Source organism: Peromyscus maniculatus, chromosome 19 (assembly GCF_049852395.1).
Source record: "Peromyscus maniculatus bairdii isolate BWxNUB_F1_BW_parent chromosome 19, HU_Pman_BW_mat_3.1, whole genome shotgun sequence".
Lineage (NCBI taxonomy): Eukaryota > Metazoa > Chordata > Mammalia > Rodentia > Cricetidae > Peromyscus > Peromyscus maniculatus.
In genome coordinates, this window is record NC_134870.1 from 49,644,108 (window position 1) to 49,788,286 (window position 144,179).

Consider the following 144,179-nt stretch of genomic DNA (forward strand, 5'->3'; position numbering starts at 1 on the left):
TGTGCTTTTTCCAATAGCTCACTGAGCATGATCCAAAGACCCTACAAAAGTCTGCCCTTCTTCCCAACCCTCTACTGTCTCTCTTCCTGTTCAGAGGCAGCTGCCATTCTGCTCTTCTCTCCAATAAATATCTTGTGTGAAGTTTGTTTCATGGTATGACTTTGTGGTATTCCTTGGCTCCCAACTGCTAAGATATCCTTGCATCCTCCCAAAAAGCCAAAACAAAAAACAAAAACAAAAAAACTTACAAAAAGACTCAATGACAACTACAATACCAAGGCTCACTTTGGCATAGGTGACAGCTCAGAAGAGATAGAAAACCTGGAGCACACTGCACAGCCTGCATGCAGATCACCCAGTTGGAGAGTGTCGTTTCCAGATGCCTTAATTGGTCTAAACCTCTTCCAGGCAGCTCAGCTGATCTTAGTGACTTCCTTGCAGCTTGGCTTGTCTGTTAATCTTTTTTATAACTTTGCTTTGCTCCTCTGAGAGGGACTCTCAGCTTTTATTGCTTACTCTGATGGGGAGGGGCCTAGTGAATCTTACCAGTTTTAGGGAATTTCTATATCTATTTTGAATTGTTTACCTTTTGGGACTTTGCTGTAGGAAGTGTAGGGTAGAATATTTTTAATCCTGGAGTAAATTATCACACAATTACAGGCAGTTGATGAGTATCTATAGGACTTTTTTTCTGCTTTCTAACGTGCATATAACATGGGAGCAAGTCTTCCAATGCACTTGCCAGCTTTTTATTACCCCGACTTCTCACTAAAAAACATCCACCATGATCCCATTGATCTTTTCATGTATCACACAAAATCAGGGATATGGTGGAGATCATTACCTCTACAACATATACCCAAGACTTTATAGGTGGCATAAATTTGTGCCACGTCATTTGGGATGTGGCATTATTTTTAACATTGGTGTCCACCTAAGCATGAGCTAGCAGAATTCTAAGACTACTAATTGTGATTATTTCACTGCTATTGATCTTATTATATAGGTTAATAAAACAACAACAAAAACTAATATGTGTTCCACTTTCTCCATATGGCTTTCCCTATTGTGTAGTCTAGAACTGGGGAGATAAGGACAGGGTTAGTCTATAAGCCCAGATGAACTACAGTGGCATGGATTTGCTTTATTCCTGATTTTTATTCTAGTAAATCAATCACCTATTGTATTATGAATTCTTAACATACTAAAATGATTTTTCTGTTATGTATCTATAAGATTTGGGTATTTCATTTTCCTTAATGTGAAATTGAGTAAGTAGCCATAGGTCCCCTATGAGAGTGGGAGATCTTACTGTGTATAATTGTTCAAGTATTGCAGTATTTTTCCTCACTGGGAGTCATCCTCCTTTCCAGAGAAAAGGAGCTATCACAAATATTCTTCAGGAGAATGGAAGAACAAGAGGATGGAATGCTGACTGGTCTCCTTAAATTCTTTTTGTGCAGTGATGTGGAATAATCTTCTTATCCACTGTGAAGATTTGTCAGTTGAATTGGTTTAGTAAAACACTGAATGGCCAATAGCTAGGCAAGATTTCCAGGGAAGAAGAAGGGCAGAGACACAGAGAGTCACCAGCCAGACACAGAGGAAGGAGGAAAGCAGCATGGACAGAGTAAAGGTAATAAAGCCATGAGACAAAAATGTACATTGATAAAAATGAGTTAATTTAAGTTATGAGAGCTAGTTAAAAACAAGCCCAAGCTATAGGCCCATCTTTTACACTTAATAATATGTCTCTATATTGTGATTTGGGAGCTGGCAGAAAGGACAGGAAAATCTACCCACAGTGCAGGATGAATAGAGGGAGATGTCATAAAGGTTGGGAAGAGACTGTGAGAAAGCAAATTACTAACAAGATTCTAGGTAAGGTAAAGGGGTAAAGTGTTTCTCATCTAAGCATAAAGACATGTGTTTGATTTCAAAAGCCTAGAGTGGTGACACTTCCCAATGCTGGGAAGACATAACAAGTAGATCCATGAGGTTCAATGGACAGCCAGTCTGCCCTAACCAGTAAGCACCAGGACAATGAGAGACCCTGCCTGAAAACACAAAGTGGAGGGCTCCCAAGGAACCTGAATAATGACACCCAAGGTTGACCTCTGGCTTCTACACGAATGCATGCATTTGCAGCTGTGTCTACACACACACACACACACACACACACACACACACACACACACACACACTAAATAAATAAATAAATAAATAAATTCTTTCAAGATCCAGTTTACCAAGACAGAACACACAGAAAAGCCTTCCCCATCTTAATTAGAATAACAGCAAAAGGCAAACAAACAAAAGGTAAAACACACTTTTGATGCTTAAGAGATTGTAGACAGGAAAATTAAGAAGAATGGACTTCCATCATCAGTTCCTTTGGTGGTGGTGGGCATGTCATATGATATAATAGGACAGGCCCATAGGATCAAGGAAATTGGCTCAGACCAGTTGCCAAGGCATGCATATAACAAATGTACTTCTTATGAGCTGTCCTAGAGTCTGCCTGAAGGCCTACCAGCAGGTGCTGTCAGAGTTCCTAGTCACTGCCAGAGTTCCTGATCATGCCTAGCCAATGAGGGACGACCACACAGACTAGGTGCTGAGAGGAGGGTATATAAGGCCTTCCCTGTTATTGAATAAATGAGTTTGTTATTTGCCTTCAACGGACTCCTGGTGTCTGTGCCATTGATGTCACGCCTTCTCATCCCCTCTGCTGAGGGAGCTGTTAGAATCAAAGCAACAATACACAAATTGATAAGGTTATTTCAGAAACAGAGCACCTCCATGACTCTAGTTGGGGCTGAAATGATAGTGAGAAAGCCATTGAGTTTTAGAGGCTTAGTGACTGCAAATGAGGGACATTTCTGGGGCTGAAACTATGAACCTCTGAGAACAGAACACAATAATGACTATTTTGGAGAAAGTTGCACAGAATTAAATCTGACCACTTCCTTCTCTTCAAAAGTGTGTTTTAAAGCACTTAGAGTTGATGTCCAGGAGAAGAAAAAACCATAATTGTCTGAAACCAAGCCCTGTTATGAACTTTTGAAATGGAAATTAAACTAATTGTGATCCAAACTCAACCTTAAATTCTCTTCAAGGGAACTTTTCATTCTATTGTGCAAAAATGTTGCTGAAATGGTTCCAGTAGATAGATGCTCAGGGGGTTGTTTATTGGCTCTACTTCTGAGGGTCTTCTTATATGATGCACAAGGCAGATCTCTCAAACTGGCAGATGGATATTCCTCTTTCAGTGCATTTGTGAATTGTGACTTGAATCAGCAAATCAGCCACGAGATTGCAATGAACTCAATGACCTTGAGGAGAGATCAGAAAGCTCAGACCAATGGAGGGGTCAGATCGTCATGTTTGCTTGTGCCACTAAATTTGGAATGGAAGTCATCATTTTTCACCAGACTCTTTTGTTTTCTTAAATGTGTTTATAAGTAGATATCTGATGTACCAGTTTCTACAGATATTAGCTCTTTAAATTGTCAATGACATAATGGAAAAGTAAAGCAAAAGTTACAAATAATAATAGCTGTAGCATTCAGACCAGTATTATATTCTCATGCATATAAGCTAAAATATTGAAGACAGCACATAGAAGCTCTGCCAAAAAAGTAACAATGTAATGAACAAATTTCCTAAGATCAAAATTAGCCAAAATAAAAACATTCCTTTCCCATACTAACAGAGAAATTCCTGCAAGAGAAATACATACTCATTAGTTCACAGCACAATGATAATAACTAATTCTCTGAGATGGATATCAAATATTTTGGTGATTAATGGGCAAGTCAAATCATTAAGCTTAAAAGGAAAGTCTGTAATGGTCAGTTGTTTTTAATCACCATAAGTGCAGCTGAGTTTGTTATTTTCTTTCTTTTACACAGTCTATTAAAATTCAAAGAGAAAATACTGGAAACACTTGTAGCAATTATTTTATATTATGACTGAGTTATAACATATGACTAATGACTGAAAACCTGGGGACATCTGGAGCAAATGGAGTTGTCAGCAAAATGAGTGAACATTTACTATTCCTGGAGAGCAGGGAAGCAACAAGAGCAGACAGGCTTCAATGTGGCCTGTTCTGCTGAACCTGGACTACAGTAACACAGAGCTAACCCAGGCCTTGTGAGGAAAACATCAGACAAATCCTAACCAAGATCATCCTACAAAAAAATGCACAGTACAAGACCATCAAGGTGATGAAACAAAACATATCCAAGTAATGTGGTATCCTGGATAGGATTCTGCAACAGAAAGAGAAATTAAGTAATTGTTAAGGAAATCTGCTAAGGAAGGATCTGTAAGGCATAATATCATCAGCATTGATTCCTTAATTATCACAAATACAGCACACTATTTCAAGATGTTATAACAGGGAAGCTGTCTGATTGAACAGATTTTTCAATAAATCTAAAGGCATTCTAAGGCAAGAATGTATTTTGAAAAAAATTGCTGGATCCAGTGATATGGCTCAGTGGCGTAACAGCATTTGTCATTTTGTTACCAAGCCTACCGACCTGAGATCATTCCCTGGAACCACATGGTTAAAGGAAGGAACCAGCTCAGGCAAATTGGCTTCTACCCTCCACATGCCCACTATGGCAAGTGCCATGCCTCCCACCAAACACACGCAATAGATAGATAGATAGATAGATAGATAGATAGATAGATAGATAGATAGATAGATAGATAGATAAGCAAAACAAGAAAACTCCCAGTCCCTATTATCTTTTTAATCTATGGCAATATGGACATATTTTGATAGTGTGCATTTAATAAATATTCATGTGACTCAGATCAAAGCTAATCTTTGGTGTTTCAATAACTTTTTATACCTCCACGAGACCATTAGGATTCATCATGCTTTGTACTTTACTCATTTTTTATAATAATCACACTGATCATCCATTCCTGTTTCCTCCTTTAGGACAAGAGAAAAATCAGAGGTCTGGGTTGCCAGTGACATGTTGGGTTTCTAGGTCTTGACAGCTGACAGAGCAAAGAAATACACATGCTTAGATTATCCTGCATATAAGCACATAGTTTTAAATATTTACATATATATATCCATCTATATATGATGATCAGTATAAAACAATGCCTTTAATCTCTACCTCTAAATCATGACCATTCAGAACATAGTAGATACCCTTTGCTTAAGTATATCCACTCTCTCTACAGCTAAGTAAAAGATTCCTTAGCTATCTTTCCCTCAGAATGACTATTTTAAAGTATAATAAACATTTAGTGGTTCTGTAAAGAAATTTAGAATAATGATACTTGAATATTTATTCAAAATATGTAGTTTTTATTTTGAAGTTATCAGCAACAAATGAAAGCTAGGATGCTTAATTAAACAGCAATTAAAATTGTTATAGTTACAGATGACTTTTAAAAATACACATTATGTATTAGCTTGTATCTACAATTGTAATTTTAATTTTATGCTGTTTCTATGTTAAATAATTCCAGAATTTTTATTTTATAGTAGAGACATTATTTTATGATTCTACACATTCTATAGAACAGACAGAGGAGATTATTATTGACTATCAGTCTGGAGATTATTTTAAAAGATCTACTTATTTTATGTGTATGAATGTTTTCTGTCGTGTATGTATGAGCACCATGGGCATGCCTGGTGCCTGAAGAGATCAGAAGAGGCATCAGATCCCCCAGAACTGGAATAATGGATGATTGCGAGCTACCATGTGGGTGCTGGGTTCTAAATTAGGATTCTGCAAGAGCAACAAGTGCTGCTAGCCACCTAGCCATCTCTCCAACCATGCAGTCATTTTTTTCTTCTTTAAAATTTCTCTGGTCAAACAGTACCATGTGTTCACTGATAAATACTACATTTTCCTTACTGCATGTACCTAAAATATAACAGAGAGTTTTATTTTAATGAATAGTTTCTGGAATTTTTATTTGATTTTATCTGGCATCTAATATTATGACTTACTGTTTCAACTCTTATTTCAATTTAAATTTTGTAAGTGAAGGACAACTGGAGTTAGAATTTCTGTGTTTTATTATAATTTTGCTATTTAATCAGTTGCTTAAGGACATGACTCTAAACCCTATGTTTTCGTTTGCAAAATAGAGGTTTATTATAAACTATTGACAGCCGCTGGTAGTGAAAGTCCATGAGAGTATACAGCAGTGACAACTAGTGTTCAGAAGGTCAACCTATCAGAACTAAGGGCTCTGTTAGAGGAAACCATCATACAAGGTGTTATGGGATTACTGTCTTTTGAAAGAACTGGCTGTCTCTTGTAAACTTCTTGTGCAATAACAGCTATGAGTCTCCCCATTTACCATGCATCTCCATGTTACGTGTATATGTAATTTCACGATTGCATCTCAATCTTGGGCACAACTTTCCCTATACATTTGGGGTAATTGGACAACTGTTCCCAGCTGTGTATATTTTTCATTAACATATATCTGGCCAGGGCCACTCTCCAGACAAAAGTATTCCATCAAAGATACCTTTTTCCAAGGACAAAACTGCACATAGATAAACATTAGCTCATCTCACTCACAGATAGAAAAAAAGAACCACTAACAATTAAATCCTCAACCCCTTACCTTCACCCCAAGTTATTTACACAGGACCCTAATTTAAGAGATTTACTGCTCACATTCCTGGGATGAAGTTTTAGCCATTTGCTAGATACTGAGTTAAGGTAGTTACTTCCCACTGACCCAAGGAGATTGCCTGCAAGGCCAGGCAGGTGATAGGTGCCAAGCTTCTTTCTTCTGCAAATTAAGTTTTTATTCCTCCTCAGCCAGGTGCTATTCCTAGATTTTCTCCTCAGCAATTACTCTGAGTGAAAGTGCTTTTACTAATCAAATACTACATGCTCTGATGTAGGTTGCTTAGCCATCTAACATATGTCCCCCTCCCTATCAGAAAGCAGCTGCAGCTGGGATGAGTGGGAAAAGTGGCACCAAAGAGAGTTTACTTTCTTGTGACTTACTGACCCCTAACATTTTACCTAGCCATTTCTAGATTATAGTTTGAGCACATAAATTCCCAGATTGGTTTTAGCCTTTAATTGACCCTACCAGAGAGCTCTCCTTTAGTCACTATCCTTTTGGGTTGTAATTGGAAGCTGAAAATTAATTGCTTTGTGTGTGGGTCCTTATCATCTCTCTCTGCGACCCTGAAAACTTCAAGCCTTGCATTGCTTTACCAAAGAATTACTATGTGGGTATATATGCTGCTTCTGGAGAGCACTGGTAAGAATAGGACTGATGAAAAAGAACAAAGATGAGGACGGAGATGGAAAGAACTAGGTAGAATGATGAGAGAACAGCAAAAGGAACTGAGAGCAGGAGGGACCGAGAGGAGCTAAGTAAGAGAGCAGAAAAGAAACTGTGTAGATGGAATCGCCATAGAAGAATAAAGCGAATGGACCAAAGAACTCAGTGTGCTTAGATTCATTGAATAGCCCTCAGATTAGAATGCTCAGCTGGTTGGTAGACTCTTCCGCGGACCCTGGGAGCAAGCAATATAGGCTGGTCCTAATATTGTTTGCGTTAATAAATTTACTTTGAAAACATATTTTAAAGGCTGAAACAACTGGCAAATATGAAAGTTTTGAATACTCAAAAGTTATTGTATCTGCCTATAAATGATATAAAAATGTATATAGCTCCTATTTTACAAAGAGCAGAAATTCTTGTGACAGTTAATTTTGATTGTCAACTTGGTTAAGTTTGAGAAATCTAGCAGATCATTAAAGCACACCTCTGGCTACGTCGATGAGAGCATTTCCAGACATGTTTAGATCCTGATGGCTCTGAGCTGATCAGTGGCTAATCCATCAACTGATTCAAAAATTGAGTGCTCTATTGACTAGTAGTAGAACTGAGGAAGGTGGGAACTGGTTGGAGGAAGAGAGTCATTCCTGTTCTGAGTGCATCCTGGGTATTGTATCTGGTTTGACCCCTTCCTGGTACCTTTTTCTGTATGCTGGCAGTCATGAAGTGAAAAGCTTCCCTTCAGCCTGTCTTTCTACCATGATGCTGTGCCTCACCGTAGGTCTAGAAACAATATAGCCAACCAACCACAGATTGTTGCTCCTAAAACTGTGAACCCAAATAAATGCTTCCTCTTTTAAGTTGACTCTTTCAGGCACTTTATCAGAGTGACAAACTTCTAACACAGTACCCCCTTCCCAAAACTCAGGAAAATGCCACGCAGTGTCATTTCTTGAATACATAAATGCTAATGTTGAAAAAAGGTATTTAGATTAGTAGCCACTCACTAATGAGTTTATGGCAGTGGGAATGGTGAGCATAACTGTGTTCCTTATAAAAATTATTTTAGTAGCATATCATTCTCACTTGGATTCCTGTCAAAGCTAAACCAAGAATGAGCTCTTTTCTTTTCTCCGCATCTCCTCATCACTCCACCAACCAAAGAGGAAAATCACATCAATCAGCTCCAAGAAGGCACAGCACAACCTGGAAAAAGAAAAAGGCTCACATTTGGTCTGTGAGCCTCAGGATCTTGTTCAGCAAATTCAATCAAAGCCACTGTCCCTTGTCTTTGGAGAATGTGTATGAGTTTGCCAGTCTGGAAGCAGAGACACAAGAGTTCTAGATGTTGCTGCATTGCCAGATGTGCTCTGTGCTCTAGCTGGTGTCTCCTGCTTAATACCTGAGAAGAGACAATTAATAGAAAATTTAATTACAGCAGAGAGGTGAGGGCAGGAACAACCCAGGGAAGCAAGAAAATCCCAAGAGCCCCTGCATTTTAAATGACACAATGTGGGCATGGAAGGAATTGCATTAGGAGGTTCTAGACAAAATGAGTCTGAGATAGCTTAGGAAATTCTTGTGCCGGCAGTGTTGGGGAGTACAGCTAAGTGTTTCCAATGCCCTCCAGAGGGACATTGCAGAAATGAAAGAACACAACCAAAAACTTTAGTATCAGCTGCAAAAGTAACACAAAATGGGGCTTGCAGACCAGATGGAGTAATGGTCTGTAACCCAACAGATGACCAGATCAAGACATCACAGTGACCAAGGGCTGAGTTCAGTTCCTATGCACCTGAGTGTGACTCGCCACAGTCACCACCTTTATTTACACTGGAAGAGAAAATTAGTTATTTCTTCATGAAATATGCCTAACATGAATACAATTTGTCTCATTATCAATTAGAAGGTTTAGAATATATATATATATATATATATATATATATATATATATATATATATATATATATATTTGATTTGAGCTAGATCCTAAAAAAGGTTAAACCAATTAAGAGTATTAGCTACATACATACATGTATAAAATATACATCTATATGATCAGACACAATAATTCAGAAAATTGTTAAGCAATAATCACAATGAAGAAAAGGTTAGTGTTTTTCTTGTAATTGCAATATGAACTTTTCAAGATTGCTTTGCTCTAGATAAAATACTTAATTTGTTCTCTGGAAACCAGTGAACCTTTTAAAGAGCTTTGGGAATTTTTTTTGGATGATAAGTTTTAAAATGAAATATGGTGGGATGGTTTCTCTGGTCCCGCCAGGCCCCTGTAGTCCTGTGGTGTACTTATAAAACAATCACTCAGAAGTTTATATTAATTATAACTGCTTGGCCATTAGCTCAGGCTTATTACTGACTAGCTCTTACACTTAAATTAACCAAAAATTTTGATATATGTTTAGCCACATGGCTTTGTACCTTTTCTCAGTTCTGTCTAGTCATCTTGCTTCCTCTGTGTCTGGCTGGCAAATTCTGTCCCAGAATTCTCCTTGTACGCTCACCCTGCCTATACTTTCTGTCTGGCTACTGGCCAATTAGCATTTTATTTATCAACCAATCAGAGCAACACATATTCACAGCATACAGAAAGACATTCCATACCACTTCCCCTTTTCTGTCTAATCAAAACATCCAGCTACAAATAGTGTTAAACCAGGTGACACAGCCAGAGCCAGAACAAATGGTTCTGAATTTGGAAAACATATACCTCAGGGTACACCCCTGTCTCCCCAAATTGTATTAATTTACCTCAACACTGTCCATGGCTTTCTCTAGTTTATCAGAATAAGTCCATCCCCTCACTAAAAGTTAAGAAGCTCAAAATTAGAATTAGAGTTTAATATTTTTACTAAGTGATCTATGAAATGGGAGAGTTTAGTCATCTTACAAATTAAAAATTTGTATTGAAATAACAAATATGAATAACTATGAATGAGCAGGCATGTGCAGATATGGAGAACACAGCACACTCGGGTTTCACACAGTGAGTGAGTTTCTGGACGACTCAGACATCCAAGCTATGAATTTTAACGACAGGAAAAGGCTTCAATAATCCCATTTGTCTGGTTCCTATGGGCATTGAGTTGACAACTAGTAAACTATTAGGTCTGTGACCAGGGCCTTCATACATATTATGGCTTAATGTTCGCAACATTCTCCCCAGTAGTCTTCAGAGGCTCATGAAAAGCTAGCTAGGAGTGACCCGGCTGTTCAGTGCTGGCCTGCATTTATACTGCACCAAGGAAGTAGGGTGATGAGGGACCAATGAATCCATGTTTAGTGCACACAAGGGCACTTTGGGCTGCTGCCTACAGTCAGGCAATGGTTCTCTGGTGTGGCTTTGGACCACTAAAATCAACATCACTGGGAAGTTGTTCTCCTTCAGTTCCAGGCTTCCTTCTGCACTTACAGAATCGGGAACTCCAGGGCTGCCTCAGCGGTGTGTTTCAACCAGCCCCTTTAGTGCTTCTTGCACAGTTGATCACAAGATCTACGCAGAAGACCTTGTGTTGATTCTTTTTCAGGAGAAGATGCTCTAATTGAAAGTTTTTGTGGGGGCAGTGATGAGGAGTTAGAGGAGAGAGGGAAGGCAAAGCAATCACAGGGAGAACAGTGCAAATTTGAGTTTTCTCTTTCTCCCTTAATACGTTACTACTATAACCCTTCCCTGTTCGTTTGTGTCTATAAATTAAAATGTCTTTCCTGTGGACAGGCTTTTAGCCTAGAGACCACTGGGAAGGTTTGGGAAACATGATAGTTTATGAATCTCTTAGACATTTGCACACTGGTTAGATTTTTTTAACCATCATGTTCAGTTCTGCTTCAGTTAACTTGCTATAGCCTCAAAAGCTGTTTTACAATACCAAGTAAGATCACCAAAGTCAAATGACAATAAAGAAGGATGTATTGTTTGGGAGTAACTTAGCACCAACATGAATGAAAACAGTATGCAAACCTAAATATTTCTTCACTCACTCAATGCCAGCATGGCCTTACTCGGTTTCACCCAACAGGGTATTCCTGAGTCTAAGACAGTCAGAGTGTAAGTGTTAAATAACATTGAGACTATTCAAAACTGTTATGAACAGAAAGAGAAGGCTATGCGATCTCTGTCTAAACTACAAAGAACAATACAGTTGGAACTCCCATTTGCACTTATCCTAGAGTCTATCTCAAAGGCTGATCCACCCGTGTCATTTTGTATCATACTTTTAGGAATGTTCCCCCGCCTTTGGCTTCTAATATCTAAGGTGTTAAGCCTACCCCAGTCACTGCCTTCACTTTAGTCAAACCCCCAAATATCCCTGAAGCCTGAATGACTACACAGATAACCCCAGCCTTGAGGAGCATTAACAACCATTTTCTAACCCATAGTCATCATTTAAACAATCTTGAATGCACCATTCTTTCTTTCTTGTTTTGCTGAATTTGTTCAAAACAAAAATAATTCATCTTAGCTGAATCTTCATTGTGGGTGACTATGGAAATTTATCAATTAAGTTTGTTTTAAAAATCAACTTGAGTTTTCAGAGTGCCGCTGAATCAAGATATCTTGTATGATTAAGAGTTTGATAGTGCCTTGTCCACACAGCCAACTGTCCACAAACATGATCACCTGTGAGCCCACATGTACACAGCCAACTGCCTGTAAACACACTCAAGTGTGATCCTTCAGAAGAGACATTTGCTGCTCTCTGTATTTGAAATGCCCCATAGTTTTATGGCCAGACATATTCTGTGATGATTTCTCTCTCATGCTTGTATTTCTAAAATAATTATGAACTTTTTCCCATAGCTGTCCTCATACTCACCTTGTCATTCATCAGTCTTTGACCATCTTCTGAAAAAAAAGAAGGAAGGAAGGAAGGAGGGAGGGAGGGAGGGAGGGAATGAGTGAATGAGTGAGTGATGGAGGGAGGGAGGGAGGGTGAGAGGGAGAAGAGGAGAAAAGAGGGATGGAGGAAAGAAGGAAGGAAAGAAGGGAGGAAGGAAGGAAGAAAAAAGAAAAGAGGAAGGACTTACTTTTTCTGGTTCTTTCATCTCAAAGTCCTTTCCTGATTTACTTCTTTTTCTTTTTTGTCTTTCTTTCCTTTTTTTTTTTTTGGTTTTTTTCAAGACAGACTTTCTATGTGCAGCTTTGCACCTCCCTGGAACTCACTCTGTAGCCCATTAAGGCTGGCCTTGAACTCACAGAGATCTGCCTTCCTCTGCCTCCTGAGTGCTGGGATTAAAGGCGTGCGCTGCCGCCGCCGCCGCCGCCGCCGCCGCCGCCGCCGCCGCCACCACCACCACCACCCGGCTCTCACTTTATTTCTTTTGTACCACAATCTCCCAAGTTCTCAGCTGACTGCATTTCTCATCACAATGATGCCATCATTGTTTTTCTACTTAAGCACTCAAATCAGCTCCCTAGTTTCTTATCTGATAGGGTCTTTAAAATACCCCTGTCAATTATCTCCCTGTATTATGATGCTTCCTTAACACGCCTCTGTGCCTTGAAATTTCCTGCTTCATGTCAACAGTCACAGAGACCTCCTTTATCTTTATCAGGAGACTGTCCCTATTCTGAGTAGCTTCTGCACAGAACTGCATCCCACAAAGCTTGAAGTGTGCTAAAGTAGCCGCATCCATATCTTGCTTTTGACTACACATTTTTCATTCAAAGCAAAGCGACCGAAATCCTTTGAGTCACTTAAGACTGAACCTATTTAGTGTTTGCTGGCTGTCTCAGTGTGCATTACCATCTGGCTCTGTTTTCATTATCAAGAATAACCAAGCACAACTGAGATGGGAAGAATAGTCACATTATCCTCCAACTTCAACAATATCTGCATACTAGGAGAGCTGCCAGCGATTTCATAACAGATCCAAGAAGCCAAAGTGGTTCCTAAGAAAGTTTGAGGGGAAAAAAAAAGAGGGATTTGTTTTCTGCGCATCCACCTTCATTTCACTACTCTCCTTTCAGCTTCTTGATGCTCTTGCACCCTCCTTCTGACCTCAAGTCTGTCTGGAATGCACAAGCAGGATAGTCCTCATGCTACCTCCATTACTACATTTCCTATAAACGTAACTAGATTAGGGTGGTTGGTGTTAAATTCTCTTGTACAATACACATGCTTCTGTTGGTGGAATTGGGTTTTGTTGCAATGCATGGAATTAATGTATTGAACCCATAAGAGCTGTATGGTATAACTGTGCTGTGGGACGTTCTCTGTATGCTGGGAATATGTTGTTCTGATTGGCCAGTAGCCAGGCAGAAAGTATAGGCAGGATATACAGACAAGGAGAATTCTGGGAAGTGGAAGGCTGAGTCAGGAGATGCCAGTCTGCCATCCAGGTTGCAGCAGAATGGTACACATGCAAAGCCACAGAATATGTGGCAACATATAGATTAATGGAAATGGGCTGAGTTTAAGTGTAAAAGCTAGTCAGTAGTAAGCCTGAGCTAATGGCCAAGCAGTTTTAATTAATATAAGCCTCTGTGTGTTTATTGGGTCTGAGTGTCTGTGGGCCAGGTGGGACACAGAAAAACTTCCAGCTATGCACTGATTGAATTAAGAGGTTTAATGGGTTTTAATGTTATTTTTACTGCTTATTAAAATTATTTTTAAAACTTTGATAATAGGAGAAACAGTTTTAGCTATATTTAAAAAACGCAAAACTATTGTCCTTACACCTCTTTTAAAAAGAAATTGCCTCCGCTGTGGCAGTAAACTAAATATTTGAACCAGTCTTCCCAGCAAGATTAGAGAGCCTGCATAAATCATGTTGTAAATTCCATCATTCCTGGGTACATAACTGAAAGAATCGAAATCAGAAAACAATAGAGGTGCCTCACACTTATTTTTTATTATGATAATATTTACTGGCACCAAGTTATGGAATCACTCTACGTGCCCATCAATAGAAGAATAGATAAAGACAATGTGTGTACCACACATGGAATTTGATCCAGGCATGCCATTTGGGGGAAAAAATGGATGGAACTAGATTCCAATGTTAAGCAAAACAAATTCGTTTCATAAATATACATATTGTTTGTTTGTCTCATATAAAATCCTATGAAAATACTTGGAATTAGAAGCAGAGCTATTTAGAAAGGGAAATGGCACCAGATGGAGAGGAGGTGGGGCCAAGAGCAGGAAATAGACAGTGTAAATATGATTGAAGTTGTTTGTAAATGTGTATGAAGATGTCATATAAAACATTACTTTATTATTGTATACAAACGAACTAAAATGCATTAAGCAAATTTGAAGAGGTCAGACTCTTAAGGTGGTAAATATTTATTGGATGAAGTGAGAGAAACACTAAGAATTGAATCAATTAGTTGAAACTCGTCAAACCTGGAGTCTTTGATAACCCAAACATAGTGGTAGGAATGCTGAACAGGATTGCTGAAAGAATCTTATTCATGGCGCAGGAGCTGAGCTGCAGAGCCAACCGTTATGAAGATCCATATGAATCCACAATACTTTAGGTCTCAAAAAAATTATAGGACCAAGAGTGAACTGAAAGTGCATCAGATTTGCAGAGACTATAGGGTAAGCTGAGAAGATTTGAGAACCCCAACTCTAGTACAAAGTGCATTCATTTATAATCAACATGGCCGGCATTGGCTTGTAATTACTACCAAATGGTATTTGATTCAGAATCTATAACATTGCCACTTGTTCTTTAATATGCTCTGTGGCCTTTCCATCCCTTTTCTACTTTCACAATTTATTTTTCCCTCTTCTACTTCTCTTTTGTTTGTTTTGCTTTTGTTTTTAACAGCTTGCTGATGAATAATAAAAGCCAAATACAGTTACACTTTTAAATGCATAATTTGATGTTTAAAAAGTTTGTGTTAGGGTTAGAGAGATGGCTCAGCAGTTAAGAGAAGCTGCTGGTCAACCACGAAAACAAGGGTTTGGAAATCATGAACTAGGGTTTGGACCTTAGCACCTATGGCAGGCAGTTCACAGACACCTGTAATTCTGGTGCCAAGGGATTCAACACCTTCTTCTGGCAGCTTATGCTTCTGTCTCTGTCTCTGTCTCTGTCTCTCTCTTCTTCCCTGTCACAATTTCTCCCCATTCCCTTCACCCTTTTGTAACCTCATTTGCACTTTCAAATCCTGTGATGTGGACTATTTTAATTTGACGTGAGATCATACAGCATTCTTGCTTTCATATCTGGCCAATTTCACTCAGCATCATGCCCCAGTTCTCCTCATGTCCACCATACTAATTTACTTTCCTACCAAGTGTGTAGAAGGATTCTCCTTTCTCCACATCCCATCGAATGCTTGTTATCTATCATTTTGATTACAGCTACTCTAACAGCCAGGAGATAGCTTCTCATTGTTTTAATTTGAATTGTTCAGGTGATGAATGACACTGTACTGTGTATTTTAGTTCTGTGTATATCTTCTTTTGAAAACTATTTGTATTGATTCTTGGGCTGTTGTCTTGCTATTGAGTTGTTTGAATTTATTATATATTTAACTTATTGGCTACTGTTGCTAAAATTTCTTCCCAGGGGGAGACATAAGCAATGGGACCTCTTCCAAATGTCGCAACCAAGGCATGCTTCCACCAAAGTTCACTCTTGGAAACCAATGAGTTGATTAGACTTCCCTAAAGAACAGAGGTGAAGGGTACATACAGGGATGTGGGTTCTCCTTCCCCAACAGGCCACACCTGGAAAGCCTTACCCAACAAGGATGAGGACTTCCCTGGAGCCACACAGATGGAGCCTCTCCCCACTAGTCTTCCCCAGCCCTACTCTAGCCTCTACCTCAGGTCACCTCCAATTAAGGCAGAGTCACATGCAACAGGTGGTAAGGAGAAGCTGGATATTCAAGTGAGGCTTTCATGACCCTCCCCACCCATTGATGAACGAATGCAAACACTGAACAGCCCGTTTGATCCTTTTGCAAGAGGACACAGATAATCTCCACACGATGGCAATTGCTTGAACTGAAGTACAATCATTCACAATAGCTACTTAGATACACAGTTTGCAAATATTTCTTTTTATTTCATGAGTTGGCTCACTACCAGCAGGTTTATTGCATGCATCTCATTTATCTGGGTTTGCTTTTGTTGCTTATGCCTTGATGTCTATGGCTTAGTGTTTCTCGGGTCATTATCATGAAATTTTTCCTCTCTGTTGTATTCCAAGTTCTTTAATATTACCCATGTTATATGTAAGATTTTGGGGAGTTGATTTTTATATGATTTGATAAAGTATACATTTAATTTGTCTGTGTATGCATATCTGGTTTTCCTGGTACCATTTATTTAATAAATGCCTTTCCCATAGTGCATATTTCTGTGGAAAAGCAGTTTGTCATGAACATCCAGAAATACCTCTGGATCAGCCTTTGATGTAGTGGTTGGTTGCAGATTTATCAACTGGGGTATTATAGTGGGAAAATTCTACTCATTAAAACATTACAGGAAAAAAAAAGATATGACTCCCATCAATCAAATGTAACTTGATGCTTACTTCAATTTTAAATGGAATATGCTATAATTAATGTTTAAAAAACTGAATTCTGAACACTATTAAGTATGATAGAGAGTTATGTTCGGGAGAGCTAAATTCTATTTCCTATTGTGGTGCTTAATGAGTTTTATAGACCTGGATAAATTTTCCCAGTAACCCTTATTATGTAAAAGTTTTCACATGACAAAATTTAAAAATTACATTTTGTATGTCTTTGCTTATAATTACACCTCTGTTCGTGTTAGAAGCGTATAAGTGGTGGCTATTCCTCTACTGAATTTTATCATAGTTTTGATTATCTTTTGTTATGTTATATAAACTTAATGTCAACAAAAACATTCTACATTATTTCACATGCATTTCTAGTAAAATATTGTTTAACTCTAAAAATTGGCTACTGTTATGCATTTAACTGTCAGACAGTGCATTAAGTGCCCACCCAAGCAAGCAAGACTATATGAACAAACACTGTGGTTTCTGTGTATACACATGTTTATTCATCTGTACATATGTGAGCAGGTAAGCACAAACATATGTGCATATGCATGAGTGCAACACCAGATGCCTTTCTCAACCATTCTCCACCTTGTTTTCAGAGACCGAGACCCTCACTGAAACTGGAGATGGACGCTTCTGTAAGGCTGTCTGGTTAGCAATCTGCAGGGATCGCCCTGGCTCTACCCTTCCCCACCTCTGCCCCAATCCCCTCCCTACTCCTCCACCCCTGCCGACCTCAGTACTGGAATTACAGGTGCACATCACACCAGATCTTCATACAAATACTAGGCATCTGAACTCAGGTGCTCATGCTTGTGTGGCAAGAACGTACTTTTCCCTTTAAAAAGAACTTTCAGTAAGTTATTATCTAGATGCTTTCAAACATAACACCCAGAGAGAAGGTACCAGAAGATGTCCTTGAAATGCAGACTTTGTACATTTCTGGGCCTAGGTTCTCAACACTTCCCAAATATCACACGGGCCACACGTGGATGCTCTTGTCTCATTTCTGTTTAAAAATTCATTTGGCATTTTTCTTTTCAATGGCTTATTCTCTTTGGTGTATACTATTTTATGTCCTAGCTTACTTCACTGTTTTCCAATATTATTGCATTTAAAGTATAATCTGCGCATTAAAAGATCTTCACCTAAGTGCTCTCAGTCAGACTCATTCTCAGCAGTTGTGTTATTAGTTATTGGGAAAAGGTTGTGGTTCTTGCATTCAATCTAAATTTTCCATCTTTGTGAAAATGTCCCCTTTCTCTTTGTAAAACTGTCTTTAGAGAGAATTCTCAGGGTAAAACAATAGATATTAGGTATCAAACTGCAGCCTAGATAGTTAGGAAGAAACTCTGGTGGGATCAGAAGAGAGACTCATTTGGTGAAGAAATCCTAGTGTTTAAAAAAATAAATCCATGATGGGGTTCAATTTTGCAAATCTAGACACCAATAAACAAGTATGAGATAAATGTAAATGCTGCCCTATTCTGCTGACTAAATGAATGTTACATGGCTTATTAACTTCATCATGGTAGCTTGGCACTTGAGAGTGCCATTGGGTCTGTGTTTTCTAGGTATTAACCAAAATGTAATTTAGGATGAATGAAATGCTGGGCAGTCTCCGGATCCTATTCATAAGTAAAGCTACAGAAAAACAGACGACAACAACAAAGCTTAAACAGTTTTTGGCAGTCGTAAATTCTTGAGATAGTCAGTTGTTGCTGTTAGACGTGCCATGGTTATTTGGGGTGTGTGTGTGTGTGTGTGTGTGTGTGTGTGTGTGTGTGTGTGTGTGTGTTAGAAGGTATTTTTCTTTTCTTGTTGTTGTTGCTAACTCTCCATGTCAGGAGCAGCATAAACAAACTGAGAAAGTCATGAATTTAATACAGTGGTTCCATGTATTAAGCTTACTGCCATGGCTTGGATTCTGGGGTAATCTTTCTTGGGATGAGGAAAGATACTTTTGTGCATGACACTGACAGTGTGGATCTATTGAACTGATGTGTTATAACAGTAATAATCATCACTGTTCTACTTTCTAAACATTTTCAATTCATCACTTTCCTTCAACATCATTAAAGATTTTTCAGTTTTAAAACCTCTTAAAACTATAGGTGGATGTGAGATTTGCTTTGGACAACCAAGTAATGAACATGCACTTAAAATTCATCTTACTTCCAAATAACTGTATTAGGCAAGAGTGTCTTAAGACCTGGGCTGAGTATATAATATAAGCAATCAAAAACGTTGAGTTACTATTTGGGATACTTAGAATGATTATTACGAATTTTATTTTAATGCAATGCAACCTCCTACCTTCAATGCAAAATTGGCTCAGTCTCTATACTTCAGTCTTGGTGACACTCTGTTACCTCTCCTTACATCCTTCAACAAACTCCTGCAGTGTGTGTTTCAGTCTCATGCCTCATGCTTGTGACGGGTGAATAGGCTTCAGGGTTCCTGAGTAATCAACACATAAATAGCCATTGCTATCTACTCTTAAGGTCAACTCTGGTAGATGTCATGCTACTCAAAGGGAATTCATACTGACAATATGAATCATCTCTGTGTCATTTGGGAATGACTCATATTAGTTAATGACTGGCCTTCCAAGTACTGGCCATATGTTTTTGTTGTAAATACTATTAACTGATGGACTGAAGCCATTATCTAAATTAGCAGATATGTAAGCCTAGATGAGCAGCATGAGAGCTGAACAGTTGGCAGTATGCTGTCTTTAGCTGCAGGGAAGGTGAACTGTCAGAGGCTTAGTAGATTGTCATACTTTGATCTGTGGAATAGACATTTTCTCTTGGAAGTCCCTTTGGAGAGTCCCATGCATTATTCACACAAAAAAATTATCTAGGAAAAGATTAGTATTTCCTATCAGAATTGCCAAATAGTAGCTTGGTTTTTTTTTTTTTACTTGTAATGCAATGTATTAAAATAGATAATGGCAGTTGAAATACTTATAATTTAAAATGAATTTAATTTTCACCATATGTTATGCTGTATATGATATTATTTTAGCAATTGTTTAACATAAAATAAAATTTGAACATTCAATAAATATGAACAACATTTAATCTCATAATTTGTTAGTGAGAAGAAAGTTGAAACTGCAGGAAGAAATTATTTAATGCCATAGAGTTGACCAAATACAAAGTATTTATTTATTTATTTGTTTGTTTGTTTGTTTGTTTATTGAGACAGAATTTCTCTGTGTAGCTTTGGCTGTCCTGGAACTAGCCATGCAGGGAGAAATCATTTAAAGCTATAGAGCTGACCAAATAGAAAGGTTTGTTTATTTATTTATTTGTTTATTTATTTATTGAGACAGAACTTCTCTGTGTAGCCTGGCTGTCTTGGAACTCATCATGTAGACCCGTCTGGTCTCAAACTCACAAATCTGCATGCTTCTCCCTCCTGAGTACTGAGATTAAAGGTGTGAGTCCCTGCCACTGTTTAAAAACCCTTTTTAAAACAAGTTTTTTTTAAAGTGGTAAAAAGTTTTATACATTTTAATCTCATATATTTTGAATGAAATAATCCCTGTAGGAGGCTTATTTGGCAATATTTTATCAACTTCTATAGTCTCCTATGACGTAGAAATTCTATTTCTGATACAAAATCTAGGGATGCTGTCACATAACTCACTAGAAGTCATAAAATGATAATGGCAGTATTCTCTGGACTGGGTGACAATTGGAAATCCATTAGTGTCCATATGCTGAATGAATGAACTGTATTACATTCATTCAATTAAATGACCAAGAACTGTTAGACTAAATAGACTTATAGAATCAATATGTATATGTATTGGGCATATAATATTGTGGTGATATATTGTGCACCCTAGTAAAATCTACCTGAAGATCAGAAAACAGAACAAGCCACTAGATTAAAAATAGAAGCCAGGCAGTGGTGGCACATACCTTTAATCCTAGCACTCTGGAGGCAGAGATCCGTCTGGATCTCTGTGAGTTCAAAGCTACCTTGGACTACATGAGATTGACTCAGTCAAGGAGAGAAAACAGAGCCAGGCAGTGGTAGCACACACCTTTAATTCCAGTACTTGGGAATCACACGCCTTTAATCCCAGCTCTTAAGATCTCATGCCTTTGCTTGGGAAGTCACATGCCTTTAATCCCAGCACTAAGAAGAAAGTAATATGGTGGGCAGAGAAAGGTATATAAGGCATGAGGAGACAGGAACTAAGGCTTTCTGGCAGAAGTGTCCTTTTCAGCTAGAGGTCTTTTCTAAGGAGTTGGTGAGGTAAGACATGGTGTCTGATCTTTCAGCTTTCACCCCAATATCTGGTTCAGGCTTTTTATTATAACACCTTTTAAAATTCGAGCGACATATTATTTCATAGGAAAAGTAAAAGAGGATTACTATAAAAATATCTTAAACATTCTAAATAATCATATTTTATGTAAATATAATTGCACATGTAGAGAATAATGCCTGAGAATATACATAAATGCGAAACTGGCTTTCTCTGGGACAGCATATGGAATCTTAAGAAAGGATTTCAAGTTTATCTATAATATTTTATTACTTCAAGAAAATTTAAGTAACAGAATAAAAATAAGGGGTAAATAGTAAAACAATCACTTGTTTCAAAAATAGAAACAAAAAAAAGTAAATAAAAGGAAAACCACAAATGGCTACTCAGACTTTTGTATAGAACAAGTTAAGTTTGTATTCTTTTGTATGTTGCCCATGTTTTAAACATATATTTAAGAACTGTTTCCTGTAGTGTTGTGTAAATTTAGCCCTTCCACGGCTGTTGTGTATTCTATTAAATGTGTGAATCTTCACCAGATTCCTTGATAGCCTTGAACTGTAAGATGAAGTGACTCCGAACATCTAAAGAGCCCCAGTCTACGAAGGCCAAGCAGTGTTCTAGCCCCAAACAACCTGTCTTCCTGAAGCCTACTGTTCTCTTGGTACTGGGTCTATACTTTTTCTGCATCATATTCTATGTATTATAAGCATATAGAATTTTCAGGCTCGTTTCTTTCCAAGATCCAACAGCACAGACAGTTAATAAATCAAAGATCAATTCTTATTTCCCAACATATAGTCAGACTGATCCCTAGGCCCTCTTCTTAGTCTGGTTAGGGGTGTGATGTAATGTGCTTTCTCCAGTGGACTCAGAGTGCTTCTTGTGGATAAGGTGTTGCGCACAGCTTCATCTGTGCTCTTTCTCCTTCACTTTACCATATGCAAATGAGGAGGACACAGGGGATGATTCAGCTCCAGAAGGGTAAATCCTGGTATTTGAATCAGTACATTAGAAAATCCACTTGATCAATCCTGTTTTATAGTGAGAAATAAACTTCTATAGCATTTAGATCAATTTATGCATTTTGGTCAGTGACCTAAAACTCTTTAGCCTAGCCTGACCTGCACCACAGAGTTCATAATTAAATATTATGGATACTTTAAAGATTCTTGATATATAATTCCAGGCTGCTTTCTGTAAAGACTACACACACACACACACACACACACACACACACACACACACACACACGCACGCACACGCACACATACACACATGTTTACATGCTTATTAGAAATAAATGAGAGAATGTCTCATTCATTCATTAACACATATGTTTTAAACTGGTTTAGTATTTGATATGGTGTTGTTATCTGAACACATATGTACAGCATTCTTAACACCAAATCTGAGCAAAGTAGAGAATGGATTTGGGGCAGTGAAAGGGAATGTGGTTCAGCACAAATAGCATCAACCCAGGGAAATCCATCATACAGAGCTGTCAGCAAGAAGCCCCCGCACATGGTGACAGACACAGGATGTCTAATGAAATAGTCTGGCCTTAGCAAGAATAAGATGCACCAGGCAAAGGTTGGAGGGAACGGATGATTTAGGGCTCCTTAGCTTAAAAGATGGGGACTTTCTGGTAAGAATTTTAGAAGTTTGGGGTCATAGGCCATGTAGTTTTAAAAATCTGTTTTAGAATCTAGGGTTGGCTAAAGAAGCTTTAAGAAGGCTGAATATTGGGGTACAAGAACCTACCAAACTCTTCTAGAAGGGTTTGTGTTTATAAACATGGCATGCTTTTGATGGATTGGCTAAAAGTCCATCAGTACTGCAAACACCTCAAGTGCACACAGTTTATACAACACACACTTGCCCTGCATTACTCTAAAAGCCCTGCACTTAAAGTGATTCTGTGTACAAGTCTGCAATAGGACAAGATGTCCTGTGAACGATGGGAAAGTCGTGGAATTCTGTGCCCTCAGAGGACGGTTTAAAGAAGAAATTCTTTTCAGTTGACTTCTATTTTGGTGCACTGGATGGGAATTCTTCTATCTAAACTAATGTGCTTTTTTTTTTTAAATGTACCCCCAGTGGCAGGTAGCTTTGAAGGTCACAGAGTTTCTGAGCTCAAATACGGACACCGCTGTGTACCAGTCATTTGCTCTTGAGTGAGTTTGATGATGATGCTCTGTGTCCCTTTCCTCTTCAGCAAATAGGAATAACCACAATACCAAAGCAGTGGCTCTTTGATTAACTGAGTAATAGCTTTGAAATACCAAAGCAGGCTGACTCCTAGCTCCCCAAGACTGTTGATTCTATGTGTTACTTCGGATGGCAAGGCATGTCTTTACAGAAGTGTTCAAGTTCTAGATCTTCTGGTAGAGAGAATACTGACAGAAGCATTTCCATTTGTGTTAAGTTATCCAGATAGTAATATTGTAATCCAACTATAGAAAACTAATACTAACATGTGGATTCATGAAACAAAATCTTAAGTGTTTGTTTTCTTATTTCTCTAAAGTAGCCAGAATTTCATTACCTTAAATATTGACATAGAAAAACTCATGGACTGTGTTTTCAGGGGACTTAACTGCTAAAACATAGGAAGGTGTCCCAGATAGTTTATTGTGATAAGGGACACGAAGGGAACACACATGCCACTGTGATATTCCACCTTCCATTGGTAGACATTTTCATCAGATCAAGCAAGATCAAAGGACCGTAACAGTGTTAGAGGAACACAACAGCCTCTAAGTCCTTCTCCTCCTGCTTAATTAAGGAGTATGATTTATATGACAAACAATATATCTCCTGGCAAGGTTATGCAAGACATTCACAAAAACCTTGAAAACAGCAGTACTAAATAGTATCTAGAGCTAGCATTTGCTGTGGGATGTTCTGTATGTCCTGTGGGAGCCCATTCTTGGGTTCCTCATGGCTTTACCCAGCAGGTCCACATAGAGGATGATTAGGACCACAGGCCTGAGTGCAGGTGTCTGAGATGGTCTGCACTTGGCTGTGCTGGGGGATGGTCTGTATGTCAAGTTGCTCTGATTGGTCAATAAATAAAATACTGATTGGCCCGTGGCTAGGCAGGAAGTATAGGTGGGACTAACAGAGAGGAGAGATAAAAGAACAGGAAGGCAGAAGGAGTCACTACCAGCTGCCACCCTGACAAGCAGCATGAAAAGATGTCGGTAAGCCACGAGCCACGTGGCAGGGTATAGTTTTATGGAAATGGATTAATTTAAGCTATGAGAACAGTTAGCAAGAAGCCCGCCACGGCCATACAGTTTGTAAGCAAAATAAGTCTCTGTGTTTACTTGGTTGGATCTGAGCGGCTTTGGGACTGGCGGGTTACAAAGATTTGTCCTGACTGTGGGCCAGGCAGGAAAACTCTAGCACAAGCATTGACTTTCCAAAGAATAGAACATGAATGGGAGGGAAGGGAATGTGCATGAAAAGTCACAACAGCCTTTGGAATCAGGTAGGATGACTCCCTACTGAGTGTCTATAAAGCACTTCATGTTATATAAATGTAACTCCTCATGGGCCATTTTTAGCTTCAATCCATCTCCCTCCTCTTCCTCTTCATCTCCCTTCCCCCCCCCCCCCCGTGTGTGTGTGTGTGTGTGTGTGTGTGTGTGTGTGTGTGTGTGTGTGTGTGTGTGTATGCATGCATGCAGATGTATTTAAGATGTCACCATTGCCTCAGATTATTGTATGAATCAAACTGAATAACCCAGGAAGTTACTTAGACTCTGGCCTCCTTACTAGTAGGTCAATAGAGAACTTTCCAAAAAGGATGAAACTAGTGGGCTAAGTTAGTTAGAGGCCTAGAATATTTAGTAGGCAATTGGTTTAAAGGCCAAGGAATGCACAGATTTGTGTACAATGTGTTCTGTTGGGTTTTCTGTCTGCCCTGGCTCCCCGAGACTGTTTGCTCTTTACAGCTTAAAACCCAGGGTGACAGAGTTGGGGTGATTTCCTGAAAAGAAAAATGATGGAGAATCAGGATGTTTCCATCAATTTTCAATAAGCTTCAGTTGGATGAAAAAACCTTGCCTGTGAAAGTAAACTTTGGCATCAAAGACATGTTAACAACAAGATCTTACTTTTCTAAGCTTAAACATAGAAAGGGAATGATCAGAAATCACTTACACTCTTCATGGCAAAATTTTAACATTTAATGAATGTGACAGAATTAACTATAAAGAGTACCCACAGGGACCATGTGATCACTGGTCCTCCACTACTTCCGAGAACCAGGATGAACAGGTGACCCGCTTCTGGCTGAATGACAGATGAGGAAAAGCTTGCAGAGACACTTACGGAAAAGATATTCTCAGTTCAGCAATGAAGAAGAAAGGGTCTCTCCTGTGTGTTTTCCTGCCTGCAGACACAGAGTGCAACTGTGTGGATTCTTGGAGCTTCGGTGGGTACCATGGGACTCAGAGAAAGACTGAGCGGCACTAGAGAGCTACTGACCTGGGAGCACAATGATGCTAAACTGCTACTCCTTCCCTCAGGACACCTCGTTCTTCTGGACTCTAATTAGAATCAAAGTAACAAAATTTCATTCGCCAGAAATTCTGTTTCTGACAAAGAAATGTACGTGTAATTGATTCAATAAATACAAATAAAATCAGATTGTCAATGATGTTTGTTTACATGGAGGACAGTAAGATATAACTATATCACAACATTTTATAGAAGTAGATATTATTTCAAATTACTCAACCCAGACACTTAAAATGTTTGGAGTTGAAAGAAAAAGAATGAACTGACTTTACATATGAATTCATTTGTTAAATGAGCATTTGTTACGTTCTTATTGGTTAACAGGCATGGTGCTGCTGGGAATATTTGGATGCAAGAGTTGGGCAAGTTTTTCTTCCTATCCCGTGTATACACAAATCACTCATGAAAAAAAAAGTTTAATAGTGAATGGCAAGGACTTAAAGAAAATAAACATGCTACTTTTCAATGAAAGAATCCCCTCTAGACAGACCTGAAGGCTGAGAAGGAGCCCAGCATAAGAAAATTTTGGGGAATGCCTTACTGGACTCAGCACAGGGCTTGGGAACGGGGTAGGTCTTCTGGAATCCACTGTGGCTCAGCAATATGAGAGAAGGAGAGGAAGCAGGAGAAGAGGGAACATGCAGCTGGACCCGGAATCACATTGCAGGTCCAAGATAAGGCAGCAGATTGCTTTCCATTTTAAACACAGTAGGAAGCAAAGGGGGGACCTGAAGGAGAGAAGTGAGATGCTCTCCCTTGTGTTATCAACAGCTCGCTCTGCTGTGCTGAGTGCGGATTAAGAGACAGAGGTTCAAAGAGAAAACCTCTTAGCAGTAATCCAGAGGGGGCAGCTAACTCTTGAGGACAGTGGCCACAATGGAGAAAAAGCAGTGCCCGAGGAAAACTGGAGAGAAAAACAATGGAGTTGGCCAATGGATGGGATTTGAAAGGCATGAATGAAGGCTGACTTGGCATCTTCTAGCTGTCTCACATGTCATGGACGGTACTAACTTCTAATGTGGAGGAAGACTTTTATGATAAATATTCACAGCTCTGCTTTGAACATGGTACACTTGAGACGTTCTAGAGAGATCCCAGAGGAAGTGAAGGGTGAAGTCAGACATATGAGGACCTGTGGTTGCTGTGGCAGGTGAGTTATGGGGCTCGGTCGCGTCATGGAAGGTTAGTGAGTGAAGAAAATGGAAAAGTTCATGGGTGCTGTCAATGTTGACATGGAAGGCAGATAATGGCAGAGCAGTGAGGTGAACAAGAAAAGAAAAGCAGTTGGAAATCCAGCCATGGAAACTCAGAAGGCTACAGTACCATGGTGGCTGTGGTGCAGCCCATTCACACAGTGTGAGTGCCCAGAGATGTGCTGGGTACATGTGAAAACCTTAAGAAGCTGGGTACACAGATGGTCATCAGCCATGGACACAGCCCTGAGGTCTTCAACTCAGTTACTCCCAGTGACACACATGAGTGATGCAAGAGACCCAAAGAAGGCAGAAGCGGGGCTTGAGTGAGTTAACAGAAATAGAAAATCAAGCTGAGTCGCTTTCTAAAAGTTTTCCTTTGAGGAGCTTAGAAATAGACCGAGACTTGTTGGAGAAGAGGACAAGATGCACAGTCACCACCTCTAATTGAATACGAAGATGTCACTTTACAAGAGGAGCTTGATGAGGAAAATCCAGTGGAGAATGAGATATTGGGTGCAAAGGTACACAGTGGGGTGAGTGTGGAACAAAGGCTGTTGGGAGGTGGGTGGTGGGTGTGTGGGGGGGTGATGGTAGTGGTGGTGGGATGATGCTGGTAATGTGGTGGTGGTGGTTGTGATGGTGGTGGTGGTGGAGGTGGTGGGTGATGGTGGTGGGGGAGAATGATGATGATGGTGGTGGTGGTAATGTGGTGGTGATGGTGGTGGTGATGGTGGTGGTGGTGATGGTGATGGTGGTGGTGGAGGTGGTGGGTGATGGTGATGGTGGGGGGGATAATGGTAATGGTGGTGGTGGTGGTGGTGGCAGTGGTGATGGTGGTGATGGTGATGGTGATGGTAATGGTAGTGCTTGTGGTGGTAAAAGGATCCATAGTGCAAATGGATTCTCCCTAGCATCCAGGTTGTTTCCTTTAACTTCTCAGGAGGGGGGATGTAGATATTGAGTGCTGTGCTGACTTCAAAGGCTCTGCCAATCTTGAATGACAAACACAAAATCCATTTGTCAAACGTGGCATGCCCACCTACATCTGAGCAGTAACACAGTGACTCAGAATTGCAAGTAACAGCTGAAGTAGCAAAAGAAAGTCAGACATAATGACTGAGGGGAGGTATAATTAAACTGCCTGAAGGTGGGCGATTTCAAGATCTTAAGATAAATTTCATAGACAATAACATGTTCCAGTGTAAGAGTTTATAAATTTGATTTTTTTTCTTCCCGTTCCAAGAGTCCATTTATTAAAAAGTGAAACAGACTCCATGCTGGACAGAAACATCCTGATGCAATACATGGAAATGCTGAAATTCAAAACACAATAAATTATAAACATCTTTCTGTCCTCAAAGGATGGTCCTGGAGAAGTGAATGTACTAAAATAGAAATGTGTCTCTGAAAGCAAATTCTTTGAAAAGAAAGTATGACAGCTAGGAATAGCAGAATGGGTCAGAATTACAGCCGCCTGAACACAGTGATGGATGACTGGGTCACACTGAGACAGGAGGACAGTGGACATTTCAAATTAGTATACAGTTAATGTGTCACAGAAAGATACTATCAAGTCATTAAACTCCTGTGTTTCCTGATTTTAAGATCAGTAACCTGCTGGTATCTTTATGCACAGTCTAGTAGTTCCTTTTCTGTTGTTGGGACAAACTAGCACTGAGGTTACTCACCTGCAGCCCTCCTATGGAGACTAGCTAACCCCTCCCCCATGCTGTACCCAACAAGCACAAGCACACTAAAGTTCTGGGTCACAGTGAAAGGGTACAGAACCCCATCTTACCCTAGCTTCACTGTACGTGTGTCTGTGTGTCTGTCCATTCTTCATTCCCTCTCTGCCCCTAGCCAGGGTTTCAGGATCCAAATGGAGCAGGACTCTGCATATATTGTTTGTCTTCTTACTATTTTAATGACTGTGAAGTAAAACATTTTGTACGCTTAATTTGTACCTTCCAGATGTCTAGTGGTGTTAAGCACTTTTTGTGTGTGCTTTTTGGAAAGTTATCATTCTTTCGTCAAGAGTCTGAATCTTTTATCTAGTTTCCATGGTATTGTTTGTTTCTACCATTGAATGACACGAGTTAGTCATATACTCTGATTTTCTGTGGAAATAGTGTGTTTTCTCTAGTAGTTCCTCTTTGGGGAGAATCACTATGAAATACAAAAAAATAAAAAAAAAAGTTGCTGTGTGTTGTGCTCATTCCCATGCCTCTATTGCAGGTCTCCTTGGTTCCTTATCTGCTCTTTTGTCTGACTAGTTGTTGGCCAAGACATTTATCAGTGGCTGTATGCATCTCATATTCTCAGCTCAGGAAACCTCTTTCCCTATGAATTGTGTGACCAGTTCACTACCCAAAGCCTTGTGTACTGGGAGGAATGCCTCTCATTCCCATTTTTCAAGACTTACATAAACAAATTGAGCCAATATATTTGTAAACCATGTCACATGTTTCCCATCAACTGGTGATAATACATCCCTTTGGGACCTCAGGGGGAGTGCTGGTAGGACAGTAGTGGCTGGTATGAATGTCTAGGTTACCTACTCATATGCTGCATATAGTCTATTTTTTCCTCTGCTTGATGTCAAGTATACTACTTCTATTTTTTATGGACTTCTACATGCCTGGTCAACCTCATATCTTCTTGGTGCATCTGATGAAACCATGTCAGGACAGATGGCACCATTTGTTAGGTCATTTGATGGCCTATCAACACATTATAAATACCCTCTGAAGATTGATGGCATGGTCTGGTTTCAAAACTAGTGGCACTGGATTGTGATTCATACATTAGGCTTGTCATAGATGTAATGATCTAGCAATACTACTCTTGGTTAAATATTGAAGAGATTAAAATCAGCATACCACAGAGATATTTGTACACCCATGCCTATTGCTAAAATATTCATAGCAGCCAAGCTACAGAACTAACCCAGATATTTTTATCAAAAGATGAGCTAATATCTTTTGAGCATACACACAAACAAACACACACACAGACACACAGACAGACACACACACAACACACACACATACACACATATATATCATGCCATGTGTGTGCATGCACATACACATATCACAACACACACAATGAGATTTTATTCCGCTACAAAAAAATGAAATTCTGACATCTGTAGGTAAACAAATGAAACTTTAGATCACTATGTTAAGAGAAATGACCGGACTCAGAAAGACAATTATTAAATATTTTCTCTTATGTGTGAAATCTAGAATTAAATTTATATATACATCTGTGTGAATATATATATATGTCTATGTGGCAATGAAAATAGAATTGGGACTTTTGGCGAGAGTCTAAACTTTAGACTAAACTAATCTAAAGGACACAAAGAACAAGAAAGAAGAAAAAATAGATGAATGTGAAAGAAGGCATGACTGTTTGGAAGAAAGGAGACCAGCAGGGGTGGAGGAAGAAGACACAGTGTGTGTGTGTGTGTGTGTGTGTGTGTGTGTGTAGGCATGGTGAATAAGAGCTAAGTGTAATTGTATATATGAAATGTCCCAGTGAAATCCATTAGCTTGCACGCTGATTTTATAGAACAATAAAATATTAAAACAAAGTAGAAGGGGCTGGGGCTGGGATGCAGCTCAGTTGCAGAATTCTTACCTAAAGTGTGAAACCTTAGGTTCAACCCCCAGTACGGCCAAAAATAAATCCGTTTACAGTAAGGATTTATTCTTTGAAACTCTGTTCCTAGCTGAGTTGCTGAGTACCGGTCTTCCTTCTCAGTTCCTTGTCTTTCCACAGCAGGACTGAGACTTCCAGTGCTGCCAAAAAGGCCTCTGGCCCTTGGACTCTGCTTCTCATCACCAGTTTTCTTTGTTCCTAGTACATCAGTCAAGCTTTGAAACTGTCACTCAGTTCTTTTAATTGAGTGCCCCGTATTTTTCCATGCTTGGTACAACTACCATGGCATTCACTCCTGTTAATATGATCCCTGGGCACTGTTGGTCAAAGTTTGAACACTGCCGGAGCTGCTGGTCATGCAGTGTTTATTTAGTGTTTGTTTATTGGTGGTGCTGTTCATTACCAGCCTGATGGTAATGCATCTTACTCCAAAACCCTACTGCATGAAAACTGGCAAGCAGAACACTTGCTAGGAAGCACTGTGTGTCATTCTGTCTGCTTCTCTCTTGTGATTTCTAATGACACGTGGCAAATTATTTTACATTGTCTCGTGAGTTACCTAAACTGCCTTTATACACTTTAACCTCTGTTCTTCACTTTAGATAATTTCTACTAGTCTTTCACTATTCCAGAGATCATTTTTCTGCAACCCATAACCTTACATTCAGACTACCCAGGGGCATTTCATTCTAGACACTGGCTTTTGTTATTTATTTATTTATTTATTTATTTATTTATTTATTTATTTATTTATTTATTTATTTATTTATTTTATGATCATTCTTGTTTCTCTCATGTTGCTATCACTTTCCTCACGATCATTCTTTGTTGTGGAATAATCCTTTTGTACACTGTGAAGATTTGTCTTAATAAAAAAAATGGTTGGCCAGTAGCCAGGCAGGACTTATAGGTGGGACAACCAATCTAGGAGAATGATGAGGAAGAAGAAAGGCAGAGTCAGAGGGGACACCGGCCAGCTGTTGAGGAAGCAGGACAGGTAGAAAATGAGGTAACAGGCCATGAGCCACATGGCAAAGCCATAGATAAGAAATATAGGTTAACTGATATGTAAGAGTTAGCTAGTAACAAGCCTGAGCTATTGGCCGATGATTTATAATTAATATTAAGCCTATGTGTCAACTGGCTGGTGGGACAGAAACTTCTGCCTACAATCCTTTCCTCCAATTTCCTAAATTTGCTTATAACTTTTTAAAGTTTTGCTCTCTTAATTTCGTCTGCATTTCTTGAGGTCTATTTCTGTGTACCAGAGGAGTCTGATCGGTGTTGCATGCAAACAAATGAAATGTGGTAACTGACATAAATAGGGCCACACAAGTCAAACAATGTCACCACTCGTGACGATGAGTTATAGTCAGAAAAGAATGATGATGGTGGTCTGGTCTCGGCCAGTAGCGTTAATATGAATACAAAGTCTTGGGATGTGGGGCATCAGGTTTCACTGACAGAGTAGAGAGGGGAGAGAAAGTGGGGAGAAATAGGACAGCATTAAATGATAACCTGTGATTGAACTCTGCGAATACAACGGAATCGCCGTTTGTTTAGCTATAACAGGGGAAGGCAAACATTTAAGAAGCGGTAAAATTAAGAGTTCTGCCTGTCATGTTCGATGTGAGATATCCACTCAGTTCCCATTCAAGATGGTCAATAGATACTTTTCCATGAGTTGGAATTCAGGCCTGGGGGAATGCATGATATCAGTTTAAAGTTGAAGGGGTATGGGTGGCATTTAAAGGCTGGGGTCTGAAGAAGACAGGTAAGCCTTTGTGTATTTACATAGTTAGAGCAGTGGTTCTCAACCTGTGGGTCTCAACCCCATGGGGCCGCATATCAAATATTTACTTTACGATTCATAACAGTGGCAAAATTACAGTTATGAAGTATCAATGAAAATAATTTAATGGCTAGGGGGGGTCATCACAACATGAGGAACTGTATTAAAGGGTCGCAGCATGAGGAAGGTTAAGGACCACTGGGTTAGTGCTTTCAAGCAGTAAGAGGAACAGAGGAAAAGAGCCTAAAACTAAGTCCGAGGGAGGAAATATGAAGAGTATGGTATCTAAGAGACGGAGTGGAGATTACGGCTCCAAAGAAAACAGCAATCAGTGCGTCAAGTGTTGTTGATTAATAGGAAAAGCAAGAATCAAGTAGTTAGTGCATTAATTCACAGAGGGAGTTATTTCAGAAGTATATTAATATATTAATCAATGCCGTATAATCTAATTCCTTGAGTGGCTCAGAATTTGAATTCTGATAAAGTGCTTAACTTTTAATCAGCTATGTCCCCCAAGTCTATCTGAGATCAGTGTGAGCATTTCCATACTAATGGTTTTGACAGTTAGGATGATCGTATGCCGTGTGTCACTTGAATGCCCATGTAGTGGTCCCTGTTCACTAGCCCCTTCCAATGACGTTTATTTAAGCTGACTTAGTTACTACTCTAACAATAGGTTACTGGGAATAATGTATCAGTGAAATGGGCATTCATTTTCTACCATAGTAAGGTACAGCTGATCACTGCCGCACCTCACTCAAGGTGACTGTGCCCAGCAGATATGGTGTTATTTATGTTATTTGGTACACTATTGTTACGGAGACTGGATCACTACCTTAGGCTGCCAAAAGCTAGCTTCGGCACAAATGGATATGAAAACTGATTTCCTTAGGAGGGGGAAAAGAAGAAGAAAAGCAAAAGAAAACAAACAAAAAACCCATCTTATATATTTTATAAATGCACTTTATGTACTTTTTAAAATATAAATGTCCTTAAGTTTCCCGAAGAAACCGAACCAACAGTTCCAAATCAACAGTTGTAGCCGAGAAATCTTGTCTTAAAAAACAAATTCAACATTATCTTATAAGGATTACGACCTCAAGTCTAATTTTATGCTTCTATTCACCAGCCCTTCATCCCTAGGATCTGAGGTCAAGGATCCTGCTCTCAGGCTTGTGATTGGCGGCGACTTGTGGAGCCCACGGGGTCACTATTGTGAAGGTGATGATTTCTACCTCCTGACACAGGGAAACAAACCTTTCCATTTCAGTGAGTTCCGATTTTACTCTTTGCCTTCCCAATTCCAAGCCTTCTCAGAAAACTAGCTGGAGAACCAGAAGGACCTGCTCCCGACCGCAGGTCGGAAGGCGGTCCTTTGCCGCCCGGTCTGGTCCTCGGCGGAGGCCTTGCGACCGCACTCCTGGCTGTACCGGGGCCACCCCTAGCTGCAGTCCCCTGCGCGCTGCACGCCACAGGTGACCACGGTGGCAGCAGCAGCAGCAGCGGCCGCGGCGGCGGCGGCTGCAAGAGCAACCCCCGGGGGCGGCGCGGGCGGGGTCTCCGGCGTCCAGGGCCCCGCCCCTCGGCCTGGCGCGCGCGGAGGCGGCGCGCACGCGCGGGGAACATGGCGGCGGCGGAGCCCTCGGTGGCCGCGCTGGCTGGCGGCGGGGTGGGCGCGGGGCCGCCGCCGCCGCCGTCGTCGGGCGGCGTGCCGGTGCTCTTCTGCTTCTCGGTGTTCGCGCGGCCCGCCTCGGTGCCCCACGGCGCCGGCTACGACGTGCTCATCCAGAAGTTCCTGAGCCTGTATGGCGACCAGCTCGACATGCACCGCAAATTCGTGGTGCAGCTCTTCGCCGAGGAGTGGGGCCAGTACGTGGACCTGCCCAAGGGCTTCGCGGTGAGCGAGCGCTGCAAGCTGCGCCTGGTGCCGCTGCAGATCCAGGTGGGTCCCGCCCCCGCCCGCCTGCCCGCCGGCCCGCCCGCCCGCAGAGCCGGTCCCCGCCGGGTCCCCGCCGAGCCGCTCACGCCCCCACGTGTGTGGTCCCCAGCTCCCCCGGGCTTCGTGCTGCAGCCTCCTGCGTTGCCGTGCGGCCGCCGCCGCTGCTCCTATTTTCACGGGTTGGTGCAGATCGTGGTGGTGGTGGTGGCGGTGGCGGTGCGTTAGCTTTAGGGCTTGTTCCGGGAGTTGTGGTAACCAGTTGCAGAAATGCAAACTTTGCCGGCGGCTCTCCTCCTCCTCCTTTCCTTGTCATTTTGGTGACAACCGGATCGCCTCCATAGGAGGAGAACTGCAGGAGCCTCTTCAATAGCCAGCGTAACGCTAGCTTGTGAATCCTAGGCTGAGGAAGTTATACCTAAGGATTAGAGTTTATTAATTTCTGTATCGCTAAAAGCCGTCTTGCAATACGGGACAACCTCTTGTCCTAAGATCAGAGGACTCTCTGACGAATGTCTGCTTTTGAGAGGAAAGGAGGTAACTAAGGTACCACACCATCCATAGTTTTTGTTTTTGTTTTGTTCTGTTTTTTTTTCTCTACGTGTAGAATTGCTAAGTCTTTTCGCTGGAAGATGAACTGAAATGTGGCATTGGAGGTTAGAAGGAATTTTCATATCCAAGTGCCATTTTGAGAGGCATATCCCTGGTTTTCGTTTCTTATCGTCTGTAGTCGGAGACAGGCTGGATGGTGCTGCCCCTCCCCCCACACCTATGGCTCCAAAGGGAGTGCTTTAACATGATGAAAGTTCATGTGTTCAGAGGACAGAGTTCATGGGCTAACTGCCAGAGCTGGAGTGGGTGGGGTGATCTGTCCTGCTGCCCAGATGGAGAGCTGCGTTCTTTAATGTCTAAGATTCTCCATTTTTATCTCTTTAAGAGTTCTAGATGACGGCTGTCTGCCATCCGTTTAGATTACCGCTGCCAAACATCCAATATGTTGGATGCACTTTTGACAACTCCATTATAAGGCCAGAATCAAAATACCGAGTGGGTCTGGAGCTATATTGAAGAAACAGACTTCTTTGTCAACCATTTCCTGCTATTGGGGGGGGGGGGGGTGCGCCTACCTGTGACTGCTGAACTAAACTAGGCTTCCGATTTTTACGTATGCTTTTGCTTTTCTGTGTGCTACAGTAGGAATTTTTATGTTTTGAAAATTTCAAGACGTGATTCAACTTTTAGATTAAAGGCTCTGAAAATCAATTGTGTGTGTGTGTGAGAGAGAGAGAAAGAGAGAGCGAGAAACGGAGAAAGAGACAGAGACAAGGACAGAGAGAGAGACAGACATTCATCCTGAAAAGGCAATACATAATTCAGGTCACTCAGGCTTTTGGAATAGCTTATGTATAACTGATTTTTTTGGAATGATGTTTAAAACAATCATTATAACAATACCAGTATTTTTTTCTAGCCACTAACAAATAGTATGTTTTTCTCACTAAATAAACTAAGAATTCTTAAGCTTATCATACATATGTGTCTATATTTTGAAGTACTTCAAATACTTTCATATTCTCACTTTAGTAATTGTGATACCTTCCTTCCATTGTGTGCCTCTCCCAGAAGTTATAGATAATCTGAAAGAATTGCTTACTTAGTATGTGACAGGATATCCATGTACACATGTGTATTTATGTGTGGGGATGTATTTTCAGAAAAGATACTTCTTTTCATTGCTGCTATATTTTCTGGAACATATCTGTATAACCCTAGTGACTATGGGTGTTTTATGTCCCGAAGAGTTCATTCCACACTGAAGTGGCATCTTTGAGTGCATGGCATGGTGGATACAAGCCTGGATTCAAGTTCTTGCTGGAGGTAGTAATGGCGTTCATTTCTCTGAGGAGCAGAGCATAGCAAGGTAGGAAGGTTAGCAAATTGTCCTGGATTATATGCTCATCATGGCCGAGCTAGCAAAGCACGAACAAATCCCCATCAAACGTCTGGATATCTGCCATAGCTTGGCTGTTTTCTTTTCGTGGTTGATGGGAACGTTGAGCAGTCTGGAGAGCAAGCCAGACTTGAGCTTCTGTCTGTCTGTCCATTTCTCTGGATGCTGCTCCCTGCTGTTTTACAGGGAACACCTGTCACTTGGGCAGACTCAAGGAGGCTTCTGGGGGAGGTAGGAGTGATGCAGGTCGTAAGGCCTCTTGGACTCAGGAGCAGGGACTGCAAGTTCTGTGTGCAGTCCTTTGTGTGGGCAATGACCTTGGGGAAGGGTAGGTGGTTGTGCCACATTGCCCCTGCGGTTGGCAGCAGTTCTTTGGGAACTGATGATCTTGAAGACCTCTATTGTCAGTACTGGTGTGGTCACTTTTTAGGGACGCCTTTTAAAAAAATACCCTGTCAGAGTGACTAAATGTCTGCTTGACAGCTCAGGTAGCTGAAGGCATGGCTCATGTTTCATTCATGGTTTGTGTGCCCAGAGTCTGACAAGTAGGAGACAGAATGTAAATGAAGGCATCCTGGGGTAGAAGTTTAGGTCTTTTGATGACGATTCTCGCTTGTACTTTTCCAAAAGGTGTCGTCCAAGTCTGCATGATAGAGACGTGGAATGCTGGAGACCCATGTAAAGCTGGGACAGCGTCTCACACTTTGTCCAGGGCAGGAAGAGCCCAAGCAGAGGACAGGAAGAAATGGATGCTGGCAGGGGGATGCTGGCCAGACAGGAGGGAAGGGCTTTGGCAGCTTTTGAGAACAGTAGATACGAGCTTCCCCTAGGCAGGTTATTGTGACGTGTGCCTGGGGTGGCTAATTAGGAGAGGATTTCGGTCCAGCTTTCATGTTCTGGTAAGATTGTTTTTTGTTATGTGGGTGGAGCACAGGCATTTTACTAGAAGAGACAGTCAAGTTTGTGATCAGAAAGAAGGAAAATGCAGATATAGAAAGAGGAGGAAAGAACTGTGGGTTGCTGGTGGCTTCTGGTTGGAAGGTAGAGATCAGGATTGTTGGACCTTTGCTTTATCCTATTGGGGCACAGCAGGAAAACAGCATGGATAACTTCACACTCAGACCGAGTGAGGAGACTGCAGGGTGTGTCTGAGGTGCAGTGTGCTTTAGGGGGACATTGAGAAGAGATGCCTAGATCCTGAATTCAGGGTGTTGCCTCCAGCCTGTTGGTTTGATAGACAGAGGGGGTTATGGGATATGTGGTCATGAGGATTATGGGCCACTTCCAGACTTGCAGTATTGCCAGGTAATACCCAAACATTGTATCTTTTTGTTCCTTGTGAGTAAATTAGCTGCAACCTATAAATAAACTGCATTTGAGAGTGGGAGCTGCATGTGACCTGCATTTGATTTCTTTTCTTTCTTTTTATTTTTTTTTTAACATTTGGTTAGCCAAGCAAGGGGAATCTTAATGTAGATTTAAATGTCAGTGTGCTCTTGGCTCAGCCCAGCTTCGCTTTCATCCCAGTCTGAGGCACAGTCTCAAGAGATCCCTCAGGTCCTGCCTCTCAGTGGGTAGGCACAGCTGGCCTTCCTTGGGGAGTCAGAGAGCCCAGACTTCATTATAAGTTGCGGGTGTAATAGTATACCAGGGACATCAATGCCGGGAGTAGGTACATATGTTCTAAAAGCAAAAGTGAAACATTCCCTTGCCAACTAAATGAACAGACTCAGAATCTGTTTTGCCAAAAATAAATCATGCGATGATGAGCCTTTTGGTGGTGTCTGGAAATGCGCTTTATGAATGAGTTTCTTAATTCTGCACACTGAATTAGTACAATGATGTTTCTAGAGAGAACTGAGTGGTAAATCGTCTTTAACCTCGTTAGAGAGCTGCCCGGCCTGTGCTGACTCAAATGTTTGTTTTGTAGGATATCACCACAGCCGAAGAAAAATGCTGTTTTTCTTAACGGTGTTAAAGATAAGGAAATTCTATTGGAAGATGTTAATGATTTACCTATATTTATGTAACTGAACATAGTGAAGCTGAGATTTGAACTCAGAGTTTAATCCACAAACCTAGACTGTGCCTGGAATCAATCCTTGAAGGCTGTGTGGGTGGGGTGGGGTGGGGTGGGGAAGCCTCTGTTTGAAATGGGTTGATACTGGCTTCTTTTTTTGTTTGTTTGTTTGTTTTTTTTTTTTTTTTTTTTTTTTTTTTTTCCGAGACAGGGTTTCTCTGTGTAGCTTTGCACCTTTTCCTGGAACTCACTTGGTAGCCCAGGCTGGCCTCGAACTCACAGAGATCCGCCTGCCTCTGCCTCCCGAGTGCTGGGATTAAAGGCGTCTGCCACCACCGCCCGGCGATACTGGCTTCTTTACCAAAGCTATGCAGTTGGATTGGAAACAGGACTTCAGTGCTGATAACCTAGATCCCCTTCAGACTCTTACTCAAGTAGATCATGTTTATCTCGTGACTATAATAGGTTATCGGGTTTAAAAGAAAAATCACCCCACTGAAAACGTTTCCCATTCCTACGCATGTACAGATTCCTCCCTGTAGCACAGGGGCTGCCATAAGCATTGCTAACCCAGGGGCTGAAACAACGCAGGCATTCTTGTATTTCTAGAGGCTATAGCCCAAGGGTGTGGGCAGGGATGGTTCCTTCTGAGGAAGAGTCTTTTCATGACTTTCTCTACCTCCGGTTTGTAGAAGACTGCATCTTATAGATACCATCAGTCCAGTCTCTGCTTTCATGGCCAAGGCCTTGTATGTGTGTCTGTCTGTCCATCTCTCTGTATAAGCATCTCCTTTGCATATAGACACCAGTCATCTGTAGTTACTTACCCACCTTACTTCAGTGGGTGACTTTATCTTAAGTTATCTGTAGTACTCCAGCTCCATGGAAGGTCATTCTCTAAGGTACTGGGGTTAGGAATTTCAAGTATGACTTTACAGAGGGTGGGGGACACTGTTCAACAGTGTGACACCATATCTTACTTCCATTCCAGGAACTGGTATGTATCATTAAGCTAGGCCACCCATTGTTTGTGTTCTTGAGTGGCTTGTGGCCATTTTGTAAAATGATCAGAGTACATGGCCAGGGTAGTAGCCAACTTTTCTGTGAAAAGTCTGTAGGTGAGAAATCTGCCACATTGTGGTAGGTCTAAAGGAAGTGGACAAAGATTTTCCACCTAAATTCTGTCTCTCAAACTCTTGTTTGAGGAAGTTGTTGATATGTGTACGTTCATGTGTAGTTATAGGTGATTTGGCTTTTGCATCTGCACTGATTGGCAAGTGCTACATTTTTGCTTCTGAAGATAATTGGTTAGCCCTGCTTGCACCATGGCAGCATTGGTCATCTTGCAGTTGTAAAATGTATATTTGGGGCCATTGGCTATAGTTTTTGGTACCTACAATTTAGTTTTAATTAAAATTTTTTTGACTTAGGGTAGGGAATTCCTGAATTAGAATTGAATTGAATTGTAACAGCATCTTGTTGGACTCTGTGCATTTCGGGATAGGGAGGAGACAGGATTAGGTGTATAACATGGTTAGAATTTCTTGAATTTTGTTTTTATTTTTGTTCTTTTTCTGGCTTCGTGGATCTGGAGGTTATTTCTACAGTCAGACCTTATCTCCAGCTACCATGTCCCAGGGAAGTCATTGTTTTTATTTTAAATAAGGCTTGCATTTTAGAAGAGTTAGATTTATGCTGCAGTTGCTTAGATAGTACAGACTTTGTGTATTCCTCTGCCCAACTCATTCCTCTGTTGTTCATATTGTACTTTCTTGTGGTTCATTTGTCACAACCAGTGGAATAGCATGGTGGATCCTTTTAAATTGCCTTTATTACTTTTAAATTTTTTAGTATACATGTGCATCTCTAGAGTCACAGAACTTATGGAATGAATCTCTCTCAATATATAAAGGGAATTTGTTGGAATAACTTACAAGCTGTGGTCCAATTAATCCAACAATGGCTAACCCTGAATGGAAAGTCCAAGAATCTAGTAGTGATCAGTCCCATGAGGCTGGGTGTCTCAGCTGGTCTTCTGTAGATGTTGGAATCCCGGAGAAGTAGGCTCCAGTGGCAGTGAAGGAATGGACGTGCCGGCAAGGCAAGGGCAAGCAGGCAAAGAAGAAAGAAACCCTTCTTTTTCCCTTGTCCTTATATAGGCTTCCAGCAGAAGGTGTGGCCTAGACTCAAGGTGCATCTTCTCGCCTCAAGATCTGGATCAAAAGCTTGTGTCTTCTAGCCTCAAGATCCGAATCAGAGGTGTGCCTTCCATTTCTGGATTGTAGTTTGCTCCAGATGTGGTCAAGTTGACAACCAAGATCAGCCATCACAGTGGGTATATGCATGTGAGTGCAGGTGCCTTTGGGGTTCAGAAGAGGTGTCAGATCACCTGGATCTTGAGTTACAGGTCTTTGTGAGCTGTCCAGTGCATGCTGGGAACTAAACCTGGGCTTTTAACCAGTAAGCCATCTCTCCAGCCCCTGCACACTGGTTTTTACTGGCCTTTCCTTCTTGTCTTTTTTCTGTTTTGAGTTTCAGGCTGACCTTATCCAAGATCTAGTCCAGGATGCAGTTAAATCCACTTGCCTTGCCTACTCCGTTTCCTCTGTGCTATGACACTTTCCTTGATTTAATTGTTATGAATGGCTTTGACAGTATTGAAAAGCCCTAGTCAGATGTTTGGGGGGGGGTGTCCTCAGTTTTCCCTAGGGGTAGACTGAGATTGTTGGACTGCGAGGACCCATGAAGGCCATTCTCGTGTCAAGTACTCAAACGCTTGGTGTGGCATCATTGAGTACACGAGTGAGGATCTTCTAGCTCGTTTGTGTGTCAGGGAGTTACTCTCCTGCCTCCACACTCTACCCCAGGAAGATGTTTGCCAGATGCAGCCACATGCAAGGGTACCGGGAAGACTCACACAATCAGAAACTCCATCTTTACAATAAAACGTGTCACTATTCGCTGTAGCAATGTCCTTTGCTTACTGAAAAGAGTTCTGTGGGGTGGAGATGGCTGTAGGGCCGTTTTTCTTCTGACCTCAGAACATATATTTAGATTTCTGGCTAGGTAAGTATTTATTCAAATATAGCTTAATAATTTGACAAATAATTTAACAAAATAACTTAATATATTTTGACCATTTTTACCTTGTGGTCCCTCTAAAATAGTGTATTATTTGACATATTTTTTTTTTACATATTCTTTTGTTTTTTTTTTTTTTTGTTTGTTTGTTTTTTTGGTTTTTCGAGACAGGGTTTCTCTGTGTAGCTTTGTGCCTTTCCTGGAACTCGCTTTGGAGACCAGGCTGGCCTCGAACTCACAGAGATCCGCCTGCCTCTGCCTCCCGAGTGCTGGCATTAAAGGCGTGCGCCACCACCGCCCGGCTTTACATATTCTTAATGAGTACTAGAATGACATTTGCCTAATGTAGAACAGTGTGTTAATACCTCACCAGATGCCAAGTGGACCTGAGCTTGGCCTGCTTTCCTTGTATTTTGGATCTCTTTTTCCATCTCCTCTGTCCGTTCCTGACACTGCTAATTTGTCTGCCTCCAGCACTCTATTTCTGATTGTTTGTATCTCTCTAATTTTCTGTGAATTTAGAATGTAGACTACCAGTCTTCTGCGGGACCCACAGTGTCAGACTATGTAGACTACGTTGGTATGGGAGAGCTGGAGCCCTGAGCATGTGTGTGAACTGTTGAGTATGTGTGAACTGTGAGTGTGTGTGAACAGTGAGTATGTGTTAACTATGAGTATGTGTGTGAACAGTGAGTGTGTGAACAGTGAGTGTGTGTGAACAGTGAGTGTGTGAACTCTGAGTATGTGTGTGAACAGTGAGTATGTGTGAACAGTGTGTGTGAACAGTGAGTGTGTGTGAACAGTGAGTGTGTGAACTTGTGTGAACTCTGAGTATGTGTGTGAACAGTGAGGATGTGTGAACTGTGAGTATGTGAACTGTGAGTATGTGTGAACTGTGAGTATGTGTGTGAACAGTGAGTATGTGTGAAATGGGAGCATATGTGAACTGGGAGTGTCTGTGAACAGTGAGTATATACGAACAGTGAGTATATGTGAATGGTGAGTGAGCATGTCAGGGCTTGACTGTTGGCATACTTACGTACGTGCCAGAGGTGTCCTGTGCAAACTTGCTGGCTAGTGGAACGGCAAGTTTGGCTGAGTTGTGTTGGTGTAATTTCAGAGAGGCCACTGGTAAATAAATTGTTTTATATCATACACCTTAATCACAGTGGCACTGTGATACTACTTCTTGCTTAAATTTATGAAAGAGAAACCATCATTTTGAGCATAGTGAACTAAGATTTAATGTTTACTGGGATTTTAAAATGCATGAGTCATTTGTAGTGATTGCTTTTTAAAAATAATATCCTGAATACACACACAAAAAAATGGTCTTCCTGGCTTCTGTGTAGAGGTCACATTCACTGCTTTGGAGATGACTGTAGTACAGGCATTTGGCAGGCACTTTGCTCAGCTGAAAACTGCACGTGTCACCAAGCCTGATGACCTGAGGTCTAACCCCAGAGGCCACCTAGGTCTAACCCCAGAGGCCAGGTGGTGATAGGAGAGAAGAGTCTCCGGGTTGTCACCTGATTTCCTAGTGTAAATCCTAGAGCTTGCACATACACGGACACACACACACACATTGAACAAATAAACGTTAAAGCAAACAAACGTATAGGTAAAAGGTATCATTGAAAAACAGAGTGAGGAAACAGCCAAAGCACTTGAGCACTTATTTTAATAATAATGCTTTATTGGTAAAGGTAGAGTCTCTCCATAGGGTTAACTGACAGGTGGCTCTCACCGCCTAGTGTAATCTGCTTCTGGATTGCCCATGCCCAGAGTGTGCACGCTGTAGCCTCAGCCTCAGTGGGAGACGCAAGTACTAGAGTCTCCCAGCCTGAACACGGGCAGAAGCCATCACAGAGCGGTTAGAGTAGCCACAGCTTTGGGCATAATAGATTGATTTCAGAGGCTCCTTTAATCCACGTAGGAATTGTTTCCTCTAGAGTCCACTGCGTGCAGGGATGGTTAGGCCGAGTCTAGAGCTGAGCTGCTGCCCCATGCAATCGGGACACAGACTTCTCCAGGGAATTCTTAATAATTGATATCTGTGGGTGGCTTTAGGGGATGCAAAACAGGATAAGTGGAGGGGTTTTAGTGGGTGACTAGGAAGTAATGACATCGGTTTCTTCAGGAGGAACACATCCTCTGCAGAGCTTTCTTTAATTTGCAAAGGTAGAAAGTAATTGGGCTTTTCAGTCTCCGTGAAGTTGAAGTCCTGTATTCAGTGTGGATTTTAGTTAGTGGCTCCATCACTGGGCCCTGCCTGTTGGAGTCGGATACCTGCAGCAGATGGGAAGGTTGGAAATTTGGTTCCCAGTTTTCCCCTTAACTCATTAATTTCCCCACTTGTGGTAATGTTTAGGAACTCACCCTCCGGTGTATTCCTTCTCCAGCCCAGGGCCGTTCCCTTGTGTCCTTTACTGCCCTCCAGAAGTCTCCCTTGCAAGTGGCAGCTTGGTCTTTTTATCTCGAGAGCAGTGATTGTGTGTTTGCTGTGAATTGGTGTGTTTTCTGCTTGTTGTTAGTTTTGTGTTTCATAGTCTCCAAATACAGACTGGTTTTTTTATTGTTACTTTCTTTACATGCAGTAGTTTAAAATTTAATTTCTGTGCCTGTCATACCACTACCAGATTTGTATTTTACTATTGTACATATTTATTTTCTGATTTGAACAATAACATTCAGTAAATGCTTTTAAATACACTCAAAAATAAAGAGTATAAGAAAGATAATATTCAAACTCTCTCTCTCTATATGTGTGTGTGTGTGTGTATATAAAACTACCTGCTAACTTTTTGATATTTTCTTTTTCTTTATTATTTTTATATTATTGAAATCCTATTCAAGTGTGCTGTTGTCAGAATTAACATTATATGGTAACTATTTCTCCTTAGATGGAAGAAATTCTTTGAAACATGTACATATTTTTAATTGACTAAAATGCTTTTTCTCTGAATATATTAAAAAGTCATTTAAACATTTAGATATTGTTAGTATTTGCTTTAATTTCCCCTTCCCTACCAAATGCAGTTTGGAGAATGTCTTTGTGGGTAATGCCTTTTTTTTTTTTTTCTTGGTAATTCCTGTAGTATCGGATCTGTTAAGTTTGCTTACTGAGACAGAAAATAGGAACATTTTTCTTCTTGCACTGACCTCCACTGAAGTTAAATGTCATTGTAATACAAATGCCAGATCATTCTTGTCTCCTTTTTCCCTCAGCTTACGACCCTGGGAAATCTCACACCTCCGAGCACTGTGTTTTTCTGCTGTGACATGCAGGAAAGGTTCCGACCAGCCATCAAGTACTTTGGAGACATTATTAGTGTGGGACAGAGACTGGTACGCTTGGGTGTTTTTGTCTGTTCCAATTTACTGAGACACAACATGCATTCATACTGTTACTCAACACATTTTTTGCACTTTTGTTTGGTACCCTTTTTTTTCAGTTGCAAGGAGCTCGGATATTAGGAATTCCGGTTATCATAACAGAACAGTACCCCAAAGGCCTTGGCAGCACGGTGCAAGAAATCGACCTAACGGGTGTGAAACTGGTTCTTCCAAAGACCAAGTTCTCTATGGTGTTACCTGAAGTTGAAGCAGCCTTAGCCGAGATTCCTGGTGTCCGGAGTGTTGTATTATTTGGAGTAGAAGTAAGTACCCTCTTGGGTTTGGGGCATGTGTGGTCTTGTTTATAGGATGCTAGTAGGTAAGTGGCACTGAGGGGAAATGGCCAGCACTTGTTACATGTCCTCCACCCTCATGGCACTGAGTTAAATAAATGCCTTATGGCTGTTGCTACTGTGAGTGCTCACCCCAGCCCTGTGAACTCTGTATCCTTTGTCTCCCAGGATCACAGATGAGAAAGTAAAGTATAACGATATTAGTGCCTTGTCCCTGGTCAGACACAAGGCAGCATTTGAATCTGGGCCAATGGTCTTCAGCTGTCTTGAAAACCACCTGCTTCCTGCTTTGGAAGACATTTTCCCCACAGGCATTATTTTTACTTGTGTATTACTGGACTTCACTGGGGGCACATTTTCTGCTGTACCCTACCTCACCCCACCCCCAAGGTTATAGTTCATCATCCTTTAAATAGGCTTGTGTACATGCTCTTATGAAAGAAAACATACTCATGGATTCCTAGTTCCAATTTCAGTTGATTTATTACATTTTATTTTATTTATTTTTTTGAGATAACACCTTGCTGTGTAGTACAGAATGCACAATATAACCTAAGCTGGCATCGAACTTGTAGCAATCCTCCTGCATCTACCTCCTAAGTGCAGAAATTACAGGGCTATGCCTCCATACTCAGCTCATTTCTAACTTTTAAACCACTATTATACTGAAATTTTAAAATTTACCAACAAAATTATTAATGCAACAAAATAGCAGTAATTTAACATGGTTATATTTTGATAATAAGGTTTTATCGTAATAGATTTTTCAAAGCAGAAAAATATAATCTTAAATGTAGATGCCCATTAAGTATTTATTATATGTTTAGTTCAGTCGTGACAGTGGAGAGGAAGCTTGTTTGTGCAAATATGTACTACAAATGCGGTGGCTTCTGCACATATTTTTATTCATCATTCTTAACTCTCATGCGCAATGGGGATCTTTTCTGAGCAGTAGAGTGCTCCAGTACTATCTAAAGGAAGTCGTGGCTGGTTGCTCATCAAAGCTGTCTTGTCATGGAAAAGACAGTCAGCATTGTGGCAACATTAAAAACATAACTCTCGTTGGTTATGTGATGTAGTTACTGTGAGAGGGAGTTTTTGCCTTGTGTCCTCTGCTGAGGCAGTGCTACAAGTCAATGCCCGTGAAGACGGGGTCTGTACAGGATAGTTGTTGGTAATGGACACTTGGGAAATCCTAGTTTTTTCAAATGAATAAACCGAAGCTAGATACTGCTGATTTATGCTCAAAACTACCTGGCTAGCTGGAGCCTAAAAGGGTCATTTGATTTTCAGTCCTTTCTGTTCTGCCCTAATGTATATTTGTAAAATGTTTTCATGGTTTGGGGCCTGCATTATAAATTAATTACCTTTGCCTGTCTTTACTTCTGTGTGACTCCATTTCCCCGGTGCTTTCTCGGTACTGTGGCCTCATTCTTTTGAGTTATGTACCCAATGCGAATGTAGACATAAGCCCAATTGCCAGCGGCCCCACAGCTGAGTGATAATAGTGAGCTTTCTCAAGGCCGCTCCTGGGGCTTAGATGAAAGTCATTAGAAATTGCACAGAATCCTGAGAGTATGTTCAATGTGACCCTGAGAAACATTGCTGAAAGCCAGTTCATGGTCTGTAGAAATGCTGATGTGTGTTGGAGCTCACCTAGCTCAGGAGAGCCAGAACAGTGCTATTAAATGTTACAATGGCCTCTTTCATCCTTTTTGAACACATATAAAGCACCAACAGTGTCCTGCATTCTTACATGTGATGCTTTGCTTTCCTGCAAGACACACGTATGTATCCAGCAAACTGCCCTGGAGCTGGTTGGCCGAGGCATTGAAGTTCACATCGTTGCGGATGCCACCTCCTCAAGAAGCATGATGGACAGGATGTTTGCTCTTGAGGTACTCGTTTTACTTAAAAATAAGTTGTTCATTGAGTTTTCTGAAAAATTAGGAGTCTTGAGTATTTAACAGTCCCTAAAACTTTGCCTCTTAAACGTAAGCTTGCTCTCAGCATATCAGGACCATTTCTTTTCCGAGAAACAATTGTACCTACTTTTCTATTTCACATTTTTTTTCTTGGGATTAGATTTCTAGAGATGCCAAGAATCCCTTGATAGCTTTGTGGTCACTTCACAAAGTGTAGTGTCCAACATGGACTAGACATTCCTCAAGTAGCCGGGACTGAATTTTACAGAACTGCACAGTAAAAACAGTTCACAGAGATTCAACGCATGCAATATGTAGCGCCGAACTCTGGCAGAATGGATGTAAGCCTGAGTCAGCCTAGTGTAGGTGACTGTAGACAGGACCCACGGGCTGCGTCCCGGCTGACACCGGAGCTTTGAGCTGTCAGGCTGAGTCACGGACTCAGCCATTCTTTGTCAGTGTTGCCTCATAACCATCTGAACTAAGTCCCTTCTATTCCAGGACTGGTGAGACTAGCAGGTAATCCTGGGGAAGTTGTACTACAGAAGATGTGTGTGTGTGTGTGTGTGTGTGTGTGTGTGTGTGTAGGGGAGGTCCTCCCTCTCATACTTAATTCTAATTCACCAATAATTTGGAATGTACATGTGGATTCAATTTCTGAATCGTTAAGCTACTTATTTCTGTTAGGAATGACAAATACCGGGGCTTGCAGGGTGACTCAGAGGGTGAAGGACCTGCTGAAGAAGGTTGGTGACCTGAGTTCAGTTCCCGAATCCCACAGTGAACGGGGAGAAGTGGCTGCTGAATGGTATCCTCTGACCTCCACATGCACACCTAATAACACAGGAGAGGGCATATGTGTGTGCACACACACGCACGCACGCACACACATGAATAATAAATAAAAACTCAAAGCAATTTTAACGAAATGCCGGAGGGTTTGTAGTTGCGAGATCATCCAGTACTCTGGGTACAGACAGGCTTGTGCATTGTTCCTTGTTGGGACTGTGCCAGCTCTGTAGCCTAGAGTGCCCTCAAGTGTGCAGAAGGAATGGATGGAAGAGGAAAGGCCATGGGAAGCAGGCCATAGGTAGTAACAGCCGTTCAGCCTCCTTCCTTGGCTTTCCCGTAATGAGTACCTGTTGTGATTACAGGTAGAAGTTTGCTGTTTATTTATTGCAGTATTTATACTTATTCTTCTTTTAAGTCCTTTCCCGTCTCAAGTCCAGTTTGTGTCGCTCAAGTGGTCTTGGGTTTGAGTCCAGCCCTGCCGTGTGGTTGGTTAGCCTATCAGGCCTCATATTCTTAAGAAACCACCTCACCTTTCTCCTAGTAACTGTCAATGCCAGTGGCTGCTCAGCTAGTTGTGGAGTGATGTGTCTACCTTCCCCTCTTGGGGCTGGGATTTTTGTCTGTTTTGGGCATACACAGGTCTTGTGTATGCTATTAAAATCGCTGAGTTCAAATGTGCATTTGCCCTGCTGTGCCTCGAAAATGCTGCTTCCTGCTGCTATTCACTACTTCCCACTCTTACAGTCTTTCCATCCCTTTTTCCTCAAAGACCCCAGAGCCTTGGGGTGAGGAGCGTGAAACCGTTGTCCGATAGGTAGAAGTTTCTTTGGTTAAACCGCCCCGTGCTCATTGAAAATGTTGGTTTTTCTAACTTGTAATAAATGATGCTGCTTTTCACGGCACCAGCAACGATCTGTAAGCTCTTCTAAAGCCTTGAGCTCATTCTGATCCACTCTTCAAGCTTCCTCCTAAACCTGAGGCTTTACAGCTCCAGTCAGGTCAGTCTCCTCTCAGCCAGCAACTGTCTTCATGTACCTTTACGTGGAAACTTCATTGCCATGGTAATGCTCAGACTTTGAAGTATTTCAAAGGAACCAAATGGCCAAAAGCCGTGCAAACAAAATAAAACCTTGTTTGCTGGGAAGATAGGTCAGGACCTTCCTTCTACATTCATACAAATTTTATTTTATTTTTTCTTCTCTCATACGTTATATCCCGACCAGAGTTTCCCCTCCCTCCATTCTTCCCAGTCTCCCCCTCCAGCCCCCCACTCTCCCAGACCTACTGCTCTTCCCATTTTCTTTCAGAAAAAGTAAGGCCTTCCAGGGCTATCAGCTGAATGCAGCATAACAAGTTACAGTAAGACTACGCGCAAGCACTCATGTCAAGACTGGATGAGGCAACCCATTAGGAAGAAAAGGGTCCCCAAGAGAAAAAGGCAAAAGAATCAGAGACACCCCCATTCCCACTGTTAGGACCAATGAAAGCCCCACGCTAAACAACCACAGCATGTATGCAGAGGGCCTAGTGAGGACCCCAGCAGGCTCTGTGGTTGCATTTCAGTCTCTGTGAGCCACCATGAGTCCTGCTTAGTTGATTCTGTGAGCCCTGAGATGTTCTAAAAAGGGACAGAAAGAGCCTGATCTTTAGCATGAACACAGAAGAGTCTGCTTGGGTTAAAACATTAAGGTCGAAAGTGGGAAAGTGACTACAGCAGGTGAGGTGATGGTGTGCAGTGTCTGCAGGTGAGGTCAGATGATGTGCAGTGTCTGCAGGTGAGGTGATGATGTGTAGTGCCTGCAGGTGAGGTCAGGTGATGATGTGTAGTGTCTGCAGGTGAGATCAGATGATGATGTGCAGTGTCTGCAGGTGAGGTCAGGTGATGATGTGCAGTGTCTGCAGGTGAGGTCAGGTGATGGTGTGCAGTGTCTGCATGTGAGGTGAGGTGATGATGTGCAGTGTCTGCAGGTGAGATCAGTGATGATGTGCAATGTCTGCAGGTGAGGTCAGGTGATGGTGTGCAGTGTCTGCAGGTGAGGTGAGGTGATGATGTGTAGTGCCTGGAGGTGAGGTGAGGTGATGATGTGTAGTGCCTGCAGGTGAGGTCAGGTGATGATGTGTAGTGTCTGCAGGTGAGATCAGATGATGATGTGCAGTGTTTGCAGGTGAGGTCAGGTGATGATGTGCAGTGCCTGCAGGTGAGGTCAGGTGATGATGTGCAGTGTCTGCAGGTGAGATCAGATGATGATGTGCAGTGTCTGCAGGTGAGGTCAGGTGATGGTGTGCAGTGTCTGCAGGTGAGGTGAGGTGATGGTGTGCAGTGTCTGCAGGTGAGGTCAGGTGATGGTGTGCAGTGTCTGCAGGTGAGGTCAGGTGATGATGTGCAGTGTCTGCAGGTGAGATCAGGTGATGATGTGCAGTGCCTGCAGGTGAGGTAATGATGTGCAGTGTCTGCAGGTGAGATCAGGTGATGATGTGCAGTGTCTGCAGGTGAGGTCAGGTGATGGTGTGCAGTGCCTGCAGGTGAGATCAGTGATGATATGCAGTGTCTGCAGGTGAGGTTAGGTGATGATGTGCAATGTCTACAGGTGAGGTGAGGTCAGGTGATGGTGTGCAATGCCTTCCAGTTTGTAGGCTGCTCCTCTCTGTTCTGTCTTGCTATAGGGATCATGCAATTTGTCTCTAAAGTTTTTGGAGAAATGCTTCCGTGTTATGTTAACTAGAAGTTAGCAGCAGCATGGCCAGCTCCTTTTCTTCTGTACTCCCTCAGAGCAGAACTACTTCAGATCATCCTTATTCATATTGCCTGTTAAATTTATTTCACCTGCAAGATGCATGGTTAGTACACAAAAGGCCCGTGGCCTGGACTTTATTCACTGGATGTTTCCTTGTATGTACTGGCCATCTTTTGAGCAGTGTCACCTTGAAGTAAATAACTGTTCATAAGCACATAATAAATGGCTGTACCACCGTACACCTGCCTGATTTTGTCAGACCTCAGAAGAATTGCAAAATGGATGGAGTAAATCTTCTCTTGAACTTGATGCCCCTCTGGCTTTTGGTGTTGCTTGGATATGAAGTGGGTTGCTTGGATATGATGTGTGCACCAAGGAATCTTCCTTTATCGTTGACCCAGTTGGACTGACTGCAGGTGTAAGGAGGAGTCTTCCATAGCCTAATGCCCCATTTGACCTCTGGAGAGAAAGTGGGCTGAGACTAAGCATGATCAGGATGTGGGCAGGAGCACCTGAAGCTGTTGCTATTGTCTGCTCAGCTTCCTCCCAGATTGGGGAGGGCAGGCTCTATGCACACACCTAGAAGCCTGTTCTAAAAGTTTTGCATTTTCTGTACCACACCTTCCTTCTCACTTGGGTTCTTTGCTTGGTTATTTTTAAACCCCCAGTCTTGAGGTAAGTAGCACTGTACACCCCAGTGTGACCCAGCTTTCAGCACCACCAAAGATTATTAGGGTAGACAGACAAGACTCGGGTCCATACAGCACAAGAAAAAGCCCTGCCCTCTTCTAAGGTTCCTGTAGCAGATGCTTCTTGGGATAGCCATTTGCCCTTTACCCTGGAGTTTGTGACTACTGAGTACTACAGAGAGTGAACTCTGCTGTGGGATTCTCTCCTGGAGCCGGACACCCCTCACTCACCTGCCTACTTGAGAACAGTCCTCTTGGGGAGCTTTACATAGTTACCGATTTTATAACCTTGTTTAATCATTCTAAAAAGTTTATAATGACAGAGGAGGTGGTGGTTCCATTATTCCCTGGGGCAGATTCCCAAACCTTACATGAGGCCCTTCACTTCTGCCAATTGTAGCCAGAAGATTTCTCTGGTCCCACCAAGCCCCCACAGTTCTGTGACCCACTTATAAAATAATCACTCAGAAGCTTATATTAATTATAACTGCTTGGCCATTAGCTCAGGCTTATTACTGACTAGCTCTTGCACTTAAATTAACCCATAATTCCTATTTATGTTTAGACACATGGCTTGGTACCTTTTCTCAGTTCTGCCTTGTCATCTTGCTTCCTCTGTGTCTGGCTGGCAACTCCTGACTCAGCCCTTCCTCTTCCCAGAATTCTCCTCATCTCTGGCCCAGCCTATACTTCCTGCCTGGCTACTGGCCAATCAGTGTTTTATTAAACCAGTGTACAAAAGCATTATCCCACAGCACTCTAATATCAATCTTTTAATCAAGAAAATGGCCTGCAGGCTTGCCTGGAGACCAGTCTGATGGAAGCAACTTTCTTAATTAAGTTTTCTTCTTCCCAGAAGACCTCAGCTTGAGTGTCAAGTTGACAGAAATTGACTGGCTCAGATGGGGATATGACTTACACTGCTGTCCTCTCTCTTTGTTCATGGTTTACATGATTAGCCTGGTAATCTAGCACCTACAGATCTTGACACTGGCTCCCTGTCTCCCTTTATTTATTTCTAAACCATTATTAATGTGGAGAAATACCCATGATGGGGTTGTGATACATCTGTTTCTGAAACCTTTCTCTATCACTGAATTTATTGCTATGGCTGAGAACCATTGTTATAGATGAGGGCCCTAATTATCGTCCTGGCCCACTTCTGTTGTTTTTAAATAATCTCCATTTTCTTGTTCACTTCTTGCTGTTTCTATTTTCTAGCGCCTTGCTCGAACTGGGATCATCGTAACCACCAGCGAGGCTGTTCTGCTACAGCTGGTGGCTGACAAAGACCATCCGAAATTCAAGGAAATTCAGAACCTGATTAAGGCGAGTGCCCCAGAGTCTGGTCTGCTCTCCAAAGTATAGAATACTTGAAGGATTGGGATCCTCGACGACGGGACCGCAAGCCAGACAAGCTCTTGTCTCTACTAAAACTAAAATGTTAAGTCAATAGCAGCTCCTTCTTTGCAGCTCTTAGTAACTCTTACCTGGCTAGACCATTGGGTACAAGCATTTAGTTACAATGTCAAGGCTTCAGGTGCTGCTTATCTTCTTTGTCTCTTAATGGGCTTTTATTTATTAAGACACATTACAATGGAGGTGCCTGTTTTGTCTACACCATATACGCCAACCGTATCTTTCCAAAGTGCACCCTCTGGTGAAGTTTTCTTAAATTGTGCACTTTACAGAAAAAAAAAAAAAAATCAAAAAAACATCCACCATAATGATTTGAGTTTTCTATTGTCGTGAAACATCCGTTGTAATGTCAGTGTAGACCAGTGTTTTCCCTTCACAGGCTGACTGGTGAACGATTGCTGGGTGGGAATTGACACACAGGGCTCTGTATTGTCACCTGCTTCTGTCACAGTGTGGAATTGCTGACTGAGTGAGGTGCGTTGATTTAACCAGAGCAAATTACCTTCTATATTGTTGTATCTGTCTCGATTGTCCTGCTTTGCTTATCTTGGTACCATCTTTGTGGATTTTCTTCCTCTGGCTAGTGGTCTGCGCTCGTGTTTTTCCACTGAATGTTTTACATCCTCATTGGTTGTTTTAATTTTGTCAAGAGATGGGAGTGATTTGCCGTGCTGGGTGACTGACAGTGTTACCCTAACATAATGCCTTTACAGTCTTTTAGAGTGTGTCTCTTGATATATACAAGTGTTAGTGGAGAAGTAAACACTGTAAAATGTAGTTTTAAAACGCCCATATTGCCCTTTGCATTTTCTCTCTCTGCCATTCAAACATTGTTATTGCTGACGTCATCAACAGTGACTTGGTAGGGGTAATACTGTGGTCGTTGTCAACCCATCCATGAGTTTATTTTTCATTTAATACTTATTAGTGCTTAAAAATCTTTTTAAAGAGTGTTGTGATTTGTGGAACATTACTCTCTTTGTATTAAATTAAAGGAAATATATTACCTGGGTGAAATTGTTTGTTTTTCCCCCCATGGCTCCATGAGTACTAGTTAAGGAATTCTAATGACTTTTCAGAGGTAACAGATTTAATATTTATAATCTTAAAAGTCATGGGAACTTTCAAAGGAGGAGAATCCTTTGCAGTCTCGGACTGATGGAGTTGTTTGTTACAGGGCCTCCTTGTTGGAGCTATAGAAATGCGTTTTGTTCTTTGAGCCTTGGTAAGACACCGCAGCCTAGTGTTCTTGGTGTGCTCAGATGTTTGCTTTAGAATAATGGCTCTCAGCGTGTGGGTTGCCACCCCTTTGGGGGTCAAATGAGCCTTTCACAGGGTTCACTTATCAGATATCCTGCATATCAGATATTTACATTATGATTCATAACAGTAACAAAATTACAGTTATGAAATAGCAACAAAAGTAATTTTATGGTTGAGGGTCACCCCAACATGAGGACCCAAAGGGTTGCAGCCTTAGGAAGGTTGAGAACCACTGCTCTAGAAAATGAGTCCACAAAGAAGCATCATATAGTTATCTACATTTTACAATAATTTCTAATAAATGTAATCTAGTGCATTTCATACTTTTATTATCCGGAGAGAGCTTGTTAAAATACTGATTCTAGCTTTTTTTTTTTTTTTCATTTAAATAAAAAAAAAAAAAAAAAAGGCATTGCCACCAGTGACACAAGGATTTAATTTAGAATGGTTTCCTTCCCTTGGACACACACACCTCTCCCATCTCAGTGAAACACCATGCCAGTGAACCCGTCTCACGGCTGAAACCAGCCATGTGACCCTGGATTAGTGTCCTGAGGCTGCCCTAACAAAATGCCACAGACCCCATGTCTGAAAACAACAGACTGTTTTCTTCTCAATTCTGGAAGGTCTGAGGCTCACTGTGCTGAGATCAAAGCTTGCATTGCAAAGCTGTGATCTTTTCTGGAACCCCCAAAAAGCGGTGATCCATATCTAACAGCTCCATGCTTCTAGAACCCACTCATGACTTTCTGGTTTTGTTTTTAGGCTTTTTTGTTTTGTTTTGTTTTGTTTTGTTTGTTTGTTTTGTCCCATTACTGCCATCTTCTAAGTCCTTAGGTCCTGTCTGACTTTTCTTCCTTCTTCTGCCTGGCCTAAGATCTCATGTGATTTAAGGTCTCTAGCAACCTTATTCCACCTGCAGCCTTAACACCCTTTGGCCATGTAGCAAGGTTCCAGGCTCCAGGGATAAAGACATGGGTATCTTCAAAGACTGTTCTCATCACACAGATATCAGCTAGGAAATGTGAATTTAATTAATTGAATTGTATCAGGTCCAGGATCGGAAATACATGGAGACTCAGATTAATTGTGAACTCTGCCTTTTCTGTTTTGTGAATCATGCCAAGGTGGCAAGGCTTTTACTTTATGATTATAGGAAAACTGAACTGATTGTAATACGTTAACTTTTGGAATGGAAGTGTCCATGACTCTGTAGGATGCTGAAATCCTTTTCATTGACATAAATAAAGAACTTAAGGATGTAAGTAAGATGAGTCTGGTGTATTGAATCTCAAGGGGCCTGGGAGCAGCAAGAGGTTCCTTATGGAAATGCTCAACATCTGTGCAAACTTAATCTAAAATTAAGCTGGTAACTTATTCCAGCCAGGAAACTGAATACTCTGTTATGTCCATTGAAATATCACATTTCTCTTCTTAAAGTGGATTACTTTCACTCTTCAAAATTGATATTTGGGCAAGCATGACTTTATAGCCGGGGAGCACGATAAAGATCCCACTCAGAAGTTCGTTTTGGTTCTGTAACTGCAGATTTATAGAGACATGGGGTGTGGGCCACAGAGATGGCTTTCCCAAATTTGTACAGTAAGAGGAGAGTGTCTCCATGCCCTGTGCTTTTCATTTCATTAGCAACACTAGGAGTTATTACTCGGCAATGGTGGGGATTACCAGGGTGGATAACAATAGACAAGCCCAGGAAGGGCCCACACTCCTCTGTGTAACCTCCTGTTTTGATGAGCAAAGCTCCTGGGATATGCTTGCCCACTGAGAGCTTTGGGCGGGGGGGGGGGGGGGGGGGGGGGGGGGGGGGGGGTATTCTCCCTCCAATGCTGTTTCTGCGCTATGTATCCAGCAGTCTCTGTTCTCCATAGCTTTCTCTAAAGCATATTTTCCTAACTCGTTCGAGGAAAAGAATAACAAATGGTATGAAAAGAGCGATTGTTTTCTTCATCAAATAATTGAATAGATTTCCCCACTAGTGAAATGATGATGACTGGTTTAGCCCTCACTGAACACTGCTGTTGCTGTTAAACTCTTGATTTGAAACAAAAAAAAAAAAAAATCAACCCACTAGTTATCACAACATACAGCAGTTACATAGATAGAATTAAGATGAATTTTTATATACTTGGAATTGACTCCTAAAATTCTTACCTTTGTGTTATCTTTTATATTAATTAGTTTTATTTGCTATGTATGGCAAATAAAAAAAAAACTGTCTTAGCAAGAATGTTTAGTTTTAGATCACAGATACTTGAAATGTGCTGTGAATAGATGGTAAATGAACTTACCACATGTACAAATGTGAGAAATACTGGGTATTCTATTTATTTTTCTTGCATGTGTATTTTGTCTGCCATGGGGCGGAGACTGCAAGGACCATTTGCAAAATCAGAGTCCAAATTTGAGAGTTTTTATTAAGCCAGCTGGAGACTGCCTGGAGAGCCAACTGTTCTCACAGAGGAGTCCTGGCTGCTTTCTGAAGGGAGCTTTTAAAGGCAAAACCCATATCCTGGATGGCAGTTGCAGGGGGAAGTAAAGTAAGCAAGCTGTTTAACAGAAGCAAAAAGCAGCAGTTAGCTGGGCCTTCTTGACCTCAGGTCCCTGAGATAGGGTTGGGTAATTTTGTAAGGGTCTTAACCATAGGGGACAGTATAAGTAGGGTGGGAGTTCATCTCTGAGTCAGTCCTTAGATGGCTGCAGCAGGGACAAGATGGAGGAACCTAGTCCCCGTCACAGTGTCTGTGATATGCACGCCTGTGTAAATGTGTTCAAATATGTGTCCGTGCATATGTGAAAGGGTGTATGTTACTGTGTTTGTATGTGTGTGTGGAAGCCTGACACTGATACCTGTCATTTTCCTCTTGCTCAGTCATTGCTTTATTCTCTAAGGCAAAACCCTCCATTTGTCCCCAGACCTCACTGATCGGACTGTTCGAGCTAGCTAGTTTACTCCTGGAATCCCACTGTGCCTTTCAATTGCAGGCAAGCCACTATGTCCGCCTAGAGTTTACTCAACTCAAAGGGCAAGCACTTAATCAACTGAACCATCTCCCCAGACCTGATGATCGATATATTAATCGCTTTGTGGTTTTATTTTACAGTGTAAACATTGATGAGGGAAGTATTAAATAAATCCTGCTTTTATTTGCCAACTGCAGCTCACAATTGGAAAAACTCAGCATGTATATGCTGAAAGCTTCTTTTGATCTGAAGTGTATAACTGACCTGTTAATCCTTATGAAAAAGATAATTCCAATTTACTTGCTGTAGGGAACAGAATCCTGAAATAGCCCTTCAAATTTCTACTCTTGGTGGGTAAGTACTGTCTCTCAGTTGCCAGTGTAGGTTACTAAATACAGCTGAGGTTATTAAGCTCTCAGAGCCATTTAATGTATGGACTTTGCCTTGATGGTGTTCTCTTGATCCAATGAGACCTTGGTTCTTAAAAAGGAGCGTATAGATCCTGCACTTGTATCTCTGAGGATTAGCCCAGTGAGTGTGCCTCCCATGTACTCTCCCCAACCCACCAGATCTTGTCCAAATCCCATATCCAGTGCCCCTACCTAATCTGACCACCCTGGCTGACGCCACAACCAACCTCTAGGAATCAACCAAGACCCATCCTGACTGCCCTGACCCACAGGCCCTTTTCATATCAAAGATCCATCCCTACACTCCAGGCTTGGAGCAGGTAAATATCCTGCCCAGCAGCCCAGTCGCCTCTGTCCACATGACATCCAATCTTAGCCATTTTCCAATCTCTAGACCTAAGGCATCCACGCAGCCTTTCTTCTGCCCCATCCTCTGTCCATATCACACACACATAAATAAGACGTTGTCAAGTGCCTGGATCTCATTGCCAAAATACAAACAGTATGAAAGATCAAGCCAGTATCTCCCCTCCCAAACCTACCAATCCTGTAGAAAGGTTTGCCAGTGAAAATTGCCTAGGTGAACCCCAGGGCACAGAATTTAAATTTCATCAAAGAATTCAAGGAGTTTAGAGAAAACACAAACAACTTTGGGAAATTAATGAGAAAGAACTCAAGGAGTATAAATATGCTGATGAAAATGAAGACAGTACCAGGACTTGAAAACAGAATTCAAGGAAGAGATAAGCATGGAAGAACTCAAGCTGAAATGAAGATGGAATTGAAAAACCCAGTAATCCAACGAGAAAACTCAAAGCCTTATAAGTAGAGTGAATTAAGCAGAAGATAGAATATCAGGACTCACAGATAAAGTAGAGGATCTAGACACAGTAATCAAGGAATGTGAAAAATTAAAAAAAAAAAAACCACAGGAAAGGAACATACAAAAATGGAAGGACAGCATAAAAAGACCAAACTTTGAATTATAGGGAGAAGAATCCCAAGTCAGTGGCTTAGACAAGATCTTCAACAAGATCATGTGGGAAAAAAATTAGTGAAAAAGAAAGATATACAGATGCAATAAATAAAAAATACAAAGAACACCAAACAGACAAGACCAGAAAACAAAATCCCAAAGCATATAATAGTGAAGACACTTTAGTATACAAAACAAAGAAAGTGTATTGAAAGCTGAAAGAGGAAAAGTCACAAGTCACATATAAAGGAAAATGAATTAGAATAATAGCTGACTTCTCAAGGAAACTTGGAGAGCCTGGAGTAGTACAGTCATTCCTAAAAGATCCTGAATACCAACCCATGTTAATGTACGTGGTGAAACAGTTCACCATAGTTGAATGAGAAAGGAAATTTTTCCATGTTATAATAAGCCTAAAAGTTTTATATCCAGCAAACAAAACCCAAAGTAAATACAGGAAGCAATTTCAGGCTGAAGAGAGTAGTGAGCACAGCCAAGAGACAGGAAAGAAATATGGAACCATATTTAAAACACAAAGGACCTGTGAGAACATGACCAAAATCAATAGCACAATGACCACAATTCATTCTCTCTCTCTCTCTCTCTCTCTCTCTCTCTCTCTCTCTCTCTCTCTCTCTCTCTCTCACACACACACACACAGCACACACACACACACACACACACACACACACACACACAGCGCTATACCACTCTTGGGCATATACCCAAAGGATGCTCAATGATACCACAAGGATACTTGCTCAGCTATGTTCATAGCAGCATTATTCATAATAGCCAGAACCTAGAACAGCCTAGATGCCCCCTCAACCAAAGAATGGATAAAGAAAATGTGGTATATTTACACAATGGAATATTACTCACCTGTAAAAAACAGACATTATGAAATTTGCAGGAAAATGGATGGAACTAGAAAAACAAAAACAAAAACATCCTGAGTAACCCAGACCCAGAAAGACAAACATGGTGTTGTAGCAGGAATCTTAGAGAGTCTTATTTTTAAAATCAAACCCGGGGCCAGTTATTGGGGTGAAATGCTGGATGGCCAGAGAGACAGAACAAGCCACAGCTAACCTCACCTGGCCAACTTCTCAGCTGATCTTGTTTCCTCAGACTGGAGGCTTCTGTGTCCTCATCCCAATGGCTCTCATCTGAACTGCTGCTCGAAAGCCTGAAGCTTAACCAGCTAAAAGCTTAACCAGGCCAAATGCTTCTAGTTTCTGGTCCTCACGTGTTATATACCTTTCTGCTTTCTACCACCACTCTCTGGGATTAAAGGCGTGTGTCAGCATGCCTAGCCATTTCCAATGTGCCCTTGAACTCACAGAGATACAGAGGGATTTCTACCTCTGGAGTGCTAGGATTAAAGGTGTGAGTGCCACCATTTTTTAGCCTTTGTATCTAGTGGCTTTTCTGTCTCTGACCCCAGATAAGTTTATTAGGGTGCACAATATTTTGGGGAACACAATACCACCACAGTATGTACTTACTCATAAGTGGATATTAGGTGTAAAGGAGAATCAGGCTACAATCCTCAGCCCCAGAGAGGCTAGGTAACAAGGAGAGCCCACAAAGGGATGCATAGATTTCCCTGGGAAGGGGAAATAGAAAAGATCTCCTTGGTAAACTGGGGGTGGTGAGGGGGGATAGAAACTTGAGAGGTCAGGTTGGGTGGGTTGTGAGCAGGACAGAAGGGGAGAGTTATAAAAGAGATGTCTCTCTTGATAGGGGGGAGTCATTTTGGGATTAGGGAGAAACCAGGTGCCAGGGAAACTCCTAGGAATCCACAGGATGACTCCAGCTGAGACTCCTAGCAAAAGTGGAGAGGATGCTTGAACTGGCCATCTCTGTAATCAGATTGGTGAGACTACCCTAATTTTCATGAGCGAGTCTTCATTCAGTAATTGATGGAAGCAGATGCAGAGATCCCCAGCCAATGATTGGGGCCGAGTTCTGGGAGTCCTATTGAAGAGAAGGAGGAGGGATTATACGAGCCAGGGGTTCAAGGTCATAACAGAGGAACCCACAGAGACAACTGACCTGGGCTCATGGGAGCTTATGGACTCTGGACCCACAGTTAGGGGGCCTACATGGGACCCACCTAGGCCCTCTGCATGTGTGTGACAGTTGTGTAGCTTGGTCTCTTTGTAGGGCAGTGGGATCAGGACCTGTCTCTGGCACTTTAACTGGCTTTTGGGAACTTATTCTCTTTGCTGGGTTGCCTCACCCAGCCTTGATGCAGGGAGAGGAGCTTGGTCCTGCCTCACCTTGATGTGCCATGCTTTCTTGATGACCATGGGAGGCCTGCCCCTTTCTGATGGGAGAAGGAGGAGGAGTGGGGGTAGGGGTAGGGAGTAGGTGGGTGGTGGAATAGGAGGAGAGGAGGGAGGGGAAACTTTGGTCAGAATGTAAAATAAATTAAAAAATTAATAAATAAATGTAACATAAAAAAGAAAAATCAAAAGAAATTATTACTGATTATTTAGGAATTTCACATAAAGCAGCCTGATCACACTTACTTGCCAGTCCTCTTAGGTCCAACCCCTGACCCTTGTGGCCTCCTTCAAAAACAGAAAAAGAAAAAGAAAGAAAATTCCAAGTACTTTTGATGTTGCCCATGTCCTCACGGGAGCATGGTCAAACTCTCCGTGGCTAGCTCCTTAAAGAAAAATGAGTCCACCCCCGCCCCCATCAGAAGCCATCAACTATGGAGAGCTACACTTCAGTATCCGTATCACAATTTTAAAGAATTCTCTTCATTGGTTTTCTGAATGTATTGTTCCTTTTTAGGGTGGGGGGAGAGGGTAGAGGATAAGGGGGTTGGGTTTCAGGAGAGGTTCTCTCAGAAGCCTTCACATTCTCAACTGTGAGTCTGCAGTCATCAATACCACTACAAAAGAAGCTTCCTTACCCTTTACAGTCAGTGGCAGCATGGGTCATGGACTTCCACATGACCTCCAGCATCAGCATGTGCCATGGACCTCAGTATGTTCTCCGGTGGCTGTACAGATCACAGATATCAACATGGCCCTCAACATCAACATGGTCTCTGACAGCAATACAAGCCATGGACATCAGCATGACTTCAGGTGGCAGCACACATTTCAATAATAAGAGTAAATGTCAAAAGACACACAAGCTAACTAACAAGAAACTATCTATATGTGTCTACCAGAAACACATCTTAGCTTTAAGTACTCCATTCAAATAGGAACAGAAAGCAAGCTGACATTGACCTCAATATCTAACAAAATAGACTTCAAACTAAAACTAATCAGAAGAGATAAAGGGAGACATTTCATTCTAGTTAAGGGAACAATTAACCAAGAAGACATTACCATCCTGAACATATATATGCATCAGATTCTAGTGAACCCAGTTTCATAAAAAGTATGCTACTAGACATAAAGATGACTTTGACACTCCATTTTTTAATAGACAGGTACAAAAAAAAAGCAAACAAATGTCAGAATTAAATGGCATCATATATCAAATGTACTTAACAGATATCTACAGAATATCCCTCCCAGACACCAAATAATACATCTTCTACTCAGCAGCATATAGAAGGTTCTCTAAAATAGACCACATTCTGATACACCAGAGACATCTTTACAAATTCAGATTGAAATAGCTGCCTGTATTCTCTCTGAACACAATGTAATGAAACTTAAAGTTGACAGCAAATAAAGCTCTAATAAGTTCACAAACTCATGGAAAGTAAACAATTCATTACTGCATGATGAGTGTAAAAGAGGAAATCAAGAAAGAAAAAAGTCTCTTGGGACTGAATGAAAAGAAAAACAACACAATAAAACCTCTAAGACATATTGAAAGCATTTATGCCTCTCAGTGTCTACATTGAAATTCAGAAAGAGCACAAATAAATGCAATGATGCAATTGAAAAATTTGGAAAACAATCCAAATTGAAGCCCAGTTAATACCAGGAAATAACAAAACCAGAACAGAAATTAATAAAATAGGGGAAAAAAAATCACTGAATCTAAGTGCTTGTTCTATGAGAAGATAAACATTATTCACAGACCCTTGGCCCAACTAAGCAAAAGAGAGAGAGGACCCAAATTAACAGATTCAGAAATCAAGAGGAAACATTACAACAAACGCCACAGTAATTTAGAACATTACAAGGGAATAGTTTATAAATCCATACTCGGTTAAGTTGGAAAACCTAAAAGAAATGGATGGATTTCTAATTCAGCCACACCATCAAAATTAAATCAAGAAAAGATCAACAATCTAAACAGCTCAATAAATGAGGATATTAAAATAGTAATAAAATGTCTTCTAACTAAAGAAATTCTGAGCCAGATGGACTCAGCAGAATTGTACAAAACTTTCAAAGAATATCTACAGCCAATCTTCATTAAACTATTCAGAAGCAGAAAGAGAAAAACAGAACTCCTTCCATTAAGCCACTATTACTTTAATACCAAAGCAGGTAGTGACCCACATAAAAATAAAATAAAATAAAAAAAAAAACAACAACAACAACAACAAACCTACAGGTTAGTATCCCTGATGAACATAAATTCAAAATTGCTCAATAAAATACTTGTAAAAGATACAAACATACATCAACAAATATACACTGAGATGCAGGGGTAGTTCAATATACCATCAGTCAAGTCAATAAATGTAATAAACATATTTGGACTTAAAGACATAAGTTGACATAAGCAAGAAAGTCACGTGATCATCTCAATAGACGCCAAAAAAAATCCTTTGACAAAATTCAACATACACTTATGATAATGGTCCTAGAAAATGTAGCACTAGAGAGAGCATACCTTAATAAAAATCTAGATGTGAGAAACCCATAGCCAGCATCACTCTAAATGGAGAAAAACTTGAAGCAACCCCATTGAAATTAGGAATAGACATTATCCACTATCTTGACTCCTTTTCAATATTGTGCTGGAAGCACAGCTAGAGCAATAAGGTAAATGAAAATGAAGAGAAACAGATAGGATAAGATGTAAAACTATCCCTATGTACAGATGACATACTAGGCATTAGATATCCCAAAAATTTTAACAGAAAACTTCTAGAAATGATGCTTCTTATCACTGGCACAAAACCAGACATGTACATCAATGGAACATAACTGAAGACTTAAACATGAATGCACCTAACTTCAATCATTTAATATTTGACAAAGATGCCAAATTCATACTTTGGAGAAAAGAAAACATCTTCAACAAATGATGCTTTGATAACTGAATGTTCACATGCAGAAGAATGAAATGACTCATATGTATCATATTGCATAAAATCTAAATCTAAATTGATCAAAGAGGTAAATATAAAACCCTAACCACTGAAACTGCTGGAAGGAAGCATATGCGGTACCACCTGCACACACACACACACACACACACACACACACACACACACACACACACAGGAAAGGACTCCCTGAAAAGGGTTTGATCTGCCCAAGAATTAAGACCAACAATTGACAAGTGGGGCTTCATAAAATTAAAAAGCTTCTCCACAGCTGATGAAACATTGGAGCAAACAGAAAGTCCACAGAATGGGAAAGAATGTTTGTCATCTATACACCTGACAAATAAGTAACATCCAGAATATATAAAGAATTAGAAAACAAAAAATTAAACCAAACAAACAACAGCAACAAAAACACCAACAAAGACTCAAAAAAATGGCCTATTTTGAAAAAAAAATATGGGCCTCAGACCTCAGCAGAATTCTCAAAGGGAAAAAAATGGCTAAGAAATATCTGAAAAATGTCCATTAACCTTAGCTGTGATATTGTGACTCCTAGGAATATCAGAAGCTTTATCTACAAAACCTCAGTAACATGACTGCCTAAACATGAGCAGGACAACAATACACACGATGAAGTGCACGAGGGGAATCCCATGGTCCTTCTGCCCTATACAAAAGAATTATAGCCAACAAAGGAATTCTGAAAGTGGTAGAAATAAAGGCTTCCTCGGAGGAGAAGACACCAATTGGTTATCCAATACCGAATTGTCAGCTTCAAAAACATATACGTAACATTATACCGACTTAGCAGGTTGTACTTACGTATTTAGGAATATGTATACTATGTATGTAAAGGCAATCAATTAAAAAAAGATGCCATGAATTTTTAAGAGCAAGGGGGCGTATATGGAAGGCTTTGGAGGGAGGAAATAGAAGGACAAAATGATATAATTATGATATAATTTCAAAAAATAAATAAATTTAAAAGGTAGCAGCTGTGCCTTTCCTGATAGTTGGAACCAAAGTGTCAAAAGGCTTCTACTACAAAGCAGAGTGTTGCTGACTTTGAAGATGGATGAGGGAAAGCAAAATGATGTGGTCCTTTGGTTTAGTGACCCATGCCTTTAACCTTAGCAGAGACAGATAGACCTCCAAGCTTAAGGTCAACCTGATCTACATTGTGAGTTCCAGGATGAGGGGGAAAACGTGGGTGGTTGCCCTGCTGGGCTAGCAGCCTTCAAGGTAACAACCTCTAAGGAGTCTGGGCCCTCCATTGAACCCCACAGAATATTTCCCTGAAGAAACTCGGAAGGAAGTTCGTTCTTGGAGACTAGAAAGGAGGTGTGTCTGCTTGATTCCTCGATTTCCATTTCTGAGACCTGAGCAGAATAATCCAGCCTCTCTCAGTCAAATTCAATTCGGGAGCCTGGGAAGATCTGCAATTATCTCTGAGTCAACCTTTATACACTAGCCCCTGTAGATGTAACCAACCGTCTTATTAAAATAAGAAACACAGAACCAATGTAAAAGAGAAAGCCGAGAGGTCAGAGCTCAGAGGCAAAATCTTACCTCCTGCAGTGCTCCTAGCTTCCCGAAAGGGAGCTACTTCCTGTGTGTCGGTCTTTAAATAGTCTTTCTGTTCTGCCTACTCATTGGTTGTAAACCCAAACACATGACTGCCTCGTCACTGCCTGTAAGTACAGCCCTCCAGGTCTTAAAGGCGTATGTCTCCAATTCTGGTTGTATCCCTGAACTCACAGAGATCTACCTGGCTCTTCTACCAAGTGCTGGGATTAAAGGCGTGCGCCGCCGCCACGCTCTTGCTATGGCTCTAATAGCTCTGACCCCCGGGCATTGTATTTATTAACATACAATGAAAATCACATTTCAGTACAAATAGAATACCACCATAAGCCCCTCTCTGAGGCCTTGTGCAGTGAAGGCATGGTGGCATAAAACAGGCAGTAGGAAGAGGCTAGAGGATAGGGAAGACTAGGGGAGGTGGGGCTCCTTCTGTGTGGTTACAGAGAAGCCCTGAACAAATTCTGTTGGGAAAAGGATTTCCAGGTATATCCTGATGATGGAAATGAGTGTCTGTACCCCTGTAAGTAACCCCTCACCTATGTGCTATAATGAGACCCAATTAACTCATTCATTCCCTGAAGTGAACTTTGGGTAGAATTGTGCCTCAGTTTGGCATTGGGACTTTAGGAAGAGGAGTAGACATTGCCCTCTGGGAAGGAATTTTAGCAACAGTGAGTATGCACACATGTGTGTGCTGGTGTGCTGGTACCAGGCAGAGTCCCCTGGTGTTGGAGTTCCAGGTGGGTATAAGCTGCTCCATAAAGGAACCAAACTCAGGGTCTCTGTAAGAGCATTACATACTCTTAATCACTGCGCCATCTCTCCAGCCCCTGAAAGGAACGTTTTGTGTTTTTAGCTTTTCTTCAAGTATCTTGTATCTCATAATAGATATCTGCACTCTTTGCCAGCAATACATTGATTTGGATTGTCCCCTTAGTGTCATTCTGTTTTAATACCAGTCATATTTATTAAGTTCAATAAACTCATGCAGTCTTGGTTTATTTCATGACAGCAAGGTCTGCATTATTCTAAGACCATCTGCCCTGTTAGTCATGTGATCACTGACATAAAGAAAAGCCTAGCAGATAGTATGGTAACAGTGTTCTTTGGATGTTTTTATTATCATCATAATAGAGAAGGAGGAGGAAAGAAACAAGAAGCATTGTTTCAGCAGAAGAAAATAAGCTGGTTTCTTCTCAATTAACTACCAGTTTGTTTCCAGGAGTCCCACGCCCATTCTGTTAATAATACAGCACTTTGCCCTGTTAAGCTAGCTATCTGTATTTTTCATCACGTGAAACAGTCAGCTTGGAGCACACCTGTCACAGATGACACTTCCTGTCTTGAGGTAATTGTTAGCTGCACTGTGTATTTTAATGGCTTCAGATTTGCCCATTGTTCTTGCAGCGGTTTCCCTGATAACTGTTCCTCCCACCTCAGACAGTAAGTGCAAGAAATGAGGTGATGTGTTTCAGAACCTATAGTTAATTCACAGGCATCCATCGCTAACATGTATTGAATGTGTGCAGCTTTGAACTGAGTCTCTGCAAAATTCAAATTTTGTTTTTGAGATAGCCCATTAGGCAGCCCCAACTAAAAATATGAATTGTACATAAATTAAAATATTTGAACTCTGGAGGCTTTTTCCCTAAAAACAAAGACCCTAGATACATGAGATAGATGAATGAAGAATGCAAACATGTTTGCTATTATTCAACTTTCAGTGTTTGTTGCATTATATGGTTGTCTTTATCCTTTTGGATACTTTGGTAAAACACACAAGTACTCTTTGCCCTGTGATGTCAGCGATTATTCCTCCAGCTAGACGGGGGCATCTTAAGTAGAAGATTGAATAACAAACAGGAGTGTGCTTCAAAGTTGAGTGATACCCTTTGTCTCCAAAATCAAAAATAGAATCACTGAAGGAATTGATAGGGAAGACAAGGAAGAGAGATTTTCCTTGTCATGCAAGACAATAAAAAGAGATTTTCCTTCTCATGCTTTAGGAAATGCCAGAGGTCCTTTGAAGGATTTTTAAGTGAAAGCATTAAACTTGCTGATAATTTTCAATAGCATTTAACACTTGGAAATTTCTTTTACTATTGAGAATAGAATTTTTTCATACAATGTATTCTGATTACTATTTCCCCTCCCTCAACTCCTCCCAGATCTAGCTTGACTTAACTCCCCATCCACTCAAATCCTCACCTTTCATTCTCTCTAATTAGAATACAGACGGTATCTAAAAAATGATAATACAATAAGATAAAATAAAAACAAACAAGAATTGATGAAGCAAGCAAACTAGTAGGCAAAAGAAAAATAAAACAAAACAACAACAACAAAAAACCAGCCAAAGAAAAAAAACACATGGACACAAAGACACACACAATCACACAGGTGAAATCTCATAAAAACTAGCACTGGAAACTATAATATATATATATACATATATATATATATATATATATATATATATATATATATATATATTAAACATGTAAGGGAAAAAACTAAATAAATAAACAAAAGTAATGCCCAAACAAAGCATTATGAGACAAGGAACTTTCAAAAATGCCACTGAGTTCATTTTGTGTTGGCCATCTACTGCTGGGCATGGGGTCTATTTCTAAGTGTGGTTTGTATACTCGATGAGACTTCATTGGAGAAAACTAGTTTTTCCTTTGCGAGTGTTTATCCATTGGAGATAGTTTCTGGGTTAGGGATGGGGGTTTGTGTCCACTTCTCCTCTAGCACTGGGGTTTCATCTGGCTTGAAACTATGCAGACCCTGTGCATCCTGCCACAGTCTTAGTGACTTATACATGTGTCAATCCTACTCTATTTGAAAGGCCTTGTCTCTTTGGTGGTGTCCATCTACCACTGGCTCTTACCATCTTTCCACCTCCTCTTATGTAGGGTACCCTGAGCTCTGCGGGGAAAAATCTGATGGAAACATCTCATTTAGGACTGAGTGTTACACTTGGAAATTTCTTATCCTCAAGTTGAAAAACCAGGTTAAATTCTATCATGTCGAAATTTCATTGCGATTCTAATTCCCATGTATCAAACTGTAAACAATAAAATTTATTTTAACAGATATCTAACAAATGGCTCTCCTATTAGAAAATGTTCCCTGGGTACCTGGCACTTAGTAAAGCATGAAAGTGGTGATCCCCACCCCTGTGATATCTGAAGGACAAAAAGAGCAAATAATGTGGCCAACAACCTGTCCACCCGCTGGCTGGAAGTGAAAAAGTTAAAATGTTAGCCCCAGATTTTCAGCTGGAATTTAGGAAGTGGGTCTGTCATTGTTACAGGATGCTGTTTTCCCCCTGGGAGCCACACAGCTTGTCAGGTGTTGGGGGACCTTTGAGCAAGTCTTGATGGTGCTCAGGGCAGGGGCGGCAACTTAGAAGCTTATTACTTCCAATATTTTTCTTGTTCAACTGGACAACCCTCTCTGTAATCTCAGATAAATTTTGGTTTGGTTGTTTTCTCAAGACTTACATTTTTCACATTCATTTTTTGAGCACATTCATTGAGAAATTTGCAAAAGGCTAAACAAATATGCTAAATTCTAAGTTTGTCACTAATTTTTTTTTGAATTGCATTCAAACATGTAATTTTCTTAACAAGAAACAGTGCATGCAACTCATCCAACCTCTGATTTCAATTCTTCCAGTGCTGAAAGCTCATTTTATCTGTGTTGAATAGTCACTGACTTTGACAAATTACTTTATACATATTTTATCTTTTAATAGCTCCACGCTTATCTAAAACTGAAAGCCTTTAGTTCTTCAGAGTATCTGAATATATTATATATTAGCTTAAGGTCAGTGAGCTTATTTAGTGACATACATGATTCTGACCAAAATTAGAATGGGTTTAGTGACTTAACAGTAGTGGGCATGTGCACTATGCCCCTTTCCTGTTTTCTTCTCATACCGAGTAGTGGGATTTGTTTTGAGTCATTAAAATAAAATCAGTTGCTATAATGATAAACTTGATGAATTTTCAAGTTAATAGGAGACATTCATATCTGGGGTTTAATTTTTTTTCTCTTATGAAGTCATCACTTTGCCTGCCACTGTTTTGTGTGAACTACCAGCATTTCTGGACCTTGTTATTCCTGTCTCTGCAAGCAGAATGGGCAGCTCTCTGCTGACTCGCTTTACTCCCATATCCACTGGGGTGAAGTTGTGGGCCAGATGGATGCCCTTTGGGGAGTAGGTTGATAGTGAATTTTTCTACCACACAATAAGCAAGCTTTCTCTATGCTCAAAGTAGTTGATAGCTTAACAATCAAAGGTCCCTCATCAACCCTGAGAAATGGCCTGGGTAGAACTTGCTCAGAGCCTTGAAGTCTTGGTATTCCTATCAAGAGAAGAGAACTGCAGAGGAGTGACTTCTGGCAGACAGGGATGGTACACTGGAGCAGACAGGGCAGTACCAGGCAGGGTTCTGGTTCCAGCTCATGCTATAGTAACCTCCTTCTGGGGTGTGGATAATTGGCAAACACCTCCTTTCACCTAAAAACTGCTGGGGGCTGGCCTTTGGAAACCTTACTTAGGGCTGAAGAGTTGACCCCAGTATTTTCATATAACTAAGCAATATAACACCATATGGGCTGATTACCCCTCCGGGTTATTGGAATATTAGAAGAAAAACTGGATCACTATAATGGTTCAGTGAACAACCCTCCACATGGTTAACAGAATCATCTTCAGAAACAGAGTCACAACTGTAGATGGCTGCTGAGGAGGGCTGACTTCACCTTCATTTTGCTTAGCAAAACATATCAAGCACCAAGGGGTGGGTAGTTTAAAAGTTGTGTTTCTTTCTACTTTAGGGCCATTTTAGATGGGCTGCATATTCCGAGGTCATTTTCTTTTCATGAACTGAAGAACACATGATTATTACTTCTTTAAGCATAGTTTATAGATTTTTAAAAAGGAAATTGTAATTTCTGTGAAAATATAAATTTTTCTAAATTATACTATGTTTAGGTCAGCTTGACTGGTTTATATGATTCAAAATAGTTTTATCCTTTCCTGTTTAATCCTGAAAATGTCAACTGTATTGAAAAATTTAATAAAGATATAAGTAAGAGAGGCTTGGCTTGGAAAAGTATTGTGTAGCTAAAATGCAAACCATAGTTTTGAGAGAGAGAGAGAGAGAGAGAGAGAGAGAGAGAGAGAGAAAGAGAGAGAGAGAAATCCAACAAGCCCTCTGTCATTATTTAATAACATTTTGGTTCTCCAAAACTATGTTTTATTATGACCAACCGAAATGTGGAAATAATGGATTCATTTTAGAGATATTTATGTTTCCATTATCTGTGACACAAGATGATTTGTCATGGACAGAGCATAGTAGAGTAGGTTTTAAAGGACTTTGGAGGCTGGGGTGATGACTCAGCAGTTCAGAGGTTGTGCCGCTCTTCTAGAAGACCCACGTTTGCTTCTGGTTTCTGCTGGTACCGCATCATTCATGAACAGTGCTTCCTGCGCCCACACACAGATACATAAATAATGATAAAGAATTTTAGGACACGAGGGACAAAATCCAGACAAACGTCAGCTACGGAGGGCTCTTTGGAATCAATGCATACTGTGTATGGATTTGCTCGTTCATTTTCTCAGTACTGCTTTACTAATTGCCTCTCCAATGAAAGCCCCTCTTTTGGGGGCAGTTAAAAAACAGGAACTGTTGCTTCTGAAGCAATCTAGGCTAGAGGTAGAGAGCCAGGAAGAGTTGTCTGTGCCATGATGAAGTACCGTGTTCAGGGAATGCTAGGGTATAAGTGCTCACTATTTGTATTTGTGGTAGGGTCCTTAGATCTCTCCAAATGACTAGAAGACATCCACTGTGCAATTGCAGAAAGCAGCTTTCTTCTTGAGAAAAGACCAGCATGCTGGGGCCTGCCCAAAATGGCTTTGACCCTGGGGGAGGGTAAGGCAGCCCCTTTCAAGCCTGCTTAGGGGAATTCCAGCTGTGGTTATGTGTACTTTGAAGTAATTGGGTATAGACCCTTACCGATACAGGTATCGTTTTATGGTTGGTCAGCAACTATGGTTGTGGTGTCAGGGGTCTGTCTGCTGTATCAGGGGTCTTTCTGACTGAAAATAGCAAGAACAATTCCCACGTGTGGCCAGAACCCTGATTGGCTACCAGATTGGACATACTTCCCAGCGTCTGGTTGAAGCCAGACATGGGCCAACGTAGGATGGTGGGGTATTATGGGGCAGAGGTTTTAGCAAACTGGCTCCTGGGAAAAAACAACTGGCCCCGGTCCCTTCATTCATCAGCATTCTGCTCCTATAACAAAATACCCAGTAGTGTTACCTTGAAATGGGGAAGTTTGGGGTTTTTTGGTTTTTTTATTTGTTTGTTTTGGGCTCATGTTTTTTTAAGGTTTCAGTCTGTGGTTAATTGGCTCCCTTGTTTTTGGTCTTATGGTGAGGCTGTACATCATGACAGGAGTGTGTGGTAAAGGGAAGTAGTCACCTCATAGCCATGATGTAGAAGAGATGGATAGTCTGCAACCCTTTGTGAGGTCATGTCCTGAATGACCTCTGACTTCATACCAGGTCACAGTAGTGAAATTCAGATGAACAAGACTTCAACACATGACCTTTTGAAGGCCACACTGCATCACAACTATGGAAGGATTCCTTAGTCCAGCACATCTTTATTGTATTTGTCTGAATTTACTAGCTTAATATAACAAATATTTCTTACTATTGTCTTTGATAGGATAGAAAATTTACCCTAGTTCATAACTGTTTATTACATTTATTTATTCTCTCTATGTCTATATGCATGTCCACACGTGTGTGTGTGTGTGTGTGTGTGTGTGTGTGTGTGTGTGTGTGTGTGTATGTGGGAACACGTACAATTGAGAGCATGAGGAGGTTGAAAGACACCTTGCTCAAGTTGGTTCTCTCCTTCCACCACATAGGTTCCAAGGATCAAACTCAGGTGGTCAGGCTGGGTGACAGATGCCTTTACCCGCAGAGCTGCTGTTTTGCTGGCCCCACATTTATAGTTTCAAAGGAGTTTGTAATATGGTTACATGAGGAGCTACATCGGCGCTGGGAATGCCCAGCTTCTATGCAGGTGAAAGGCATGGATGTAAAATGTTTACCACATGGCATAAATCTGACATCTGACTGGAAACTGGAAACTTTGACAAGTGTTCTTTCTCTGTTATCTGATTTAGTTTGCACAAGCCGGCAGATAGTATTTTATCCCCAAACTCAGAGTTAAGTACCTGGTATTATGTATGTGCTGGGACTTGCAATATATCAATTCTGTTTTATGAGCAGCATGACTTAGTGTTGGGCCTTGAAAATCACTCTCAGTTGTGAAAGGACCACCTGTTACACCAGAGGGCTGTCTAAAAGTCTACTGGGAAGGTTAATGATTTTTTTTTTCAGGTGCAGTCATTTTTGATGAATGACAACAGCCCTCATTATGAAGTGACCTGGAGTTCCTGTGCTGCTGGGCACTGCTGAACCTAGAGCCCATAGGGCAGTTTTGAAACATGAATATATGAAACAGAACAGGTCCTGCACAGCACAGAGGAACGTTCTCATACTTTTCAATGGTCAGCCAGGCACCACTTGGCTCCCCATGTTGCCACAGGGAAATGCAATACCATTTGGAGCTCCAGATCCAGAGCAAATGAAAGTCCTGGCTGTCAGGTCCATGGTCCATAAAACTATTATGTAGATTCATTTATCAGCTGTAAAAGATGTCTTATTCTAATTCTTCCTCAATTATAGTTTGCCAGCTGAGCTTCAGTATTTCCCTCTCTAAGCTCTCAGAGGCAAAAGGCAATAGTTTTGCTATTTTTAAGAATCACTTGGAGAATTTTTAAAAAATTCTGAAGCCCCCATTCTACATATATAAAGCCCAAATCTCTACATCTGAGACCAAGATCTGCTTGGCCTATGTTTGTAAATGCTTTGTGAATCTCGAGCCTTACCCCAGATCCTGGCTCTCCGGGGCAGGGAAAGACTCTTGGCTCTGGATTATAAGTCATGCTAGAGTTGGAGGCACGGTAGTGATTTTTTGTAATTATATAATTGAAAGGTATGCCTCATTTAAAAAGGGAAATAGCACAGCCCTGCAGAAGTTTAACGCAATCCTCAGATGGCTGCCATGCTTGAGAAGCACTGTTTAATTCTCCAGTGAGATGGACATTCAGGTCTGAGTCTGATGATGGTGCTGCTGCTGGCACTCACAGCATTTTACATGTGTGAATGCACTCCATTCATGTGAGTGTCTGTGGAGGTCAGAAGAGGGCAGTGAATCCCCTGCAGCTGGAGTTCTAGGCAGTTGGACGCTGTGTGATATGGGATATGGGAACCCAATTCAGGTTCTCCAGAAGAGCAGCAATTGTCCTTATCCACTGACATCCAGGATAGCCGTTCTTACCCACTATTGTACATTAGCATCATGAGAGCCCTTTAAAAATGTGTTCACACCTAGGCCTACTCAAGATACCATGACTTAACTGTGGCTTGTCCTTGACACGCATGTTTGAACGAACTGCCCCAAAGGGAAGTCTAGTATATAGGCAGAATTGAAAACAATGATCGCTACTGGCTCAGTTTTCCTCATTCTGTATTCTATGAAGTCATCTTCATCCAACAAAGCTTTCCCCTGTGGAGTCATCTGGTCATTGTTTCATACTGGAACAATTCACTGGAGGCCAGAGAGCATGTTAGAGATCATATTCAGTGATGATTTGTGATCTGTTCTAGTTCACTCCAGCTCCCACTCTTTAAGGTGTATTTACAAGTTAGTCAATGCTTGTCTTTAAGCAGGTAATCCTTCATTCTGGTTTTCAAGCTAGCTATACTACAGAGCACCTGCAGTCCTGGTTTTAAATTGAGGTCAGGATGCAGACACCTACACTGGCTGGATTTTCAGAACTCAAGAGACAATTCTGATTAAGGGAAGGGAATCTGCTGTTTCTTACCCAGGTTAGAGAAATGTGTCAGTTAGCCTAATGTCTTAGAAGGACCTTCTCTGGGCCTAGGGACCGTAGAAAAGGGGCAGAATAAATCACACTTGATAAATTAGTCCTACAAACTCCAGCTTCTTCTATCCCTTGTACATCTCTTTGTGAGATGAGTCTACAGAATGTTTATAAAATATTGAGAACTGTACCCATTCTCTGTCCTCACCTTAATCTTGGAAGGTACATCTTTCCCTGAGGGGAAGACAGTAATTTCACGTGGTATATGCCAAAGGTCTTAGCTTCCTTCTCTTCAAATCTAGCCAAATTGCAAAGATTTGTTATTGCTTTGTGGTTTTTTTTTTATATATAGTGCATGATTTTCAGTCACATATATGAAGGAAAAAGGGAAAGAAAGAAAGAAAGAGAGAGGGGGAGGGAGGGAGAGAGGGAGGGAAGGAAGGGAAAAGAAAGGAAGGAAGGAAGGAAGGAAGGAAGGGAGGGAGGGAGGGAGGGAGGGAGGGAGGGAGGGAGGAAGGAAGGAAGGAAGGAAGGAAGGAAGGAAGGAAGGAAGGAAGGAAGGAAGGAAGGAAGAGAGAGAAAGCAGTAGAGGGGAGAGGTAGGGAGGAAGAGAGGAAGAGAGGGAAGAAGAGAAGATCATTTCTGTGAAGTTAGCCTGGCATATAATGAGAACCAAAGGGTCTCTCCTCTGTATAAACCCAGTGATTCTTACCATTATGAAAGTTAGGGTTTGTTTGTTTCTCTCCCCAACAGCTACATATTTCTGTTACTCAGCTTTGTGGTACATCCCAGAAAGCCAGGTCATGTGTTCTAATGTACATAGTAGATTCATGGGAAAGTTCTTTTGTCAAAAAGAAACTAACAAATTACTCCTATCTCTGAAATGTTGCAGGTGTGTTTACGTATATGCTATACATTGTTTCTAAGGGTTTTTTTTTTTTTTTTTTTTTGCCACAGCAGAGGTTAAAAAAAAAATAGTAAAGTTAACAGTTCTGGAAGACTCTTTGGGATGGACATAAGCAGGTCTATGAGTGCCAATGTCTGGTGCCCAGAGAGAGCGATAGCTCAGTCTTTATATCTCAGTCTTTATAATCAGGTTTATCCAGATGCACTTACAGCCTGTTCACAGTCCACTGTCAGTGCTGGGAGCTCTATGGCGCCCCCTCTGGGCCTCTGTGGGAATAAGACTCTCATACTGCAGTCATACATAGCCCCTTGTGGTTTTCTTTTTTTTTTTTTTTTGTGATATATATTTTTTATTTTACAATACCATTCAGTTCTACATATCAGCCATGGGTTCCCCTATTCTCCCCCCTCCCACACCCTCCCCTTACCCCCAGCCCACCCTCCATTCCCACCTCCTCCAGGACAAGTCCTCCCCCGAGGACTGTGATCGACTTGGTAGACTCAGTCCAGGGAGGTCCAGTCCCTTCCTCCCAGACAGAGCCAAGTGTCCCTGCATAAGTTCCTGGTTTCAAACAGCCAACTCATGGAATGAGCACAGGACTTGGTCCCACTGCCTAGATGCCTCCCAAACTGATCAAGCCAATCAACTGTCTCACCTATTCAGAGGGCCTGATCCAGCTGGGAGCCCCTCAGTCTTTGGTTCATAGTTCATGTGTTTCCATTCATTTGGCTATTTTTTTTCAATAATTGAGTAAAACTGAAATTTATTATATGCCACAGTCGTCCTAGGGACCTCCATGCTATATATATAGCCTCTATGGTTCTATGGGTTGTGGTCTGATTGTTCATTTTATATCTAGAATCCACCAATGAGTGAGTACATACCATAACTGTCTTTCTGGGTTTGGGTTACCTCACTCAGGATGATTTTTTCTAGTTCCATCCATTTGCCTGCAAATTTCATGCTTTCATTGTTTTTCTCTGCTGAGTAGTACTCCATTGTGTATATGTACCACATTTTTTTCATCCATTCTTCCGTTGATGGGCATCTAGGTTGTTTCCAGGTTCTGGCTATTACAAATAGTGCTGCTATGAACATAGCTGAGCATGTATCTTTATGGTATGTATCAGCATTCTTTGGGTATATGCCCAAGAGTGGGATGGCTGGTTTTCTTAAACAGCCCTATAGGAACTTTAAATATAATTATGGAGTGCAGTATGATAATTTGATACTGAATTCCTGTTTTATTATCTTCCGTATAAATCTTTATTTAAAGAGAAGTTCCTTTCCATATGGTACTTCCATTTTGGTAGGATCTCAGCTTTCATCTTTTAAAAATGGGTTAGATGGCTTAGGAACCATTCGAAAAGAATGAAAACATTCCATCTCCCATGACTAAAGTAGTTCTACCATCTGGTGCCTATTTAATGATAGATCATTAGAACTGTTTATTCCAAGTTTTCTATTATTCTACTGATTCTAAGTTTCTTACAGTAAGCATTAGATACTGAGGTATATTGACCTGTTGTACATGCTTAACTAGAAATCTACTCTAAATTTCCCTGCTTAATGCAACCTTCTATGTTACAATCTCATTTATCTTAATGAGATACAGAGTTATAGATTTGGCCAAGTGGTAATTCAGCTGGTTTTAGTGTTGAGCTGACCAGAGTCCATCAAAGCATCTCAGATTCTCCTCGGGTTTTAAGATGATAACATTTGGTAACAGAATCTGTAAGTTCTCAGAACCTCTAATAAGAAAGAGCCAGGACAACACAGAGAATGAAGATAGGCTATTTGTCATTTATAAAAATGTGTATTATGATCAGGATTATTATTACTTATTTTTTAATAGAAAAATTATATTCTGACCACACTTGCCCCTCTTTCAGCTCCTCCTATAGCATCCCCAACCCTCCCTCATCCAACTCGACGCCCTTTCGTTATCTCTTCAGAAAACAAACATACAGGCAAACATTAAACCTCAAACAAAAAACCCAAACACACACACACACACAAACAAAACACATCACACACACCACAAAACACACAATCATAAACCATAACATACAAGCAAAAGAACAATAAGACAAAAAAAATGCCCAAACAGAGCAACACGAGACAGAAAGTTTATAAAAATACTCTTGAGTTCATTTTGTGTCGGCCATCTACTGCTAGGCACGGGTCTTACTGTGAAGTATGGTTAATATACCAGTGATAAACTATTGGAGAAAATTAGTTTTTCCTTTGCAGGCAGGTTCCAATTGGAGATAGCTTCTTGGCTAGTGGTGGCAGATCTTGCCTACTCCCCTCTCTCATACTGGAACTCTATCTGGCTTAAACCTGTGTAGGACCTGTGTGTCATACCACAGTCTCTATGAATTTAATATGTTTATTAGCTCTTTTATGTCTGGAAGACAGTTTCCTTAGAATCATCCATCACCTCTGACTCTCACAGTTTCTCAACCTCCTCTTCCACCATTGTTTCCTGAGCCCTGTTCAATGAGATACGTAAGTGTTGTCTTCAATAATAGGGTCTTACCCTCAGTTTGTAGAGAGAAACCAATAGTCTTGGCAAAAGGCTGAGATGTTTGGGGTTCTCCATGAGGTCCCTTTGGCCAATGACTTGGCTGGTGACTCAACTAGATATGACCCATTCCTGGCACTGGAGGTTTTACTTTGTGGCAAAAGATATCTCGATGTAGCATTGTCTCCTCCAATATTTGATGACTCCCTTTGTGTTTATTTCATATATGTATATATTCTAGGAAGCTTCTAGAGTAGGTTTCCATATGGCTCCCTAAATGGCCCTTAGTGTTAGTTGTCTCTCCTCCAAATCTCTCCTTTACCTCTCTCTTCTATTCCCCTCTGCATTTAACGCTCTCATTCCCTTCTCTCTGACTCCCATCTCCCCACAATCATCTATTCTATTTCTTCTTCTTTGGGGTATTTTCCCCTCTCTCCTAGTCCCTTACTAGGTACCTAATCTCTGTGGTTATATGGATGCTGAAATGGGTATCATGCACACCAAAGGCTTAAAAGCTAACCCTGATAAGCATCCCTTTCTTTAGATTGTGAATATTTTCTTGTATAATTTTGTTAAAAATATTTTCTCTGCTTTTTATCTGGGTTTCTTCTCCTTCCTCTATTATTATTAGTCGATTTGGTGTTTTCATAGTCTCAGATTTACTGGATGTTTTGTGCCTAGATTTTTTTAGGCTTAACTTTTTTTTTTTTTTTTTTTTTTGAGTGAGTTATTCATTTCTTCTACTCGGTTTTCAAGACCAGAACTTTTTTCTTCCATGCCTTTTCATTTGGTGGTGAGGGTTACCTCTGTGGTCTTTGTTTGACTTGCTAAGTTTTTCATTTCCAGTTTTACTTCAGTTTGGGTTTTCCCTAGTGATTTGGCTCCTTTTAAAAAATTCTAGTTTTATGTCTTAAATTGTTTTCATTGCTTCATTCAACTGTTTGTGTTTTCATGACTTTCACGGGGGGGTTTATTCATATACTTTTAAGGTCATTGAACATATTCAGAATTGCTATTTTGATGTTCTTGTCTTGTGCTTCATTCAGCGAAACTGCTTTTATCAGAGCCTATTCCAATAGGGCTACCAACTTCTGGACGTATTGACTTTGTTTTTCAAGTTTGTGTGTTTCCCCGGAATCTAAGCATTTGAAGTGTTTCTTGGTATAGATACCTGGTCCTGTCTTTGTCGGGTGGGTCTTCCATACTTTGGTTAGCATTTTTCACTCTAGGTCCCAGCCAAGTGTGGTGGCTGTGGGGTCCTTAATTCCCAGCCAAGTGTGGCACACAGGAAATCCCTGGTAGAGAGCAATGTTTAGTCGCAGCAAAGTGCTGTGGGGGTGAGGTCCCTGGTAAGAGCTCTATGCAGGTTGACAAAGAGTCACAAAGGAAAGAAGATGGGCTAAAATGATTTGCTCAAAGATGCAGCTGGAAGGACTAGGGGGTCTTTGACTCTGACCACGAGTCTGGGTCTCTAGAGGATGGGTCTGGGCTGTGAGAAGGGGCTCCTGCTGGTAGTCCACAGCAGGACTAATGGTAAATCTGGAGAAACTGGAATGAAGGACGGGAAGGAAAATGAAGGAACATGGGCTTAAGTTCCAACCTGTGTGGCAGCTGTGGATCCTTGATGGAGAGATGTCCTGTGGGTCAGTGGAGTCACAGAGGGTTGGAGATGGGCCAGAAAGAAATACTGCAAGTGCTGCTGGGAAGAACTAGTGGGCCCCTGGAGCCTGACTGAGAGGCCCAGTACCTAAGAGATGGGGATGGTTTTGGAGCAGGGAAAAAGGCAGGCAGGCTGCAGCAGAACTAAGAATAAGTCTACAATATGATTCATATGTGCACAAGCCTATAGATTATTGATTTGCAGTATTAGTTGATTCAAATCTATTATCATATTGTATATTTAGAAATTAGTAAAATGTTTTCTCAGATATAGACAGTTTAGAAGGTAAAAAAAACTTCTTAGGAGAAATAAAATGTTTAGACTTTTACACGACAGGATCAAGTTATCTATACTAATAATTACACTATTACATAATTCATATGGCAATTTCAAAAGTCTGTGTACCTAGATAAGACACACAAAAAAAATTAGAAAATATGGATGATGAATATTGTTGCAATGGTACATTTTACTGAGTAATATTTTTATATTTTAGGATCTGTTATAATATGAATTATGGGAAAACTTACCAGCAGGTGGTAGCACCAGTTAACAAATACGCCTCTAGTTCACAAAGCAAGCAGTTCTGAATGGGTTACTAGCTGCAAGATCAGTCACATTCTACTATGTTAGAATTTTGAGTTGGAACTTGACAGGCCTGATTCCTGTCCCCAGCTGTGTTACATATAGTCTCCATCATTTTAGAAAATGTATTTAATCATGTAGTGCTTAGATGTAAGTAAACTTTAGACAGTGACTCTTCTGGCTTGCATTATTTTAAGAATAGTAAGCACAAATTGTTGATTGATGGTATGAGAAAGGGATAGTGCTATCTAGAGCAGACTATTTTCTTTCTTCTTACCCTCTTCCAAGCCTATTTACTTCTTTATATTTAGACATATGTTTTCATATGTGGTCCCATTAGGGACAATGTGATCACCATGTTGCCTTTTAAAGAGAATACTTTAAATTGCCAAATGATTTTTTTATTGCTCGCATATTAACATATTTGAGTATTTTTAAATTCTGTTTCTTTCTATATGTTGTAAGCTGCTAAGAACACTGGTATCATTTGGTCTGAGGAAAAGTAGTTCCATGCTCTGAGTAATTTATATTGTAACCATTTTTGCTTAATGTGTACGTATTTGTATACTAAAGCAGGAAATCTTCATTATACAGGAGGAGAGAATTCAAATGCTATCCTTGAGGTATTTTTGCAGAAGAAAACGCTATCTCTGTATACCACCATATCCAGAATATAGGAACACAGCAAACTCCACACTTACTTATATATATAGTGAATATTTACTTAGTGAGAAGAAGTAGACGACTGGTCAGAGAATTAAAAACCATCATCACCTGGGTCCCCTAAAAATGAGAGACTTTTTTCTTCAATCCACAGATTTTATTGATCAGATACAATAGACCAAGCATGGCGCTAGGAGTACAAATCAAGCCGCACACACACAATTTTTAAAGCTGGCAAGGAGTCACAAAGGAAAGAAGATAGACTAAAATGATTTGCTCCGAGATGCAGCTGGAAGAACTGGCGGGGGGAAGGGGTGTCTTTGAATCTGACCAAGAGGCTGAGTCACTAGAGGCTGAGTATGGGTTATGAGAAGGGGCTCCTGCTGGTAGTCCACAGCAGGACTAATGGTAAATCAGGAAAAAAATGGAAAGAAGGACAGGAAGGAACATGAAGGTCCCCTACGTGTCCCAACCTGTGTGGCAGCTGTGGGTTCTTGATGGAGAGATGTCCTGTGGGTCAGTGGAGTCACAGAGGGTTGGAGATGGGCCAGAAAGAAATACTGCAAGTGCTGCTGGGAAGAACTAGTGGGCAATAGATCTACAAGCTCAAATAAATGTGAATAAAACATCAGGCCAGAATAGGGAGCCTTCAGAGGGAAAGAACTGGTAGGTGGCTATTGGGGTTGTACCCCCAACTGAAGGAAATCAGCTGTGAGGTGTGACTAGCAGAGAGTCCGACAGAGCAGACATTTGAAGTTGAGGAGGGAGGCAGAGGGCAGAGTCCTGAAGGTTCCAGATTTTGCATAACCACTGACAAGTTACTTCGAATGGTTTTGCCTCTTGCTTGCCTTATCTAGTTTTTAGAGTTATACCGAGAACTCAATGTGAAATTTAGTGCACAACAGACTCTTAAAAAAGGGCACGAGCAAGCTGATTTTTGCGAGATATGTGTGAAATATAGGAAAGCGGCTCTAGGACACCAAGGTCTGGATTTATTACAGTAGGACGGGACGCAGCACAGATCCTCACAGAGAGGTGTCAGTAAAACGGCACATCAGTGGTGTCGTAGCAGCTGTTCCCAGGCTGTTTCAAAACACAGTGAACGGAGGCATGAGAAGGATGATATCTCAAGAGGACAGATATGAGGTAATGCGAGCTTGGACTTGGGTAAGGGATTTGGAAAGACTTCATGATTATAAATTGGATGAGAACAAGAGGGGGAAAAGATTAAAGTTCGTCTAGCAACATGAGCCTGGGGAACTAGGAGAAAGGTTGTACGTTTGGCCAAAGGATTTTGTTGTTGTTGTTGTTGTTGTTACTCTTATTGTTTTTAACACATTGGAGGAAAGCAGATGCATTTACATTTTATGGGAAAGAGACGGGCAGCAGGGTCCAAGACCAAGGCTGAACATTTCTGTTGGGGATAATCTGTTGACTTTCAAAACGTTCATTGAAACCAGCTGCTCCTACAAAAGGTAGCAGGGGAAAGTGGAACATTAAAAAAAAAAACATATAAAAAGATTCCGAGAAAGAATATCCTGAGGGCTGATAGGAACATTTGGAGAGGGAAACCCTTCCAAGTGTCACAGTAAGCCAAACTCTGTGTACATGAACTTGGAAGAGCAACTTCCTCTTCCTGTACAGAGATTTTTCCCACGTCCTTAAAGTTCCATCCTTATTTGAAATGTCATGGGTGGAATCAAAAGAAAATTCCTGTTGCCAGCGTGTAATAAATTAATATCTGGCTGAAGACACGTCGAGTAAGGACTAAAGCAGGCACCTCGCTCTCTGTTAAATGGGGTTTGTAATGTAAGATCAGTGGACTCTTTTTCAAGATCAAGTTGACCACCCATAAAACACAGGGAGGGGGGCAGTCCCTCTCAGAGCCTCTGGGAAGACTTCCTGAGCTCTGTGAGTTACGATGTTGGAACATTATGCCACACTTATTTCTATCACATGCTTTCAACATCACCTTATTATATTTTCAGATTGTGCTGTGGTCCTTAAAGAGTTTAAAGACAATCATTTTAAAGGCAGCATTACTGGTATCCAAAGAACATATAAAAATCACCAATTATCCAAATATATTTATTCTAATAAAGACTGTTGTCATGCTATAGAACATTTATATGTCTATAAAAAGTTGCCTACACTGCCTTTTTGCACTCCAACATTATTCTCTTACTCTGGTCTCTGGCAATCATTGTCATCTTCTCATTCAACTAGGTTAAACTTTTCTAGAACTTCATATCAATAGCATTATGTAGTTCTGTGCCTGGTTTCTTTTGCCTACAATCTGCTCTTAAAATTTATCTGTGTGGTCCATTGTAGTGATGTGTGTCTACCATCCTGGCATTCAGTAGGCTGAGGCATGAGGACCATGATATTGAGGGCAGGCTAAACTGTGTAGTGAGTAGAGACCAGCTTGGCCTACATAGGGAGACCCTTGTCTAAAATCTAAAATAGAATTCACCTGTAATACATATATAAGCAGTCTTATTCCCATTACCCTCTTTTGATTAATCACTATAATTCATTAATAATTTTAGTATATCCCTGACATCTTCTTCCATGATCCATTCTGGGATGCCATATTATATTTAGTTGGTATATCATTTTAATTTCCCACAGGCTGTAATTGTTTCTCAGACTTTTCTTGGTTTCGGTAACATTAACAAGTTAGAGGGAATTTGACAAGAATTTTTGGAGAATGCCTTGTGAGATTAATTTGCTAATAGTTTTCATTTCATTGGAGCTAAGGGTCCTTAAGGGTACTTACTGTATGTAACTATAGGATTGAGTTAATTAGTCTCTTTATCACTGGGCCCAAAATACACAAGACCACTTAATGGAGGACTTGTCTAGGCTCATGGTTTCAGAGGTGTCAACCTTTATTTTCTTGGCCCTATGCACTTGGTTGGAACATCATGGCTGTGGCTGTATGTGGCCAAAGTTTTCACATCATGGCAAACAGGAAATAGGGAAAGACATAGGAGAAGGGTTGGGAACAAGACACCTTCAAATAACTCCAACTCCGGTGCTTTATTTTAGAATATAAATCTTACTTCCTGAAGTTTCTAGAGCTTTTTAAAGTCCCCCTCAGTGAGGGACCAAGCATTGCACATACAGGTCTGTGGAGGACATTTCATACTCAAATAACATCCTCAAGCCCTCAGCCCAGAAAGTCTCACTGAAAATTGCATGTAGTCCAAGGGTCCCAATGTCTACAGTTCCAGTGTTTTTCAAAAGCTTAAGTTCAAAGTCTTTTCTGAGGCTCAAGGCAAATTTTGCTTGTGAGACCCTGTAAAAGTCACACACTTCCAAGACAGAAGGCCCAGCATGCACACACGCTGTAATCTGTCTAGACTACTGTTCTGTGTGGTCTTGAAAATGATGTGTTTTGTAGATGTTTAAGGGACTGTTGTGTCATGTCTGTTAGGTCTAAGGAGTCTGCCAAGCAGTTTAACTCTGCTAGTCACTCTGGGGTGTTTTTCCATTGCTGAAAGTAGAGGGTTAAAGTCTCCAACTATGACTGTATTGAGGCTATTACCTCATTTCATGTTTATCATACTTTATATATTTAGGCACTCCAATAATGCATACATACAAACTTAAAATTGTTATTTATTCTTGACAAAGTGGCTATTTTTTCATGATATAATGTCTTCCCTGTCTTCGTTCATAGCTCATTTTACACTTTGCTTTATAGTACTCTTTCAGTATTACTTATTTGTATTCTTGTGTTTTCACCCCTTGTCTTTCAGGTTTTTTTTTAAATTAATTTTTATGTGCATGGGTGTTTTCTCTGCATGTACATCTGGGCACTATGTCCATACTTGATGCCCTTTGAGGCAAGAAAAGTGTGTCAGAGCTCCTGGAATTGGAGTTAAAGTTATGAGCTGCCATGTAGTGCATGGCATCAAACCTGAGTCCTCTGGAAGAACATTGCTCTTAACTATTGAGCCATCTCTCCAGCCTCCTTTATGGTTTTTGATATATTTTATGAATGTTTGTAGATAGCATTGAGTTTGTAAAGGAAATCTGATTATGAGAAGCTATTTTGAAATGATAGCAACTTCACATTAATTATAAAGGAAGCATGCAGTAAGTGCTAATAAAAACAGTTTATAAGTGTACTCCATTCCCTTGCATATTTTGAATTGTTTACATTTTATATGTGTACATTAAGTACATCTTAGCTTATTATTGTATTTTCTATTTTTATCTTCACATTAAGAATACAAGTGACTACAGAACATTTTGAATTTTGAAGCCTTTTTAATTTCTACAGTTACTACTGGGTTTATAGAATATATTTTTCTTTCCTTCTCAAACAATATTTTTATTCTTTGAGAATTTGATATACTGTATTTGAACATAGTCACCTTCCTCCCCAAGCTCTTCCCATATCCAGCATCTCTATCTTTCCCTTCTTTTTTTTTTAAAAAAGATTTATTTATTTATTTATTTATTTATTTATTTATTGTACAGTATATAATCTGGCTGCATATACTCCTGCATGCACGAAGAGGGCACCAGATCTCATTACAGAGGGTTGTGACCCACCATGTGGTTGCTGGGAATTGAACTCAGGACCTCTGGAAGAGCTGCCAGTGCGCTTAACCACTGAGCCATCTCTCCAGCCCCTATCTTTCCCTTCTAACTTCCAACCCAACTTTAGAGTTTTCTTCTTTTTTTCTCCCATCAAGTTTAATTTGTATTCCCAACTAGTATTGAGAGTGGGGGATCTGTCCTGGTGTGTGGTTGATCTACAAGGAGTCACGTCATTAAAGAAAAGTGACTACCACTCTCCCAGCAGCTGTCATGCATCAATGGTGTCTCAATTAGTGATGGGACTTCATGCCCACAATCTCCTGCTTTGTGCTGGGGTTTTGTCTGGCTTGGGCTTTCATAGGTCTTGTGCATGTCATCACAATCACTGTGAGTTCGTTTCTGCAACTGCCCTGTTATGTCCAGAGAACACTGCTTTCTTAATGTTACCCACCACTGCTGGCACTTGCAATCACTCTTGCGACTATTACATCAGTGGTCATATCTTGTCAGGCCAGGTGTCGTAATTTGCAGAGTTCACAGCTGGATGAGAATGAGGACTGCTTTACTCCTTCAATAGCATATATAGCAGTTTCCAGTGCCAGGAAATCTAGCCAGTGGGGCTGAAGCTTCCAGGTCAGTACCAGCTTGATTTCTCCATGTTCTGTGACTCAAATGTGTTCTGTCTTCAGCAATATGATCTTATCATCAAGTTCTGGAGTGTAACCAAGAGTATTGGTGATAACCTGTAATGCTGTATGTGACCTCATTCTTCCACATCTCAGAAAGAGGTATAACCTATTCTTGGCACTGGGGATTTGGGACGGGGGTGTGGAGGGAAGGTTCAGGCCAACAAACTGAAATTGACCCTGGAGAAAAATGTGTGGGGTATGATGGAGAGATTGGATATAGTCTGGAAGGGACTTGTGATCTGTGATGGGCAGAATGGGTCCTGGGGGAAGCCTACAAATTGGTTGCAGCACAGGCAGAGATAGCCAGACTAAACTGGGGAACTAGATGTGGGACCTGGATCTGAGGGTCATGAAAGGCATGGAGAAGGGAAAGTCAGGTAGACTCAGAGGGCTAGACCTCGGAGAAAGATGTTTGGGACCTGGCCGTGTAGACAGGTTGGCTATGGTGTAGACAATTATTAACAATGTTATGTTAATAATCTGCCTTTCTGGAAAACAAAACTCTAATGTGTAGTGTTGGATGATCTCAATCATGTAAATTCTCCCACTGTGGCTGATCTCAACATGATGCCTTCATGGCTTGGTGACAGTCAGTCCTTGTGAGTCTACACAAGTTGACTCGCTCATCTTGAGACAGACACTTTGACATTCAAGCCTGGGTGGGTGAAGCACCTCCATCTGTCCCCAGGACACGAGATTTAAGTAGCCTGTGTCCTCTGATTTAATTAGTATTATCAGCTGACAGATTGGATAGCAGCTATCGCATACTCTACCTTCAGCTAAATACAAGTTGTAATTATTTTTGGAGATACTATGATTATTTGTGCCTCTATAGGTGCATTTTTGATGACATAATTAGACTGAAATATATTGTAACATAAAATTACAATTTAAAGTGAATATTTTAGTGGCATTGTTTTTAAAAATGTGTATTTTATTTGATATTTTGAAAACAGACAAAACACGATAGTAATTAAACACTGTCCTCACTGCATGTCCCCGAGATAAACACTATTCACATTGTAGTGTTTCAAATTTACATTTTCCTTCCAAAGCTTGTCAAAGTAGTTTGATAATCCTGAAAATACGTCCACATGACTTGTCCACATGAATATTGAGGTGTGTTACTTTTGTTTATGCTTCATTTGTTTAACGCTGTGAAGCTGTGTTACTGTACCTGTCTAAAACACCTGATGGTCTAATAAAGATCTGAACGGCCAACAGCAAGGCAGGAGAAAGGATAGGTGGGGCTGACAGGCAGAGAGAATGTATAGGAGGAAAAATCTGGGAGAAGAGGGGATCTAGAAGCCAGAGAAGGAGGAGGATTCCAGGGGCCAGCCACCAAGCTTCACAGCAAGTAAGAGTAAGATTTATAGAAGTAAGAGAATGGGAAAAGCCCAGAGGCAAAAGCTAGCAGGGGATAATTTAAGACAAGCTGACAAGAAATAAGCCAAGCTAAGGCTGGAGCATTCAATTAAGAATAAGCCTCTGTGCATGATTTATTTAGAAGCTGGGTGGCAGGCCCCCCAAAAGAGTTAAAACAAACAGTACTGTTACTGATATTTGATAAGTCTTTGTGTAGACAGGATTTTAATTTTCTTTGATGATATATATATAGGAATGAAATAGCTTATATTTACCTTTTGTAGGGTGTCAAAGCTATTTTCCAAAGTGACTGTAACACTTTATTTTCTGACCAGCAACAGATACAGGTTCCAATTTTTCCAGGCTTACCAACGCTCGTCATTCTAGTGGGTGTGGTGTCACATTGCTTCATTTGTATTTCATTTGTATTTCCTGGTTATCGATCATGTGAAATATTTTTATGTATATTCTCTTTGAGAAAAATCTGTTCATAATCCTTTGTCTATCTTTAGATTGAATGTTTACTACTTTAGTATTGAGTTGTGTATTTTATTTGTTTGGGGTATAAGTTCCTGAATGCATACATATTATAAATATTTTCCACCATTCCCTGGGCTACCTCTTTTTTCTTTTGATGATGTCCATTGAGGCACAAAAGCTTTTCATTTGGACAAAGTCCAACTTATTCAAGTTCTCTCCTTTACTTGTCATCTTGGTGTTATACCCAAGAAATCACAGCTCAACACAGGGTCATGATTTATCACTATTTTTTTTCTAAATATAGTTTAATAATAATTTCAGCTAATCAGTAAGTGTAAAGTCTTAATCCCTTAGAGTTATTTCTGAGTATGTTGTGAGTTGGAGTCCCAGATTCCTTCTGTTGTAGTTTGTCCATACACTTTCATTGAGAAGACTGTGTCCACATTGGATTGCCCCAATCACTAGGTTGAAAATTAATTAACTGTATATGTTAGTTATTCTTTATTCCTAGTGTGGTAGTTTGAAAGAAAATAACCCCCAAAGGGAGTGTAGTATTAGGAGGTGTGACCTTGTTGGAGTGGGTGTGGCCTTGTTGGAGGTAGTGTGTCACTGTGGGAGTGAGCCTTGAGGTCTCATATATGTTCAAGCCATGCCCAGTGAGATAAACCTTTTCCTGTGGCCTGTGAAAGATGTAGACTTTCAGCTACCTCTCCAACACCATGTCTGCCTCCACACTGCCATGTCTCATCATGTTGATAATGGAATAAACCCCTGAAACTGTAAGTCACCACATTAAATGTTTTTCTTTATGAGAGTTGCCATGGTATTGTTGTCTCTTCACAGCAATAGAAACCCTAAATAATATACCTGGGTAACTAATTCTTTTCAGCAATATAAGTAGAAACATACTCAGAATTGGTGAGTTCTCTATTACATTTGAAGTAAATGGCAACAGAACTATAATTCAAATGCATGTCTGTGGGATCAGAAACTCAACATCCTTCCTTTCCTCTTTAAAAGGAAATACAGCCCCTGTTCTCCTAACCCATTTACATTTTATAATGTGCTTTCTGTTCCCATCATCCTGCACAGGCAGTGTTTGTCTTCACAATGTTGCCTGTGACCGTGGTGGCTCCTTGTTTATCTGGACTTGTTCTCTTCATTCACCTACTTCTGGGTAGTTAAAACTCCCTATAAGCCCCCAATAAAGATATTTAATGTTTGAAGATATTGTAGCTGGATTAATAGAGAATTAAAAAATACATCTACCTATCTGCTAGTAGTTTTATAAAACTTAAACTAGAAAACAAAGATAAATCCCCAGACCTAAAAGCCTAACTCATAGTCCCTGGTTTTAAAAACAGTATTTTATATGTATGTGTGAGAGGGGTGTGTGTGTGTGTGTGTGTGTGTGTGTGTGTGTGAGAGAGAGAGAGAGAGAGAGAGAGAGAGAGAGAGAGAGAGAGAGAGAGAGAGAGAGAGAGAGAGAACATGCACCTGAGGAGGCCAGGTGTGTAGTGCTGGGAACTGAAATCAGCTTCTTTGCAGAAACAATACATGCTCCTAACACCTGAGTCACCCTTTTACCATTTTATCCCCTCAAAGTCTCTCCTTACAAGGAACTCAGCAAATATACTATAAAACCAAATCTATCTTTATGGATTAAAAGGCACTTTAAGCCAAATCCTGCAGAGCTGATGCACTGAAGAGGGAAATACAGCGCTCACTTGCCTTCTCTGTCTGAGTTCTTCAACTTGAAGTACACAGGAAACTCACCTAGTCTTCTATGCAATGACTATACAAGCCAAATGCTCTTGTTCAGTAGTCCCTGAATACATTCACGTCTGTAGGACCGTGCTCACTTTTGTTCAAGGCTCCAAAGATGAACAACCAAAGTACCTCAATGAGCAACCAAAGACTTTCTCCATGCAGAGAAGAAAGACTTTTCACATAGCAAGGCATCTGCACGCCACTCTCTGCGGTTAGTTTTTCCAGGCCTGAGACCTGTCACTTACAATTCCATGTCCCTGTCTTCTGGTTTCACATCTCTCCAGGGGAGCAAATTCTTCCAGGGCATGAGCTGAGCTTTCAGTGTTTGCTGGGTGCTCCTCTTTGGTGACAGGGGCTGCTGTGTTCCCTTCATTGGAGTTTATGCTCCACTCCCAACCCCCTCAGCCAATGAGAGCCCTGGCTCCTGTGTCCTGCTCTTCCTTTATAACTGCTAGACCAAAGTTTCTATTTCAGAGGCTGCTTAGACAGATGGGATCAGCTACACTTTAAAAAGTCCACCTGTGGTTTTGACAGTAACCACAGGGAATTTGTGCTGCCACTGTGGAGATCGGCGATGGAGATTCCTTAAAACTAAAAACAGATCAACCATATGATCCAACCATGCCACTCCTGAGCATAGACCAGAGGACTCTTGAGTCAGCAGACCACAGGGAGACTTGCACATCCATGTTTATTGTAGCATTATTTATAAGAGCCAAGACAGGGAACCAGATTAGATGCCCGTGAGATGATGAATAAAGAAAATGTGGTATACATACACAAGGTGTTTAATTCAGCCATAAAGAATGAAATGACATTTTTTTTTTCAGGAAAATGGATGGAACTGGAGATCATGCTAAGTGAAATAAGAAGGGCTGAAGAGTCAATTATCACACATTTTCTCTCATATGGGAATCTAAATTTAAATGTGTATGTACATGCATGTTAGCACACCCAACTCAAACACATACAGATGCTCACCGTGAAAGCGCAGGCGTGCTATTTGAGGGGAAGGAAGTGGCCAGTGGGGAGGTAGGAGGGGAGAAAAGTTAGGGTTACATTCGATGACCCCTCGCTCATGGCTCTCATTCCTCCACCAGTCCTGATGTGGTCCTTTCTCACTAGAAGGCAGTGAGTGTGTGCAAATTCTCAAATTATCCTCAGTTTATTCAAGTTCAGGACTATACATTATATAAATCAAGCCTCTCCTATGCAAGTTCGATGCTCACTATTAGATTTCATCACCCCTGTTTCAACTGGAATTTCTGTAATCAGAATGGAACATGTTTTTGCTGGATGTGTTTAGTGCCAGGTCCGTCATGGTTCATCCCTCACTGTGGAGAGTCTAGGAATATTCACCGAGTAACAAAACCTGCCACGGGAGGAAGGGATTCATGGGAGCTGCTCTTTTCTGTTCTCTGTAAGTGGTTCCATCGTTTCAACAAGGCTGACACTAACATTGCTTATCAATTAGAATAAAGACGGGTTCTACCAGCATTTTTTTCCTGCTACGTCAAACAAAATCTCAGTTGTTGAACTCAGATGTTTGAACGTGTTCCATGTATTTAATGTAGGATCACTGCAGAACAAAGGGTGCATGGGAAGATGATTTATTTGCCCAGGAAGTTCTAAGATAAAGACGTTCAAACAGAAGAGCACAGCATGTTTGAGTTTAAGGCGAGATGGAACCAGAAGTTCCCATGAACAAGACTATGGGGAGCATTAGTGACTTTTACTCTCTGGTCTCCACCCTCTTTCCTCCTCTTTGATGAGAACTTGTCTGAGATGCTGGGGAAGATTAGAGGCACTACTGCCTGTGTTTGTCAGCTTCCTGACACCGTGACACCTGAGAAAAACCACCTAAAAGGGAAAAAGATTCATTTTGGCTAATGGCGTGAGAGATTTCAGCCCATGGTCAGTTGGCTCCATTGCCTTGTGCCTGAGGCTAGGCAGAATATCATGGCAACTAGAAAATGTGGCCACCATGGCTCTATTTAAATTAATAACCTCTATGTCCCCATGCAGGACCCTTTTTAGCTTCTGCCCACTTTAACTTGGGCATGTGATTTGCTTTGGTGAATAGAGTACGGCGGATGTCAAGTTGTGACAGTTGGAAGCTTAGACCTCAAATAGTGTGAGTGCTTCTTCTCTGTAGTTCTCATGGTAACATGCCTGAATTACAGGCTTCCTCCCTGAGAGGCCACCTGAGCAGACTTGGGTCATTCCAGCTATGGTAGATCACTTAACTCCCAGCTCACCTGCCATTCACCACAGCCGCATGAGTGAGCCTGGTCCAAATCTAATCGATTTGGATTTGCAATACTTCTGCCAACTTGTAGGCTTATGAAAAAAAAAATATTCAAGACTCATGTTTTAAGATCCTGTGTTAGACAGCAATGGTAAATTCGTCTGACCATTATTCATACTATGAATGGGGTAAACTGAGAATAGCTTTTCCCAGGGACAATCACAATTTAAATATTAAGTGTTTTAAGCAAATTAAGTTAAATCTGAGGCAGCATCTGGGTTTGGGAAGACTGTAATTCTAGGTGCTGATATCTAGCTTTGTCTTTGTTGGGTGGTGTTTTGTTCCTTGATTTATGTTGCCCTTTCTGGTTCTTAGGAGAGTATGGTGGCTGTTTGTTATCTATAGGAAATTCTTCTGGGATGCTGCTAGGTGTAGCCACTGGAGGTTCTGGGTGAAGTGTGTTTCTAGGTATTGGGAGCTGAATGGGGATGGGCTAAGAGGAGGTGGGGGCTGAGGGATCCACAGGGAAGAAAGAAAGCAAAGTATTCCACTAGAATCTACTTAGTCCCCTGAGCATGGTGGCAAAGAGTGAGGAGAAGCCACAAGGTAGTCTGCTACAGAGCTAGGGATAAATGCTCTGTCATTGGATTCGGAGGAAAGAATGGAGGGTGAAGATCTAAAGCTTGCCTACTTGCTTGTTTGGCCTACTTGTTTTCTGGCAGGATGGGCTGGTGGGTTCCATGTGAATGCTTACTAGAGTTGGGATCAGGAACAATAGCATGAATTGGAAAGAAGTTTGGAGAAGATATTCATGATCTGCTAGAGATGGGGCCAAAGAAGAGGGAGGGCCCATGGCAGGTGCACTGGTACAGAGCTGGGGGTGAGACTGGGACATTGGATTTGGAAGAGAGGGAGAGGTAACATTAGCCTACTTATTTCCCTGGCTGGACTGGTCTATGGATTCCTTACATGTTTGTGTGTATATATCTGTGGGTGCATATGTATGTGGCATGGGGTGTTTTTCTATGATTCTCTACCTTATCTTTTGAGGTAGTGTCTCTCACTGAACCCAGTGCTCACCAATTTTGTTAAACTGGTTGGGCAATGAGGAACCTCTAAGGAGGAACCTGTTTCTGTGTCCTCAATTTGGGGTTGCAGATGTGTGCCACTGTGCCCGGCTTTTACATGGGTCAAGTCCTCATGCTGACATACCAGTCACTTTACTGGCTGATCTACTTTCCTAGACCTAAAGTTTTATTATTTTTTCTTTTATAAATTATTATAATTGATAATAATTACATTGGGTTTGTTCATCTTATATGTCGTCTTCATTTTTAATAAGTGGTCCCAAACTAAGCTTTTAAGTCTAAAACTGTAGTTTTAGTGGTGCATAAAGTCTAATTTTATAAATATTCTAAGAAGCTTCCTTTCTTGGCTCTGCCCACACTGCCCTGGCCAGAGTAATGTTTTGATTCCTATTAGCAAAAACCAAAACAGGTAGTTCTTATTGTGATTGGTGTGCCTTTTTTACTGACTTGGAGGTTATCAGTTCTTTTGCCTCATTCGATTAGATTTTATTTATAGTTATAATTATATTTATAATGTCATTTTGTTGTGGACTCTGTTATTCTAGTGATATTTTTCTTAAAGTGAAGTAGGGTAGGAAGATAGAGCAGAAAAGTGATGCTCAAGCTATTACACCTTATTAGGTTATAGAACTAACAATTACTAACCCTCTGTAATATTCTAAGTTGTATGGAGTGTGTTTGAACTATTATATAGTTATATTGTCATAATCTGTTGGGGGATATTCAATCACAATATGAACCTTGTGTTTTCATTTGTGTTAAATAAATTAAAATTAACCTTGGGTCAGGAGGCTGCATTAGCAACTAATTGACAGAAAGTAAGCATCCGAGGGCATCTGGGAGAGATAGAGACACTCAGGATGTAGTAGCGAGGGATTTGGAGTTGTGCAACATTTTGTGGTTTGGTGAAGCAGAAGCACGGGTCTTCCATAGACACCAGCAAGGAGAGAGGATTAGTTAGTTGCTACTCAGCCTCTCTGAGACTGCAGGTTTTCACCACAGCCTTTGAATCTCGAGTCTTATTCATAATTAGAATGATAGAGATTTAGTTAAAACTACCTTTAGTGGCAGAAATAGGGCTGGTGCTTTCGGGAGCAGAATTCTCACCAGGCTGTGGCCTGAGTGTCCAGGATGCTGCTAGAGAAGCAGGCTGGTAACTGCAGAGTTGCAATTGCTGACTGGGATAGCCATAGATTAAGGTACAGCCACTGTGCTGAAGACAAAAGACAATAATCATTTAAGTGTCTCTTTTTGATTACAGTTTAAAGAAAAATTGGTTTCTGTGAACTGGACAGCCTTGAGAGAAAGAGAATAATGCACACTGTGGCATTCCTTGTATATGATCTTCTGAAGCACCAAGCTATATTGCCAGGCAGTACAGCAGAGCCAGAAGAAGAAAGGGTAATTTTTTTTTTTTTTTTTTTTTTTTTGGTTTTTTGAGACAGGGTTTCTCTGTGTAGCTTTGCGCCTTTCCTGGAGCTCACTTGGTAGCCCAGGCTGGCCTCGAACTCACAGAGATCTGCCTGGCTCTGCCTCCCGAGTGCTGGGATTAAAGGCGTGTGCCACCAACACCCAGCAAAAGGGTAATGTTTTAATCACTCTGTGATTTACTGGAAGAAAATGTTTGATAAGATACAAAAATTAATCTTTATGGGAATGCTGTAGGGTGTTCTGTATGGCAAATATGTTAATAAATAAAACACTGATTGGCCAATAGCCAGATAGGAAGTATAGGCGGGACTAACAGAGAGGAGAATTAAGGGAACAGGAAGGGAAGGAGGAGACTGCCTGCAGCCGCCACCAGGACAAGGAAGATGTAAGGTACCAGTAAGCCACGAGCCACGTGGCAAAGTATAGATTAATAGAAATGGGCTAAATATAAGAGTAAGAGCTAGACAATGATAGGCCTGAGTTAATGGCCAAGCAGTTTAAATAATATAAGTGTCTGTATTTTTTTTTTTTATAAGTGGGCTAAGGGACTGCCAGGACTTGGCGGAACCTGGAGGGAAAACTCCAGCTACATGGGAGCAATGAAGCAACACATACAAAATCTAGAAACCATCAAGTCTACACTCACCCTATGAACACAGGCCTGTTACAGCTCCTTTGGTGCTGGTCCCCACCCACCATCTAGTTCACCAAAGACACAGAGCCTGCCTCTTTTCCCTCATGGGCCACCTGCTGCATGAGGGTGTGATGGTGGTAGTGTTGTTTGTGTGGATTTGCTTGCTTGTTTTAGTGGTCACTCTGGTCTCCATGAAATACATGGCTGCAGGAAGTTCCTTGCTTTTCCAAATGTCAAGCCCCCCTCCCCAAAGGAGTATGTCACAGGCTATGTCCTGAGCCCATGCAGGGGAGGTGCTAGCACCGCTTTTGTGTACGTTAAGTACTACAGTTTATTTATAAGCCTACTGACTTAATTTTTTTTTTTTTTATTTTTAAATGGTCAGCCCCTCCCCGATCTTGAAAGCTTTTGTTCTCCTGGATAGTGGGTTGAGGTATTAAGGCAGCCAGGTCTTATCTGTATAGACTCAAGCCAAAGTTAATATAAGTGCCAACTATACAAAAAGAAAACAATAGTAATAGGGAAGTTGGGTGGGCTAGAGAGTTGAGGGTGGCAGAAGGGATTCTGGGAGCAGGAGGAAAAGGTACCATAGCACTGAGGATGCAGTAAGAAGCAGATCTCTGGGGGTGTAAGGCCAGCCTTCTTCACATAGTCTGCTCCAGGCTAGCTAGGGTTGCACACTGAAACCCTATAGCAAAGGCAAACAAACACAATTTTGCCAGACTGGGGGTAGAAAGACACCTCGGTGGCTAAGAGCATTGGCTGTTCTTTTGGAAGACCAGGATTTGGTTCCGAGAATCCACATGGTAGCTCACAACTGTCTGTAACTCCTGTTCCAGGTGATCTGATGTCCTCTCTGGGCACCCTACACATTTGGTACATAGACATACATGCTGGCAAAATACTCATACTTATAAAATTAGAAAAAATACATCTTTAAAAAACGTTGGCCAAAGTGAAATTTTAAACTTATTTGACTCCTGATAGTTAACAAAAATTGAACCACCTCAAAAAAAAAAACCCACAACAGTAACCAACAAGTATTGCTGGAGAGTCAGGATTCCATTCATCTTTCTGAATATTATAAGGTAAACCTTGAACCAAGTCAACTTAGTACAGTGCTAACCAGCACTGATTAATTGTGTTTTTAGGAGATGGCCATCAGCTTATGTTGAAAATTGTTGTAAGGAACAGATTTACAAAGGGCACAAACACAAGAGGCAGGTACCAAGCACTAAAGAAAAACCAAGTAAGTGAGGGTAATTTCATGAATTTATGGGGCGGGGGTGACTGTATTGTTTGCTCACTCACCTTCAGCAAATGTGGATGTGGATGCTGTCTAGATGTCTAGAGAAGTTTGTTCTCAGGTCACCAAAAACCCAAAACAATAGAGATGAGCCATGTTTAGTCAGCACATGAGATACACAGTTTCCAGTTCTTTCTGTAGTCTAGCTAGCTTCTCTAATTTTTTTTCTGCTCTTCCTGTTCCCGACCTCTCCAAGTGCTGTTGTTTGTAGATTTCCCTTCCAGTCATTCTCTTTTTGTAAACCTGTAGCTCCTTGGCTCTGTTCCCTGTGGCCAGATGAAAAGGCACCTGCACTAGAGAAACTGAGTATAGAAACAGAGACCGTGCTGGTGCACACTTGGAACTCTACTGACCTGCTCCCCCAAGTCTGGGCCAAGGGGCAAAACATGGCCAGAAACCAAATGCTACAGAGCAAGAAAAGTAGCATAAGGCCACATAGCACATCTTAGAATGTTGAGTTGGGAAGACTCCTGGAAATCATTTAGTATAAATAAGACAAAAGCAAGACCCACTGAGGTGAAGCAGCTTGCTCAACACTGCATACTGATCTCCTCCCGCACAAGAATTTTAAGACAGAGGGAGAAAAAAAATCCCAACTTTCTGCCACGCTGCTCAATGCCTAAAAAAATCAATCTTTGTTCCAAAGACTTCAGGGTGAACTCCAAAAAGGATATCCCAAGCCTCTTCCTTTGTTTACTTGCTCTGCTCTTGGGTGTGGAGAGCCTGTAGCTACCCCTGAAAGGCCAACTGCTGCTGCCAAGGCTTCCTGGTATCAAACTGCACCCCATACTTTCCGTAACTCAAGGGGGAGCTAGTGGGCGCAACAGAGACAAAAGACCTAGTCTAGAGAAGAAAAGCTGCCATCTTCTGGTGTCAAATCTTCCTAGTTGACATAACTTGTTCTGACACAAATGAGTCCTAGCATCCCTCTAGGAAGCTTGACATTTTGTCCCAACCCCCAAATAGTACCTAAAATATTACCAGCAACCAAATTTTTCTTTCCTGGGAACAGAGGGCTCCTGAAGAAGACAGTGTTTTGGGAGAGCCTTGAGGCAAGCTGCTGCTTTCTGCTGTCCAGATAGAATGAAAGTCTGTCAGGTAGGCAGACACATCTCATGACAATTGCAGCAGTGACTGATGCTTGGAAGGTTCTGAACTATGTGATTAATGAAGACAGTAAATGATTTATTTGGTTGTTTTTGAGACAGGGTCTCACTCTGTAGCCTTGGCTGCTCTGGAACTTACAGCACTCTTGCCTGCCTCTGCCTCCTTAGTGTTGAGATTAAAGGCATGTGCCATGACACACCAGCATGCAGTGAATGATTTAACAGCCTCCTCTCCCCAACAATATCCAAACCCACAACGAGAAATATAAAATACTTTCAAGAGTTTTCCTCCAAATGTGGTGGCTCTCATGCTTTTAAACCCAGCAGTCTAGAGCAAGAAGTAGGTAGATCTCCGAGTTCCAGGCCAGCCAGGGCTACACAGTGAAACCCTGTCCAGAAAAATAAAGTTGGGTTTGGTAGCTCACATTTTTAGTCCTAGAATTTGCACGTGAGAGGCAGAGGCAGACAGATCTCTGTGAGTTTGAGCTAGTATGATCTACACATGGATTGCAGGTCATTCAGTGACACTGTCTCAAAAAAAATAAACAAAACAAAACAAGAAGAGGAAGAAGTTATGTTTGGGGATCCAGACTCTCTGCAGAGGACATGAGAGAGAGAAAGAGAGAGAGGGAGGGAGGGGAGAGAGAGAGAGAGAGAGAGAGAGAGAGAGAGAGAGAGAGAGAGAGAGAGAGAGAGAGAAACTGATTGTCCTCTGACACCCCTTCACAAGTGCTCTGTGTCACCTGCATTCTCTCCTCTCCCCCGGGCGCCCCCCCCCTGCCCCTGCCCCTGTACACACACACACACACATACACACACACAATGTGAATAAATGTAAAGTGGGCATTATGGTACACACCTTTAATCCCAGCATTCTGGAGGCAGACACAAGCGGATCCCTGTAAGTTCCAGGTCAGCTTGGGGGACACAGCAAGCTCACTACATTACATTCCAGCTCTTCCAAGAATAAAGCTGTAAAAATCCTTGAAATAGTCAAGAAGAGGTAAATTCTATCTAAGCTAATCTTAGTCCATAATCAAAATTAAAGTTAAATGCTGCCCCCTACACCTCTGCATTGGATTTTTATCAGCCTATGCTTTGGGGCACCCCCGTATTCTAACTTTCAGTCATAGAGACAGAGTACAGCCTCCAGACACAAAATGACACATTGTCATGGGAAGGAAAACAGCAACCCCTGCCTTTACCTTTCCTCAGACAATGCCGGTGGGACTTGCAGTTTCTTAAGCTCCTCCCCTCCTCCTCTGCTGTACTTTTGCAGATCACAGGCCTTGCAGAGTGTTTGGTTCCCAGCATGAGAGTTTGGGGTCTCCGGAAGTCTTGGTCACAGACTATCGGGAGGGTAACAGACCTCCAACCCAAATCACAGACATTTACTTAGTTCCCCAAGATCTACTTCACCTGTAAGTGCTGACCCAAAGAGACAGAAAAAGGAGAACCCAGATGACTTGGCTCTGTATGCTCAACTCAGCTCATGCTATTCACCTTGATGAATGCTCACCCTTTTCTTTCATTGCTTTTTATGGAAGGGTAGTCTTTGGGTACATTCTCCCACCATCTCTGAACCTAAATTTGTTATGCCTGATTGGGTTCTTGCCACTGCACACACTTTCCAATTGACATGCCAACTATTTTGCTTATCGATTATGTTTTTATTATAGTTTTAAGACACACACAAGATCTTTACAAACACCAATGGGTAACTCCCAACATTAGGAATTTCACAAAAACATCTACTTTGAGGCATCCAGGCTATCACTCACAGTGAGTCCAATGGTAAAGCCAGACATGGTAGTCCAAGCCTGTCATGCTAATACTTTGGAAGCTGAAGCAGAATGATCAATAGTTTATGTCCAGCCTGGGCTACATATCAAGTTCCCACCCAGCCTCACTACATAGTTAGATCAAATAGCGGGAGGAAGGGAGGGGGGGGAGTCAGAGAGTCAATTGGAGAAAGGAGAAAGAGAGAGACAGATAGACAGAGACAGAAAGACAGTGAGAGACACAGAGAAATAGTTGATTTTGAAGTAGAATAGGGCAGAAAAGACCAATTATTAAATACTAATCCATTGATGTATTTAGTGATTTACTTAAAACACTGCTTGTGCTACCTGTTTGCCAAGAGTGACTTCACTTGCTCCCTGGGTCAGAATGACCTGGAGAAACAGCTGAAAGAATGGGTTGTTGCCCTTAACAACCTGACGACTTCCACACAGGATTCTGTAAAACTTCATTTGCTTGCCCATTCCACCTTCTAGTTTTAGAGAATAAAAAGAGAACACAAAGTCCTCGACCCAGGCCTTTAAGGAGCGTTCCTAGCTTTGGTCCATGGTGTGTGTGACATCTCTACTGCTCTCACTGGTATCAGAGAGCCTGTTCCAGGCAGATTGCTGCAACACATTTCTTGTTCAGGGAGAAGCCTGTTGGTTTTCATAACTGTGTAGAATGAGTTCTCCTATCTATAACCCTGGAAGGAATGAATTACTTAATTCATTTACTGGCTTCTCTTTTGAGACAGAATCTGACCATGAAAACTTGGCTAGATTGAACTTGCTACATAGCCCGGGTTTGCTTCAAACTTAAAGTAATTCTCCTGATCCAGCTTTCTGAGTTCTGGGATTACATGCTTGTGCCACCATATCCAGCAATTGATCTACTTATTAAAAAAAAATAAATAAATATTTATTTTAGAAACAAGCAATTTTTAAAATATATGTATAGTCACAACCATGTCTTAAGGAAAAACTATAGAAAGTTTTTTTTCTCTCTCTCTATTTGCCATCGACTGCAATTCTGAAGTCAGACTATCAGGTTTGGGCTTCGAGTCTGTATTTAGAAAGTCGTGTTTGGGCACTGGGTATAGTTGAAGACACCTGTAACCCCATCACTTGGGAGACTGAGGCAGGAGGACCATAAATGGGAGGCTAGAGTAGGTAATATAGTAAGATTCTATTTCAAAAATTAGTCATGAGGGCCAGTGACATGGTTCACCTGGTAAAAGCACTTACTGTACGTGCCTGACAACGTAAATTCGATCACCGGAACTCAGAGTAGATCGAGAGACCTGTCAGTACTCACGCAGTCGGTGTCTGAAGTCGGTGTCCTCAGAGCTGGTGCAGGGACTGGTGTATCTGGAGGGCCCCCTTCAGGCTGGCCTTGGCACAAGTCTGGCAGGAGAAGTGGACCTGTAAAATAAGCTCGAAGATGGAAGACGGGTGCAGTCAAAGGGGGCTCTAGTTTCCATCAAGCCAGATTTCTTGATATAGTAGCAGAACTCCTTCCCAGGAACATGCAGGTGTCTGTAAACCAACTGAAATAGATTTACATCATGGTGTCACAGCAAAAAGCCTCTATGCAGACCTAAAAGCTAGGACCAGTAAAATCCACAGAAATTTAAGAACTTCTGAAAACTCTTTGTAATCTTGGGGATGGGGGGAAGAGCTGTCAAACTAGTGAGGCTGTCAGTACCCTAGTCAACAAATGCCAAAGATCTGAGAAGGATAAATGGATGAGTAGAAGTGAGACAGCTTTCCAGCTACCTAGGCAGTCCCAGGTTTCTCCATGGTCATTAGAGGACAGAGGTCTGAAAGGCAGTACCTGTCTTCTGCTGCCAAGTCTAGATCTGACAGACTTTCCTGTGGGATAGGAATTTAAGGAGAGTGACCTACCTTGTCTTGGCAAAGCAGGGAAATCAGTTCCCCCATGTCCTGTTTTTTCAGTCTGGACAGGGTCTAGGCAGCAATTAAGGTGCAAAGCAGTTATCTGCTCTGTGGCTGGCTTTGCTACATTTATAACAAGCTCTAGATGAGAGTTCTTCTGTGGCCATCTTCGGACGAGATACAGGATGCTGCTAGGAGCTGGAATGTCTCTATCATGAGAATATTTTTTATTAAAATACCATATTCTCAGATCTCTGAAGTGTTTGAAGATCAGGGTATAATTATCTGTTAGGTATATCTGAACTAGACAAATGTTGTTTAGGCTTAACTTAATATTGTTTAGGCTTAGCTTTGAAATTTTATATTATATATATATTATATAATATATATATATATATATATATATATATATATATATATATGTGCTAAATCTGGACATATAGTTTACCCAATTAGTTACAGTTTACTGATGTTAGTAAAAGCAAGAAGACTAGAAGGAATATCTCAGTTTCTAGTGTTCAGCTGTGGTCCTAAGACATAGAGCATACTCATAATTTATGGAGGGCAAAACCAAGTTTTAACATTGTAAATAATTTAGTGTTTTAAAAATCAATAATAAGGGGAATACCTTTTATGTTACAAAATCTGGCTCTCAGCAAGATATATGTCTATACATGGAATGCATGGAGGTGCAGCTTTAATATCTTAGCAAACCAGCATTGTTTTAAATCATATCTTTTATAAACTTTGTTTTTATTACATGACAGGAATTGATAATTGATAATACAGAAAAATATGTTGGAGACCTAATGTCTCCTTGGTGGGGCCACTCCATGTGTTCACCTTTAAGATGGCGGTGAAGTCATATGACCTGTCTCTCTTTAACCTTAGCCAAAATGATGACTGCCCACATGGCTGGCTGTGCTTCATTAGGGTAGTGGCAGACCGAATGTTGTTTTCCAGAGCAGTTCCAATTTGGAGTTACAAGTTTTACAGATCTTAAAACACACCCGATTTCTTAGCCGTTTCTTTTTTCTTTTTTAAACAAGGCAGAACAACATAAAATATCTTTTTCTGTCATTGATCAGATTCAGAACCAGAAAATCCCACAGGCAAAAATCTGAGCCCAGGCAGCTAGTTGTTACCAAGACCTAGGGAACACAGACATTCAGGCATCCAAGACCAATCAGACACAAGCATACTGTGACCACAGTTCCATCCATACACAAAAAGTATATGGGACCTTTTAACAGGAAGACAGACAAGACTTTCCAAAGGGGAACCACGTCAGATGAAGCAGCCCACCGTGGGTGGTAGGCACTGACAGTCAACGTGTCCAGCTCACGGGCAGCAGGGTCCAAGGCAGGCAGGGTGGTGGGATCAAGAGTGGCATCTGAGTCCGGAGGAGAAGGCACTGCAGAGGGAAACTGAGAAACAGACTAGCAGCGGGCTGCCTGAGAGAAGCCCAGTTGAATGAGCTGGACAAACAAGTGGAGGATTTAATTTTTTTTTTTTTTATTATTTTTTATTTTTTTAGGAGAGGGGAAGGCCTAGTAGAGTTTATTGAAGGAGAATGGACTTGTTAAGGGTGGAACAGGTGGTAGAACAGGAACGAGGGAGAGGGACGAGAGACGATGACGACAACGATGACCAGGAACGAGGGCCCTCCCTAGGCTACAGCATGGCACGGGCAGCGACAGTGGTGGGATTTAGCGAACAGAGACAGAGCAAACGGAAGAATGAGACATTTAAGCAGTTCAGGTCGGGAGAGCAGTCGGGAACAGAGAACGGATCTCTAGTGGGAGGAATCCCGGCATGGCCGGACCGAATACCAGGGAAACAAAGGCAAAGTCAGAGTGGGCATCCTTCAGTGGGCCCTGCCCAAGTGTGCCGTTGAGAGAAAGCCGCAGGTCGGGGAAACTGAGAGAGCGATTGAACAAAAGGACGAGAAGCAGGCAGGCAGACTAGCAGGGAAGGGACGAGGAATGCAAGGCTCTCAAATCTGGATGAGGGAGCTAATTTGGATACATTTCATAGAGATTGGTGGTTGGACTTAACCCACAGCACCCATTCACAAGCATTTTGCCGGAGACTGCAAAAAACCGCATCCGGTTTTATACGTAGGAACATGTACTTGTAGGAAAGGTGTATGGGATTATCTCTTGTGCAGAAGAAAGTCTTCTGGACAGAGAGATCCCAAGAAGCAGGGACTGTCCCTGCTCCAAACGGGCCAGAGTTAACTGGTGCTGCAGCAGCCTTTGGTGGGTAATCCAGAAGCCTATGGCCCAGAGTGTCAGAGTCTCAAAAGGGATCCTGGATCCCTTATAGGCATTTTGGTTTGGAAATGGTTGCTTACAGAACAAAAGTTGGTCCAGTGTAGTGGAGGTGGAGGCTCCAGTGACCACATGTATGATTTATACTGGGCCTCAGCAAAATTGACCCGGGCATGGCCTTCCTCACACTCCATCCTTCTTAATGTCCCAGCCTGACTCGGCCCAACTCCCAGGCATGATGGCAACTGATGGGTTACCACTCCAGATCCTCAGTGCATCTGTGGCCTTCTCTATGATGACTTTCAAACACAACTGTAACCAAATGCTGATAAGAACAGCTAAGGCATGAAGTAGTGGAGAAAGCTTTTTTCCCCTCAACAAGCAGGGAGAACACAGGAGTCATTTCTAAGGCGGCATTCCCTTTAAACAGAAGAAGCCCATGGGGTCATATTCAGGCAGCTCATATAGGATGGGCCCATTCCTAAGTATGCTCAGTTAAGGAGTGCATTCCTGAGTATGTTCTGTTCAAGGTCATACATTCCAAAGGAAAGAGAGTAACACATTTTGGGGTGTGCTTAGCTGTATTGAAAGTGTACTGGAAGCTGCAAGAGAGAAACACAACTCATATAAAAAAATTCCTCTCAGAATAAAAGCTCATTTCTCAATGGAAACTTTAAAAGCTGGAAGAGCCTGGAGCAATTCGATCAAAGTCTTAAGAGACCATGAGGGCCAACCTAGAGTGAATTTGCTCAGCAAAATAGTCCACCATAACTGAAGGAGAAAACTTTCTATGATATAAAGAGAGTAACATTTATATCTAACAAACCAAACCTAAAGAAAATACAGGAAGCAATATTCCGGCCTGAAGAGAGGAAGGAACACAGCTAAGTGACTGAAAAACAAGGTCATTAATTACTGAAACACAAATTACTGAGAAAACAAAAAACAAAAAAATCAACGGCACAAGGACTGCAATCAACACACACATTTCAATAATAAAACTTCAACTATCAGTGGACTTAATTCTCCAAACAAAAGATACCGGCTGACTGAATGGGTTACAGAACAAAATCCATCTGTCTGTTGTCTACAAGAAACACTTGCACCTTTGAATTAAAGGACAGAGCCAAGTTGTTGTTTAATTTTACTTTTTACTCTTTGGCTCTTTGGGGGACCTGCAACCTAGCTTCCAAATAAATACATAGAGACTTTTTTTTAGTTATGAATACCTGGCCTTAGCTTGGGATGCGCTATAGGGTTCTCCCCACTGAGGTGGAATATTCCTGTCTTTTCTCATGCCCATGCTAGCCAGCATGCTGCTGTAGGGACTTCACTGCAGTACACTTCCTTTCTCTACAGTGATGGTTAAAGCAAGCACCGGTTTTGTGGCTTGGATTGAATGGTTTATGAGTGAAATCTTTAATTTTTGGAGAACTTGGTATTTTTGGCCTGTCATCCATCAACCTTTTGGAACTACTTAGTTTGGTAGATAGAAATACAGCGTTGGTCCTAGGAGAGTAGATTTGGTTTCCTCTCCACATGGGAAGCGTTGCCCTGAGTTTACTGATGAGAGCAACCTTCCAGGGAAGCAGACAGTTTTCAGAAGCAATGTGCTCAGCACAAAGGCAGCAGAATTTGAGAAGGAAAAATACTCCTGTTTACGTGCTAGGATTTTCATTCTATTTTTATAAAATAGCCTTTGTTTCTGTCTGTATTTTTCAGTTTGTTTTGATGATAGCTTTAATTAAAAGTGTTTAAATGTTTTTCTTAAGAAACAAAGTTGTATTTTTAAAATCCTATTAAAAAACAGAATTCCAATGAGCAGTCCTCATTGGGCAGCCATATAAATGGCTCCATTAGACAATGACAAGTTTTATTTGTTCGCCTCCAGTGACTTAGCTAAAGGCACCCCCAACTCCCCCCCCAAAAAAAACCCACCACCAATAACAACAACAAAAACAACTTTCCCCTTGGCAAGAATGTTGTGGGATAATCCTTTTGTACACTGCGAAGATATGTCTCTGCCTAAGGCACCTTCTGATTGGTTTAATAAAGAATTGAATGGCCAAAAGCTAGGCAGGACAGGATAAATGGGACTTCTGGGGAAAGAGAGGAACTTGGGAAGAATCTGAGGCACACAGGTTTAAGCCAACAAGATGCAGAGGGAGTAGGACATACAGAATGGAGGAGAGGTCACAAGCCATATGACAGAATGCAGATTAATATAAATTGGTTAATTTAAGTTATAAGAGCTAGCTAGAAACAAGCCTAAATTAAGGCCATGCATTTGTAATTAATAATAAGTCTCTGTGTCATTATTTAGGAAATGGCAGTTCAAAGAAAGTCCTGCTACAGAAAAAAGTAATCTTGTTCTAGCAATATAGAATAAAATATTTTGGGGCTGGGGAGATTGCTCAGTGGTTAAGAGCACTGGCTGCTCTTCTAGAGGACCCGGGTTCAATCCTCAGCACCCACATGGCAGCTCACAACTGTCTGTAACTCCAGTTGCAGGGGATATGGTACCCTCACACAGACATACATATAGGCCAAATACCAATTCATGTAAAAATAAATCTTGGGGGGAAAAAGAAAAAAAGAAATAAACTTAAAAAAATTAAAAACATATTTTTACTGCCACAATTTTTATAATGGCAAATTAATTGAATGTTACTGATATTTATAACTGGAAAGTTATATTAGTAAGTCAAATAAATATCAATACTTAAGAATAAATAATCTTATGTCACCACTAGTATATAATTTTTATGACTTTATTAGCTTAAATGAATTTCATTTAAATCAAATCAAACAGAGTAACAAATCTTGGTTATCCATTAGTCAAATAATTGACTATAGCCTTTTGTGTTTACAAATTTTTTTTTACTGTAGACTTGAAGGGCAACTGGATATGTGATTTGACATGTGGAAACATATTTACACTTTGTCTATCATCATAGTATTTCCAGGATTGTAATGTGGCCTTGAGAATTAGCTCTGGTAGAAAGCATGACCTACCACTAGGACTTGTCACTGTGAGCTGACACTAGAGGAGAAGCAGCTGCTGTCTGTGGTTTAAGTAAACCAGAGGTCAGGCTCTGTCATGGGCTCATCAGGAGCTAGGCTCCATGGTGACACCCAATCAGTAATCTTCCAAGCCAAACTCGGGGTAACATTCAGAGAGAAAAAAAAAAAATCAGAGTTTACTATTTCCCCGTGAGTTTCTAGAATAAAAATGAAATTGCTACCAGGACGTCATGAAAGATCCCTTTCCATGTTGTTCACGTGATGATATCGATACTGTGTTCCTTTTGCCTCCATTATGCATTGCTAATACAAGATAATTCTTTCCATATTATGACATGACACTAAGTCAAATCATATATCCCAAGTTTGAACCAGGGAACGATAGAAATTCTCACTGTTTGAAGTTATGCTAAGAGGGCATGTGTTCCAGTTCTAAGATTCTAACCAGGCTGCATTTTCTCAGTCACCGTGGGATGTAATGTGCTTAGTGGTTACCCTTCTGTGTATTCATTACACAGCAGTAAATGAGACAAAGGAGCTGCCTTCAAGCATCTTGCAGTTTAGAATAACTGTAGCCTTCCACATTCACAGACACTAGGACCCAATTCCTAGCTGAGGTTCTTAGATAAATGATAATCTATCACTTGATCACAATTTTTTCAAAGATGTTCTTTCACATTCCTTTATATTCTGGCATTATGTTTTACATTTAATTTTTTAAAATTCCCCACCAACCAATATGATTTATTCTAGAGGACTGATAGATGATGACCTCTAAAAATGGAGTCTTAACTTGCCCTGAAATTTGGTATATCTGGGTGGGCTCGAGGTTATTGGGCACTCCCGGGGACGCCTCCAATAATGCTGATGCTGTTTTCTGAGAGACCATCCACCCACACTAAGAGTCCAGTTTCTACTCAGCAGCCGAGAGTGCATGCGTTTCAGTCTTCTCTTTTGCTCACATATACAACTCTTCAAGCTTGATGGTTAACTGTGTTCATCACACAGAGTATCTTGACCTCTATTTGCTTGTATTGTAGTGAGAGCTTTTCCATATATGTTCATTGAAGACATTGACATATATATTTCTCTTTTTGTTGTGACTGTGTCTTTACCTGGTTCAGCTGTCAGTGCAATGCTGGTTTTGAAAAAAAAAATGTTGGAAGTGTCCCTTCATCTTTAAAGGTCTAGTAAGTACTTTTGGTGAGTCTATTTCGACCTTTTTAGTTAGGAAGTTTTTAATACTGCTTCAATCTTGCTGAGTGTTATGAATATGTTTACATTTTTGTCTCTTCTTGGTTTAATTTTGGTAGGTCATATGCATTTAAATATTTATATATTTCTTTTAGGTTTTTCAACTTGGTAGAATACAGGTTTTTAAGATTTATCCCTATGATCCTCAGGATTACATTGGTATTTGTTATAATACTTCCCTTTTCATTGCTCAGCTTATTAATTTGAGTTATTTTCTCTCTTTGCTTTGGCTATGGCTTTATCAGTCTTATTTTTATCTTGTCATCAATTATTTTCATTGTTTTATCTGTTTGTTTTTGTTATTACTATTATTTTTCTCCCTAGATCTTAATTATTTCCTTTTGTCTACTGGTTTTGGTTTTTCTTTGTTTTCCAAATGATTTGAAACACATCATTAAGTTGTTTTTTTGAAGCAGTTCTGATTTTGTTATATGGGTACCCAGAGCTATAAACTTATCTCTTAGGTTGGTCTTTGTTATATTCCATATGTTTCTAATTTTATGTTCGCATTTTTGTTTTATTATAGGAACTTTTAAATTTGTTTATTAGTTTCCTCAATTACCCAGTCCTTATTCAGTAGTATGTTGTTTTGTCTCATGAATTTGCATATTTTCAATCATTTCTCCTACTGTTGATTTCTAGCTTTATTTCATTGAGTTCCAATAGAATGTATAAGGGAAGTTGTTTTATTATAGTATTTTTTTTGTATTAAGATGTGATCAATCTTAGAGTATGCCCATGGGAATGACGAATACAATGTGTACTCTGTAGTGTTTGGGTGGAGATGTCTGTTAAGTCCATTTGCTCTATAGTGTCATGTGACTCTATTGTGTATTTCTTATTTTTTGCCTGAATGACCTGTCTATTGTTGAGAATGAGAAACTGAAGCCACCTACTAATACTGTATTTGGGTTAATTTGTGATATAAAAAAATCCAGTAGTATTTTCTTTGTGAAATTGGGTCCACATATGTTTGATACATATATATTTGCATTGTTGAAGGATTATTCCCTAAATCAGTATGAAGTGTTTACATCTTCTGACCTGTGATTGTTTGTAGCTATTTTTTCAGATATCAGGATAGTGACTTCCTGCTTCTTTCTGTCTCCATTTGCTTGGGAAACAAAAAGATGCCTCCTATTTTCTGATCTAGTCTCCTAGTATGTATCTCTTGACTCAAGAGTTGAGTCCAGTGATATTCACAGTACTTAATGGAAATTGTATATTAATTCCTGTCATTGTCCTATTTTTACAGTGTTTGGTGTTTTCTTAGTGATCATTCGCTTAACACATATCTTTTTTCTCTATAGATTCTTGGATGTGTTTATCATTCTCTTCTGTTCATAGTATTCCCTTCACTGTATTCTGTAGAGCTAATTGGACATAAAACTCTTTCTGCCACAGAAAGTTTTTTTGTGCTTATATTATGACAAAGCTTTGCTAAGTATAGCAGTCTAGGTTGGCAGTTGTGATCTTTCAGAACTTGAAATACAGCCTTCTGTGTTTTTCTGGACTTTAGAGTTTCCATTGAAAATCTCATGTTTTTCTGATGTGGCTACCTTTATAAATAACTTAGTACATCTCTTTGTCAAATTTTGGTACATATTCACTTTTAAATTTGTTTTCACTAATGACTCTATACAGTTCATCTGTACCTTGGAAATACAACCAAAATTTAGTTCTGTGTGTCCACATTTCTTAAATGTTATTCAGGATCCTTTAAGCAATTTCTTTCTCACGGAAGTGTTAAATATATAGTTGATAGAAGTAAATATAAAGTTGGCATTATAATGTCAAATGTGGAATTTGATATATAGGTATTAACTCTCCATCTCAGACATGCAAGTCTTGTTGATCTGTTTGACTTTGTACTACCAAATAAAAATTAGTATCTGTGGAATGAAACTGGTAAAGCCAATCTCTACTCCATAAGAAAGATGTGAACACAAAGACATTTAACTCATAGTTTTGAGTTAGTAATTATTTTGCAAAGCAGCCTTTCTCCATGGATAGATGACTCATCCATTATGGGGAGATTTCTTGAGTGCAGGCCATTATAGATTATCCATAGAAAAGCCCCAAAGTGAGGGGTTGCCTCTGTACCATGTTATTTTTTACTCCATTAGAGAATCTGAGGAGCAACTGAAGGTCAAGACTGATACTCACCCCAGTCCAAGGATCACTGCACCATAGAAGGAGAAGCACTCTTTTATTTTTACCAGTTAGTAAATAGTTCATTGTCTCTCTTACGAAGGAGTTCTGATTAGTGATAATAAAAAGTCACAGAATTATGAACTTAGTACTTGAAAACAAATAATGACTCATATCAATTTGTATGTTTTATGGATGGAATTTTTATGTCCTGGACTAAGACAGCATAGAGGAAAAACATTTGGACTCATTAGGTGTGATTGGATGGTAAACAACTTCCAGGTCTCCTCAGGGAGAACAAGATTCTAGAAGACTCAACACAAGACACACTGTAGCAAACACCACAGAGAGTGGTTGGTGTGAATATGATTTCTGCTTAGTAATTTAATTATGTTTTAAGCAAAAGCCATCCCTGTGTCTGTAAGGGGAGGAGACAAAGGCAATATATGTTCCCCACAATTCAAATTCTGTGAATATAGTTTCTGTAAGATCTGCAAAGACTTAAGTCTGAAATAGTGTCACCTGTTTCCACTCATCATCCCCCTTAACTCCCCCAACAGTTAGCACTATGGGCACTCTGCCATATAGAGAGTTATCTCCATCAGTATTCTCCACATGTATCCCAATGAAAACATTCAACATTTCAGGTCCTCTGAATATTGTGACTGGTATACATTCATATACTCGTCAATTTCTTGAATATAATCCTTAAGTAGAATTCTCACTCTTACTTAGCTGCTACTCACTGAATAAGGAACTCCCAATAACAAATCTCTCTCTCTCTCTCTCTCTCTCTCTCTCTCTCTCTCTCTCTCTCTCTCTCTCTCTCTCTCTCTCTCCAAAAGGACTGTGTCTTTCAGGTTTTTATTTCTTTATATTTTGTCTTCATTGAAAAAAGCAGTTATTTATTTAGTTGGTAGGGGCTGTGATGAAAGTCAGAGGACAATTTTGGGGAGTTGATTCTCTCCTTCTGCCCTGTGGATTCTGGGTATTGAACAAATTGCTAGGCTTGTGGACACATGACCTTATCTGCTGAGTCCTCTCATTGGTCCTTTGCCTTTGCCTAAGGATTTCCTGCCAATTTCTAGTGCAGTTTAGAGTTTGGAAGCTTTTCTTGTCCCTGGCCCAGTTCTGTAGTACCCAAGTTCTTAGTGTGAATTGTGCCATGGCTGATAATCATTTTGGAAGTGACTCCCAGACATGGTGCCACAGCTCTGACTTGTCTTTTGAACTTCTGGGCCATACTTTCCAATTCCTGTAGAAAATATTTGTCTTGATATGCATGTACCTAGTCTTGCACCCACGCCTATGTCAGCAGCCATGCTGTTCATGGAGTCACCTTCACAAAAGGTCTGACTTCATTTCACTTCCAAACACTGTTGTTTGCATTTTAGGCTACATTTTAGTAGTGTGGCCTTGGTCGTTTCCAAATTATCCAAAACAGGATTAATTAAATTAATTAATTAAAACAAATTCTCATTGTCATGGTTCAGGAAAAATTATGACCTTGAGTGACAACAGAAATGGATTGGATGACTAAGAAAGCAAAAGCTTGTACCTTACTTATGTTTTCCATCTAAAATTATTTTGAAATCCCTGAACTCAAACACCACGCATCAGCCATCTCTTTTCCCTGAATCCCTCCAGACACTCCTCCCCTCCTACCTCTGGAAAGTGTCCCAGATGTGGAGTGAATTTACTGCAGCCCAGTCTGTAATTTGTGCTTCAACAGCAGCGAGTGTGCTCACCAGACTCTTGTCAGCAAACACACATTATCTTCCCGCTTACCACTTACCCTTAGGCTCTTTCACCAGGTTTTTGAAAGAGATTCAGATTTTATCCCTCATTAAGCCCTTTAGTCCAAAGACCCTGGTGGACTGAAATATCATCAGTGGTTGTGCCTTATCAGAGTATGTTCCTGCCTGAGTTAGCCTGTCTACTCTGGAAACAATATGTCTGTTGTCTAAACTTCAAACATTCAAACATTATCATGGCTTTTGCTTTCATTTTCAATGAGAGATAAATTAAATTTTACTAACTTTTTCTATGGCTTTACTTTGTTCTTATTCCAAACCTTAAATAACTGCTTCTCTCTCTCTCTCTCTCTCTCTCTCTCTCTCTCTCTCTCTCTCTCTCTCTCTCTCTCTCTCCATATATATGTGTGTGTGTGTGTGTGTGTGTGTGTGTGTGTGTGTGTGTATGCTTGGTGTTTGAATTCAGGGATTTCAAAATAATTTTATATGGAAAACATAAGTAAGGTACAAGCTTTTGCTTTCTTAGTCATTCATTCCATTTCTGTTGTCACTCAAGGTCATAATTTTTCCTGAACCATGACGATGAGAATATGTTTTAATTAATTAATTTAATTAATCCTGTTTTGGATAATTTGGAAATGACCAAGACCACACTATTAAAATGTAACCTAAAATGCAAACAACAGCATTTGGAAATGAAATGAAGTTAGACTATGCTTAAATGGAACTGGAAAAAATAAAAAGGTCAGACATGCCTTTGTTTGCTATTTATGTTCTCATTGTTACCTCAAAGGGGGCAAAGATTAAGCCTGCATCATCGTTGGTGCATCTCTGATGATTCCCTGTTAACTTTTTCATGAAAGGGTAAATTACAGTTCATTTGTCTCATGAAAATTTTAAGAAAAAGTCAGATATTTTCATCCTTTTCAATAGTAATAAGCAGACTCCATTCTCCATCCGTCCCACCAATGGAGATTACATACCTTGGACAGATGGCAAGGTGTAGCTATGTATCTGTAGACTAAACAATAAGGAGCTTTAAAATATAGAACTATCATGGTTAAATAACACACTTACTTTTTAGACATAGATTTCAATATTTATTTTTAACTGTGATTTCACATATTAATGGAACATTCTGTAACTGTTTTGGAACACATGAATGCTCTGTGTAGTATCTACACCAGACTAATGTTTTATTGTTGGAACAATGGCTGCACCTAAGTCTACTATTGTTCCAGCTACTGATTGTGGCTCTAAAATCTTTGCCCAGCTACTCAGGCCTAGGCCCAGTGGGACTTTAGCATCCCACTAGAACTGCCTCTGTCTCTGCAGCCAAATGTAGTTTTTAACTAAGTCTCTATCATTCTATTTTACCAGTAAAGACTCAGGAGGCAGATACTGGGGTGAAAACCTGCTAGCTCAGAGAGGCCAAGCAGCAACTATCTGACCTTCCTCCTTAGCCGGTGACTCAGTAAGCAAGAGTCTTTTCCTCCATCCCAAAGCAAAAAGACTGCCAAACTCAAAGTCCCTCCTTACTACTTCCTGTGCATTTCTCTATCTCTTTTCTGGACTCCCTCTAAGTCTCTATAGATATTTCCTGTCAATCGGTTGCTGGCTCCACCTCTTGACCCAAGGTTTTATTTAATTAATGCAAACTCAGGGTTCATAGTGTGATCACATATCCCACAACATTCTAACATACTTGTATCCTCAAACATCATTTCGTTATAGTTGAAAATATTCAAAATTTTCCTTAAGATTCTTTTGAAATATAGATGCATCATTGTTACCCACCAAAGTCTCCAATGGCCCATGTTCGTCAACATTCTCTCTCTTTCCCCGACCCGACTTCTGGTGAACATCATTCTCTCAACTTCTATGATATCAAAAATTTAGACTTCCACGTTTGAATGGTGCCACATAGTTCTTGTTTTCCTGTACCTGGTTTATTTCTTTTTTTCTTTTTTTTTTTTTTAATATTCATCTATTTACTTACTTTTTTTTTCAAGACAGGGGTTCTCTGTGTAGTCTTGGCTGTGCTGAAACTCTTTCTGTAGACTAGGCTGGTCTTGAACTCAGAGATCCACCTGCCTCTGACTCCCAAGGGTTGGGATTAAAGATGTGTATCACTACTACCTGGCTGTGTCTGATTTATTTCATTTGATAATCTCCATGATTTCATAAACGATGGCATTTTATCATAAGAGCTGAATACTATCTTTATGTGTATATACCACATTAGCCAGTTGATCAGTATTTAAGTGGCAGTTGTATTTTCAATATACTGATTTAATTTTCTTAGGCATACACCTATTAATGAAGTTTGTTGGAATATATAGTTTTTCCTTTTTTAATTTGGGTGCTTACCACCTGGTTTACTCTTCTTATGGCTGTGGCCAAATACCTGTGAAGAAGCAACTTAAAGCAGGGATTATTGGGCTTACAGTTTGACAGATACAGTCCATCATGTCTTGGCTGGCTTGGTGGCAGGGGTGGGATGGCTGCTCACATTGCATCTGCAGTCAGGAAGCATGGAGACTGAGCACGAAATGGGGAAGACTATAAAACCTTAACCACTTACCCCTGCTCCCAGTGACCAACTTCCTCTAATGAGGCTGTGTCTCCTAAAGGATCTACAGACATTACAGAAAACTGTAACCATCAAAGACAGCATGACCAGCTGGAGACCAACTGTTTAGACACATGAGACCATGGGAGACATTTCACATTCAAATCACAATGGCTTCAAAGCAAAGAGCACCATGTATTATCCCACAATTGCTGAGCTACCTTGCCTTCCCACCAGCAGTTTACAAGGCTTTTCTCTTCTCCACAGCCTCCCCAACACTTGAACAATATTGTTAAATAATGCATGGAGAAGTGAGAAATGTAGAGAGATATTTAAATTTTCATCATAAAAATTTGTGGGATGCTTTGGAAGGAGCACTTAGAAAGAAATATACACTGTCTGATACATAAGAAAATATATCTAAAATCAATAATATACACCTTTGACTTAAGAAACCAAATACAAAATAGGAAAATGTTAAGCCTGAAGTAAGCTGAAGCAGAGAAATAAAAATGAGATCAGAAATCAATATATTGAAAATGGGAAATCAATAGAAAAATTAACAAAATCTCCCCATATCTATTCAATATAGTACTTGAAGCTCTAGCTAGAGCAATAAGACAACAAAAGGAGATCAAGGGGATACAAATTGGAAAGAAAGAAGTCAAACTTTCACTATTTTCAGATGATATGATAGTATATATAAGTGACCCCAAAAATTCTACCAGGAAATTTTTATAGCTGATAAACACATTCAGTAATGAGGTGGGATACAAGATTAACTAAAAAATAAATCAGTAGCTCTCCTATAGACAAATTGTAAATGGGCTGAGAAAGAAATCATTGAAACAGCACCCTTTACAATAGCCACAAATAATATAAAATACCTTGGGGTAACTCTAACCAAGCAAGTGAAAGACCTGTATGAGAAGAAATTTAAGTTTTTGAAGAAAGAAACTGAAGAAGATAACAGAAAGTAGAAAGATCTCCCATGTTCATGGATAGGTAGGAAAACACACTGAAAAATGGCAATCTTATCAAAAGCAATCTACAGATTCAATGCAATCCCCATCAAAATCCCAACACAATTCTTCACAGACCTAGAAAGAACAATACTCAACTTCATATGGAGAAACAAAAAACCCAGGATAGCTAAAACAATCCTGTACAATAAAGCCACCTCTGGAGGCATCACCACCCTTGACCTCAGTCTGTACTATAGAGCTATATTGATAAAAACAACTTGATATTAGCATAAAAATTAACACATGGACCAACGGACTGGAATTGAAGACCCTGACATTAATCCACACCTATGAACACCTGATTTTTTACGAAGAAGCCAAAACTATACAATGGAAAAAAGAAAGCATCTTCAACAAATGGTGCTGGCATAACTGGATGTCAACATGTAGAAGATTGTAAATAGATCCATATCTATCACCATGCACAGAACTCAAGTCCAAGCCAATCAAAGACCTCAACATAAATCCCGTTACAGTGAACCTGATAGAAGAGAAAGTAGGAAGTAGCCTTGAATACATTGGCGCAGGAGACCACTTCCAAATGTAAAACCAGTAGCACAGACACTGAGAGCAACAATTAATAAATGGCACCTCCTGAAACTGAGAAGCTTCTGTAAGCCAAAGGACATGGTCAATAAGACAAAACAATAGCCTACAGAATGGGAAAAGATCTTCACCAACCCCACATCTGACAGAGGACTGATCTCCAGAATATATAAAGAACTCAAGAAACTAGACAGCAGAATACCAAACAATCCAATTTTAAAAATGGCTACAGAGCTAAACAGAGTTCTCAACAGTCTCTCAAATTGTCAAAAGACATTTAAGGAATTGCTCAACATCCTTAGTCATCAGGGAAATGCAGATCAAAATGACTCTGAGATACCATCTTATACCTGTCAGAATGGCTAAGATTAAAAATACTCATGACAGCTTATGTTGGAGAGGATGTGAAGCAAGGGGAACACTCCTACACTGTTGGGGGGAGTACAAACTTGTACAACCACTTTGGAAATCAGTTGGCGACTACTTGGAAAATTGGGAATTAATCTACTTCAAGGCCCAATGATACCACTCTTGGGCATATACCATATACACCCAAGACATGTTCAATCATACCACAAGAATACTTGCTTATCTATGTTCATAGCAGCATTATTTGCAATAACCAGAAACTGGAAACAATCTGGAGATACCCATCAACCAAAGAATGGATAAAGAAAATGTGATACATATACAAAATGGAGCATTACTCAGCAGTTAAAAAAAACAATGACATCATGATATTTGCAGGCAAATGGATGGAACTAGAAAATATCATCCTAAGTGAGGTAACCCAGAGTCACAAAGACAAACATGGTGTGTACTCACTCATAAATGGATAAAGCAAAGGATAACCAGACTACAAGCCACAGCTCCAGAGAAGATAGCTAACAAGGAGGACCCCAAGAGGGATGCATGGATCGCCCTAAGAAGGGGAAATTGATGAGACTTCCTGAGTAAAGGGGGGAAAAAGCTGGGCGATAGAGGGCAGGAGAAGGTGGAAGAGAACATATGGGAATGAGATAGTTGAGCTGGAGCAGGGACTGAGTGGGAGAGCAATGAAAGTGATACCATGATAGGATAGAGAAAACTTGGTGCTAGGGAAGTTCCCAGGAATCTACAAGAATGACCCCAGCTTAGACTACTAGCAATAGTGGAGAGGGTGCCTGAGCTGACCTACCCCAGTAATTAGATTGGTGAATACCCTGACTGTTATTATAGAGTCTTCATCTGGTAACTGAGGGAAGCAGATGCAGAGATCCACGGCCAAGCACCAGGCTGAGCTCCAGGAGTCCAGTTGAAGAGAGGGGAGAGAGTATTCTGTGAGCCACGGGCATCAAGATCATGATAGGAAATCTACAGAGACAAGCGAACCAAGCTCATAGGAACTCATGAACTTTAGACCAACAGCCGTGGAAACTGCATGGGACTGGACTAGGTCCTCTGCATAAGCAAGGCAGTTGTGCAGCTTGGTCTGTTTAAGGGACCCCTGGCAGTGGGATCAGTATCTATCCCTGGTGCATGAGCTGGCTTTTTGCAGCCTTGATGCAGGGGGAAGGGCTTGGACCTGCCTCAACTGAATGTACCAGGCTTTGCTGAGTACACATGGGAGGCCTTACCTTTTCAGAGGAGGGGATGGGGATGGGTTGGGAGGGGGAAGGTTGGGAGGGGAGCAGGAGGAGGGATGAGAGGGAGACCTGTGGTTGGTATGTAAAATGATTAAAAAAATTTCTTAATAAAGAAAATAAAAACCACATTCCTATTCTGTCCTTGAGTCAAGGAACAGGCAGGTTCATTATCTCATCATGTACCTCCTGCTAGCATCAGCAACCTTCCTAGAATTTGCATTATCTAGACAATTTGTTCTTTCCCATGGGCTAATCAGGACATTCTCACAGCTCTCAAGGAGACTGGAGCAAGCAAACTTGAACTCCTTTGACTTATGAGTGAGAATGGACTCCAGATTCAAAATGGAGTCACTTTGGGCTCCCACAAACAACAAAAGGGTTTCATAGAGTTATGCATTTTCTGAATAGTTACACAGTATTTATATTCATTTTTCAAGTGGGGAATGATGTTTGTGAACTTCTTCATTTCTGTGACCTATTTTCAGATTAGGATGATTAGATTACCCACAGTCTTTACTCTCAGATGTAAATAGTGTGTTTACCGCACATTATTTTCTTGTCTTTTATGTTAGTAAATAGTGAATGACAGTGCAGCTTCTTTGTTGTTGTTTCCCTTTGTTTAATTTATTCTTTGATAATTTTATATGGGATACAATGTATTTTGGTCATATCCCCCACCAACTCTTCCAGGATCTCTCAATGTCCCACTCCTAATCTCATTTCTCCTCCTCCACCTCCTTCTCCTCCTCTTCTTCTGCTTCAACTATTAATTCTAGAACTAGTGCAACTCAAATGCATATGGTATGAGGTGATCCACCGGAGCATGGCCAGTCTTGAGCCTCCTCAGCCCCACACTCTGAGTACTCTGATCTTGGAGGCTAGGCTAGGTTGGCACTAGTTAATATGTCAGTGGGAAACATTTTAATCAAGAGGAAGGTTTGTTCTCCTAAAAGATTCTATCTGTACCAACTGGAAAGTAGATAGCCTGTTAAATTAAAACATATTAGAGTTGCTTTTCTTTCATCTGGCTTTTCTTAAAGTGTTGTAGAGCACCTTCAATGGTCTCCACGCATTCCTGTTTAATGCAGGTGACTGTACGAGTTAAGAATGAGTAGCACATTTAATAAGAAAGGAGAACATGAGAATACCAGGTTTTTGTGAAATCTCACTGAGTAGGGGGAGTGGTGAATGGGAACAATTTTTCTGTCATCTGCTGCTGGTCTCTAGGATTAGCCAACATGTCCCATGTTCCACATACACTTAGTGAATTATTTTTGGAAATGGAAAAAATAAAATAAAATTTACTGTAGGTTAATAATAACAATGAGTTTTAGAAAGCATCTTAAATTAATAAAGAAATACTTTCTAAAACTAAAAGATGAGAGACATAGAGAAATAAAATGAAAAAGTCTATAACCTCAACAGATCGAGTTATCTTTGGATTTAGTACTAAATTGTGTCAGAGATGGGGAAGACTGTGTTCATCTCCCCAGAATATACAGGAAAAGCCAGCATTGCTGAGCACAATTGAGGCCCCAGAACTTTTTAAATGGTGGAGGCAGGAAAATTTCTCAGGCTCGTAAAATGCCAGCTTAGTTTGAGAATTAATGAGAGACCCTGTCTCCAAAAAATAAAGTGAAGCATGACACAGTAGGTCACCTGATGTCTCTCTGTGGCCTCTACTGGCAAGGGTATGTTTACCCACACAAATACATGCACATTCTATACACATACACCACACACACACACACACACACACACACACACACACACACACACACACATTTTTAATTAAAAAGAAAGTAATCATATACATGTAAGAGGAAGCAGCAATAACTAGTAAAGAGTAAGATATTAGGTGGGACAGAAAAAAATGAATCAGATAAAATGTATGCGGTAAAATTTAATAGGTATCTGTGACTGTCAGAAATGTATAGATTTAGATTTAGTTTCAAAAGGCCAGGTACATGATGATTCTAAGAGTAAAATTTAACACACCCATTCACACACAAACATATATCCCAAATGCAATCATTACAAGATAAACACACGGAGATTTTTATAAATAAAACACTCATGAAGAGGCTAATCCACCCAACAATTACTTAACTACTCTGAACATTTTTGCACTTAAGTAGCAACAAAATTTATACATCAAAGTGTGATCCAAATTATGAGGAGAATTAGAAGATATTCTAATCATTTCAGAAAGCATTAGCATAGTCTGGGAAAACAAACAACAAATATGAGCTAGAACACCTGAGGATTCAAAAAGTTGAACACAGAGACAAAACCTAGTACTGAAACTTGTGCTGACCAGCAAATGGCCCCATCTCCTTAATTGAGGAGATGGACACAAAGAAGATGTTTGCAGCTTGAAGAATAAGTAAGGCAATAATAGCCATAATAAATGTAAAGTTCTCCTGGGAATCATGATATAAAACTGATAACCATTGAGTTATACCTAATTATATGATCAAAATTATGAAACCATAATAGCTTTTACCTCTATAGGACCAGGGACCAATGTGAAAATCTGGTTAGCTCCTAAGTGTTTTCATTCTAAATAGGAGTTTAAAAAGTGACCATAAGTTATATTTTTATTCCACCTGCCTCACTATAAAGCAAGAAGTTCATTACATCTACTCCATTTTTGTCTAAATGTTTGGGGTGGTGATAGCCATGAGAACATGTGTGTGTGTGTGTGTGTGTGTGTGTGTGTGTGTGTGTGTGTGTGTTTCATATCAATGGGTAAGTGTAACACAAATCTTAAAAGTCTTATTAATAAAAACAAACTCAGAGCCAGGTATTGGGGTGAACACTGAAAGATCAGAGAAACAGAACCAGCCACATCTAACCTCACCTCGCCAATTCCTTAGCTGATCTCATTTCCTCAAAATGGAAGCCTCTGTGTCTTCATCTGAATGGATCTCAGCTGGATTGCTGCTCAAAAGCCTGAAAGCTTAACAGACTCTAGTTCCTGGTTTTCACACCTTATATACCTTTCTGCTTTCTGCCATCACTTCCTGGGATTAAAGGCATGTGTCACCATGCCTGGCTGTTTCCAGTGTGGCTTTGAACTCACAGAGATCCAGGTGGATCTCTGCCTCCAGAATGCTAGGATTAAAGGTGTGTGTGCCACCATTTTCTGACTTCTATGTCTCTCTAGTGGCTGCTCTGTTGTCTGACCCCAGATAAGTTTATTAAGGTACACAGTACATTGAGGAACACAATATCACCACAGTTAAGTCAGATTCTAAATACCAAAATCCCTGGTAAATATTAGATATTTTTAGTGTTCACCTACTTTGTTCGTGGTTTAGAGAATGAAGGGTTTATTTGGGCTTAGAGTGCCAGAAGAATGAGTCCCTGATGTGGAGTAGAGAGAGGCTTGGCAGCAGATAGAATAACAAGCAGAAGCTAAGGGTTCACATCTCAAACTTCAAACAGAAGAACAAAAGATCAGTGGTTTGACACTTCAAACTCTAAAAGTGCAACTCCAGTGACACACTCCTTCAACAAGGACATACTTCCTAAGCTTCCCAAACACTGCCAACTAGGGACCAAGCAGTCAAATGCCTGAGACTACAGGAAACATCTCATTCAAACTTTCACAGCAGCCATATATTAACTGTACACAATCTAACCTTAAATTTTACTTTCATCCCCCAACTAACATACATGGTCTCTTAAAACATCTCAGGATTGAAAATTAAGAAAACAAGAGGCTGTGGTTCTTTTTGCTGGGAGCATTTCAGGTTTATTTCAAGCAGCATGGTCTTGGATCCCCATCCATCTTGCCTCTTTTTAATGGCTGCTGTTATAGATCCCTGGGGGGTAAGTCAGTGGACCCTGGTTAGGATTCTAGCCTTTTTGCCTATTGCAATAATCCTACTGAACTTGAATCTTAAACGCTACATGCCACTATGCTGCCCCTCCTCAATGAGAATCCTATCTTTGCATCTAGCAAAATGGGCATCCCAGTTCCATAGCACCATCCACTACGATGTCTGGAACCCTCTGCTGAACTTTGGGATGTATCCTGTCATTTTATCTACATACGTCTTTATGCATCATTGAGATGAAGAAGGGAATCTAGTTGGCCTTTTGCTATGCATAACTCTCTGACAGGTTTTGAGTCTGGCCTGCTACACCTGTGATATGGGCCATTTACCCTCTTTGCCAACATTGTCCAGGCAGATCCTTCACTTTCACCTCATTAGGATCTGTTTCAAGAATGGTTATGGGTGCCCTGTATCTAAGCCACAATTATAAAAGGAGCCATTACTCATTCATCTATACATTCGGCTCTCTGATCTAACAATCTTAGGTGTCATTCCTGGGTATGTTCTCTCAGTTTGTGATATAATTTGCTTTCAAAGTCGTGTATGTTATTCTGTGACTAATTACTTTGTGTTTTGGTAGAGTCAGTGCTTTCTAAACTGAGTACTCTGAAACTCAATCCTAGTTACCATTATATTAGTCATCAAGAAAGAGTGGATTTTGTGCTGGGTGAGTGTTGCTGGATCCTAAGTGCTCCCTCAGGGGAGAGGCTGAGAAGTCACTGCATCAGCTGCACAGACACCAGGAGTCAGTTGAACGGAGATAAGGAACTCCTTTATTTAATAATGAGGAATGCCTTATATACCCTCCTCCCAGGACCCAGTCTGTGTCACAGTCTGGTGGCATTGTGTGGTCATCCCTCATTGGCTGTTCATGATCAGGAACTCTGACAGCACCTGTTGCTAGGCCTTCAGGCAGACTCCACGTTGGCTCATAAGGAAGTACATTATGTGCATGCCTTGACAACTGGTTTGAGCCAATTTCCTTGACCCTATGGGCCTGTCCTACCACAGAGGAGTATTTTCTTAAGGAAGCTTATCTGAGGTTTCTGTACATATACGATTGAGATTTGGAGGACAACTGTAGTGTCTAGGAAGAGGAAATGTACAAGCCTTGCATATCAGAAATATTCAGAGGACTTGGTATGTTCAAGTGTTGTAAAGCCTGGTCAGTACTCTCAAGTACATAAACATCCCCATTCCAGGCCTCAAGATCTCACAGTGGACTTGCATGCTGTGACTTCAGACTCCTCTGCCCCTCTTCTAAGTATATTTCTACCTTGTCTTAGCTAGGCTTATCATTGCTATGATGAAACATTATGACCCCATGACTGGGGAGGAAAGGATTTTATTTGGCTTCATCTTCTACCTTGTCCTTGAAGGAACTCAGGAAAGGAACTCAAACAGGGCAGGAACCTTGAGGTAGGAGCTGATACAGAATCTATGGAGGAGTGATGCTTACTGGCTTGTTTCTTATGCCTTGCTCAGCCTGCTTCCTTACAGAACTCAGGACCACCATCCCAGGGGTGTCACCACATTCAATGTGCTGAGCCATCAATCACTAAATACGAAAATGCCCTACAGGCTTGCCAAAACCTAATCTTATGGAGGCATTTTTCTCAGTAGAGGTTCCTTCCCCTCAGATGGTTATAGCTTGTATCAAGTTGACATAAAACTAACCAGCACATACCTGTTACCATGACTGGACAGCTTTCCAGGTATAGGAGACAGGTTTGTTTGAACAGTGCCACAGGGAACTCTGACTTTGACACTGTCTTGAATCAATAATTGGCCTGCTTAAGTTGACTTTCACTTGTTGGTTTCCTGTTGCTATAGGACAACTAGATTTGGGTGCCTTTATCAAGGTATAAAACTATCCTGAGTTCATGCTTCTGGAGTCTGGAAGTTCTATGCTCACTGGTGGCTGTATGGTATGACTCTCTTTGCTGTGTCATACCATGGTGGAAGTCGAAGGGCAGGTGGCTGTGTACAAGACAAGGTTTGAGGGGAAGCCTTACTTTATAAGACTTTATTCCAATGACAACTTATTCGGTCCCTCAAAAATTTACTCAATGGTGACTTCCTAAAGCTCCTACCATCCAACTCTCCTAGGACAATAACCAACTTCAACCTGAGGTCTAAAGGAGACAAACCATAATAAACCATAGCACTGTTCTATCTGTCTCATTATTTAGAATTCTTAAAAGAGCTTTCTGACCCAGTTCCACTTACGAAATGTACTGACTAAGGTGTTTACCTATGAATCATTGAAGTGTGGTCATGTAGACATAAATTTTCCCACACACACTCAACAGTGAAGCAATGTTGTAAGGAGTAGGGTTGGAATCTGCCTTGTACCCTCACACTTGTGGAGGACAACTAAAGACTGATTCCATTTCTTATTGCAAGACCACACAGGTTCTTCCCTTATTTTATATATTACGCTGGGGTAAAAGAAAAAAGATGGAAATATTAGATAATTTTGTTATTTTCCAGGATCTGGTCTCTATGGAACTGTGTAGATTCTGGTGATTTACTTTTACATCATGCCTGCATTTATTTATTTATTATTTTTAAATGCTGTTTAATCTTTATTTTTACTTTATCTGTATGGGTGTTTAGACGATATGTGTACCTGTCCATCATGTGTGTGTAGTGAAGAGGCCAGAAGAGGATGTTGGATTCCCAGACAGTTGTGATCTGCCATGGGATGTTGAACCCAGGTCCTCTGGGAGAGCAGCCAGAATTAACTACTTAGCCATATCTCCAGCCTGATGCCTGCTATTTCTACTTGCATATTAATAGCAACAAAATAAAAGATTTGTGAAAGACTTTGGAACAACTAAATTTTACAGATCATCAAGCTCATTCAAAATCTGCATTTAGCATAGTAATTATAAAATTGAGGCCAACATTTTAATGATTTCTAATTTTTATTTTTTTTGTATATATATATATATATATATATATATATATATATATATATATATATATATATATATTTTAAGTTTTGCTGTGGCCTACTTTTAGCAGCCCCTTAAGACCATCTGGCACAAGGAGGTGACTTTTAAAGTGGTAAGTGTCTATGAATGAGAAACAGGCTTTTATAAGTTCTTGAATTACACTTTGCCTCTGAAGGTCAGTAGGTCTGCAGACAAGGAGAAAAGAGCTGTCTGAGTAAACAGCAGCCGGTCTCAGTACGCTGGAAGCCATATGAAATAGAAATACCAGAAATCAACTTGACGGATGAATTTTAGTTGTTGACAGAGCTCTGAAATTGCTTTCCCTTTGTGTATTTTAGAGGTAGCTAGAATACAGAGTTAAAAGGAAACACAAACTAAAACATGGAGCTAGGCTTCCTTCATGCTAGCACTGTAATGGCATGGTTAATGTGGATTGGTGGTTTATTTTCAAGGGATGTGGTAAAACCAGCCTAGAAGATATATACTGTGCATTTTGAAAAAAAAATGCATTTAAAACAGCTCTCTTTGATTTGTGTTCAGATTTATTTTCTGATAAATTAAAGGGCTATGTGTATGTTATTATGTTATCCTTTATAAAACACAAATGTTTATCATAGAGATGAAATAATATCTGCAGAAATCCCTCAATTCATGTATAGTCTATGGTATGAATGGTTTGTTTTTACAATATGATTTTGTCTACCTATAAAAATGTATAAAAATGTATAAAAATGGGTCTAGTGATGTCTAATATGAAGAGTGCCCTGGGTTTGACTCTCAACATTGAAAGAAAAGTAAAGGTAATTATCTCCACACTAAAACCATACACACATATTTGTGTATGTACGTATATATGTAATGGAGATCCCCAAACAGCACACACATTGTTGGCTAAAGGAAAACTACACTTCTTGCCTTTTGTTTAGGATGAACTGTGAGGGGAAACATGTTGACCAGGTATTTGATATGTTTAAGACACAGAAAAAAATGAACTTCGAAAATGCTCAACATTGGTGGCTTGTCTGAATAATCCGATAAAGGTAAATAATTCTATAGTTTTCTATGGTTTACAGGCATAAGGCAAAAAGTGTGTGTGTGTGTGTGTGTGTGTGTGTGTGTGTGTGTGTGTGTGTGTGTGTGTGTGTACATGTCAGTGGGGGTCAGAGAGAAATGTCAGCTGTCTTCTTCATCACTGTACACCTTGCTTTTTTTCTTCCACCTCAGTCTGTGGATGTATACACCAGTGAGGTATGTTTCTTTTTAAAATGTTTTAAAAGTTTGTTGACATTAGGAGCCAGGTATGGTGGCACACACCTTTAATCCCACTAGAGAGGCAGAGGCAGGTGGATCTCTGTGAGTTTGAGGCCAGCCTGGTCTAAAATGTGAGTTTCAAGGCAGCAAGAGCTGTTACACAGAGAAACCTTGTATTGGAAAAAAATTGTTGCAATTGTAATATAATTATATCATTTCCCCTTTCTTTCTCTTTCTTCCAAACCCTCCCTGTATCCCACCTTGCTGTCTTTTAAACTCATAGCTGATTTTTCTTTAGTTGTTATTACATATATATTTACACATCCATATATTCCTAAATATGTCTATAATACATATAAATCATTTGCATTTATAGTTTAAATAAAAATTTTCCATCTAGGCTCATAATGCTCCCCCCAAGAGCCATAGACATTTTAACAAAAGTTCCAACATCAGGCATAAAAAGCCTTCTTTTAAGTTGATAAAGTTGTCTAAGAGACTCACAATGTTATAGACTATTATTATTGCCTTTGGTTGCACACCAGAAGTGCAGGATAAGTTCCCATTGCTGAAAACTTCATGAAATTAAGACACAAGGCCCAGAGGCACCTAAAAGCTTCCTCCTTGAAGACTAGCTTTTATGGTACTAGAAGGTGTTACACAAAGCTTCAAAGGAGGGAAGTGATCAATAGTCATGCAGCTATGATGTCTGTGAACCATAGCAATGACAGCATGGCAAAATAACCACAAGGGTGCAATAGTGGTATGTATTCCTTGGAGGTAACCAGTAGCTCTATAATTGACAATTAAACACCCTCAATAGGAGAGAAATCATGCCTAGTACTGGAAATACAGACAATGACCTAGTGAAGTCATGGATCTTGGAGAACCTACAACTGCCACTTGACTAAACCAGGATAATCCTTTACTACACTCTAAATGTCTGCCGTTATACCCACAGATAAATGTAGTCTTCGTCCTTCATCACAGAAACTCTTTGCAGCAGTCAGAGACCACTATCAAAAACCACAGTCAATTAAACTGCAGAATTGTGGAGCCCAGCTTCCACAGTTATATCTACAATGCCTTATTTTTTTGAACATGGACCTCATTGATTCAGCTAGGTTGGTGGCCAGTGAGTGTCAGAATCTTCCTGTTGCCACCCCAGCATTAGAGCTCCAGAAAGGTGCACTGTGGTATCTGGCTTTTCTGTGGGCGCTGGTGGTACTAGTGCTTGGGCACAAAACACTTCCTCAACAAAGCCATCTCCCCAGGCCTGGTTTTAGGACCTCTTTACATTCTTAAAATTAATAAAAAAAAAAAAAACCTCCAGCACACTTCTAGATAATTTTTGAAGATCCAGGAACGCATCACTTATTATTCTTTAGAATGGTGTAATAGATGTCATGTAGCCTCTGGAAGATTCTACAGCACACTTACAAAAGGATAAGAATAGAGAAAGCTGCTAGTATCAATGCTGTTTATTATTCTTATTTATTTTACTATTACTAATTGTGTATGCTTTACCTGTTTATTTGCGTACTAGACAGGTATGTTCAGTAAGGCCTGCCAGGTGCTTACCACACACACCCTTCTGTGAAGGAGTATAAGACATTATTACTCTCTGTTTGGAAATACAGTTTGGGGTATGAACAAACTACAGGACCATGAGGGGAGCTGGATCTTCTGAAGGTTAGTGTCTTAGTTAGCATTTTAATGCTGTGAACAGACACCATGACCAAGTTAACTCTTAAAAAGGAAAACAGATAATTGAGATTGGCTTACAGTACAGAGTTTTAGCCCATTATCATCATGGCAGGAACCATGGCCACATGCAGGCAGACATGGTGCTAGAAAGGCAGCTGAGAGGTCTACATCTGGATCTGCAGGCAGCAGGAAGAGATTGTGAGCCACTGGGCCTGGCTTGGGCTTCTGTGACCCCAAAGCCCACCCCCCAGTGACACATTTCCTCCAGCAAAGGCACACCTACTCTAATAAGCCAATACATCCTAATAGTGCCAGTCCCTGTGAGCCCATGGGGGCCAATTTTATTCAAACCACCATAGTCAGGAACTAGGAACTACTAACAGGTAGAGAGATCTGTATCAAATCATTAGGAATGGAATCTGCCTGGACTCCTAGATAGAAATTTATAAAGCTGGAAGGGAAGATTTTTTTCCCATAGGTATTCTTTTAAATAAATTAATTTTAAATGTTTGAGATCCCCAGAGGGTGATATTTTATACATGGCTTTGAAGTTAGCCTCTCCTACACACACTAGTAATATTTTTTTAAATATTACTAATCTTTCAGGAATGTGAAGATTCCAAAACACATGGAATCAGTATTCAGCGCTATGACAGAGATGGTCCCATTTTCACATTTCCGCTGGCCAGTAGAGAGAATTGCCTCTTTATGGATCTGTGAGAAGCTCTAGAGAGAAGGGCTTCAGAAGAGATCTGCCAGAGGGATGGATGGCAGGGGGTGTGGAGGCAAGGCCTCTCGCTTTGCTTGAACAGTGGAGAAGGCTGACAGGCCAAGCAACAGGGAGATACCTACTCCTCTCCAGTACTAAAAAAAAACCCCTCCCACTTACATCTTCATTAAAACGTGCCTTCCTATGACAAATATGTGCATTTGCCAAAGATTCTCCTTGTTCAGCCTTTAATTTACAGCTGACAAGTGACACATGGCCTTTTTAAAAATATGAAAATACAACATGCTAGTTTTAAAAGATTTCTGCTCTGTTTAATTTCAAATTAATTTCCCTTACTCATTTGTCAAATTCTCTCATTTATCAGTAAAAGAATTATATATTGAGGGGCAGATTAAATTGTTTGGCTATGGGACAAAAGACACAGTAGGACTCCTGATTAAACTACTTTGTTATTCTCTAATACTTGAGCTATTTCTCTTTTCTCTTTGCTGTCTCCTCCTCCTCTCCCTCCTCCTCCCTGTCCTCCTTCTCTTTCCCCTTCCTCCCTAGTCCTCCTCCTCTTCTCTTACCACCTCTCTTTTTCTTTCTCTCTCCCTCCTACATTTCCTCCTGGTCTCTCTCTCTCTTTCTTCCACCTTCTTCTCCCTCACTCTTTCCACTAATCAGACATATAGCTCTCTATAAAATATGTCCTGAGACTTAATATTAGTTTATGTTGAATCAATTTAGTATGCACTTATTAGATCATGTAAGGACATGTATCTCCTATAATAAGGATGTATATCTCATTTATATGTATGAAACATGCAGTCTAATTGAAGGATAGTTAACGCTTGATCAATGGAATTATCGGAGTTAATATATGCTACTACCAGTGAAGACATTCAGATCTTTAATTTCTCAAAAAATATATAATTACAAATCCAGCTGGCATTTGCAGAGGCTCCATATTCACATCTGCCTGATGCATTTGACCACATCAATCTTTTATACAGGGAACTTAAAACATTCTAAAGATAAAGCTTTCTTTAAATGCAATCGCAGAACCACTCGTGTATGTTTATATTTCAAGGGCATAAATTTAACAATTCTCCTGTGCAGAACTTTCCAATTTTGGCTAAACTTACTTGCATATCACTGTTAAGACTTTTATGGCCTCAGCTTTTGCTGCAGTCTTTTGCTTTGCTGTGAGATGGCTTGAGCATAAGCTGCAAATGCCCCTTTTATTCTTCCTAGTGTTACATATCAGGAGTTAGTTATAATGTAATTTATTCTTGAAGTTGTAAGATACTTTAAGTACTCTGAGTTATGCAAGACTTCAAATCCTGTTTGAATTGAGGCACAGCATCAATCAAAGAAACCAAGAATATATAGTGATCTGTAACATGAAATAATGCACCAAAGTCATTAGTCCATGGTGGTATCACATTTGTTGCCCATCACTAAATTTCTCCATCCATTTTAGGTACTTAACGATGATATTCTGTATTTCCCCTTATCATGCGCTAAGCATTTGCTGTAGAGAGTTTAATTAAATGCTTAGGAAAGCAAGCCCAATTCCTACCAGAAAGGGAAATGCAATTATTCATAAGTCATAGATGAGTCTACAGCGAAACTGTTACTCTTCTGAAGCAGTTAATGCATGGCTTCTTTCTGTAAACACCAAAATGTCACAGTCTACTTAAAGTTCCTTCCTTGTCCTATGAAGGAAAAGTAATGGTGAGGTGAGGAAGAGAAAAACAGTGGAGCAGGTAGAATTCACACACGTGCTAGTGCTAGACTGCTGGTGTTGTATCAAGGCTGTAGCTTTTAATTTGCCACTGATCCTAGATTTGTTTCTATTCTAAAAGAAACACTTCAGAAAAATACAGAAGTTACTTCCCCACAAAAGAAAATAACCTTCGTACTAAAGTGTTATGTGGCAATGATCTGGTGAGAGACCATGCAGGTAATTGCTTCCTTTCTCACATTCTTCCAACAAGCACTTATAGCTGGAAGTCTTCCTGTGTCCTGCTCAGTCCTGCGGCTGCTCAGACCCAAATAAACGCACAGAGGCTTATATTAATTATGAACTGTATGACCATGGCCTATGGCTCAAGCTTCTTGCTAGCTAGCTCTTATAACTAAACTCAGCCCATTTCTATTAATCTATATGTCACAATATGTTCTGTGGCTTTACCTGCTGTGTGCCTTTACTTGCTACTCTCTGGACGTCGGGATGGCATCTCCTCCACTCTGCCTTTCTTCTTCCCATATGTCTGCCTGGATTTCCCACCTGCCTCCAAGCTGCCTTGACATAGGCCAATGTAGTTTTATTTATCAACCAATCAGAGCAACACATATTCACGGCATACAGAAAGACATCCCACAGCAAGCACTGCTTCATTCACAGTTCCTAGTTTCTAGGACTCATGAAGCCCCTCCTGCTGAGGCTCTCATATGGCTTTGATGAGCCCAATCTTTCACCATTGTCTGTATTCAGTGCCCTAGAAATTCCTAGCTCTCCTCCATAATGAAGCACTTTCTGGTTCACTAACATCTAAACCTGTGTGTGTTCTCTAGCTTGCTTTTGGGCAACAAAAAGAAGTATGCCAGCAATGACTTTCTAATTGCCACCTAATATGTACATTTTATGGTGTGTCTCTGTAGTATAAAAGTCACAATATAAAAATCTTATATAAAATTCTTATATAATATAAAAGTCTGTATAGTATAAAAGCTGTACAGTGAATGTATATTGGAAACTTATCATCTTATCTATCATTTTGGCTGGTTTTGTTTGATGTTAAAATATTCAAGGATTTAAAAGTAAGAGATGTGGAATATATATGTATATGTGTATCAACATATACTCTCTTTAAAGGAGTTTTTAGTTTTGAAAAATATAAATAGAAACATGTAAACATTCTGAATTTGAAAAGTAAATATAAAATACAAAACAAAAGTAATACCCACAAAAAATAAGGGACATGGTAAGTTACTAAGTACAATGTGAACAAGCACACGGGTATGATTGAAAACTTAGGAGATGAATATCCTTTGAGGGAAGTATGCAATGGCAAAGTTGACACAAGAAAAAATTCTTTTATGCCTTGTAATGATCATAGCCTTTCCAAAACTGAGCCAAACATAACCCCAAGTTCAGCTTTAGCAAATGTCATGTGTACAGGTAACTCTTTGACAGGTCTTTCTGAATATAGGATATTTAAATAACAACGAGATACTAGTGAAGATTTGAAAACCAAAATATTCCAAGAAATAAAATCATAATCAACTTCATAAATAACCAGTTATAAAAATTTCATGCAAATTCTGGTGTGTTTCTGATAACTAAAACAGCAAAATGAAAGGTTTGTCTCAGGAATGTAGGGACATTGCAAAATCATAAATTGTCCAGGTGATAGTTACCATACCAACTGGATACTTAGTGCTCTAACTCACCATCGTTTGCTCACTTTTATATATCATGTCATTTGTGTGATTTGGAGATCCAAGAGGCCTCTGCTTATTACTATGTCACTTAGCTTAGACATTGCACTATTTCTTTTCTAGTGTTAAACCATCATTATTTTCCTTTAGAACACACCAATTTTGCTTTGATTCTTTTAAATATATTATAGTGTTCAGTGTGTCACTGTTTTGTGTAGAGTATTTCCATCTATGTTTTAATAAGATTGGCTGACATTTAAAAATAATCTATTTTTGATAGTTTCATACATTTCATACTGATCACACCCACCCAACCTTCTAACTTCCTCTAATGCCCCTCCAAAACTCATAGTCTCTTTACAAAAATTGTTGTTAATCACCCTTTGAGTGCTGCTTATTAATGCACATGTGTTTCATCATCCCATGGAGCGAGTGTAACCTACCAGCAGCCACATCCCCAAAGGAGAGTGACCCCTTCCCTCATCATCCATCAACTGCCTAGGGCCTTTCCACAATCATGCTGGAAGCTTTCAAAACATTTTTTATTGATTCTTTGGGGATTTCACATCATGCACCCTGGTCACATCCATCTTCCAGTTCCTCATGTCCACCCCCACCCCTGTGACCCCCTCAAAAATACATAAAATAAAAATGAGAATTTAAAATGTCTAATTTGTGTTATCTATATACTAACTGAAGCATTGTCAAGCTGTTACTGGCCTACTCCTTAAGTAGAACTGAGTCATTTCCCTCCAGAACCCCTGCCAGAAGCATATATTGTAGAGAGCTGACCTCAGCATCCTTATCACAGTTTTTATGATCTCCAAGACTCATGGCAGCCACAGGATATCCCAGAGGAGTTCTGGTGAGGATCCAGTGATGATGGTGCACCAGAAACCAGAGGCCTTGAACCAGACCAGTGACTCATCACAATAAACATTTGTCAGTAAAACTGATGGGACAAAGAGGTGTACTATATGGCACACCGAAGCCTCCAGCACCACCAGGACAAATGAAGAGGTGTTGGAGAAGCAGGAAGGACAGAGAAGTCAAGAGATTTTCCTGTGGTTTGGTTTTGGGTTTCTTTGTTTTTGTTTTTGCTTTTGTTCACTTGCTTGCATACTTGGATTTGTTTCCTTATGTGGGAAGCATTGCAGGGATGAAGGGAGGATATGGGGGGACCGAGAGGTGAACAGAATTGGGGTGTATGATGTGAAACTCCCAAAGAGTCAATAAAGAAGTTAAGTGTAGAAAAAGGAATTCTCTTTGGTGACTTCCCCTTTAGGCTGTTACCTTTTTTAGGGGGGTGTGCTGGGGTAGGGGTTGTCCCAGAAGTCTTCCATGTCCCTCTTTCTCAACTGTGCATCCGCAGTCATCAGTATCAATGCAAAGGCAGCTTTGTTGCACTTTATAGTCAGCAGGGCATGAATCATGGGCTTCCACATGTTTTCTAGTGTCAGCACAGACCACTAACACAGCCCCCAGTTGCAGTAGGACCACGGACACAGACAAGGCCCTTTGGGGCAGTGGGACACCAACCTGGCCCCAGGTGGCAGTCCAGGCTACTCACTTCAATATTACCCCCTGATATCAACACGGCTTCAGGTGGCATCCCAGACCACAGACATCTGCATGGTCCCTAGTGATAACTTGGGCCATGGACACCAACACAGACTCTGGCTACAGCAGGACCTTGGGCCCAGACATGGTCCTTGGTGGCAGCATGGATCTGACTATCACCATGGGCTCTGATGCTAGTGTAAGCCAGTCACATCAGCCCGGTCCTCACCTATCTAGTTCTGCCTCCACAGTGCATGTACCACTCCATTTCTCTACCTCTTCCTTCCCGCCACCACATACTTGCTCATCATAGTGACACATGCAGAAGGGGCAGATCACTGTGTTTTCCCTCATGCTGGAATTTTTAATGGCTTGGTTTCGTGCACGCAGGCTCAGCTGCTGTTGAGCTGATGCATCAACAACCATCTCCTGTCCAAAAGTCAACTCTCACTGTTCCTTCAAACTTCTACTATCACCCAATACCTCATATGCTTCACTATTTCCATCAGCCATGTTCTATTCTCCACCATTGATAAGTGACTTTGTGAAGACAATGTGCTGTGGAATAATCCTTTTGAACACTGTGAATATGTGTTGCTATGATGGGTTCAGTAAACAAGCCGACTGGCCAATAGCTGAACAGGGTAAAGTTTAGGTGGGGAAGCCAAAGTGAGAATGATGAGAAGAAGGGTGGAGTCAGAGAGTGGCCAGCAGACTCAGGGAGAAGCAAGTCGGGAATGCTGTATTGAGAAAAGGTACCAAGCCACACAGCAATGCATAGCTAAGAAATATGGGTTAATGTAAAAGAAAGAGTTACCTGGTAACAAGCCTGAGCTTTTGGCTGAGCATTTGTAATTAACATAGGCCTCAGTGTCTTTATTTGGGAGCTCCTGGAGGGGGGCAGGACAGAAACTTCTGCCTACACATGATGTTCAAATGTGTGGCCAGAATTTCCACATAAGATCTGACAAAGCTTTAAAAAGGACTCTAAACACACAAAAATGGAGTCAAGTGTAGCTTCTTGGTAACTGCCTTTTCTTGGTGGGCTCTGTTTGCTAGCTGTAAGCAGAGGCTGGGCTCCTTTCAGAGGTGGCTTCCTGACTCCGCTAGTAGAAAAAAAATATGTGGGTCTTTTAAGAGGCCCCACTACCAAACACTTAAATGGGGTTTATGAACAGTGGGTGACATACTACCCAATGGCAGTGTGGACCCAAAACTTCCCAGAGTCGGGGTAGTATATGTGGACCTTGTGCTGATATCTCTGCTCAGCTCAGGCTCAACTCTCAGGGAACCAAGTAGGGTGGAGCCAGCCACCTAAACAGGGGTCCTAGCCATGCCACTTAGCAGTTCAAAGACTCATACAGTCAGAAAAAGATTACAGATATGCAATAAAGAGAGATTCAGACAAAAAAAATCCTCTAAATGGTTATAGTGTATTTAAAAATAAACATAGGCTTGGGAGAGAATAGAGAAGGTATAGATAGTCATAAAAAGTAAATACATAGTTTAAAATAATAAAGTAAAGTCCTTAAGAATGGAATAAATTAATATAAAAGGAAAAGGTTACATAAAGATGGAAAATACACAGAGAGTCTGGATCCTATATGCTACTATATCGTCTTTAAATTTTTTGGTTGCTTAGAGACATTAGACTAAAGCTGCTAAATTAAACCAGCCTAAATATTTTAAAAATATCTTGAATTCAAAATTTAAGTCAAAAAGTATGTTATGTTGTAGAGAGAGGTTATGCTTTTATTTCCACAGGAAATGAGAGGCTGTGGATTCTTTCAAGGTTAATGATGATCAGGTTTGATTGAGGAAGACCTTCTGAAATCCTGACTACAGACATAAAGAAATAAACCTAGAAGAACTACAAGACACGTGATGTATACTTTACCTGCTCAAACACATAACAAAAAATCATCTTTGGCTGACTTCTATTCAATAGAGTCTATACTTGTATTAATACAGATATGTGTGTTACCTTTATAAGCTTATATATTTTCAGGAAAAGGGGCCCAAACACCTGAAAACAGATGGCCCAGGTGATCTAGCATCCAGAACAGTTTCAAGGATACAGACTGAGATGATCCAGCCTCACAGAATACTCTAGCCAATACCTAACAATTACCCTGATTTTCTCAAAGTTCCCCCCAAATTACCAGCACCGCCAAACAACAGGAAGTAGGCTAGAGAATGATGGCCACATTCCCAAAAGATAGATTATAGATATTTATTATCGTTTAAGGGAGTTGGATACAAGTTGTTATTAGTAATTGCCAGGAAAAAAGCTGAACAAAGGAGATTAGATTTAAGGACCTCTTTTTGGACAGAAAAAGGGGGGATATTGGAAGAATAGGAAAAAAAAGTTAGATTATTGAATCTATGTTAATCCAAAAACAGCTATTAATCTCAAAATATTTCACATTGGTATAGATTTTAGTTTATTGATACAAATTTAAAGTTATTTCTGTTGTACTGTATGTATGTTTCTATTCTTGTTTGAGGTATTGTGCTTATGCAGCTCATTTAAAATGTAATGTATAATTAAGAAATAAAGATTAATAGTCATCTATAACAGTCAAACTTATAGTCATGTTAGGTATGTTTAAAGGTCACTCACAGATATATTTAGATAGATAGAGGGTCTTCAAACACTTCAAAGACCTATAGAATATGGCATTTAATATGTTTAATAACCTAAGGCTTTTCATGACAGTGAGGCATTTCTGCTCCTGACAGCACCAATTTATTTCAAAGATGATGGGCATCTAAGAAGCTCTATATGGAGTTTACTTTCTTTGTAGCAAAAGCTAGCCACTGGGGAAGAAACTGCCCTTTCCTCGACTGCTGACAGTATCCTGTCCAAATTGGAGAAGCGGGATACAAAAGCACGTAACTGCCAAACCTTTCCAAGATGAGGTGGGACAGTCCTTCAAAATCCCTGCTTCACAAAAACGTATGTCAGATATTCTATTCCTATAGAATAAAGATAGATGCCCCAATGTTACAGAGGAACCTTGGGTGGCTGTCCAGACACCCAACTGTTTCTGTCATTTCTATAGCTTTGAAAGTGGCTTACACTGTACTTTCTGTTTACTCAGGTAACATTATATCCTTCTGGGATCTTTGATGGCATTGAAGACTAGATAGTCATAGTTAAAGTTGTCCTTAGTTATGATAAAAGGTAAATTAGGTATAAAACTTTAGACTCACAAAGATAAGACAAATAATAGAGTATTTTCTCTAATTTTGCCAAATACAAGTAGACTGGATATTATAACTGTAATTCCTACTTGATAACTCTTTTTGTTGCATATAATTTTACTGTGTTAAAGTTAAAAATCTTCTTTTTAAATTAGACAAAAAAGGGGGAAATGCTGTGGAACCATCTTTGTACACTGTAAATATGTATTACTCTCATTGGTTAATAAAGAGCAGATTGGACTATAGCTGGGCAGAAGAGATTGGGTGGGAGAGTCAGACTAGGAGAATTCTGGGAAGAAGAAGGGGGAGTCAGAAGAGTCACCAGAAGATGCAGAAGTAGCAATACTGCAAGCCATAAGAATATATTATAGAGATTCAGCTGTATATAATAAAGCTATACCTAGAAAGATCAATCAGTCTTTTCTAGAGGGAAGCCATTTATCAAGGAATATTTGGTGTTACTCTGCTTTTAATATTCAGCTGCTTCTTGCTATGAATTTCTTTTGTGCTCATATACTACTAGGCCATATGGCAAACAGAACAAGCTTCTCAGACCTACTGCCAATCTACTAGTAACACCCCTACAGAGCCTAGGAGACAGGCAGACTGTAAATGCATAGCTTTGTTTTTTTGTGTGTGTGTGCAAATGAAGCTCAGACTTTTATTTCCCAGGCTGGCTAAATGGCTTTCTAGAGTATTTGACTCAGAACAAAGGGGTTTTGCATATCCAGGTGATAGAAGAGAATAAGACAGAGTTTCTGTAAATGGTAAGGCAGACTGGTTCAGGCCGAGGAATAAGAAGCAAGGAACAGTTTTTGTAGATTGTAGGTGGATTGGGTCAGATCAGGAAGAGAGGAAGAAAAGATGGAGGACAAAGGAACAGAGGATGAAGATGACATCGAAAGCATAAGAGTTTAGGGATGTGAGAGGACAGGAAAAGTAGGTACAGAGAGGAGCTGTGTGTGAGGACAGAACTGAAGCTGTATAGATAGAATTTGTCTTAGAGAAATAACGTATATGGATGAAAGAGCATTATGTACATAGATTCTTTTTCCTCAGATAACCCCATGCAGGACATAGCATCTTCCCCAGGACTCAGGGCAGTCCCCTGGGGAAATTCCAATATAGCAAGACATGCTAGGGGACAGCTAAAGCCATAAGTCATGTGGCAATGCATAAATGAGTATATCATAGAATAATATAATACATAATAGAACTTAATTACATAAACTAATTTAAGCTGTAAGAGCTAGTTAGTAATAAGCCTGAGCTATCAGCTAATCATTTATAATTTATATTGTCTCATAATAATTTGAGAGCAACTGCTGGTACACAGAAAAACTCCACCTATAAGAATGCATTCATTATTTCAGAGCACTGATATATTCTCAGGGTGTACAAGAGTAGTGGATACACACTAGGGACTTAATGAATAAACATTAATGAAAGGATGAATGAGCTAGTAGATAATATCCCCTTAGCTGTTTCTGTCATGCATTAAATAGTGCAGCATATGTTCTAGAATATTCATCTTACCACCACTGCTCTTAGTTACAGACAATTGGCACCCTGCTGTTTAGATTTTTTTCTTACAGAGTTTTGCTTTTGGTGCACTGATAACACTTTTCCAAACAAGTTTCATAATAGACTTTCCTTCCCACTTTATTATAGGCTTAGCTTTGTTCAGTGATGTAGTTTTTTCCTTCCTGCAGTCTGATCTAAGGACCATAACACCCCTCTACATCTAAGACCACCTAGGTCCTGCTGCTGTGTTTGTGTGTTCTTGTCATGGTCACCAGGAGCAGAACTAGTTTCACATACTTATTGCTTGTGCTATTCACTAGACGGGGAGAGGTAATCAAGAACCCGAGCTCATAAACATGTAAGCATTTACATTCTTTTTGTCTTCGTAACTCAAGAACCCTGGTATGTCCTTGGTTTACTTGATAAGGAAAAAGGACATAAAAAGACGTGCCATCTAATTATAGTTCAAAAAAATAAATCTGGTCGTGTATATTTATTTTTTACCTAATTGAAACTTTACAGGCTCAATTAAGACACTTTTGTAGATAAATATTTTAAGTTTTAGGTTTGAGCAGGTTTGTCCCCTAAAACTATGTGTAATAGCCTGTAGAGACCAATTTACCTAAAGATCTAGATTGAGTACAAATCATCTGAAAATTGGCAAATGTAGAAAGGTGTATTTTACTGCCCTAACCCTAGCCTATCCAGCAATACTGACATAAGAGTGAAATACTCTATACTCAGCATACCAGGTCCTTTATCTTGTCACACAAATACCTGTTGCAGATGAACTTTCAAACTGGTGGAAGAATATGATGTTTAATAACACAAATTTTAGGTGCTATAGTTTAGGTCAAGGCAGATTATCAATGAAACCTTGGGTTTACTGAAAGAAATATTTCATGTTTGATGTGAGTATTTGGTATAAGATTTATTTTATAAATGTAAATTAGAATTGATACATATAATTTGAAAATAATTTGACCTAAATTACTTGGGAACAATCCAGTGCAGTAGCTTTTATTCTGGACTAGAAATGTTTGTATTTATGAATATTGGTATAGTTTTGATGTATTAAGGAAATAAACATCTCCTCTTAACTCGCATGATTAAAAGGTGCTGTAATCACTATCCATCAGTGCATGACTGCTGGCCTTTTATTTGTTTTGGACTTTATTAGAAACATGTTATTTTTCTTTTGCTTGTTTGCTTTGGGGTAAAATTCAAAATCTATTAGGATCTAAGTATATGAAGCAGAAACAAATTTTCCACAAATATATTTTCATGATTATGAGGCACGTAGAAAATAGTGTCTGGTTTTGATTTTTTTTCTTTTCTTTTCTTTTCTTTTTTCTTTTTCTTTTTTTTTTTTTGTCTTTTTGTCTTTTTGGAGCATGGTTAACTAAAAATAGAAAAAATAAATAAAAGCTTCATTTGCCAACGGGAATGAGAATACATGAACTTCATACAGAACTGTTACACATTATTTTTAATGGATAGCTCTCTGGAATTTATAAAATGTATTTGCTTAATAAAATCATAAATTATTTAGGACTTCAATTTTGCCATTTAAGTCATTAACATTTTTGCTAAGTTGATAACAAAATACTCAACTGGATTTTTTCTCAATTATTAGTATTGGTTGCTTAATTAATAATTAAATCTTTCAATTTTGCAGTTTTTATTTCAACTTTCAAAAATCGCATTACCCAGCTAATACTCCTGCAAGGACTACAACTTCCTAAATATTGGGGGAAATCATAAGTGTTATTTATCCTAATAAGTTTCTTTAGCAGGTCCACATCTTTGGGGTGGATTGCGTTACTAGTCTTCAAAATGCTCTGTGGCCTATGAGGAAGCTCACCATGTCAATGGTGGTTTCTGAGAGCAGGGCATCACCAGGCACTGTGTCTGACAAGGAAAAGGGGAGTGGGAACAAAATTATTTCCAGCAACATTATTTCATACCACAGTGACAAGTCCTAAAAATCTAGGCAGCACTGGAGGAGTGGGAACCTGTGTGATTTGTTGTTAAGATAATAAAGAGGATAGTTTTGAAATACAGTAATGTTCTTTATTTTTACTTCTTTCTTGAATGTGACCTTTCTCTTTTCAGTCACAGACGTTCACATCTTTAAATGTATTTTTGTTTTTATTGTAATAAAACAAACAAAGTTCCTGCTCAAATTTCCCATCTCCCCAATGATTTTTGATTCATAGCTATGAAAAACAGCTTTGAAAACCAACCTTCGTTGAGAAAAAAAAAAAGAGTTTTTAAAATCAACTATATTTATGTGAAAAATAACCTTGCAGAAAGTAAGTAAAGGATTTAAAAAGAAATTATTTTATAGTGTAAACAAACCCTATTTCAGTTATGTTTGCTTCCAAGAAGAAAAATGTAAGGAGTTTGAAAAAATGAGAGGAACAGAAACCAGGGGGGCATGAGTTAAAGCCTGGATTGTGCAATTGAAGCCACAGTTCAGTCAGTGTCTAGGATGGCCTGGATTTTCAGATGGCTTAGCTCTGCTCATGGGAAGCCCTTTGAGTCCAATCCCCATCCCTGCCCCCACCTTACAAGTACTACTCCAGACACAGGATGTCTTCTGAGGCTGGTATGAACACAATAGTGCTAAAAACACCAGTAGAACCACTGGACTTTGGATTTAATAGGAGCACATCACTGGTTACAGTTTAGGAACCACAGTCTTCATCACAGTGCTTAAAAAGATAAGCTCCACGAACCACAATCAGTAGATATCAGATTGGGATGCCCTAGAGTTGGATGTGTCATATAATGTAGAGGTCACCAAGGACACATCACAAGATTTGGGAAATAACACTAAAGAGGGCATAACACCTACTCTAGAATTCTTTCTCTGATTGTCTTGCCACATAAAAAATTATATATATATGCAGGGTTTCTCTTTATAGCCTTGGCTCTCAGAGGTCCACCTGCTTCTTCCTCCCAAATGCTGAGATTAAAGGCTTATGCCACCACACCTCATTCCAATAACCATTTTTAAGTGTAAGGATGAGAAAGGTAAGCTTTTTGGAAGGAGGGGAAAGGATCAGGTAAGGGGTTCAAATTCAAAGAGATAATTTAAATCCATCCAGTGACATTTAAATGATGACATAGTGGATGCTGGACAGATGACTCAGCAGTTAAGAACACTTGCTGCTCTTCCAGAGGACCTGAGGTAAATTTCCAGCACCCATGTCTAACAGCTTACAACCACCTATGACTCCAGCTCTAGGGGACTGAATGCCCTCTTTTGGTCCCTTCAGGCACACACATACTTGTGGTGCACATACATAGTGCAAATGAATCTTTGGAAGGTAAAGTGGTGAGTTTCAGTAGCAGTTATTTAGGCATATGTGGGTGGACATTGCCTTGGTAGATGGGATTCCTGCTAAAGTTGCTGCAGCTTGCCCTTTCAATGCCTTACTCATGTGTGACTGGTCAGTTCCATTTGTATCACTGTAGCATTTACACAACAGCACACCCACGACTCCTAGGCCAACCAGCTTCTGAAGATGAGCATTTGAGACACGGAGTTTCTTTGCTGTGAGGTAAGTATGACCTAGCTGCCTTTTGTGATGCTTGGCTGGGCCAATGACAGCCACATCCCTTCATACAGACAGCATTTTGGCAACTTCTATGCAAGTGACCACTTAGCCACAGCTGCTATGTCTGAATGTACTTCAATCAGCTGCTTTCTGTCCCTCAAAGACACAAATTTTACTAATAAAAGCACTGAAGACAGTTTCATGGCCACTGGGTCGTCAAGACTTCAATATTCTAACTGAACTATTCATCCAGTTCAGATGCTGTTAAGAGGGCTTCGTGTGGTCTCCATCAAAAAGCAAACTGCTACTCCTTTAAAGAACACAGTTTGTAGTTTATGTGTTGTATGTTTCTTTGTGCATGTTTCATGTTTTTTGTTGTCTTTATTTTTTCCTAGAGAGAAAGAAAAAAAGAACAAAGATGAGTGGGCGTGGAGGTGGGGAAAATCTGGGAGGAATTGGGGGGAGGGGAGAACATCATCAAAATAAATTGTATGAAAAAAAGTTTAAGATAAAAGCATGCACTCAACACATTAAATAGAGTCGCGTGAGTAACTCATGCAAATATACATCCATCAGGCAGGTATGTTGACTATAAACAGATAAAATAGTCTCTGTTAGTCCACACAGTGAATACACTCCTACACATAAACAGCCACACGTGTACCTTACGTGTAAACACGTAACAGTAGGACATGGATAATAGCCCATTATATGGGCATGGCAACTGAGTAAGCATAGAATAAATCTTTTGACTGCACAGAGACAATGAATATAAGATGGCCACTACCTTTTATTATTCTGTTACTCAGTAGGAAAAGATACTCTTTCTTCTTCAGGAAAGAGTATGGTTTGCCTTATGATTACACATTCTTGAAGCTGACTCTAGGCTGGGGAGAAGGATCACTGACCTTATTGGGAAGGTGAACCAAAGGCAGACTGGAGTCATACTGGAGAGGAGGAGACACCAGTCTCTCCAGGACAGGGGCATTCAGGAGCAGCAGGCTGCATCCCTGCTGTGGCTGCCAGCTGCTCACCAACTTCCCCCTGGGAAGAGGAAAGTGATTTCTAGGATCTATCATTTGCTCCTCAGCCAGACTGAGTAACTTCAGCCTGTGAATACTGGCCAGGGACTCTTCCAGTAAAATATCAGTTAAAGCTATTGACAAGTTGAGGAAGTATGTATGTCCAGAAACGGCATTTTGTGTTAAATTAGTAGAAAGTAGAGGGCAGTGACAGAGAAAATGGATAACGCATAACAAGAAACTATTGAATGATTTAAAGTAACAATAAGACAATCAACATGGATTGTGGGAGCATATTATTACGAAGAGAGAAAGACACGTTAAGGGACAGATGAGGTAAGGCCCTCTTGTCCATGGCTTTGATGCAATAGCAGCAGGGCTGTATTAGCATTTCCTATAGGAAAGGCAGTTACATTTTAGGATCACACTTGCTGCCCTGTGGATGCAGGGTGGGAACAAGGAATGCATTCAAAGGAGAAAATGGGGACAGAGACCTTTGCACAGCCCAGGCTGTCTGAGTGACGTCAACCTTGTTCCTAGCAAAGACTGAGAAGAGTGAATAACTTTCAAATGCATTTAAAGAGTAAAATAAAATGTTATGAGGCAAACCTTCTTGTTCTTCAGGAACTATCCTGTTATATAAAATGGCTCTCTCTGCTCCTGCCATCTAGTGTTGGGGATGCCTGGAACTGTCAAATGGTTGAGATAGCTAAAATCAAGCACCGTAAACTACTGAATCTTAGAAAACAGTGCTGAACAAACATCATGCCATTAATATCTAGAAACAGAGACCTGAAAACTCTTTGTGAATCTGAGACCTCAGCAGACAAAACATATAGTCACCACATGAGCAGGCCTGGCAGGGCAGAACCTGCCTTGCACGTGTTAGCCTGGTGAAAGCTGAAGGAGATGTGATGTCTTTCCTTGTAACACTGTCATTTCTTGTTAATATTCTGTGTCATCACCTCTTACTATTCATACTCAGTTGCAACCCATCACCCCTAAGAAGCTCCAGGTTGTGTCTCCTTGAAAGTAAGTATCCACTCCCAAAGCCATAGCAATGTTTCTTTTAAGTCCCCTTGCACACCTCCACTGGGCACACAGCACTGGCCTACCCTCTTACCCTTTAGGTTCGTACTCCTTCCTGTGAACCTAGGGTCCTTACAGCATGCTGCACCACCAAGGAGACTGTATAATGGACTCAGTGCACTTCTCAGAGGGAATACTCGTGGTAGAGTTAACTTCAGAACCTGTTTTCAGTTTTATGTAGATTTTACTTGACGGATGAATATAGTATGGTTCTCCCAACCAAATGCTGTATCTACCGTCCTGCAATGTATTCCCAATTGCAGTTTTTATTTGCTGATTCAGAATATTATGTGTGTTTAAAAGAAAAGATTTGAAAGTTATCTTATTAACTTTAAATAGGTAAATCTGAAATTATATTCATCAATAATAGGAAAATACATTTGATTGACATCCAGTACCTATCATAAAATCTGGTTCGACATTGATTTATATTAAATATTTACAGAAAGTAAAAATACAAAAATGAAAACTAACAAGTAAAACCCTTTATCCTCTTGTAAATAGGCTCAAGTCTGTCAACAGGAGTCCCATGCTTTGTAGATATTAAAGCAATACACTCAGATATCAAACTAACCCCTCTACATACACACGTGTGCATGTACACTGTCTTTACACCCTTATGTATGTACACAATATGCACATACACAGAGATAAATATGAATGCACATATGTACACAGTACACACATACACAAACACTGTGTGCACATATGTATGCATACTGTCTATACACATACTTTATATATAATATATACCTACACTGTACATGCACATGCAAATGTGACATGTGGGAATATAATATATGTTACACATAATATATAGGTTATATATAATATATATGCTATGTATATATACTTAAAAAAATCTGGTAAGCAAATAGAGAAAAAAATACTTCCCACAATTGATTTAGTTGTTTTCAGCTTTCATTATCATGAGACTGACTCCTCTTTCAAGCCCTGTCTGAAAAATCAGCTGATAATCACACACAGACCCCGACCACACTCAGGGCACGTAGACTCTTAGCATCACCCTGTAGATTTAAATTATCAATGGGAATATGTATGGTTTGTAAATTTTTTTGCTCTGTTTTGTTGGCTTAATCTCACAGTACCTCCTCGTGACCTGTTTAACTCAGAGCTCAAATATGAGAGTTCATGGATGGTGTTTTAATTAACGGAGATAACACTGAGCTCAGATTAAAATGAAAGTGCCCCTGCAACAGAGGACTCCAAAGCTTGCCCCTTAACTGCTGCTGCCCCCAGTAACTGTCAGAGCAGGGGGAACTCCCGGAAGGAGGAAGACATCACAGGAGGCAGTGTTTTTCATCTCATCTCAGTGGCCTGTGGGTTTGGCTCCTGTGTGTCTGTTAAGTGGTAAT

The 144,179-nt window shown here is 40.4% G+C and overlaps 1 protein-coding gene and 2 long non-coding RNA genes across 3 annotated transcripts; all 3 read left to right on the plus strand.

Annotated features, from left to right (window-relative positions):
- Positions 1–33,890: 33,890 nt before the first annotated feature.
- Isoc1 (isochorismatase domain containing 1) lies at positions 33,891–55,056 on the plus strand. Its single transcript, XM_042263949.2, has 5 exons — positions 33,891–34,229; positions 44,504–44,623; positions 44,731–44,934; positions 46,746–46,862; positions 52,327–55,056. Exons 1-5 carry the CDS (start codon positions 33,912–33,914, stop codon positions 52,471–52,473), a joined length of 906 nt encoding a protein of 301 aa, XP_042119883.2. The 5' UTR covers positions 33,891–33,911; the 3' UTR covers positions 52,474–55,056.
- A 25,938-nt stretch (positions 55,057–80,994) lies between these two features.
- Positions 80,995–97,558, plus strand: LOC143269593 (uncharacterized). The gene is made up of 3 exons (XR_013046111.1): positions 80,995–81,487; positions 93,797–93,936; positions 95,752–97,558. It is a non-coding gene; the product is annotated as an uncharacterized LOC143269593 (long non-coding RNA).
- Positions 97,559–126,167: 28,609 nt separating this feature from the next.
- On the plus strand, positions 126,168–134,330 carry LOC143269594 (uncharacterized). Its single transcript, XR_013046112.1, has 2 exons — positions 126,168–133,150; positions 134,160–134,330. It is a non-coding gene; the product is annotated as an uncharacterized LOC143269594 (long non-coding RNA).
- Positions 134,331–144,179: the final 9,849 nt, after the last annotated feature.

What these genes read in the sequence shown, in the direction of transcription:
- Isoc1 (XM_042263949.2), top strand. Translation starts at nt 33,912, where the DNA reads ATGGCGGCGGCGGAGCCCTCGGTGGCCGCGCTGGCTGGCGGCGGGGTG. An exon ending in TTAGTGTGGGACAGAGACTG is followed by an intron (nt 44,624 to 44,730) that starts GTACGCTTGGGT and finishes CTTTTTTTTCAG; the next exon opens with TTGCAAGGAGCTCGGATATT. An exon ending in TTGTATTATTTGGAGTAGAA is followed by an intron (nt 44,935 to 46,745) that starts GTAAGTACCCTC and finishes CTTTCCTGCAAG; the next exon opens with ACACACGTATGTATCCAGCA.